Source organism: Chionomys nivalis, chromosome 8 (genome assembly GCF_950005125.1).
Source record: "Chionomys nivalis chromosome 8, mChiNiv1.1, whole genome shotgun sequence".
NCBI lineage: Eukaryota > Metazoa > Chordata > Mammalia > Rodentia > Cricetidae > Chionomys > Chionomys nivalis.
The window spans coordinates 92,546,395-92,668,290 of record NC_080093.1 but is presented as its reverse complement, the minus strand read 5'-3'; the positions used below and the strand labels follow the sequence as shown (position 1 = coordinate 92,668,290).

At 42.0% G+C, this 121,896-nt stretch overlaps 3 protein-coding genes and 1 pseudogene across 5 annotated transcripts; all 4 read right to left on the bottom strand.

The window, feature by feature from the left end:
* Positions 1-1,551: 1,551 nt before the first annotated feature.
* LOC130879082 (tripartite motif-containing protein 30A-like) lies at positions 1,552-63,138 on the bottom strand. 2 transcript variants are annotated; one of them, XM_057777092.1, is made up of 8 exons: positions 63,126-63,138; positions 55,533-56,008; positions 54,762-54,857; positions 53,910-54,140; positions 51,034-51,056; positions 3,160-3,260; positions 2,860-2,886; positions 1,552-2,613 (listed from the first exon to the last, which is right to left on the bottom strand). In XM_057777092.1, the coding sequence occupies exons 2-8, from the start codon at positions 55,950-55,952 to the stop codon at positions 2,015-2,017; spliced, it is 1,497 nt and encodes a 498-aa protein (XP_057633075.1). In that variant the 5' UTR covers positions 55,953-56,008; positions 63,126-63,138; the 3' UTR covers positions 1,552-2,014. The 2 variants fall into 2 exon arrangements, with proteins under 2 accessions (XP_057633075.1, XP_057633076.1); XM_057777093.1 differs by lacking the exons at positions 51,034-51,056; positions 53,910-54,140; positions 54,762-54,857; positions 55,533-56,008; positions 63,126-63,138 and adding exons at positions 5,049-5,071; positions 7,925-8,155; positions 8,778-8,873; positions 9,549-10,031; positions 14,662-14,781.
* LOC130879081 (tripartite motif-containing protein 30A-like) lies at positions 20,557-41,758 on the bottom strand. Of its 2 annotated transcripts, none has more exons than XM_057777090.1 (8): positions 41,639-41,758; positions 32,406-32,889; positions 28,786-28,881; positions 27,929-28,159; positions 25,036-25,058; positions 23,640-23,740; positions 23,342-23,368; positions 20,557-23,098 (listed from the first exon to the last, which is right to left on the bottom strand). In XM_057777090.1, exons 2-8 carry the CDS (start codon positions 32,823-32,825, stop codon positions 22,398-22,400), a joined length of 1,599 nt encoding a protein of 532 aa, XP_057633073.1. In that variant the 5' UTR covers positions 32,826-32,889; positions 41,639-41,758; the 3' UTR covers positions 20,557-22,397. The 2 variants fall into 2 exon arrangements, with proteins under 2 accessions (XP_057633073.1, XP_057633074.1); XM_057777091.1 differs by lacking the exon at positions 41,639-41,758 and adding an exon at positions 38,847-38,867.
* A 6,620-nt stretch (positions 63,139-69,758) lies between the features above and the next one.
* LOC130879085 (tripartite motif-containing protein 30A-like) lies at positions 69,759-82,954 on the bottom strand. The gene is made up of 7 exons (XM_057777100.1): positions 82,529-82,954; positions 81,762-81,857; positions 80,881-81,111; positions 72,777-72,799; positions 70,904-71,004; positions 70,604-70,630; positions 69,759-70,357 (listed from the first exon to the last, which is right to left on the bottom strand). Exons 1-7 carry the CDS (start codon positions 82,946-82,948, stop codon positions 69,759-69,761), a joined length of 1,497 nt encoding a protein of 498 aa, XP_057633083.1. The 5' UTR covers positions 82,949-82,954.
* A 9,166-nt stretch (positions 82,955-92,120) lies between these two features.
* Positions 92,121-104,772, bottom strand: LOC130879086 (tripartite motif-containing protein 30A-like; annotated as a pseudogene).
* Between the last annotated feature and the right edge of the window lie 17,124 nt (positions 104,773-121,896).

Genomic DNA, 121,896 nt, shown 5'->3' with positions numbered 1-121,896 from the left:
ATGGACCTCAGGTCACTGGGCTTGGAGGATGATGCTTTTACCATCAGAACCTTCTAACACATCCAGATTTATTTTCTCACACTGACTTATAGTATGTGTATACTCATATAGAAAAATTTAAAAAACAACAAATAATAACAAAAAACAAACAAAAACAAGAATCCCATAAAGCATAGGCATTTCAGGTTACTATTCAGGGTTACACTTCTATGTGGAGTGGCAGGATTAGAACCCAGGTACTCTGAACACAATCTTAGCGTCATGACTAAAGTTTTTTTGTCCCACTTGGTCCTGCAGCCATTAAGTCCCAAAGAATCACACAGATGTCTACATAAGTTATAAACTGATTGGCCCATTAGTTCAGGCTTCTTCTTAACTAATTCTTATAACTTACACTAGCCCATAATTCTTATCTGAGTTAGCCACATGGCTTGGGACCTTTTTTGATTAGGCAGTCACTTTTTACTTCCTCTGAGGCTGGGTTACGACTGCAGACTGCACTTCCCTCTTCCCAGCATTCTTGTTGCCCTGCCTCTACTTCCTGCCTGGCTATGGGGCGACCAGTATTTATTACACAAGTACAAGAAACAAATTTTTACAGGGTAAAAACATTGTCCCACAGTGCTTACTATTAGAGATATTTCCTTCTTAAGTTTTGATGAAGCACAGCAATGTGGTTAAAGTGACCTACAACTAAGGGCTCATTCCTAGGCTAAAGAGACACCTACATGTAATTTTCAAAACTAATAGAAGAGCTGGAGAGGAACTTTGTAGTTGGAAGCTTCTTGTTTGTTCCTGGCCGCCCCAACCAGAATAATCACACAGAAGCTATAGTAATTACAACATTGCTTGGTCTATTAGCTCAGGCTTCTAATTAACTAACTCTTACTTCATAAATTAATATATTTCTATTAATCTGTGTATCACCATGAGGCTGTGGCTCTCTGGGTAAGGTTCAGGGCATTTCTATTCTTTGGCAGCTTCATGGAATCTCTCTGACTTTACCTTCTCTCTCTCTCTCTCTCTTTATATATATATATATATATATATATCCTCTATCCTGTCTATACTATATTCTGTCCTGCCATAAGCCAAATCATCCCTATTCATTAGCAATAATAGTAAGACATATGCAGAAGTACATCCCATATCAGTATTTTCTGTCAGTGACAGAGGACTGGGGTTGTGGAGACTTGGCAGAGCTAAGACAAGTGGTTCAGGGGCAGAGCACCTCCTCAGCATGCAAAAGGCCCTGGCTTTCATCTGTGGCACTATAAAACAGAAAGTATGGGTTAGCAGAGGTCTTACCTCACCTTGTGAGGAACAGACATTGTCTTTGGGAATTTGGGAAATGCTGAATTATTGTTGCCTTGTAAACAGACAAGCAATTGGATCAAGGAAAAGAATCCATACTGGTTTGCATTGAGAAGAGAAGGTTATTAAAACAGAAAGACCAAATGGGAGTGCCAGTGCTCACTCACTAGGGCAAGGTCACCTGATATCGCCTCAAGGAACGGAAACAGACTCAGATTGAGGAACCACAGCAAGATAAAGGCTGTGACAATTTAATTGAGAGCAATCAGACTTTTATAACTTTATCAGAAACAGATCATAGTGGCAACTGCCAGGATCAATGCAGTTTGCTTTACAGAAAACAATGAAGATGGCAGGTTATACAGGGTACCAAAGATTAATGTCTAATACCTATTGTCCTGTCAAATTTGCATGCTTCCTTGACTATTAGGGGGAACAAACAGAGAATGCAATATAACCTGAATGTTTCATTCCTGAGTGAGTGCATTCATCTCTTGGGTACTGTAAGGCCCAGTGTACCCCAGAGCCACGGACTCTAACACGAAAAACCTATGACTCATGCCTCTCAAGGAAGCTAGGCCAAGGCAGTTTGATGGTTCCCTGCAAGCAAAGACAGAAAAAAAAAGTTAAAATGATCCCACAGAGCTTAGGATTATGAGATACATCAGATATGGGGACACTGTGCAAATATAGGGAGGGCTTAGGAGGGTGGCCCACAGACTGTCAATGGCTCTGAACATCCCATAGGATTAAAATATGGAAACACCACAGTAGGAAAGTTCGGTTCATAGAATCTATAGATGAGAGCTCCATGGTTGGAAACATCATAAAATGAGAGAGTGCAAGCTTCACAGTCCAGGAAAACTCCAACACGAGTGGGAGGAGGAGACAGAGAGAGGAGCAAGACACTGGCATTGTGGGTGACAGAACACTCTTCAAAGGCGTTATATACAGACCTGTTCGTCATCCCTATAACCCAGTAGCCACATTTGGGCTGATAATTTACATGTTGGTTAACATCAGAATTATATTCGGCTTTGACGCCCTGTTGATTCATTGAAGGAAGCTTGGGTTTCTCACATACTCCATCATTTATTCCCAGGAGCCAGGCATCACATCTAGACACATCTACTTCCCAGTAATGTTTCCCTGAGTGGATAGCAGGAAACCCCAGGACACCTAAATCATAGGACTCAGAAATTTGAAAATTTCTTCTATAACCACTTCTATGTCGTATTTGTCTTTTGTCCACGTTAATGACTATGTTTTTCTTGTTGAGTTGACGCAGGGTCACGTGAACTGCAGAAAAATAAAACATATAAATTAAGAGTCACATGAGAAACAAGGTACTGCCTTATTTGTGATTTGAGTAGCAGAGGCCTAAGAAGAAAGTGAGAAGGAATTTGGTAGAGCCATTTTTAAAGTCAAAGAGAGGCAGATTGCTGTGCATATTGGGAGCAGTAACATAAAACGTAAGTATTAGTAGAGAAATAAACTCTGAAAGATACCAAGATGAGAGAGGCTGATGGTGTGATTTCTCCTTACCCCAGTGGAGCTGGGCTTCCCGGTGCCCTGAAATAATGAAAATGCACAGCATTAAATGCAAGCAAGGGAATCAGAACATTAAAGTCAATGTGCTCTGCAGAGTGGGGGAAGATCTGGAAACAGTGATATAGGACAGGATGAATGATGCTTTCCATTATATATGATGACATCACTGGGACACACTATCTGCTCTTCTCAGTTTCTCTACCCATGATCAGAGACATCAGTCTCTATCCAGAGAGTGCAGCCCCAGCCACCCCTAGCATCCCCCAGGTAACCACAGAATGTAGCTGCTCTCACCTTGAAACACTTGCAGCATGCCCTTCAGATCCGGAGCTCGGAAGGTCTTTCTCTGTTTACTTGGGACCATTTTTGGCTGTTTTAGTCTTAAATTCTCACTCCTTTAGACAAAAGATTGATATCCACATCTCAGACAGTGTGACCTCTGACCACCATGGACTCCCTACCACTCCCTATTATTCTGACTATAGAGGTCCTGGAGCTCTCCTGAGAATTCTGAGAAGGGGGAGAGAGGGTAGATACTAACTCTGCAGACATGAGAGATACAGTCATGACCCCTCCTGCTTACTTGCTATGGGATGTTGGGAAAGCCTTACTTCTCTGGAGCAGAGCTCCTCACTTGTACAACCAAATACTTGCTCTCTGAACTTGTATCCTTCATTCTAGATTTTTAAGACATGATGAATTAGTGAATTTCAAAACAAATCAAACTTAGGTGACTAAAAAAACTTATGTGGGCTGGGCATGGAGTTAGAAGCCTTCAATCCCTTTACTCGGGATGCAGAGGCAGGTAGATCTCTGACATCAAGGCTAGCTTGGACTATAGAGTGAGTTCCATGTCCATTAAGGCTACACAGAGAAACCCTGTCAGAAAAACAACAGCAACAACAGCAAAAAAGACCAACAACCAAACAGACAGAGGGATACCAATAAATAAATAAATAAATAAATAGATAGATAGATAAATAAATAAGTAAATTTGTGTTTTTCAGGACAAACTAAAGTCAGGGTACAGAAGCTGCTCCTGGGTAATAGAGTCATGGAGTGTGGAGAACCCACTGGAGAAAGCCAGTACTTCAAACACTTTTGTCAATCTGGACACTCTTGGCCATCTTCTGAATCTTCAGGTTCCTTTTTAAGAGATGACAGTTTTTGAAAAGAAGACTGAAATATCAAACTAATGCTGGCATTCAATATCCAGACCTCAGCATGAGGCAGTCCCTGTCAGTCAGTAAGATTTATCTGCCTGCCCCTTACCTGTCCTTAGTTGTAGCCTGACCTTAGAGTCTGGCCTCAGTCCCAGCCATAGGGAGAAGCCAATCAGAGCCCAGCAACACCTGACCCCACAGGGTAAAGACAATCAGAAATAGACAAACAAAACCAGATGTCCTCATGCTGAGAATCAATACTGCAACTTTTTATGGCTTGAGCCAACCCCAAGTGTGTAACTATGTCATTTTGGAGGGCTTTGGTCTGTATCTATGCAGTACTGGTTTGGAATTCTCCAAGCCCTCTTTATTTTGCCTGGCACTATACTCCCTCCCCTTCTTCTTTTCCATCAATTTTGTCTCTTGGTGCTATTTTGGAGATCAGGACTTTGGACGCAAGAACATGAGTTGCTTCTGACAGCCAGGGTGAGACTCTTTACACACAAGGGCACAGCTTTCCAGTCTTCTGAAGTGTGTGGTTACACGGAGCAGTTGTACTCACTTTCCTATCCTCACGCGAAACACACAGATCTACAGGAATTTTACCAGCATACAATTCTGTGAGCCTTGCAGACAAGGACGACATACCCTATCTAGGATGAATCTGTGAATCAAGTACCTGTGAGCTGCAGACAGAGCCAGAGACAAGCACAGAGCGCGGACAGAATGATGGAACCACAAGGAGTCTGAAATCTCCTGTGGCTCCATTTGCCTCTTCCACTGCTGAGACTAACTCTGTAACTCTTCTTTCCCAGACCCCTAAAAGAGAATCAAATCTGTGCCCAGTAGTTACAAAACAGCCAGAGCCTGTCTTTCCCTACATCCTCCTCCTTCTTACTGGAACTTCAGAATAACACTTTGTTTAAATTCCCTCAAGCCCAAGATAGATTTATTCTAGTCAGATACTAAATCATTCTCATCACACAACAGGGCTATTCTTCCATGTCAGCCCACACATACCTTGTTAGGACATGATTCACACCCTAGAGAGAAGGGAGAAAACACAGTCACTAACATGTTCTGCATGTTCTTGCAAATCCTGTTCACACTCTCACTGGGTACAGAGACAAAGTCAAAGAGAATCAAATCTGTCACCAAAAGTTCTCCAAGACATGAAATAAAAACGATGCTAGGTTCATTAATTGCTTTATATGTATACTGGTACAATATTTTCTGTCTCATACAATAAGAATTTGGAGACCAAAGATGAACCAATGATAGTTTGATAACATACATAGGTTTTGCTGTGCATACAACTAAACATATAAACACACGTCTCTTTTCCAAGTTCCATGTCAGCTATCTATCACCATCCTTGCTACTAACATGTCTTAGAAACTTATATTCAAATTATTTCATTCATTTAGACACAATTCAATATGTTAATAATGAAGAAGCCTCAAGGGCCAGAAGCTTAGATTGTTTGATACTTAGGTCCAGCTAACCATATCTCTCTTTCCCTTTTTCTTCTTTCTCTGAAGTTTTCCTGGCAAGAAAAGAAGTCAATCTAAAGAGACATGTGTGCCTCTCAATTTGACAAACCTTTGAAACAATGACCCCCTCTAAAAGTGGAATTTCTCCAGAAATCTCACACTGGGAGAAGGAAAGCACCGCTAGCCAGATGGAGAGCTGACCTCCTAAAAGATTTCACGCTGTTTTTGTTACTTGCCAGAATACATAAGGTCTGAGTCTGTACCAGATAATGATGGGAGAATGATGGACAGGAGCATGCTTTGAAAAGTGCTACTCATGTAGAAATGAAAACGGACAGTTGGTTTTTTTTTTTTTTTTTTTTTTTTTAAAAATCTTTTTGTACATCTTCCAAATGTAGTCACATTAATCCCTTTTCTGCTTTCCAATATTAACTTGGCTCTTTTATATGGGACTGATATCAAGGCCCGACCCACCAGGTCCACTTTGCTATATTTAGTATGCAGCTCTGTGAGTCCTTCTTCCGCAGAATGAGACCTAACACTATGCAAGTGTTCTCACATGTGCGGATTCCACTAGATATTAGTAGATTTAACTAAAGTTAAATTCTTCGAGATATATGATCTTTCCCCTTACAGATAACTATTACGAGGAGCTCCTTGGGTATATTTTAGGCTTCCACAGGTCTTGGGTCTGGTGTCACAGCCAATCCCAGGTCATATGTGCTGCGGCTAAGCTGTGTCCAGAAGACGCTGTTTCTCTTGTATCCTCCACCACCTCGCGCTCTTGCATGTTTTCCGCCCTCCTTCTGCAATGATCCCTGGGCCTTTAGATTAGCAGTGGACTATGTATTTTCCATTTACAGCTGTACTTTCTGTAGTCTCTTCCTCTGTCCACCTTGACCACGTTTGTTTTTCACTATGGAACCCTGCTGGCCTGGAACTCACTATGTAGACCAGGATGGCCTAGAACCCATCTACCTTCATTTGCTTCCGCGTTCTAACTTGAGGGATTAAAGGAGTGAGCCAGGACACCTGGCTTCAGTTTGGTAAGCTTATATCTTATTTTCAAAGTTATGTTCTTCTCATGTTTTTGTTTCTGTGTATGAGAAGCTCTCAAGTCCTGGGATCACAGGCAGTAGATGCTTGGCCAGGTATTTTATATAATGTAAACCAACAAGTGGATCCATAGTAAAAAGAATTCTGAGAGAACTAGAATTATAGTTATAGTTGAAAACTGATGTTTAAACTTGTCCTCACTGAGACATCTGTATGCTCACGTTCACTGAGTCATTATCATAGCAGATAAAATAGAGTCCACTGGAAAACTACAACCAGAGGAATGGAAAAAATATGATATGATAAACATCGAGGTTAAAATATTAGACATTCAAAGCAAGTATTGCCATTTGTGGTAACTTGGCTGTCTGCACTCAGAGCATTTATGTTATACTAAACCATTTGGGTAAAATAAAAAAGAAAACCCGAAGTTATCGTATTTAAATAATTGTCATGTCCAAAAACTGATCTCACAAGAGTAAGGATTAGGATTTGGATCATCAGGGGCTGGAGGCAGAGAATGGTAGGCTGATTCTTTGATCAAGAGATACAATTTCAGGCTTGTAGAATATGGTGGCTGTAGTTACTACCTATGTGAACTAGCTTAGTTTAGCGAAATATGTCTAATTCCATCTAATATAGGTGGTATATGAATGTCCTCGATAATAATTAAATCAACATGATGCAAACCAAGAAATTAAAGGAGCATGAAATTTTCCTAGAACTACCAAGATTAGACAATTGAGACAAAAGAAACAAATTCTTACAGAGATATTCATCACCAGAAAATGCCTTTGGTTTAAATGGTTTAAAAGTGTGATAGAGATAAAATACAATACAAACTTTATACCTGTTAGGATAAAGAAGGTACCTTTCATCTCAGAAACTAAAAGACAGAGGAAGGAAAACTCTCTGAGGTCTTGTATAGCAACTCCCCTCCATTGACCAGACCATTGAATCAGGGCAGTGGGGAGAAACTCTCCAAACATCCAAGGAGAGAAACCATTTCCAGTAATTTCAAATTCAGATAAAGTGACTAATGACTGTCGGATATGATCACGCATGGTCACATTACCACAGGGGAGTAACTACCCATGATGCAACAGATCATCTCTACATGGTTCTGCTACTGTACTGTACTTGATTAACAAAAACATGCAACTTCCTATTGTCATCCATGCTTGCAGTGATTCCCCAGCCTCTAAAACTGGTTCAGGAAAAGAGTTCAGGTAGGGTCCAGAGAGCCCTACTGTCCTCACCAGGGAGATCACAGCAGCATAGAGGGAAGGAAATGACTTCCAGGTGTTCTGAATCTCAGATGTTGGCTCTTTCTGCATGCAGTCTTACCTGCAGCATCTCTATGGTTGAGTACTCCAACTGATACTCCAGATCTGAGATGAGATCTCTCACTGAATCCCTCTGCTTCACCAGATCATTTTGTGAATCTTCTAGGATGTCCTGAATGTCTTCCCACTCTTGCTTCAGCTTCTGCAGCTCATTCTTCTCCTTGGAGTCCAGGCATTCCCGCAGTCCTTTAAACTCCTTCTGAATGTTTTTTGCCTCACTCTGTATTTGGTTCTTCAGGTATAAGAAAAGAGAAACAAATTTAGATTGCCTAATGGGGCTGGAAGACAGAAATCCACTGTTCTGATGGGGAGTTTTCACAGGAACTGAGCTTGGGAAGGGAAGGCAGTCTTGGGAAGGCATCTGTCTTCTTTCTGTGTCTGTTCATGACATTCCAAAACAAAGATCTTAGGTCACCTTTGCCAAGGCCACCTGAGTCAAAGTGGGTACCTGGGTGTGACTCAGTTTTCATAGAGCTGTCCAAACTCTGTTCCTGCCTGCGATACCTTTGATTCTACCTCTGAACCCCTGACAGAAGCTAACCCCAAGAATAGAACTGTGACTATTCTGAAGCTTCTTCCCAACAGTCACCGTTCCAGAAAGCACCACAGGAGCAAGTCCCAGGACTCAGTGCCATTCTTACCAGGCCCCAACCATGCTGTCAGCTCCTCACACAGCCAGGCTCAGCTGTGATGCACTCTCTGTGCAGCCCCAGCTCCAAGGGAACAGACAGAGAGGACTAATCAAGGCCTCTTGTCCCCATCAGCCTCCAGGGAATGAAAAGCCAGGGAGTTTCTTGCCCCTGTTTCTTCCAGGCATTAGGCTAACTCTCTTAGGAGGTAGGGTCTCCACTTGCCTTCCAGAAAGTTCTCTCCTTTTGAAGGTCATCTTCCCACTGGTCACATCTTTCCTCATTATCCATCTGCATCTCCAGGGCAGCCTGGAGCATCCGCTGTGGGAGAGGAATTGTAGCAGAGTCAAGCTGTGTGCTTAGTAGGACAGCTGCTCCTAGGCAAAGGACAAGAAATCCTCTTGAAAGATAAGAAGTCTAAGACTGTTCTCTTTTTAATATCTTGTGCCATGATTTATGCACATAAGGTAGGTAAATTTTCAGTCTCCAGCTCAATTCATTCTCGCATTTACACACACTCATCCCTATATAGACAGACACAGAAATTTCTCTCAGTCAAACATCCCACCAAGTACACACCTGTCACTTTGATTCTGGCATTAGAAAACTGGGAAAATTTTGTTAGCTCTCCTGGTCTTTCCTACAAACATATATCCATCCCAAGTCCCACAACTGGCCCTGTAATTTATTTTTCAACCTGAATCTTATTATGTAGCCCTGGCTTTCCTGGAACTCCTCTATAGACCTCCATACCCTCAAATTCATCAGCAGTCAGAGTTCTGGAATTGAGTCATGTGACACTACACAGGCCACACATGCACTCTCCTCACTGCCGTATGCCATGCATTTACTAGTCCCACTGTTGATAGTTACTAGACTGAATTTTAGATTGTATGAATGAACCTGACATGAACATTAAAAAAAATCTACATGAAGTGGAGACTTCCCATCTGTTACTGTGTCCTGCTCTGTGTCCCACACCCTCCCACTTCCTACCTTGTACTTATTGGCCACCTCTTCAATGAGAGCTGTTTGGTGACCACGGTGCTCCTGAGATCTCTCACAAAGCCAGCAGATGGCCACCATGTCCTTCTCACAGAAGAGCTGGAGTTTTTCTCCATGAAGTTCACAGACATTCACCTTCTGCTCCTCCTCTGGGCTGGACTTGAACTCCTTGAGCTTCTCCACTATGTTGGCTACATGTCGATTAAGCCTCAGATTTCCAAACAGGTAACTAACTCGGCACACAGGGCAGATGCCCTCCCCTTCTTTGACTTTGCTGGACTCATAGTTCAGAGTGATGCAGGCTCGGCAGAAGATGTGGTCACAATCGGCACTCACAGGTTCTTTCAGAAGCTCTAGACAGATAGGACAGGTCACCTCCTCCTTGACCATCCCCAGGACTGATGAGGCCATTGTTGATGTGATGCTGAGTCTGCTGTTTGTACTCCTGACACTTCTGCTCAGGTACCTGTGTGACTGGGATGATGAGAAGGAGGACAAGTGAGAAAGGGAAACTCAGCACTGAACCGTGTAGAGATCCATGAATGCCCTCGATGATAAGGGAAAAGAACAAAAGAAAGAGATTCGGAGAGAAGTTCAGTGACGTGGCACAAGGAACATGATGTCACAAAGGTCAGAAATAGGATTGTTATTTCCTTTTACTGAAGATCAGGAAGATCGTGCTTCCTTCCAATGGCCTCGTGGGTCCAACCTTCTACCTTTCGTTTTCTTTCCCAGGACAAAATCACATCTTCAGTGTTACACGCATCAAACAACTCATGTCTCCCCTGCTGTCCTTCATCTTCCTCCTTCATCAGCACCAGTCAGTGTGAGACTCTGATCCTCTCCTTACCAGTCTCTTACCAGAGAGCCTGGTGATGACGTGGTGTGTACACAGTCCATCTCCTGATGCACATAGGCAACGATTTTTCTTATTGTTTAAGAGTGTTTATTACTCTGTAGAAGATCCTAGATCAGTGCCTGGCACTCACATAATGTAGCACATAGCTTCCTATAAATTCAGGAATCCAGCAGCTGTGAACACCCCAACCATCCTTTCAAATGTGTATACACGCAGGGAGACCTACAAATACACGATTCAAAGCAAAATGAAACATTGTTTACTTGTTTTGTGGTTTTCCTTTTTTTTTTTTTTTTTTTTTTTTGCCAGTAGAGTTTCGAATTTACCCTAGGGTTCTGGACTATGTAGTCTCTGGTTCTTGGTCGCCCACACAATGTCTGTTACGGGTTCATTCCTTTGGTGCAGGCCTTAAGTCGAATCCAACCTTGGTTGGCTACTGCCACCAGTTCTGTGCCACCGCTGTGCTAGCATATCTCACAAGCAGGACAGACTGTAGGTGAAGGCTTTGTGACTTGGTTGGTGTTTGCATTTCTTTTGGTAGCCTGCAGAGGACCTTCCTTCACCAGAGAGACTAGATATAGAGGTGAAGGCTCCATGTTGGCACCAGCTCAAATTCTTCATGTTCAGTGAATTCTGTGTGGTGTGCTCCTAGGCAAGGAGAGTCCACTGTCCTTTTCTAGAGGGCAACCCTTTGTCTTATAAAGCATGATTAATAAAAACTCAGATACAAATATTGAGGTTCAGTTAGAAGATCAGAAAAGCAAAACACCCAGTGACTGGCTCTTACCTCTACCTCAGTCCTAAATGGTGATCCTGCCTTCAGGGATCTCAGGATGAGCCTGAGTCTGAGCTATCACCTCTTGTTTTATAATCCTCTTTAATTCTGGGTTTACTGGCAAGCACAACTACTGCCTGGTTTCTATGGCAAACTAGTGTGGCTACTGTGATTAAAGGTGTGTATCGTTGTTGCTTTGACTGTAAGGCTGACCAGTGGGGCTGTTTTACTCTCTGATTTTCAGGCAAGCTTTAATTATTAAAATACAAATCAAATCCACTACACTCCTTTCAAAAGTTTCGGTTGTTTGGGGTCTTCCGTGTGATCCCCTTGGCCAACAATTCTATTGAATACAATGAGGTCCCACCACTGGAATCCTTGTTTGATGGCAAGCGATTGCCTGTTGGGACTTCATATTCTCCATTAGTACGGGACCTCATTAGGATTTCTTAATATATTTATGATGTTTCCATTGCAGTAGGTTTCTGTATCATCCTCCAAATGCTCCCCAATTCCAGCAAAATTTATCTTTTTTGAAAAAAGGCACTAAGTAAAAAAAAAAACTAGGTTCGTTCAGTTCAAACGATATGGCTACAGACAGATTGTTTGTTTTGTGGTTGGGGTATGTGACAGATAGGGAAAACTTCATTCTGTGTACACGTCCATTCTATAATCCTAAAAAGAAGCTCTTGGTTACTCTCACTCCTTGCTACCCTCCCCAAATAGTAAAGGTGCTATGAGAGAAGTAACTGCTTCCTCTGGCTTCAGGAACCCACTTACTGCTGTGTGAGAGAGCTCCTCACAGCTGAGGGAGTACAAGCAGTGTCTCACTCAGCTACACATTCCACACAAATGAGATAATTGGCTGCCCACCTGAAAACACCCCTCCTCCAGCCTCTTCTGTGTAACAAGCCTTTGATTTGTCCTTTAGGCTGTTGTTGGCCTACTAGGAGTAATTAATAAATTCATGTAATTATTATTTAAGTTTAGTCTGCGGTCTTTTCCTGGTGAATTTGAGCTCTGTATTGTTATGCTAAATCCGCAAAGTCCCCACAAAAGCCAACAAGAAAACCAAGAGTCCCATATGTAAAAGCAAAGAGCATTTATTTTAATAAAGTCTGCAAACTCAATCTCTCTGCATGTCCGACGAATTGGAATAAACGGAGAGCCCCAAGCTCAATTAGAATTGAGTTTTTATAGTAGTAAGTTGGGGTTGACATGGTCTCTGAGATTCAGGACCTCTGGATAACATTTGTCTAGGGTTGTCTTTGTGAATGTGTGCTGGAAGGTGATCCTATCTACAGTTTTGAGTGGTCTGTTCTTGGGCAGTGGTTGGGTAATCTCAGCTTGAGGTTCCTCTTGCAAACAGGCATTGCTTTAGGGTAAACTACTGAGACTCAGGCTTCCTATTAAATTTATGGATGGTCAGAGTTCTACTCTGGCAGGTGATAGTGGTTGGAAGTAAAGAACTTCCTTTGGGTGACCTGCCCATACTTAGCTTACCATGGCTGGCCCCCACAGTAACACGTAAAACACTTTTTTTATTTATTCATTTTTTTATTGTGTTTACATCCTGACCACAGTTTCCCCTCCCTCCTCTCCTCCTAGTCCTACTCCCAAGCTCTTCCCTTCCACCCTCCCATCAGCTCCTTCTCCCATTATGTTCATCAAAGGCAGGCCTCCCATGGATGTCAACCAGCCATGGCCTGTCAAGTTGCAGGTAAAAGCATTTTTTTTGATGAATCTTCAAAGTACTGATATCATATAAAAAATGGTTCTTTTTCCAAATAGGCTGGGTAAACAAATTGTCCCAGGACTCATTTACAATGTAGCATCTTCTGGAACAACTTAATGTCTATTCACTATATGCTGGTGAGTTTATAACCTGGAGAACTCTAATGTGTGCATTGTAATATCTCATAACATATGGCAGTAAAGAGAGTCGATGACTAAGATCAGGCGGGAGAGGTCCACAACTGATGAAGAGCATGGGAGAGCAAAGGGAAAGAGTGATATAGGTGGGTCTTCTGCCCATGTGTTACTTTCATTGGTTAATTAATAAAGAAAACTGCTTGGCCTGATAGGTCACAACGTAGGTGGCAGGGAAAAGAGAACAGAATGCTGGGAGTTAGAAGGCAGTGCGGCAGACACCATAGCTTTCCTCTCTGAGTTGAATGCAGGTTAGATCTTCCCGGTAAGCCACCAGCTCGTGGTGCTACACACATTCATAGAAATGGGTTAATCACGATGTGAGTGTCAGCCGGTAGCAGGCTAGAGCTAATGGGCCAAGCAGTGTTTAAAAGAATACAATTTGGTGTTGTTATTTCGGGGCATAAACTAGCCAGGTGGCTGGGAGCCAGGTGAGGAGGCAGCCCGCCACTCCTTCTATAAAAGGGAATGGGTTCATGACAGTCCTCCAAGTCAACCTGGACACAGGAGACCTGGCCCATGTCCTCTGATATCTAGATTAGCTTGGGTGGAGCTGGGATTCTCTGTTCCCTGTCTTTTCGTGGCTCTCAGGATCTTCCTATCAGCAGACATCTTTCAGTCTTTATAGCATTAAAATCAGTCAGGAGCTTGTGCTGTTCCTTGAAAGGCAGAAATGTCCTGGGGTTGCAGTGTTCACCTGTAACCCCAGTGTCTACGGGGTAGCACATGTCTGTTAGATGAGGTTAGCCTGGGCTATATAAGGGTACCATGTCCCAAATGAAATGAAAGGCTCTGACTTCAGTAAGTGTGGGATTCCTGTATTCTCACACACTGTCTCTTTCTTCCCCTGTCACCTCCTCTGTTTCTTTACTTGGAATCAAATCCTGTGCCTAGCACAAACTTGAAAGTGCCTCCCTACCCATAACCGCACCATGATAATCAAGAAAACCATTTGGGGCTTTCTTTCTTTGCTTCTTTCTTTCTTTCTTTCTTTCTTTCTTTCTTTCTTTCTTTCTTTCTTTCTTTCCTTGTTTTTCTCTTTCCTCCTCCTCCTCCTGCTCCTCCTCCTTCTTCTTCTACTTCTCTTTCTTCTTCTTTTTAAAGACATTATCTATTGGATCCCAAGGGATGCCTTGGAGTTTTGATTTTTCTGCATCATCTTTCTTTGTAGCAGGAATTACTAGTCTGAATTTCATTTAGTCATGCAGACATGCAGCAAGGAAATGGCAGGCAAGGGTAATGACCTTTAAGTAACATTAGGAATTCTCTACAGACTTGAGGTTTAAACAGTACAAGTAAATGTACAAAAGGCTCCAGAAAGAAGCAAAGGGATGGATAACATAGAACCATCAGTAAATGCACTATTACACAGCGAGAACCTTCAACTCCACATTCAGACACCACTCTGGCTTTACTCAAACTGTGCAATTAGAAAATTTTCTTTGCCAAGGCCACATCTCCCTCTGTCCCCCACCCCAGCACTCAGCAAGGATCCAGCAGTTCTTCCTTCCTGGCCCTTATCAGTTTCAAATTAAACTCACCAGAACAAAGAGTGTTTTCTTCCAAATTCTGCCCTCTAGATTTGCTCTCAGACCTTCAGACACCAACCAAGAGATCCTGGATCTGTGGAGAGGAGCAAATGGAGACCACAGTGTCCTGAGGACTCCGTCACTAAGTCTGATGTCCGCTGAGCCAGAAGAGAAATGAAACTTAAGACTTTTAGGGCTGAAACTGAGAAATAGAAACTAATAGCTACCAGCCAATGGGATGCTAGCACATTGGTATCTGGGGTTTTACCATCAGAGGAAGTCAGTTCCCCTATGTCAACTCTGCCTTCCCCAAACTTAAGACACAGTGCTACAGGAAGTTGTCAGGTTAATGTTCAGGCTCATGTTACAATCAACTAAAAATGTCTTGATTCCCTGGAAATCAGCCCCTATGGAAAGAAAGCCTTTGTCATGGAGGAAGCTGCAGTTCAGGGCAGCTGCTCACAATCAAGATTCCCACCCAGCAGGGACAGGATGGGAGGAGCCCCATGCAGAGCCCTGCAGAGACACTTCCCACACTCACAGCAGTGAAACTAGCAAGCTGCAGGGGCTCTCCAGCTGCCCAGGGTTGTCCTGCAGATTAGGTGTTCTGTTCTTGCCCAGAGCAGGGCCTCTTCCCAGTGCTGATCTGATACATTCATTACTTACCTTCTAGGAATCCCTCCCCTTACTTCCCTTCTAGGAATCCCTCCCCAGAATGTCTCAGCAGGTCCTCCTTTGAGGTAGGGTTTCTATTAGAGACACTTGCTATTGCTTCAGCATCCCCTGAATTAGAAGCTTATCATGTGTAGAGTTGGGGATGCGGTTGAGTTGGCACAGTGGGTGCCTAGCAGGGTAGAGTCCTGGGGTGGATCCTGAGCACTGTACACACCCAGGTGTGCTGACATGTACATGTGTCTGTGTTAGTCACACTTCTGTTTCTGTGACAAATGTCACGACGGAGGCACCTTATAGGGACAGTGCTTGATTTGGGGCTTGCAGTTTCAAAGGGTTAGAGGTCATGGCCACCACAGTGGGGAGCATGGCAGCAGACAGGGAGGCATGGTTCTGGGGCAGGAGGTGAGAGGTCACACTTGAGACACAAACCTGAGCTAGAGACAGAGAGACACTGAAATGCCCAGAATGTATTGAAATCTCAGAGCTCACATGCACGTCACATATACTCCAATACTGCCACACCTTCCAATTTATCCCAAACAGACCCAATAACTGGAAATTGAGTATTCAAAGATATGAGCCTATGGAGGACATTCTTATTCAAACCACCACTGGATTCTGGTGCGGGAGAATTGTCTGTATTCTGTCAATCATGTTTTAAATAAACGCTGATTGGCCAGACAGGAAGTATAGGCGGGTCAACCAGACATGTAGTAGTGGCAGTGCGATGAGAACAGGAGCATTCTGGGAAGGAGGAAGCCCATTGCTCCGATTCCTGTCCAGACCTCCGAGAAGCAAGATGTAATCTACCTGGCTGAGAAAGGTACTGAGCCATGTGCCTAGCATAGAAAAGAACAATGGGTTAATATAAGCTACAAGAGCTAATAATTAGCCTGAGCTAATGGGCCAATCAGTTTATAACCTAATGTAGACTCTGTGTGACTTTCTTTGGGGATTACTGTCTGTGGGGTACTGGGCGGGACAGATACCCCAGCCAGCAGGCCCCTTCATGTTACAGGATTCCACTGCTTTTGAGCTGGCAGCAGGAAGATCAGGAGCTTAGAGACCATTCTCAATAATAGGGGACTTTGATGCCAGGTCAGCCTGAGATATATGAGAATTATCTCAAAACAGAAATGCTGTATCAGGGAAACAAGCCATCCCTATTGTCAGTCTCACCCCCACTTTTGCACACCTATCTCATGTGTTCCTTACATTCTTAGATCTACTAAATTATGACATACGGAGTGACAGCAGATAAGACAGCGTAGTCTGAGTTGTTTAACATACCTGTCGCCTCCTCCTCTTTCTATTCTTATTTTTAGAGACGGGGTCTTACAGTGCACTCCAGCCTGACCTCTTGCTGAGATTTAACTCCCTCACCCACCCCAGTGCTAAGCCCATGGACTTTTGCTGTTGTTTTAATTTGGTCTTTGCACTTCAGGGATTGAACCCAGGACCTTGTAAATGCTGGGTCAGTGTTCCATTCCTGAGCTAAACCCCTAGCCCAAACTCCACATCTTGGTGAGGACAAGAGACTGAACTGATGTTCTTGCTGTGGACACAACAGCTGTCAATCATCATTATAATCTGATTCTTTTAGCTGGGCGGTGGTGGCGCACGCCTTTAATCCCAGCACTCGGGAGGCAGAGGCAGGTAGATTTCTGTGAGTTCGAGACCAGCCTGGTCTAGAAGAGCTAGTTCCAGGACAAGAACTAAAAGTCACGGAGAAACCCTGTTTCAAAAAATCCAAAAAAAAAAAAAAAAAAAAAAAAAAAAAAAAAATACTGCCTGCTCTTCCAAACACCCTGAGTTCAATTCCCCGGTACCACATGGTGGCTCACAACCATCTGTAATGAGATATGGTCCCTTCTTGAAGAGGAGGCATGGTCAGTCGTCCTCATCAACTTAGACATGAAACCCAATATGGACAAGTTCAACAGGACCACCATATATGGGCTCCCCATGCGTGCTTCAGCATTGCCGGGTACAAATGTTATTTAAGTTTTCTTCATTCATGGCATACATGGATCAAGGGAAAGGCAGGAATATATGATTAATCACTTTAAGTAACATTAGCAACTCTCTACAGACCTATGGCTGTTTCATAGTACTAATAAATGTATAAGAGGCTACAGAAAGATTGGGACTTCTAATCACAGAGACAGAAGCAAAGGAATTGAACTCATAGAATCATGGGTAAATGCATTGTTATAAAGAAACCTTAAACTCTTTTCAAACATCATTCTGATTTTACTTCTTTAATGAGGTAGGGGTGGAGGACATGGACAGACAATAGTGTTAGTCTTTCAACAGGAGATTCTTGGTGCAACCCAAAATTAAGCATTAGGAGAAAAGAGAAAAAACTCGATCTGTAGAAAAGCCTTGACCTCTCTGGATTTGACACCTGTCTTTCTCCAGGCCAGGCCTCCACCTGAACCCTCATTCCTAGTGCCCCAGCAGGAAGCCAGCAGTCCATCTTTCCCAGCACCTCCTCAGTTGGAAATCAAACTCACCAGAGCAAAGACAGCGTTTCCTTCTAAATTTCTCCAACTCTGCCCTTTAAAACTGCTCTCACACCTTCAGAAAAAAGTAAGAGAGCCTGAATGTGTGGAGAGCAGCGAGACGAGCCAGAGTAAATGTCCCAAGGAACCCGTTGGTCACTAAGCCTGATCTCTAGTGAGCCAGCAGAGAAATCAAAAGACTTAGAGGGCTGAAACTGAGAAAGAATCTAAGGACTAACCAACCAATGGGGAGTCACCATAGCGGTATCTGAGGTTTGACCACCAGAGGGAGCCAGTGTCCTTGGGTCAGCTCTACTTTCCAGGAACTCGGGACATCTCTCAGTGCTATAGAACTTGTTCAGGCTCATTCTCAATCACCCTAAAAGATGCTGACCTTTGCGAAAGCTGCCCCTGATGGAAAGAAAGCCCTCCCCATGGGCTCCTCTTTCACCTAGGCTTTAGAATGGATTTTGCTTTGTGTGGCAGGTGTGGGTCAAAGGGCAGGAAATGCAAGGTGAAGGACAGGGAACTTCAGTGTCCTCTGCTCAGTGCTGATCTGATACATTGTATCTTTTCCAGGAATCCCTCCTAAGAATGTCTCCCGCAGGTCCCCCTTTGAGTTAGGATATCTAATACATTCCTCCAGAATTCCCTCAGCAACCCCTGAATTAGAAGCTGAACATGTGTAGAGCTGGGCATGCAGCTGAGTTGGCACAGTGCACGCCTAGCAGGGTGGAGTCTTGGGCTGGATCCTGAGCACTGTGCACACCCAGGTGTGCTGACATGTGCATGTGTGTGTCTTAGTCACTCTTCTGCTTTTGTGACAAACGCCACGACTGAGGCACCTTATAAGGACAGTGCTTGATTTGGGGCTTGCAGTTTCAAAGGGTTAGAGGTCATGGCCACCACAGTGGGGATCATGGCAGCAGGCAGGAAGGCATGGTGCTGGGGCAGGAGGTGAGAGGACTTGAGACACAAACCTGAGCCAGAGACAGAGAGACACTGAAATGCCCAGAATGTCTTGAAATCTCAGAGCTCACACCCATGTCAAATATACTCCAATAATTCCACATGTCCTAATCTGTCCCAATCAGTCCCACTAGGTGAGTACCAAGTATTCAGAGATAGGAGCCTATGGAATCCATTCTTATCAAATCACCAGAAAATAAACTACTTTGGGGCTGGCAGCAGGAGGATCAGGAGTTCAAAGGGCGTCCTCAGCAATATGGGACTTTGATGCCAAGACAGCCTGAGATATGTGAGAATTACCTATAAACAGAAACGCTGTATAAGGGAAACAATGAGCCATCCCCATTTTCAGTCTCACCGCATCTCCTGCACGCTTATCTCATGTGTTCCTTATATTCTCAGATCTACTAAAATATAACATACGGGGCAAGAACGGATATGACGGCACAGTCTGAGTTTTGTTTGATGGTGTCCTGATTCTTCTGAATTGTTAATGATTATATAAAATTCTTTACAACTTTCTGGTTTTGTTTTTGACTGGACATCCCAGACCGGGCTGGAGCTTGCTCGTGTTCAGTGTGGTCTCCAGCTGCTGGCAGTACTCCTCCCTCAATCTAACAAGTGCAGGTGTTAGAGGGATGAGCCACCATCTTTGTCTTTTATAAAGTTGAACCAGTGCCTCCTCTGTTTCTTCCAAAGGCCTTCTTGGGAATCAAAATAATAAAATATTCAGAAAGCCATGAACCTCTTCATGAATTTTCTCTGAAACCACAAATTCATCCCAACTCTGTGCAAAGATTTGACTTTGTGGTCAGGTCTGCCACCAGCCTTGAACCTCAGTGACAAGAATGAAGGCGGCCAGGAGAGCACAGCACTGAGCAGTGTGGCAATGTGTGTGAGCCTAACTGTGTCAATACACGCTGACATTTATTTCAACATAGGAAATGCTTTTCCATGAAATATTATGGAGGAAATAATGCGCGAAAAGGACATTGGAGAGTTTTGAAAGAAGAATATTTGTTTCTTGAATGAATTAATAGTTTGATAAAAGTAAAATCATCTGGGCTTTTAAAGTACAGGTATTTTAATATGTATAACACAGCATGGCGATGTTTTGAGTGGTTGATGCATACTTTGCTAGCATGTAGTGCTAGAATCTCTAATCTACATGCTGCCCTGTAACTGCCTCTCTGCTGTCACACATAGAGACCCGATGAGCTCCACTCAAAATGAGTCCCCAGGAGCAGCCTTGCTGGTGCCACACTAACCTAAGTGAGTTTTCATGATAGAGGATCCAGTCTTTCGTCACCTGTCTGTCCTGCCTCCTGCCTGGAAATCAGAGTCTGGCTATAGGCTTTTGCGGGGAACCTAATGCCACCTTCACCTTAAAAAGTATTAGAGAAAAAGTCTCTGCCACAGGGACCCTGATACTCTCCAGTTATCCCTCCATTCAGTCTTTCCTGGTGCCAGGTCCTGAACTCTCCTGGAACACCATGGTGTGCCCTTTCTGTCTCTCTGACTACTTAAGGCAATCTGACTCCAAATAAACTCCTTAGTGCGCAGTAATCCCTCAGACGGTCCTGTTGAACCAACTACCTCATCCAAAATCCGGCACATTCCTCTTTAAAAGCATAACAAAGAAGAGCAGGATCTTCCTCTGTAACTGAGCCTGGCTCAGATGCACAGCCAGCTGTCTCTGCCTCCTGAGTGCTGGGACTGCATCCAAACCATCATGCCAGGCTCTGGTACTCAATCTCAGCAATTCTTTATTACAGTCACAACAAGGAGACAAAACAGACATCATATTGGATACAATTTACATGAGGTAAGTTCCTAGAACTGTTGTTTATATTTGTTTCACAACAAGGTTAAGTTCACTGGCATCACTGTTATCACCTTCGATTTACATACTTGATAGGAACTAAATAGTACAATAACACTCATTCTCTCAAGAAATAGATGGGAAAACTATTGTTATCTATTTCCCAAGGCCCAAGACTCCAGGGAGCACCAGTGGTCTAGGATCCAGGGAGGAACAGAGTCTAGGGCATTGGAAGCCTAGGAAGTTTGCATTGGGGCAGTTGTTTGTTGGGGTAGCAGGCTGGTTTGTAAGCATGAAGACAAAGGGGTACGCAAAAAGCATTACTTTGCATACACAGGTTGGAATGAGGGCAAGAAGAAGTTATCAGTTCCAATACCAAAGAGTGCCTGCCTAGGTGGAAGTGCAGGGAGGGAACAGGAATATTACAGCAGCAGAGGTGGCAGGTCCCTTAGTTTATCAGCTAACAGACTGCTAGCAAAACAAAGTGTGTTGCTGCTAGCTTTCTGGCAGGGAGCAAAAGAATTGCTGGCTTTTAAAATGATGTGACCTTTAGTCCCTATGAAGTGGATCCAGGTTTTCCAACCCAAGTCAGGTTGAAGGTCCTATTCCTAGGATAAATCTCTCAGAGATTTTGGGCTACAGTCACACCGATCTCACATGTTTGATTCTGAAATTTCTCAAAAGCCAAATATTTATATATACCTACAACATATTGGAGTAGACTTAATGACCCTTCCCAGGACCTAATTAGCAAAGTCAAATATTAAGAAAGTCAAATATTAGCCCCCCTCAGCCCTATTCAGTTGCTCATTGCAGCATCAAAACTCAGTACAGCATCTTTGCCCCCAAACTAACATACAACCATTTAATGACTGTAAAAATAGATGTTTTATTCTCAGTGATTTATTCCCTTTTTAATACTTACATAATCCATTTTGCATTTGTGTATACTACCACGTGTGGGAGGCAGAGGGTAATTTGTAGGAGTTGGCTGCCCCTTTGTAGGACAGATTGAGTGACTAAGCCCTGTCAGCAGCCTTGCTTTTAACACCGGGGCCTTAGAACAGACCCCACATTTATTTTTTTACACCAACCTAGAGTATAGAAACAGGATTTATATCAAAAATGCAAAAATAAAATGACATGTGCATAGGCCTTTGAGGATGTTATTCAGGGCTATACTGCTATGGGGAGTGACAGAAATGGAGCTGAGGAAAGTGCTCAGAACACACCAAGTCTTAGTGGGTGTCCTTGGAGATATTTCCTTCTTAGGTTTTGATGAAGCACAGCATTGTGGTTAAAATGATGTAACACTAAGGGCTCGTTCCTAGGCTAGACATTCTGACATATATTTTCAAAAGTAATAGACCAGCTGGAGAAGAACTTTCTGTCATATTCTGTCAGTGGCAGAGGACTGGGGTTTGGAGACCTGGCAGAGCTGAGACAAGTGGCTAAGGGGCAGAGCACCTCCTCAGCATGCACAAGGCCCTGGCTGCCATCTGTGGCACCACAAAACAGGAAGTGCCGGTTAGCAGAGGTCTTACATCACCTTGTGAGTAAGAGACATTGTGTGTGGGAATCTGGGAAGAGATAAAATTACTATAACCTCGTAAACAGACAAGCAACTGGATCAAGGAAAAAAATCAATACTGGTTTATATTTAGAAGTGAAGGTCACTGACACGGGAAGACAAAAGTAGAAAAAGTTAAGATGATGCTACAGAGCTCAGACATGAAATACATTAGATACAGGGACACTGTGTGGACATGGTTGAGGGCTTAGGAGGGTGGTCCACAGAGTGTCAATGGCTCTGAACATCCCATAGGATTAAAATATGGATAAACAGCATTAGGGAAGTTCGGTTCATAGAATCTATAGATGAGAGCTCCATGGTTGGAAACATCATAAAATGAGAGAGTGCAAGCTTCTCGGTCCAGAAAAACTCCAACACGAGTGGGAGGATGAGTCGGAGAGAGGAGCAAGACACTGGCATTGTAGGTGACAGAACACTCTTCAAAGGCATTATACACAGACCTGTTCGTCATCCCTATAACCCAGTAGCCACATTTGGGCTGATAATTTACATGCTGTTTATCATCAGAATCATCTTTAACTTCATGTTTAGGTTGATAATTCACATATTGTCTGTTTCTAGAATTATGTTTTAAACCTTTGAAAAAGGCCTCATCAAAGTCATAAAAAGAATCACATTTGACTTTCAAGCCTTTTTCATTTGCTGCAGGAAGCTGGGGTTGAGCACATTTTCCATTATTTATTCCCAGGAGCCAGGCGTCACATCTAGACACATCTACTTCCCAGTAATGTTTCCCTGAGTGAATAGCTGGATACCCTAGGACACCCAATTTGTAGGTCTTAGAAATCTGAGAATTTCTTCTATCACCATCTCGATGTTGTATTTGTCTTTTGTCTTCATTAATGACAATGTTTTTATCTTGTGTTTGATTCAGGGTCACGTGAACTGCAGAAAAATAAAACATATAAATAGAGTCACATGGGAGGCAAGGTACTGCCTTATTGGTGAAATAAGGAGCAGAAGCCTAAGGAGAAACTGAGGACGAACATGGAGGAGCCGAGTTTAAAGTCAAAGAGAGGCAGGTGCTGTGCATATTGGGAGCAGTAACATAAAATGTAAGTATTAGTAGAGAAATAAACTCTGAAAGACATTAAGACGAGAGAGGCTGATGGTGGGATTTCTCCTTACCCCAGTGGCGTTGAGCATCCAAGAGCCCTGAAATGATGAAAATGAACAGCATTAATTGCAAGAAAGGAATCAGAACGTTAAAGTCAATGTGCTCTGCAGAATGGGGGACGGTCTGGAAACTGTGACATGGGACGGGATGAATGATGATGTCCATTAAATATGATGACATCACTGGGACACACTATCTGCTCTTCTCAGTTTCTCTACCCATGATCAGAGACATCAGTCTCTATCCAGACAGTGCAGCCCCAGAATCCCTAGAGTCCCCCAGATAACCACAGAATGTAGCTGCTCTCACCTTGAAACACTTGCAGCATGCCCTTCAGATCCGGAGCTCGGAAGATCTTTCTCTGTTTACTCGGGACCATTTTGGGCTGTTTCAGTCTTAAGTTCTTACTCCTAGGGACAAAAGATTGATCTCCACATCTCAGACAGTGTGACCTTTGACCACCATGGACTTCCTATTACTCCCTATTATTCTACCCATAGAGGTCCTGGAGCTCTCCTGAGAATTCTGAGCAGGGAAAGAGAGGGTAGATACTAACTCTGCAGAAGTGAGAGACACACTCATGACCCCTCACACTTACTTGCTGTGTTTTGTTAGTAAGGTCTCAGATCCTCACTTGTACAGTCAAAAAACGTGTTCCTACTCTCCCATTTTTCCCCCAGAACTCTTAAGAAATGATGAATTAGTAAATCTGAAAACAAATCAAACTAATGTAGGTCAATATCAGCTTGGTCTATAGAATGAATTCCAGGCCAACCAAGGCTACAGAGAGAAGACCTGTCTGAAAAACTAAAGAGATAGGCAGACAGAGAGAGAGAGAGAGAGAGAGAGAGAGAGAGAGAGAGAGAGACAGAGTCAGAGAGACAGATAGAGAGATAGAAATAAACAAAGAGGAAAATAAATAAATGTGGTATTCCAGAACATGCTGAAGTCAGGGTGCAGAAGCTGCTCCGGGGTAAGAGAGTCACATGAAAACTATCTGGAGAAAGCCAAGACATCAAACACTTTTGTTAATACAGACACTTTTGGTCAGGTCTGTATCTCTAAGATCTTTCTTAAGATGACAATTTTGGAAAAGAAGACAGGAACATCAGACACATTTTGACATGAACTTCATATGTTCAGAAGGAGCCTGCTGCTGACAGCCCGGGTGTGACTCTTTACACACAAGGGCACAGCTTTCCAGTCTTCTGAAGTGTGTGGTTCACATGGAGCAGTTGTGCCCACTTTTCTATCACCATGAGAAATACACAAATCCACAAGAATTTTTCCCAGTATACAATTCTGTGAACGCTGCGGACAAGGAAGACATACCCTATCTAGGATGAATCTGTGAATCAAGTACCTGTGAGTTGCAGACAGAGCCAGACACAAGCACAGAGCGTGGACAGAATGATGGAACCATAAGGAGTCTGAAAGCACCTGTGGCTCCATTTGCCTCTTCCCAATGCGGAGACTAACTCTGTGACTCCCCTTACCCAGACCCCTAAAGGAGAATCAAATATGGCCCCAGTAGTTACAAAACAGTCAGAGCCTGTCTTTCCCTACATCCTCCTCCTTCTTACTGCAACTTCAGAACAACACTTTGTCTAAATTCCCCCAAACACATGAGAGATTTATTCTAGTCAGATACTAAATCATTCTCATCACACAACAGGGCTATTCTTCCATGTCAACCCACACATACCTTGTTAGGACATGATTCACACCCTAGAGAGAAGGGAGAAAACACAGTCACTAACATGTTCTGCATGTTCTTGCAAATCCTGATCTCACTCTCACTGGCTGCAGAGACAAAGTCAAAGAGAATCAAATCTGTCACCAAAAGTTCTTCAAGACATGAAATAAATACGATGCTAGGTTCATTAATTGCTTTATATGTATACTGGTACAATATTTTCTGTCTCATACTATAAGAATTTGGAGACCAAAGATAAACCAATGATGGTTTGATAACTTACATAGGTTTTGCTGTGCATACAACTAAACATATAAACACACGTCTCTTTTCCAAGTTTCATGTCAGCTATCTATCACCATCCTTGCAACTAAAATGTGTTAGAAGCTTTTTTCCAAATTATTTCATTCATTTAGACACAATTCAATATGTTAATAATGAAGAAGCCACAAGGGCCAGAAGCTTAGATTGTTTGATACTTAAGTCCAGCTAACCATATCTCCCTTTCCCTTTTTCTTCTTTTTCTCTAGTTTTCCTGACAAGAAAAGAAGTCAATCTAAAGAGACATGTGTGCCTCTCAATTTGACAAACCATTGAATCAACGACTCCCTCTAAAAGTGGAATTTCTCCAGGAATCTCACACTTGGAAAAGGAAAGCACCGCTAGCCAGATGGAGAACTCACCTCCTAAAACATTTGACGCTGTTTTTGTTACTTGCCAGACCACATAAGGTCTGAGTCTGTACCAGATAATGATGGGAGAATGACGGTCAGGACGACACCTTGACAAGGACTACTCATGTGTGCATATATTTGGTTCTCTGTTTAAACTTTGATCTCACTTAGAGAAAATGAAGATGGACAGTGGGCTTTTTAAAAATCTTTTTGTCCATCTTCCAAATGTGGCTACATTAATAAATAACCCTTTTCTGCCTTCCAATATTAACTTGGCTCTTTTATATTGGACAGATATCAATGCCTGACCCACCAGGTCCACTTTGCTATGTTTAGTAGGCAGCTCTGTGAGTCCTTCGTCCCCAGATGAGACCTAACACTATGCAAGTGTTCTCACATCTGCAGATTCCACCGGATATTGGTAGATTTAACTATAGTTAAATTTTTTGAGAAATGTGATCTTTCTCCTTACAGATAACTATTACGAGGAGCTCCTTGGGTGTATTTTAGGCTTCCACAGGTCTTGGGTCTGGTGTCACAGCCAATCCCAGGTCATATGTGCTGCGGCTAAGCTGTGTCCAGAAGACGCTGTTTCTCTTGTATCCTCCACCACCTCGCGCTCTTGCATGTTTTCTGCCCCCCTTCTGCAATGATCCCTGGGCCTTTAGATTAGCAGTGGACTATGTATTTTCCATTTACAGCTGTACTTTCTGTAGTCTCTTCCTCTGTCCACCTTGACCACATTTGTTTTTCACTATGGAACCCTGCTGGCCTGGAACTCACTATGTAGACCAGGATGGCCTAGAACCCATCTACCTTCATTTGCTTCTGCGTTCTAACTGCTGGGATTAAAGGAGTGAGCCAGGACACCTGGCTGCAGGTTGGGAAGCTTATATCTTATTTCCAAAGTTATCTTCTTGTCATGTTTTTGTTTCTGTGTATGAGAAGCTCTCAAGTCCTGGGATCACAGGCAGTAGATGCATGTAGTTTATATAACATAACTCAATAAATGTGGATCCATAATAAAAAGAATTCAGAGAGAACTAGAAAACTGATGTTTAAACTTGTCCTCACTGAGATATCTATATGCTCATGTTCACTGAGTCATTATCATAGCAGATAAAATAGAGTCCACTGGAGAACTACAATCAGAGGAATGGAAAAAATATATGATAAACATGGAGGTTAAAATATTAGACATTCAAAGCAAGTATTGCCATTTGTGGTAACATGGCTGGCTGCACTCAGAGCATTTATGTTATACTAAAACATCTGGGTAAAAAACAAAAAACAAAACAAAAAAAAACCACTAAGTGATCATATTTAAGTAAGTATCATATCCAAAAACTGATCTCACAAAGAGTAATGATTATTATTTGCGTCATCAGGGGCTGGAGGCAGAGAATGGTAGGCAGATTCTTTCATCAAGAGATATAATTTCAGGCTTGTAGAGTATGGTGGCTGTAGTTACTACTTATGTGAACTAGCTTAGTTTAGCCAAAACATGTCTAACTCAATCTAATACAGGTGATAAATGAGTGTCCTCGATAATAATTAAGTCAACACAATTGAAACCAAGAAATTAAAGGAGCATGAAAATTTCCTAGAACTACCAAGAGATTGACAATTCAGACAAAAGAAACAAATTCTCACCGAGATTTTCATCACCAGAATATACCTTTGGCTTAAATGATTTAAAAGTGTGATAGAGATAAAATACAATACAAACTTTATACCTGTTAGAATAAAGAAGACACCTTTCATCTCAGAAACTCAAAGACAGAAGAAAGAAAATCTCTGAGATCTTGGGTGGTAACTCCCCTCTCACTGACCAGACCACTGAGTCAGGGCAGTAGTGTGAAAGGCTTCAAATATGCCAGGGGAAAAACCATTTCCAGTAATTTCAAATACAGATAAAGTGAGTAATGACTGTCGAATATACTTCACGCACGCTCACATTACAGCAGGGGAGTAACTACCCATGATGCAACAGATCTTCTCTACATGGTTCTGCTACTGTACTGTACTTGATAAACTAAAACATGCAATTTCCTCTTGCCATGCATGCTTGCAGTGATTCCCCAGCCTCTGAAACTGGTTCAGGAAAGAGTTCAGGGAGAGTCCAGAGAGCCCTACTGTCCTCCCCAGGGAGATCACAGCAGCACAGAGGGAAAGAAATGGCATCCAGGTGTCCTGACTCTCAGATGCTAGACCTCCTGCAGTCTTACCTGCAGCATCTCCATGGTTGAGCACTGCAAGCTATGCTCCAGATCTGAGATTAGGTCTCTCACTGACTCCCTCTGCTTCACCAGCTCATTTTGAGAATCTTCCAGGATGTCGAGAATGTCTTCCTTCTCTTTCATCAGCTTCTCAACCTCATTCTTCTCCTTGGAGTCCAGGAATTCCCGCAGTCCTTTCAACTCCATCTCAACGTTTTCTACCTCACTCTGTATTTGGGTCTTCAGGGATTACAAAAAGGGAGATTTATTCAGACTGTCCTAATGGGACAGAGAGACAGAAAAACATTTGTTCTGATTGGGAGTTCTCATGGGAATTAAGTTTGAGTTCGGAAGGAATCCTAGGGAAGCATGTGTCTCTTTTCAGTATCTGTTCATGATATTCCAAAATACAGATCTTAGGTCATATTTACCATGGTCTTTTGAGCCAAATTGGGATGCAAGGCTGTGGCTCAGATTTCACACAGGTGTCCCTGATCCCTATTCCTGTCTGCATACTCCTCATTCTTCCTCTGAACCTCTGAGAAAAAGTAGCCCCAAGGATAAAACTGTGACTGTTCCCAAGCATCCTCCCAACAATCAGAGTTCCAGAAAGCACCATAGAACCGAGTCCCAGGACTCAGTGCCATTCCCGCCAGGCCCCTGCCATGGTGTCAGCTCCTCACACAGCCAGGCTCAGCTGTGATGCACTCTCTGTGCAGCCTCAGCTCTAAGGGAACAGGCAGAGAGGACTAATCAAGGCCTCTTGTCCCCATCAGCCTCCAGGGAATGAAGAGCCAGGGAGCTTCTTGCCCAGGTCCCTTCCAGGCATCAGGCTAACTCCCTTTGGAGGTAGGGTCCCCACTTACCTCCCAGGTAGTTCTCTCCTTTTGAAGGTCATCTTCCCACTGGTCACATCTTTTCTCATTAGCCATCTGCATCTCCAGGGCAGCTTGGAGCATCCGCTGTGGGAGAGGAATTGTAGCAGAGTCAAGCTGGGTGCTTAGTAGGACAGCTGCTCCTAGCCAAAGGCCAAGAAATCCTTCTGGAAAGACAGGGCGTCTAAGACTGTTCTCTTTTTAATATCTTGCGCCATGATTTGTGCACATAAAGTAGGCAAATCTTCATCTTCAGCTCAATCAATTTTTGCATTTACACACACAAGCCCCAGACAGACAAAGACACAGAAATGTGTCCCTGTCAGTCATTCCACCAAGTACAAACTGGTTACTTTGATTCTGTTATCAATAAACTGGAATAATTTTGTTACGTTTTCTTGTCTTTCCTATAAATGTATACATACATCATATGCCTTGCTGTTGACACATGCACATTCGTAAAAAAAAGAAAAACTGGATCTTAATATGTAGCCCTGGCTGTCCTGGAATTTCTGTGTAGACCTGTATAACCTCAAACTCATCCCTTGCCAGAGTTCTGCGACTGAGCCAAGCCCTACCATACTGGTCACATGCACTTTCTTTTGTCATTTCCTTTTCTTTTTATGAACTGTAGTTTTTTTCTGTATTTAATATATTCTTCTTTACTGAATTTTTTTTATAAAATATATTTTGTTTACAGATTGCCTGGCCTGTACACCTCACAGTTTCTTTCTACCTGCTCTCCCACTCAGATCCATATTCTGTATGTCTCTTGCTAAAAAAGAAACACATAAAGCTTAACAGACATAGATAAGTAATTCTAGACAGAAAACAATAGAGTTAAGCATGGGTTATTGATAGCAGCATTTTCTCAGGTGGGCTCTGCTTGCTAGAGGCAATCATTTAAGAAAGGCTTCCAGACTCAGCCTTAGCAGCAAAACCCTACAGCTCCTTAACAGATCCTGCCACAAAACACTTAAACAGTGTTGATGAAAAGCTGACTGCATGCTTTTTGGTTTCCATCCGTAGCAGGAAAAAAAAGCCACGCTATTTGAAAATGCCATCTTTCTGGGCTGTCCTGCCAGGACAAACTCTGTCTCTTTCAGGCAGGTGGTCTGACTATGGAGCATACTGCTGAAGCTTGCTTGCTGGCAGGCACCTTGAAATGCATAGAGTTGCTGCAATAAATGGGGCTACAGCTGGTACCTCCTCCATGAGGCTGGAATCTCATAAAGCTAAGATGTGCGCTGGAACCAGCCGTCAAAGCCAATTGCTTAGCAAATTAAAGACTTATGTGCTCAGAAAAAGGGAGATATACAGTAAAGATAGATTAAAAGACAAAAAAACTCTCTAAATGTATAAATGATTTACTGTGTTTAAAAATATGTGTAGGCTTGAGAAAAAAAAGAATAAAAGAGAGTAATTGGGTTGGTGGCACACACCTTTAATCCCAACACTTGGGAGACAGAGGCAGGCAGACCTCTATGAGTTCAAGGTGTTATGGCACACACCTTTAATACCAAAACTTGGGAGGCAGAGGCAGATGGATCTCTGTGAATTTAAGGTGTGGTGGCACACACTGTTACAAGGAGCAGGGCCCCTTGTTTATCTTTGCTGCCCAGCTAGCTTAGTCCCCGAAATAATCACAAAGAAACTGTATTCAGTAAAACACTGCTTGCCCCATTAGCTCTAGTTTCTTATTGGCTAATTCTTACATCTTAATTTAACCCATTTCTATTCATCTGTGTATCACCACATGACTGTGGCTTATGGGCAAGATGCTAACCAGCATCTGTCTCAGGCAGGAGATCCATGGTGTCCCTCACTCTGCCCTTCTTCCCAGAATTCAGTTCTGTCTTTTCTACTTACCTAAGTTCTGCTCTATCAGGCACAAAGCAGTTTCTACTTCATTAACTAATGAAAGCAAGACATGAACAGAAGAACCTCCTACACCAACACACCTTTAATACCAGCTTTTTGGAGGCAGAGGCAGGCAGATCTCTGTGAGTTCAAGGACAGTATGGTCTACAGAGTAAATACCAAAACAAAGATACACAAAGAACCTGTCTCAAAAGGCCAAAAATTAAAAGAAAAGAAATAGAGGTTAAAATCAAGACACCTAAAGATAAAAATACACAGAGAGTCTGGATACTGTATGTTATTGTGTTCTCTTTGAATTGTTTGAATGCTGAGGAAAGAGCAACAACTGCTAAAAGATATTTATTTATAAATGTTGCTGAATTAATCCTAGATAGGTATTTTGAAAGAACCTTGATGTCAAAATTGAAGTCAAAATGCATGTTACTTTGGAGTAGGGAATTTACTTTTGTTTTCAAAGGATATAAGAGGCTATGGATTCATTCTGAATTAAGAAGAATCAGGTTTGATCAAGGAAGACACCTGAGAAATCTCTGGTAGGAACAGATGGCCCAGATGTCAGAGTTCTACATCCAGAACAGATTCAAGATGCTACTCTAGATGATCAAGTCACACAGGATGATCCAGTCAGGACTTGATCATAATTCTAAATTTTCTTCAGGTCCCTATAAGATTATCAGCACCCCCAGCCAGCAGGAAGCAGCCTGAAAAACCACATCCACATTCCCCCAAAATGGACTATGGTCAGGAGAAAAGTAAAACAAAGATTATTAGAATCAGAGGGTTTTTTTTTTTTTAAAGGGGGAAATGGTGTGGGACAAATGTCAATTTGTCAATTATGCTCTGTCAATTATATTTCAAATAAACGCTCATTGGACAGTAGTCAGGCAGGAAATATAGGTAGGACAACCAGAAAGGAAGTAGAGGTGGGTCAATAAGAACAGGAGAATTTTGGGAGGAAGGAAGTCCATTCCTGGGAGTCCTGACCAGCCCCAGAAGAAGCAAGATGTGAGTGCCTTGCTGAAAAAGGTATTGAGTCATGTGGCTAACATAGACAAGAAAGAGTTAACACGAAGCCTTACTAATTGGCCAATCAGTTTACAACTAATGTAGACCCCTGTGTGATTTCTTTGGGACTTCATGACTGCGGGAACCAGGCAGAACAGAAAACTCAGTCAACAAGTCTCCATAAATTTACATGTGGGCTCAAAATAAACAAACAAACAAATAAAAAACCAACCCAGAAAACGAAGATCCAACAAAGAACTTGTCTCTGTGCATCTCACTATAGAATTCTTTCCCCTTTTCCCAGATCTTTCAACTGCCACACACACATTCTCTTCACTGCTGTATGTCAATCATTTACTAGTTACATGGTTGGAAGTCACTGGACTGGATGTTGGGTAGAATGAAAGAATCTGACATAAACAATGAAGGACAATAAAGATGGAATAAATTAACTGTTCTACAATTGGCTTTTCTTGATCATTGACTCAAATTCATAGGGACACTTACAAAACATTTTTTCCATCTTAATATTTCTACTCCAGGTGGTTTCTTATACAATTAAGTGCAATAAACCATCATGTCCTTTTAGGATTCTAAATAGGATTTTAAATGATGTAACAACCCCAGAGTCTATGATGTCCAGGTAATTGACCTGTCACACCAAGTCGAGATTTTCCATCTGTTACTGTCTCCTGCTCTGTGTCCCACACCCTCCCACTTCCTACCTTGCACTTATTGGCCACCTCTTCAATGAGAGCTGTTTGGTGTCCACGGTGTTCCTGAGATCTCTCACAAAGCCAGCAGATGGCCACCTTGTCCTTCTCACAGAAGAGCTGGAGTTTCTCTCCATGTTGTACACAGAAATTCACCTTCTGCTCCTCCTCTGGGCTAGACTTGAACTCCTTGAGCCTCTCCACTATGTTGGCCACATGCCAATTAGGTCTCAGATCCCCAAACAGGTAACTATCTCGGCACACAGGGCAGATGCCCTCCCCTTCTTTGCCTTTGCTGGACTCATAGTTCAGAGTGATGCAGGCTCGGCAGAAGATGTGGTTACAATTGGCACTCACAGGGTCTTTCAGAAGCTCCAGGCAGATAGGACAGGTAACCTCCTCCTTGATCATCCCCAGGACTGATGAGGCCATTGTTGCTGTGATGCTGAGTCTGTCTGTCTGTACTCCTGACACTTCTGCTCAGGTACCTGAGTGTCTGGGAGGATGAGAACGGTACAAGTAAGAGATGGAAAACAGAACCGTGAAAAGATCAATGAATGTCCTTGATGACAAGGGAAAAGAAGAAAGGAGAGAAATTCAGAGAGAAGTTCAGTGACATGGCAAAGAAGAATGCTGTCATACTTTCATGTTGTAATAAGAGCGGCGGGGCTGCGTCCCCGGCACCTGATGGCTTTACCCAAAATAATTACACGGAAACTGTATTCTTTTCATCACTGCCTGGCCCATTAGTTCCAGCCTCTTATTGTCTAGCTCTTACATATTGATCTAACCCATTTCTAATATTCTGTGTAGTACCACGAGCTGGCTTACCAGGAAAGATCTTAACCTGCGTCTGTCTGGAGTGGGAGAATCATGGCGACTCACTGACTCGGCTTCTTTCTCCCAGCATTCTGTTCTGTTTACTCCACCCACCTAAGGGTTGGCCTATCAAATGGACCTAGGCAGTTTCTTTATTAATTAACCAATGAAAGCAACAGATTAATACAAGACCCATCTCCATCACTTCCCCTTTTTCTGTTTAAACAAAAAAGAAAGACTTTAACTTTAACATAGTAAAATTACATATAACAAAACAGTTATCAAGCAAGAATTACAGTTACAATATTTATATCTATTTTATCTTTTATCATTACTAAGGAAAACTATAACTATAACTAACCATTCTTCAACTCCATCAAAGACTCCAGAAGGATATAATATTACCTAAGCAAACAAGAGATCCAAAACTCTAGAAATGACAGAGACATCTCACTGCCTGGACAGTCACCCAAAGTTCTTTTGTACTGTTGGGGCATCCATCTTCAGCCTTCAGGCCCATAGTATCCAGCAGACATTTTCATCAAGCAGGAAATTCCAAAGACAGTTCAGTCACTTTTTGCTGTGTCTTGCAGAATGTCTCACAGACTCATGAGTCAGGAACCCCGAAAGACCATCTCACCTTTAGGCAAGTTCAGCAGTCCTTTTGCTGCCGGTTCTCTGTGTCCAGTTTATGCAATAGTCCAGGCAAGAACAGTTTCTTGCCCAAATGGCTATCAAATTCCATAAGGATCCTCTTCGATGCCCATCTTCCTCTTGAAGTAGATTGGTGCTGTCAGGAGCAGATGTGTCTCATTGTCATGAAAAGCCCTACGTTATTAAAATATTTTAAATGCCATGTTCTGTAGTCTTTGAAAGATATGAAGAATGCCTATCTAATTGAAATATATCTCTATATATCTAGAAAATCTAACTAACATGACTACAAGCTTGACTATTATTGATGTTTATCCATTAACAACCTATATTTCCTATTTTACATTACATTTTTAAATGAATTACACAATCACAATACCTTAATCAAGATCAGAAATACATATACATATAACAAAATTGACCTTAAAATCCATACCAATGCAAATTATTTATATCTATATCATATCCCCCTTTAAATGTAAAAGAACATTTATAAACCATATTTGGGAACATGGGCACAGTTTTTTTTCTCCAAACTGCTTCCTGCTGAATGGGGGCGTCGTTAATTAGGTCTTTCATGGTGTAACCTGTGTGCCAGGGTCATCTCAGTTGGCAGTTGAGCAAAGTAATTTTTTGAGGATGTTCACAGCAACCTTTCAGGAGGGCATGGTCTATCATACCATATTGAGATAGAAGCAATCAACAGGGTCTCGTCCTCTGTGAAAACAAAAGAAGACCCTCTCCAAAGCATCATATCCTTAGACCCAAATTCTGAAATCATAATACCCTTATATCCATTCTGGTTTAGCTTGGCAGCCCATATAATGAAATGTCTCTCTGCACTTAGCTCCTTTACAGTCAAATATTTTAAAGAAAACACAATAATACAAAGAATCCAGACTCTCTGTGAATTTTCCATTTTTACGTGGCTTATTTTTCTTTATTTCTTTTAATCTATAACTATCTGTACTCTGTCTCTTTAAAGACTTTACCCTTTTTTAAGACATTAACTTTATTCTTTATATATTTTTTTTATCTCTCTCAAGCCTACGTACATTAATCCAACAGTGTCTGAATCAGTTCTATTGTGAATCTGTAATTTTTTTACTATCCAGGAGCATTTCTTAAAATGTTAAGCATTTTTTAAAAAATTAAGTTGCACCATGTACAGATAATACGGTACCGCCTGTGTCCTGCTCAGTTCAAACGTTAACTGCGCTGTTATTATGGTAATTATGGTAGTTCCTGCCTGAGACCAGCACAGTTCAGCATGGCGGAGATGAGCCCTCCTGCCTCAGAGCCATTTGGTGCCCCTGAGCCACACACAGTTCCAGGCACACAGCAGTCCACATTGCCATCAAGCAAGCCGTAGCACTTTACTCCAAATGATCCATTCAAAGACTCTGTCTCCCGCAGGAGCCAGACAGAGATCGCAATGGCGGCACAGCCCAGAAAGCCGGCATTTTAAAACAGCCAGTTTTTTCCTGCTGCTGAGTCAGGACAATTTCTTTGCGGCACGCAACCCACAAACAGCAAAAAGCTGTCTTAAATTCTCTCTCTCTCCTTTTTAAGCCCTCTCAGGTTTTACGTGGAGTTCATTAGCACGTTGGGTGCCACTCTGTTGTAATATGAGCGGCAGGGCTGCGTCCCCGGCACCCGGCCGCCCACATGGCTAGCTTATGCCCCAAAATAATTACACGGAAACTGTATTCTTTTCATCACTGCCTGGCCCATTAGTTCAGGCCTCTTATTGGCTAGCTCTTACATATTGATCTAACCCATTTCTAATATTTTGTGTAGTACCACGAGCTGGCTTACCAGGAAAGATCTTAACCTGCGTCTGTCTGGAGTGGGAGAATCATGGCGACTCACTGACTCGGCTTCTTTCTCCCAGCATTCTGTTCTGTTTACTCCACCCACCTAAGGGTTGGCCTATCAAATGGACCTAGGCAGTTTCTTTATTAATTAACCAATGAAAGCAACAGATTAATACAAGACCCATCTCCATCACTTTCAAGTCCTATGCTTTATTTCATCCAAAATGACTAATTTCAGATGCAGGATTGTTATTTCCTTTCACTGAAGACCAGGAAGATCGTGTTTCCTTCCATCAGTCTCGTGTAACCGACCTTCTCTCCTTCCCTTTCCTTCCCAGGATGAAATCATATCTTCAGTGTTACAAGCATCAAACTACTCACTTATCCCCCACTGTACTTCCTCCTTCATCAGTACCAGTCAGTGCGACCCTCCGATCATCTGCTTACCAGTGTCTTTCCAGAGAGCCTGGTGCTGACGTGGATTATACACAGCCCTTCTCCTGATTCACATAGGCAATGATTTTTCTTATTGTTTAAGAGTGTTTATTACTCTGTAGAAGATCCTAGTTGACTTCCTGGTACCCACATGAAGGAGGTCACAGCTACTTATAACTCCAGCTTCAAGGAAACCACCAGCTGTGACCATCCCAACCATCCTTTCAAATGTGCATACACATAGGCAGGCCCAAAAATATACAACTCAAAACAAAATGAAACTTAGTTTACTTGTTTTGTTTTTCCCTTTTCTTTTTAGACCAAAGTGTTTGGTTTTGAACCAAAGGCTACTCCCCTCTTTCTCTGCTGTCAGGTTCAGTGTATCTGCTTTTATTTTTATGTCTTTGATCAACTTAGATTTAAGTTTTGTGCATGGTGATAGATATGGATTTATTTGCATTCTTCTACATGCAGATATACAGTTAGACCAGCACCATTTGTGGGAGATGCTTTCTTTTTTCCATCGCATATTTCTGGCTCTTTTGTTTTGTTTTGTTTTTGGTTTTCTGAGACAGGGTTTTTCAGTAGCTATGGAGCCAGTCCTTGAACTTGCTCTGTACACCACACTAGCCTTGAACTCACAAAGATCTTCCTGCCTCTGTTTCTCAAGTGCTGGGATTAAAGGCATGCGGCACCACCACTGTTTTATTGCCTTTTTTAAAAAAAGTGTCCACAGTGCGGTGGTGGTGCACACTTTTAATCCCAGTACTGGGGAGGCAGAGGCAGGCTTATCTCTTTGTGTTTGAGGCCAGCCTGGCCTACAGAGTGAGTTCTACAAGGCTCCAAAGCTACAGAGAAACCCTGTCTTAAAAAAAAAAAAAGCTGAAAAAGAATCAGGTGTCTATAGGTGTGTGGATTTATGTCTGAGTTTTCAATTCAACGCCACTGATCACTGTGTCTATTTTTATGCCAATACCATGTTCTTTTTATTACATCTGCAGTACAACCTGAGATCAGGGATGGTGGCCCCTGCAGCAGTTCTTTTATTGTTCAGGATTTGTTTTTCCATATGAGTTAGAGGACTGTCCTTTCAAAGTCTGTAAAGAATTGTGTTGGAATTTTTATGGGAATTAGTTGAATCTATAGATTGCTTTTTATAGGATGGCCATTTTATGTCAATCCTACAGATCCATGAGCATGGGAGATCTTTTATCTTCTGATACCTTCTTCAATTTTTTCAAAGACTTGAAGTTTCTATCATACAAGTCTTTCACTTGCTTAGTAGAATTACCTCAAGAAATTTTATATTATTTGGATCTATTGTGAAGGATATTGTTTGTTTCCTCGACTTCTTTTTCTGCCTGCCTGCCATTTATTTATTTATTTATTTATTTATTTATTTATTTATTTTTACTTTTTTTTAAAAATTTTTTTATTGAAAAAAAAATTTTCCACCTCCTCCCCGCCTCCCATTTCCCTCCCCCTCCTCCTACCCCTCTCCCCCTCTCCCCATTCTTCTTCTCCTCCCTCTCCAGCCCCAAGAGCAGTCAGGGTTCCCTGCCCTGTAGAAAGTCCAAGGTCCTCCCCACTCCATTCAGGTCTAGAAAGGTGAACATCCAAACTGTCTAGGCTCCCACAAAGCCTGAACATGAAGTAGGATCAAAACCCTGTGCCATTATCCTTGGCCTCTCGTCAGCTCTCATTGTCCGCCATGTTCAGAGAGTCTGGTTATATCCCATGCTTTTTCAGTCACAGTCCAGCTGGCCTTGGAGGGACTGCCTGCCATTTTGTACAGAGTTCTTTTTCATTCCTGAATCTATGATGGTGCCCTGCCCTGCCCCACCCCCCCTGTTGTCCCACCATCCCTCCTGCCCTGCCCCGATCTGTCCCCCTGCCCTGCCCTGTCCTATCCAGCTCAGCCCTGCCCCACCCCGCCTCAGAGTCAGAGCCACATTCCCTCTCCTTGGACCTAAGCAGCTATGATGGGCCTGAGGGTCTCAGGTCATGCTTTGTAGTAATCTCCATCTGTAGTGGTCTGAAAGAAAATGGTCCCCAAAGGGAGCAGTACTACAAAGAGGTGTGGCTTTGTTGGAGTGGGCATGGCCTTCTTGGAGGAAGTGTGTCACTGTTAGAGTGGATTTTGAGGTTTCCTTTGTTCAAGTTATGCTCAGTGTGATAGACAGTTTACTTACTATTGCCTGAGGATCAAGATGTTGCCTGAGGATCAGTTCCTCCTCCAGCACCATGTCTGCCTGCACACCACCATGCTTCCCACCATGACAATAATGGACTAAACCTCTGAAATTGTAAGCTAAGCCCAATTAATTATTCTCCTTTATAAGAGTTGCCATGGTCATGGTGTCTTTTCACAGCAATAGAAATGCTAATGAAGACACCATCTATCAGTAGTTTGGTGGTGAGAAACTTATAAAGCAGCTTCCATATGCCACAGTGGTTCATTTCACACACCCGTGACCTCATGGACACTCTGAGCACATACCTAAGAGAGGCTACCATTGGCCTTCATACTTTGGAATGGGAAACGATCAAGTCCCCTACAATCCTTCCTACTAAGGAAGCTAACAAGCTGCATGGCTATTGCTGCTGACATAAACGCCTGCAGTTGAGGCCACAGAGACATTTTTAGACGTGGCAAGCACTGAGCCCTGCCGTTAGAACCATATGAAGACTCTACCACTGTACCCACTCAGGATCAGAGCCACCATACCTAATCAAGGGCCATCCTTATATGGAATGTGTAAATCCTTCCCCCATAGAATCTAAACAGAAAAGTTTGCAAGAGTTAGTTGCTCCATAACATGCAGGCATTAACACACACACACACACACATACACAGCACAAATAACAAACAACAACAAAAACCAAAAACATCAAAAAGTGAAAAACATCACCTTATCAAAGGACTATTATCATATTCTAGCAATTGACTTCAAGGGATAGAAATAATGAACAATCCAGATAAGAATTCAAAATAACAGTTAATGAGGAAAACCAGAAAATCGACAATTCTATAGAAAAAGCACTAAAATCCTAGAGTTAAATACGTCAATGAATGAAACTGACCCTGAAATAGATTCAACACAGACACCCACAATCAAGCAAAAAGTCTATCAACAGAGTTAGCTCACTTGAAAGTATGTCAAAACAAAACAAAACCAAAAAAAACAGTAAGACAAAAAAAAAATCCTACAAACAAATGTGGAATCCATTAGTGTTGAGCAACTAACTACTCCTGAGCACGGGCTAGCCTTCGAGTGTTACTGATATGCCCAGTGACCATGGGGCTAGCCTTGGAGTGTTGCTGATGTGCCCAGTGAGCACGAGGCTAGCCTTGGAATTTTACTGATGTGCCCAGTGAGCACTGAAGAAAACTGATTTTCAAATTTTGAGGGAGGGGCATGAAGTTGAATGGGAGGGAAGGAGGGGAGAATCTGGAAGAAGCTGTGGAAGGGGAAAGAATATGATCACATTTTTAAAAATAGTTCTTAGAATAAAAAGATAAGTAAATAAATATACCCATCTCAAAATATCATTTAAAAGACAGAGGTCACGGAGAGAACAAAGGGGCACTGTTCAGAAAATGAGTGTACTCAGTCTAAATGCTCCACAAGGAAATGAAACAAGGAGAAGGTAGACAGGAACTCAGCAAGGGATCGCACACACCCCACCATGCACAGGACACTTCCCCCACTGACAGCCATACATGCACATATGAACACTGCTCTAGAAGGAACCCCTGGGCTACAAGACTGGGTCTCATGATGTAAGAAGACCGAAATGAAATATCTTCTTTAACCTCAGTGGTATAAAACTAGAAATCACTAAAAGAGGGATTTGGGAAAAACTCACAGACACATGGAAATGAAACAACATTCTCTAAACTACTGAGCAAAGAAAAAATCAAAAAGAGGTTTAGAAGCATTCATGTCAAGGAATTCCATTGGGTACTGCAGACAGTCTAAGAAGGAAGCCCACTGGGACAAAATTACATTAAATAAATAAAAAACAAAGTCTCAAGTAAATAACTTAATTATTGACCTCAGGGAAGTAGAAAAACAAGAAGAAACTAAGTCAAAACTTACACGATGGGAAGAGAACGCAGAAAACAGAAATACAACAAAAAGAACAGAAAGACCCTAGGAAAATGTAAGGAATCATCATCTGAGTTGTCCCCCTCCCTCTCCCCTTACCCCCCCTCTCTCCAATTCATCTGAGGATAGGATTTTCACTATGCAGTCCTGGCTGCCCTGGAACATCTATGTAGATCAGTCTGGACTAAAACTCACAATGCTCTTCTTGCCTCTGCCTTCCTAGTATTGGGATTAATGGCATGTGCCATCTGCCCAGCCGGCACAATATGCAATGAAATAAACAAAACCAAAAGGATCATAAGAAGGCTTGTCGATGTCTCCTGGGTGCCCAGATTAGCTTGGGTAAAACCATGAAATCCCTGATCAAACTGGTTACTCTCATGGTTCTCATGAGCTTTTATAATTAGACGTTTTCCAGATCAATCAAGAATCTAATGTCCATTATTTAGAGGTAGAAAAGGGGGTGGCAGCAGTAACGTGCACCTGCCTCTCTAGTGACGGGGAGGTGGGGATGGGGGCTGACTGAGGGGTTGAAGACCAGCCTGGGCAAGAAAAATGTAATGTCTCTCTAAGAGACAACAGGGAAGCGGTCACTTCTGGGAGAATCTTCAGATATGCTACTCTAGCTGGTCTCTTCGTCCTTCGTCTGCCCATCTTCGAAGACCCCCTTCCCTTGGAACTGAACCCAAGGCTTGAAAAGAGCCTACCCCTGAGCTAAGTCACAAACATTTAAAAAAATATTTTATAAATGAGGCTCATTGAGTTGCCTATAAAGGCCTTCAGTTTCTGATCCTCTGGCCTTTTGTGTAGCTGTAATCTCAACCTGGACTGAGCACTGCTTCAATTTTCAGGAAATGGCTGAAGGAGAAGTAAACAACAGCAGTCATGTCCTTGCTTGGGGCTATGACAGGAAGTCAGTGACTAGCTAACAGGCTCACAGCCTCTAGCTCTAAACCCAGAGAGGGGCCCTAAGAGTTCCTAGAGCAGAGATTCTCAATCTTCCTAATGTGGTGACCCTTTAATACAGTTCCTCATGTTGGGGTGACCCCAACCATAGAATTAAATTTGTGAAAGGCTCAAGGAACTCTAAAGGGGTCGCGACCCACAGGTTGAGAACCACTGTCCCAGCGACTGCGAAACCACCACATTATAACACAAAAACATATTCAATAAAAGAGGCTCTGACTTAGCTTAGCTGTAGAGAAAGAAACTGTGTTCATCAGGTACAATTCAAATTTATAGATTATGAAATGGCAGGAGGCGACTGGACCTATCTAGAAGTCATCTCTAAACCAGGCCTGCCCACCCCTCCCCCCGCAGTCCCTTCCCCAGGCTCCTCCATCTGCATTTTCAGCCCCAGCCCCACAGCCCCTCCCTCTTCATCCTCCTTTTTAGCCCACAAACTCACCCAAGCAAAAACAATGCTTTTCTTGAAAAAATCCTCCAAACCCTGCTCAACCAACCGGTAGCCAACCGAAAGTGGTAAAATACGGAGAATTAACGCACCAATCCAGAACTTCCAACTCCAAGAAGAAGAAACGAAATTTTGAGCCCAGGAAGAGAAAGAGAAACTACAGAAGAAGGACAGACCAATAGCATGCTTCCGTATAAGCATACCCAGCTCCACCTACTGAAGGAACTCTGCTCAGATCAGCACAGCCTGTCTGGAGAGCGCAGACTATCAGCTCTTCCACCCTTAACTGGTTTTTGGTTTTTTGTTGTTGTTGTTGTTGTTGTTGTTTTGTTTGAATTATGAAGCCAGTTGTTCAGGGTCAGGTCAAACTGACTTAACAAGATCCAGACCTGTCTGGAAAGTCTTCTCTTGGGGTCCTCTTGTACCTGAGCTCCTGGCTGGGTTTTGCTTTGTGTGGCAGGTGTGGCCCTAAGGGCAGAAAATGCAAGATGAGGGACAGGGAACTGCAGTGTCCTCTGGGGCTGGACTTGAGCACTTAGAGGATGAGAACAGAGAGGAAGCTGCAGTTCTGGGCAGCTGTTCACAATCAAGATTCCCACCCAGCAGGGACAGGATGGGAGGAGCCCCATGCAGAGCCCTTCAGAGACACTTCCCACACTCACAGCAGTGAAACTAGCAAGCTGCAGGGGCTCTCCAGCTGCCCAGGGGTGTCCTGCAGATTAGGTGTTCTGTTGCTGCCCAGAGCAGGGCCTCTTCCCAGTGCTGATCTGATACATTCATTGTATCCCTTCCAGGTATCCCTCCCCAGAATGTCTCAGCAGGTCCCCATTTGAGTTAGAGTTTCTATTAGAGACAGTTACTATTGCCTCAGCGTCCCCTGAATTAGAAGCTGAACATGTGTAGAGCTGGGGATGCAGTTGAGTTGGCACAGTGGGTGCCTAGCAGGGTGCAGTCCTGGGGTGGATCCTGAGCACTGTGCACACCCAGGTGTGCTGACACCTGCATGTGTCTGTCTTAGTCACTCTTCTATTTCTGTGACAAACACCACGACTGAGGCACCTTACAAGGACAGTGCTTGATTTTGGGCTTGCAGTTTCAAAGGGTTAGAGGTCATGGCCACCACAGTGGGGAGCATGGCAGCAGACAGGGAGGCATGGTGCTGGCACAGGAGGTGAGAGGTCACACTTGAGACACAAACCTGAGCCAGAGACAGAGAGACACTGGGAATGCCCAGAATGTATTGAAATCTCAGAGCTCACACGCACGTCACATATACTCCAATATTGCCAAACCTTCCAATTTGTCCCAAACAGACCCAATAACTGGAAATCGAGTATTAAAAGATATGAGCCTTTGGAGGCCATTCTTATTCACACCACACAGGATTCCACTGCTTTGGAGCTGGCAGCAGAAGGATTAGAAGGTCAAAGGGCGTCCTCAGCAACAGGGGACTTTGATGCCAAGACAGCCTGAGATACATAAGAATTATCTAAAAACAGAAACGTATGAGGGAAACAATGAGCCATCCCCATTTTCAGTCTTACCCCCACTCCTGCACGCCTATCTCATGTGTTCCTTATATTCTCAAATCTATTAAAATATGACATACGGGGCAAGAAGGGATATGACAGCGTAGTCTGAGTTTTTTTTTTTTTTTTTTAACATACCTGTGCCTCCTCCTCTTTCTATTCTTATTTTTAGAGATGGGCTCTTACAGTGCACCCCAGCCTGACCTCTAGCTGAGATTTAACTCCCTCACCCTCCCCAGTGCTGAGCCCATGGGCTTTTGCTGTTGTTTTAATTTGGTCTTTGCACTTCAGGGATCGAACACAGGACCTTGTGAATGCTTGGCCAGTGTTCCATCTCTGAGTTAAAGCCCTAGCCCAAACTCCACATTGTGATGAGGACAAGAGACTGAACTGCTGTTCTTGCTGCGGAGACAATGGCTGTCAATCAATATTATAATCTGATTCTTCTGAATTGTTAATGATTATAGAAAATTATTTATCACTTTCTGGTTTTGTTTTTGAGACTGGACATCCCAGACTGGGCTGGAGCTCTCTCGTGTTCAGCATGGTCTCCAGTTGCTGGCAGTACTCCTCCCTCAATCTAGCAAGTGCAGGTGTTAGAGGGATGAGCCACCATCTTTGTCTTTTACAGAATTGAACCAGTGCCTCCTCTGTTTCTTCCTAAGGCCTTCCTGGGAATCAAAATAATGAAATGCAAAAACAGCCATCTACCTCTTGGTGAACTTTTTCTGCAACCACAATTTCATTCCAACTCTGTGCAAAGATTCGACTTTGTGGTCGGGTCTGCCACCAGCCTCGAACCTCAGTGACAAGAATGAAGGCGGCCAGGAGAGCAGGGCACTGAGCACGCTACTGAGCAGTGCGGCAATGTGTGTGAGTCTAACTGTGTCAATACACGCTGACGTTTATTTCAACACAGGAAAGGCTTTCCCATGAAACAATTATGGAAGAAATATTAACCAAAAAGAACATTGGAGAGATTGAAGATAGAAAATTTTTTCTTGAATAGATTTATAATTTAAAATTTAAATAAATCATCTGTTATTTTTTGTTTGTTTTGGTTTTTCAAGACAGAGTTTCTCTGTGGCTGTAGAGCCTGTTCTGGAACTAGAACTTGTAGGCCAGGCTGGCCTTGAACTCACCAAGATCAGCCTACATCTGCCTCCCTAGTGTTGGGATAAAGGCGTGTGCAAACACTGCCCTGAAATTTTATAATACAGGTATTGTAATTCTTCAAACAAAGCATGGTGATATTTTGAGTGGCTGATGCATTCTCTGCCAGCATGTAGTGCTAGAATCTCCAATCTACATGCTGCCCTGTGACTGCCTCTCTGCCGTCACAGAGAGAGACACGATGGAGCTCCACTCAAAATGAGTCCCCAGTAGCTGCCTTGCTGGTGCCACACTAACCTAAGTGAGTTCTCATGACAGGGCATCCTATGTTGTGTCACATGTCTGTCCTGCCTCCTGCCTGGAAATTAGAGAGCCTGGCTGCAGGCACCTGCTGTGTGTTGGGTCCCTAGAGGACAGGCCTTTGCACCCCCACTTGATCTGTTTTTCACTCTTGAGGTTAGCTGAAAACAGGAACAAAAACAGGAACAATCTGTTGTTTTCACCAATGTTTCTAAGGATGTTAACCCCTAAGCCATTGAGTTATGGTGATGAGCTTCCTGCTATTGCTGATCTGGCCTCCCCTGCTGAGGGCTATATATACTTGTGAGAAAGTGGAATAAAAGGCTTGTCTGCAGAACCTGAAGTTGTGTTGTGTGATAATCCCTACGACCCTTGCTCAGAGGAATGACAGTTGCCGTGCTGGCACAGCACTGTGACCTACCCCTCCATCCTACAAAGTTTGAGTCTTGTTCTTCAGCCATAGGGACCCTGATGCTCTGCAGAGATTTCTCTATTCAGTCATCTCTGGTAGTGGACCCTGAGCCCTCCTGGGAGCACTCACCATGGTGGGTCTTTCTCTCTCTCTCTCTCTCTCTCTCTCTCTCTCTTTCCCCCTCTTCTGCCCCTCTCTCTGTTTATGGCACTCTGACTCAAATAAACTTTTGCCCACCAATTCTCCAGTGTGTCCCTTTGAACCAACTACCTCATCCAGAACCTAGAACATTCTTTAAAGGTGAGACAAAATGCAGCAGGGACTGACTTTGTAACTAAAGCTGTCTCAGATGCACAACAAACTCCTGTCTCTGCCTCCTGAGTGCTGGGACTGCATCAAAACCATTATGGCCGACTCTGGTACTCAGTCTCAACAATCCTTTATTACAGTCATAGTGAGAAGGAGACAAACAGATGCCATGTTGAATACCACTGACATGCCGTAAGTTCCTAGAAACATTCTATTGTTCACATTTCACAACACAGCACAAGGGAAGTTTACGGCATCACTGGCATCTCCATCATTCACTGTAAAATGGAAATCATAGGATTTACATATTTGATAAGAAACAAATGTAGCACCACAACAATTATCCTGTCAAAAATGAATGTGAAAACCAAAATATAATCATAGATATCTGCAGCATATTAAAGTAAATTTGACATCAGGAATGAGAAATCTTCATGTGTCCCTTCTCCTGACTTTTGTATGGAATCAAAACATAACCTCAGTAATTATCAGAAGAACCATCTATGGAGTGTTCACTGGATGCTTTGTATGCATTGAACTTATTGAACTTTCTTTTAAAACAGTTACATAAATCATTTTAGATTTGTGTCTGTGTCTAGGCCTGCGTGTACTGCATATGTGTCAACACAGAGGATAATCTGTAGGTCAGAGTTGGCTGCCTCCTTCTACCATGTGGGTTAAGTGATAGAACTCAGGTCACTGGGCTTGGAGGACAATGCTTTGACCCTCAGAGCCTTCTAACAATCCAGATTTATTTTCTCACATTGACATATAGTATGTGTATACTCTTTATAGAAAAAATTTAAAAAACAACAAATAATAATGAAAAACAAACAAAACCAAAAATCCCATAAAGCATAGGCTTTTGAGGTTGCTATTCAGGGTTACACTTCTATGTGGAGTGACAGAAATAGAACCCAGGTACTCTGAACACAGTCTTAGTGTCTTGACTAAAGTTTTTTTGTCCCACTTGGTCCTGCAGCCATTAAGTCCCAAAGAATCACACAGATGTCTACATAAGTTATAAACTGATTGGCCCATTAGCTCAGGCTTCTTCTTAACTAATTCTTATAACTTACATTAGCCCATAATTCTTATCTGAGTTAGCCACATGGCTTGGTACCTTTTTTGGTGAGGCAGTCACATTTTGCTTCCTCTGAGGCTGGGTCACAACTGCAGACTGCACTTCCCTCTTTCCAGCATTCTCGTTGCCCCACCTCTACTTCCTGTCTGGCTATGGGGCGACCAGTATTTATTAAAAAAGACCAAAAACCAATCTTTAAGGGTAAAACCTTTGTCCCACAGCATTAGTGCTTACTATTAGAGATATTTCCTTCTTAAGTTTTGATGAAGCACAGCAATGTGGTTAAAGTGACTACAACTAAGGGCTCATTCCTAGGCTAAAGAGACACTTACATGTAATTTTCAAAATTAGTAGAAGAGCTGGAGAGGAACTTTGTAGTTGGAAGCTGCTTGTTTGTTCCTGGCTGCCCTGACCAGAATAATCACACAGAAGCTATAGTAATTACAACATTGCTTGGTCTATTAGCTCAGACTTCACATTAGTAACTCTTACATTTTAAATTAATCCATTTCTATTAATCTGTGTATCACCATGGGGCTGTGGCTTACTGGGTAAGGTTCAGGGCATCTCTTTCCTTTGGCAGCTCCATGGCATCTCTTACTTCACCTACTCTCTCTCTCTCTCTCTCTCTATATATATATATATATATAGAGAGAGAGAGAGAGAGAGAGTCTATCCTAGGTATATTCTGCCCTGCCATAAGCCAACTCATTTCTATTAATTAGCAATAAAAGCAAGACATATACAGAAGTACATCCCATATCAGTACTTTCTGTCATCATCTGTCAGTGACAGAGGACTGGGGTTGTAGAGAGTTGGCAGAGTTGAGACATGTGGCTCAGGGGCAGAATACCTCCTCAGCATGCAAAAGACCCTGGCTTCCATTTGTGATACCACAAAACAGGAAGCACGGGTTAGCAGAGGTATTACCTCACCTTGTGAGGAACAGACATTGTCTTTGGGAATTTGGGAAATGATGAATTATTATTGCCTTGTAAACAGACATGCAATTGGATTAAGGAAAAGAATCCATGCTGGCTTACATTGAGAAGGGAAGGTTATTAAAATAGAAAGACCAAATGGGAGTGCCAGTGCTCACTTACTAGGGCAAGGTCACATGATATGACCTCAGCGAACAGAAACAGTCTCAAATTAAGGGACCACAGCAAGATAAAGGTTGTGACAAATTTATTGAGAGTAATCACACTTTTATACCTTTATCAGAAACAAATCATAGTGGCAATTGCCAGGATCAATGTAATTTGCTTGTCAGAAAACAATGAAGATTGCAGGTTATACAGGGTACCCATGATTAATGTCTAATACCTATTGTCCTGTCAAATTTCCATGCTTCCTTGACTATTAAGGGGAACAGAGAATGCAATATAGCCTGAATGTTTTATGCCTGAGTGAGTGCATTAAACTCTTGGGTAATGTAAGGCCCAGTGTACCCCAGGAGCCACGAACTCTAACATGGAAAACCATGACTCATGCCTCTCAAGGAAGCTAGGCCAAGGCAGTTTGATGGTTCCCTGCAAGCAAAGACAGAAAAAAAATTAAAATGATCCCACAGAGCTTAGACATATGAAATACATCAGACATGGGGACACTGTGCAGATATGGGGGAGGGCTTAGGAGGGCGGCTCACAGACTGTCAATGGCTCTGAACATCCCATAGGATTAAAATATGGATAAACCACATTAGGGAAGGAAGGTATACAGAATCTATAGATGAGAGCTCCATGGTTGGAAACATCATAGAATGAGAGAGTGCAAGCTTCACAGTCCAGAAAAACTCCAACACGAGTGGGAGGAGGAATCAGAGAGAGGAGCAAAACACTGGCATTGTGGGTGACAGAACACTCTTCAAAGGCATTATATACAGACCTGTTCGTCATCCCTATAACCCAGTAGCCATATTTGGGCTGATAATTTACATGTTGGTTAATATCAGAATTATATTTGGCCTTGACGCCCTGTTGATTGATTGAAGGAAGCTGGGGTTTAGCACATCTTCCATCATTTATTCCCAGGAGCCAGGCATCACATCTAGACACGTCTACTTCCCAGTAATGTTTCCCTGAGTGGATGGCTGGATACCCTAGGACACCTAAATTATAGGACTCAGAAACTTGCAAATTTCTTCTATAACCACTTCTATGTTGTGTTTGTCTTTTGTCCACGTTAATGACAATATTTTTAATGTTGAGTTGACACAGGGTCACGTGAACTGCAGAAAAATCAAACATATAAATTAAGAGTCACATGAGAAACAAGGTACTGCCTTATTTGTGATTTAAGTAGCAGAGGCCTGAGAAGAAAGTGAGAGGGAATTTGGTAGAGCCATTTTTAAAGTCAAAGAGAGTCATATTGCTGTGCATATTGGGAGCAGTAACATAAAATGTAAGTATTAGTAAAGAAATAAGCTCTGAAAGATATTAAGATGAGAGAGGCTGATGGTGTGATTTCTACTTACCCCAGTGGTGCTGGGCTTCCCGGAACACTGAAATGATGAAAATGTACAGCATTAAGTGAAAACAAGGGAATCAGAACATTAAAGTCAATGTGCTCTGCAGAGTGGGGGAAGGTCTGGAAACTGTGACATAGGACGGGATGAATGATGATAAATATGATGACATCACTGGGACACACTATCTGCTCTTCTTACTTTCTCTACCCATGATCAGAGACATCAGTCTCTATCCAGAGAGTGCAGTCCCAGCCATCCCAGAGTCCCCCCCCAGGTAACCACAGAATGTAGCTGCTCTCACCTTGAAACACTTCTAACATGCCCTTCAGATCCGGAGCTTGGAAGGTCTTTCTCTCTTTTCTCGAGATGATTTCGGGCTCTTTCAGTCTTATTTTCTGACTCCTAGAGACAAAAGATTGACTCCACATCTCAGACAGTGTGAATTCTGACCACCATTGACTCCCTACCACTCCCTATCATTCTGACCATAGAGGTCCTGGAGCTCTCCTGAGAATTCCGAGAAGGGGGAGAGCAGGTATATACTAACTCTGCAGACATGAGAGACACACTCATGATCCCTCCTGCTTACTTGCTATGGGATGTTGGGAAAGCCTTACTTCTCTGGAGCAGAGGTCCTCATTTGTACAACCAAATACTTGCTCCCTGAGTTTGTATCCTTCCCTTCTAAACTTTTAAGAAATGATGAATTAGCGAATTTCAAAACAAATCAAACTTAGGTGGCTAAGAAATCTTATGTGGGCTGAGCATGGAGTTAGAAGCCTTTAATCCTTTTACTTGGGATGCAGAAGCAGTTCGATCTCTGACATCAAGGCTAGCTTGGACTATAGAGTGAGTTCCATGTCCGTTAATGCTACACAGAGAAACCCTGTCAGAAAAAACAACAGCAAACACAGCAAAACAGACCAACAACCAAACAGACAGAGAGACACAAAGAAACAAACAAACAAATAAATAAATGAGTAGATAAATAAGAAAATTTGTGTTTTCCAGGACAAACTAAAATCAGGGTCCAGAACCTGCTCCTGGATAATAGAGTCATGGAGCGTGGAGAAACCACTGGAGAAAGCCAGGACTTCAAACACTTTCGTCAATCTGGACACTCTTGGCCAGCTTCTGACTCTTCAGGTTCCTTTTTAAGAGATGACAGTTTTTGAAAAGAAGACTGAAATATCAAACTAATTCTGGCACTGAAGTTCCAGACCTCAGCACAGGGCAGTTTAGTCACTCAGTAAGATGTATCTGCCCCTTACCTGCCCTTAGTTGTAGCCTGACCTTAGAGCCTGGACTCAGTCCCAGCCATAGGGAGAAGCCAATCAGAGCCCAGCAACACCTGACCCCACAGGGCAAGGACAATCAGAAATAGACAAACAAAACCAGATGTCCTCATGCTGAGAATCAATACTGCAACTTCTTACTGCTTGAGCCAATCCCAAGTGTGTAACTATGTCGTTTGGAGGGCTTGGGTCTGTAGCTATGCAGTGCAAGTCTGGAATTATCCAAGTCCTCCTCATTTTGCCTGGCCACCATACCCCCTCCTCCTTTTTGTTTTGCATCGAATTTTGTCTCTTGGTGGTATTTTGGAGATCAGGACTTTGGACACAAGAACATGAGTGTGCTGCCGACAGCCTGTGTGTGATCTTTACACACACGGGCACAGCTTTCCAGTCTTCTGAAGTGTGTGGTTCACACGAAGCAGTTGTGCTCACTTTTCTATCCCATGAGAAATACACAGATCCACAGGAATATTTCCCAGTATACAATTCTGTGAGCACTGCAGACAAGGAAGACAGATAAATCTGTAAATCAAGTACCTGTGAGCTGCAACAGAGCCAGACACAAACATAGAGCACAGACAGAATGATGGAACCACAAGGAGTCTGAAAGCTCCTGTGGCTCCATTTGCCTCTTCCCACTGCTGAGACTAACTCTGTGACTACCCTTACCCAGACCCCTAAAAGAGAATCAAATGTGTCCCCAGTAGTTACAAAACAGTCAGAGCCTGTCTTTCCCTGCATCCTCCTCCTTCTTACTGGAACTTCAGAATAACACTTTGTCTAAATTCCCCCAAACACATGAGAGGTTTATTCTAGTCAGATACTAAATCATTCTCATCACACAAGAGGGTATTCTTCCATGTCAGCCCACACATACCTTGTTAGGACATGATTCACACCCTAGAGAGAAAGGAGAAAACACAGTCACTAACATGTTCTGCGTGTTCTTGCAAATCCAGGTCTCACTCTCACTGGGTGCAGAGACAAAGTCAAAGAGAATCAAATCTATCACCAAAAGTTCTCCAAGACATGAAATAAATATGATGCTAGGTTCATTTATTGTTTTATATGTATACTAGTACAATATTATCTATCTCATACTATAAGAATTTGGAGACCAAAGATGAATCAATGATAGTTTGATAACTTACATAGGTTTTACTGTGCATACAACTAAACATATAAACACATGTCTCTTTTCCTAGTTCCATGTCAGCTATCTATCACCATCCTTGCTACTAACATGTCTTAGAAACTTATATTCAAATTATTTTAGTCATTTAGACCTAATTCAATATGTTAATACTGAAGAAGCCACAAGGGCCAGAAGCTTAGATTGTTTGATCCTTAGGTCCAGCTAACCATATCTCACTTTCTCTTTCCCTTTTTCTTCTTTCTCTGCAGTTTTCCTGGCAAGAAAGGAAGTCAGTCTAGAGAGACATGTGTGCCTCTCAATTTGACAAACCATTGAATCAACGACTCCCTCTAAAAGTGGAATTTTTCCAGGAATCTCACACAGGGAGAAGGAAAGCACCGCTAGCCAGATGGAGAACTGACCTCCTAAAAGATTTCACGCTGCTTTTGTTACTTGCCAGACCACATAAGGTCTGAGTCTGTACCAGATAATGATGGGAAAATGATGGACAGGAGCACGCTTTGAAAAGTGCTACTCATGTAGAAATGAAAATGGACAGTGGGTTTTTTTTTTTTAAAAAAAATCTTTTTGTACATTTTCCAAATGTAGTCACTTTAATAAATATCCCTTTTCTGCTTTCCAATATTAACTTGGCTCTTTTTTATGGGACAGATATCAAGGCCCGACCCACCAGTTCCATTTTGCTATGTTTAGTAGGTAGCTCTGTGAGTCCTTCGTCCCCAGATTGAGACCTAACACTATACAAGTGTTCTCACATGTGCAAATTCCACTGGATATTGGTAGATTTAACTAAAGTTAAATTTTTTGAGAAATGTGATCTTTCCCCTTACAGATAACTATTACGAGGAGCTCCTTGGGTGTATTTTAGGCTTCCACAGGTCTTGGGTCTGGTGTCACAGCCAATCCCAGGTCATATGTGCTGCGGCTAAGCTGTGTCCAGAAGACGCTGTTTCTCTTGTATCTTCCACCACCTCGCGCTCTTGCATGTTTTCTGTCCTCCTTCTGCAATGATCCCTGGGCCTTTAGATTAGCAGTGGACTATGTATTTTCCATTTACAGCTGTACATTCTGTAGTCTCTTCCTCTGTCCACCTTGACCACGTTTGTTTTCACTATGGAACACTGCTGGCCAGGAACTCACTGTGTAGACCAGGATGGCCTAGAACCCATCTACCTTCATTTGCTTCTGCGTTCTAATTGCTGGGACTAAAGGAGCGAACCAGGATACCTGGCTGCAGGTTAGGAAGCTTATATCTTATTTCCAAAGTTATGTTCTTCTCATGTTTTTGTTTCTGTGTGTGAGAAGCTCTCAAGTCCTGGGATCACAGGCAGTAGATGCTTGGCCAGGTATTTTATATAATGTAAACCAACAAATGTAGATCCATAGTAAAAATAATTCTGAGAGAACTAGAATTCTAGTTATAAGTGAAAACTGATGCTTAAACTTGTCCTCACTGAGACATCTGTATGCTCACGTTCACTGAGTCATTATCATAGCAGATAAAATAGAGTCCACTGGAGAACTACAAACAGAGGAATGGACAAAATATGTTATGATAAACATGGAGGTTAAAATATTAGACATTCAAAGCAAGTATTGTCATTTGTGGTAACTTGGCTGTCTGCACTCAGAGCATTTATGTTATACTAAACCATCTGGGTAAAAGAAAAAAAAAAACACGAAGTTATCCTATTTAAATAAGTGTCATGTCCAAAAACTGATCTCACAAGAGTAAGGATTAGGATTTGGTTCATCAGGGGCTGCAGGCAGAGAATGGTAGGCTGATTCTTTGATCAAGACATACAATTTCAGGCTTGTAGAGTATGGTGGCTGTAGTTACTACCTATGTGAACTAGCTTAGTTTAGCCAAATATGTCTAATTCCATTTAATATAGGTGATAAATGAGTGTCCTCGATAATAATTAAATCAACATGATGCAAACCAAGAAATTAAAGGAGCATGAAATTTTCCTAGAATTACCAAGATTAGACAATTGAGACAAAAGAAAGAAATTCTTACAGAGATATTCATCACCAGAAAATGCCTTTGGTTTAAATGATTCAAAAGTGTGATAGAGATCAAATACAATATAAACTTTATACCTGTTAGGATAAAGAAGATACCTTTCATGTCAGAAACTAAAAGACAGAGGAAGGAAAACTCTCTGAGGTCTTGGATAGCAACTCCCCTCACACTGACCAGACCATTGAATCAGGGCAGTGGGGAGAAACTCCCCAAACATCCAAGGAAAGAAACCATTTCCAGTAATTTCAAATTCAGATAAAGTGACTAATGACTGTTGAATATGCTTCACGCATGGTCACATTACAGCAGGGGAGTAACTACCCATGATGCAACAGATCTTCTCTACATGGTTCTCCTACTGTACTGTACTTGATAAACTAAAACATGCAATTTCCTCTTGCCATGCATGCTTGCAGTGATTCCCCAGCCTTTGAAACTGATTCAGGAAAGAGTTCAGGTAGGGTCCAGAGAGCCCTACTGTCCTCACCAGGGAGATCACAGCAGCACAGAGGGAGGGAAATGGCTTCCAGGTGTTCTCTCAAATGTTGGCTCTTTCTGCATGCAGTCTTACCTGCAGCATCTCTATGGCTGAGTACTCCAACTGATGTTCCAGATCTGAGATGAGGTCTCTCACTGAATCCCTCTGCTTCACCAGCTCATTTTGAGAATCTTCCAGGATATCCTGAATGTCTTCCCACTCTTGCTTCAGCTTCTGCAGCTCATTCTTCTCCTTGGAGTCCAGGAATTCCCGCAGTCCTTTAAACTCTTTCTGAATGGTTTTTGCCTCACTCTGTATTTGGTTCTTCAGGTATAAGAAAAGGGAAACAAATTTAGATTGCCTAATAGGGCTGGAAGACAGAAATCCACTGTTATGACGGGGAGTTCTCACAAGAACTGAGCTTGGGAAGGAAAGGCAGTTTTGGAAATCATCTGTCTCATTTCAGCATCTGTTCATGACATTCCAAAACAAAGATCTTAAGTCACCTTTGCCAAGGCCACCTGAGCCAAAGTGGGTACCTGGGTGTGACTCGGTTTTCACAGAGCTGTCCAAACTCTGTTCCTGCCTGCAATACCCCTGATTCTACCTCTGAACCCTTGATAGACGCTAACCCCAAGAATAGAAGTGTGATTATTCTGAAGCTTCTTCCCAATGGTCACAGTTCCAGAAAGCACCACAGGAGCAAGTCCCAGGACTCAGTGCCATTCTCACCAGGCCCCCGCCATGGTGTCAGCTCCTCACATATCCAGGCTCAGCTGTGATGCACTCTCTGTGCAGCCCCAGCTCCAAGGGAACAGACAGAGAGGACTAATCAAGGCCTCTTGTCCCCATCAGCCTCCAGGGAATGAAGAGCCACGGAGCTTCTTGCCCTTGTTTCTCCCAGGCATCAGGCTGACTCCCTTAGGATGTAGGGTCCCCACTTGCCTTCCAGGAAGTACTCTCTTTTTGAAGGTCATCTTCCCACTGGTCACATCTTTTCTCATTTGCTATCTGCATCTCCAGGGCAGCCTGGAGTATCCGCTGTGGGAGAGGAATTGTAACAGTGTCTAGCTGTGTGCTTAGTAGGACAGCTGCTCCTAGCCAAAGGCCAAGAAACCCTTCTGGAAAGACAGGAGGTCTAAGACTGTTCTCTTTTTAATATCTTGTGCCATGATTTATGCACATAAAGTAGGTAATCTTCATCTTCAGCTCAATTCATTCTCGCATTTACACAAACACAGCCCCATACAGACAGACACAGAAATCTCTCTTAGTCAACCATCCCACCAAGTACACACCTGTCACTTTAATTCTGGCATAAGAAAACTGGGGAAATTTTGTTTGCTCTCCTGGTCTTTCTATAAACATATACATCCATCATAAGTACCCCAACTGGCACTGCAATTTATTTTTGAAGCTGAATCTTATTATGTAGCCCTGGCTGTCCTGGAACTCCTCTGTAGACCTCTATACCCTCAAATTCATCAGCAGTCAGAGTTCTGGAATTGAGTCATGTGACACTACACAGGCCACACATGCACTCTCCTCACTGCCGTATGCCATTCATTTACTAGTCTCACTGTTGATAGTTACTAGACTGAATTTTAGATTGTATGAATGAACCTGACATGAACATTAAAAAAAATCTACATGAAGTGGATATGTCCCATCTGTTACTGGGTCCTGCTCTGTGTCCCACATCCTCCAACTTCCTACCTTGTACTTATCGGCCACCTCTTCAATGAGAGCTGTTTGGTGACCACGGTGTTCCTGAGATCTCTCACAAAGCCAGCAGATGGCCACCATGTCCTTCTCACAGAAGAGTTGGAGTTTCTCTCCATGTTGTGCACAGACATTCACCTTCTGCTCCTCCTCTGGGTTGGACTTGAACTCCTTGAGCCTCTCCACTATGTTGGCCACATGTCGAATAGGCCTCAGATTTCCAAACAGGTAACTAACTCGGCACACAGGGCAGATGCCCTCCCCTTCTTTGCCTTTGCTGGACTCATAGTTCAGAGTGATGCAGGCTCGGCAGAAGATATGGTCACAATCGGCACTCACAGGTTCTTTCAGAAGCTCTAGACAGATGGGACAGGTCACCTCCTCCTTGACCATCCCCAGGACTGATGAGGACATTGTTGCTGTGATGCTGAGTTTGTCTTTCCACACTCTTGACACTTCTGCTCAGGTACCTGTGTGAGTGGGATGACGAGAAGGGGGACAAATGAGAAAGGGAAACTCAGCACTGAACATTGTAGAGATCAATGAATGCCTTCGATGATAAGGGAAAAGAACAAAAGAAAGAGATTCGGAGAGAAGTTCAGTGACATGGCACAAGGAGCATGTTGTCACACTACTGTATTTCTACTGCACTTCATCACAAATGACAAAGGTCAGAAATAGGATTGTTATTTCCTTTTACTGAAGATCAGGAAGATCGTGGTTCCTTCCTATGGCCTTGTGGGTTCAACCTTCTACCTTTCGTTTTCTTTCCCAGGACAAAATCACATCTTCAGTGTTACAAGTATCAAAATATTCATGTCTCCCCTGCTGTACTTCCTCCTTCATCAGCACCAGTCAGTGTGAGACTCTGATCCTCTCCTTACCAGTCTCTTACCAGAGAGCCTGGTGCTGACTTTGAGTGTACACAGTCCATCTCCCGATGCACATAGGCAACAATTTTTCCTTTTGTTTAAGAGTGTTTATTACTCTGTAGAAGATCCTAGATCTGTTCCTTGCACTCACATGAAGTATGTCATAGCTGTTTGTAAATTCAGGAATCCAGCAGCTGTGACCACCCCAACCATCCTTTCAAATGTGTATACACGCAGGGAGACCTACAAATACTCAATTGAAAGCAAAATTAAACATTGTTTACTTTTTTTTTTCTAGTAGTGTTTGGATTTTACCCTCGGTTTCTGGCCTATGTAGTCTCTGGCTCTTGGTCGCTCATGCAATGTCTGGTATGGGTTCATTCCCTTGGTGCAGGTCTTAAGTCAAATCCGACCTTCGTTGGCTACTGCCAACAGTTCTGTGCCACCACTGTTTTGTAATAGGAGTGGCGGGTCTGCATCCCCGGCACACGGCCGCCTGCATGGCTAGCTTTATACCTGAAATAATTACACGGAAACTGTATTCTTTTAAAAACTGCCTGGTCCTTTAGTTCCAGACTCTTATTGGCTAGCTCTTACATATTGATCTAACCCATTTCTAATATTCTATGTAGCTCCACGAGCTGGCTTACCAGGAAAGATCTTAACCTGCGTCTGTCTGAAGTGGGAGAATCATGGCGACTGCCTGACTTGGCTTCTTTCTCCCAGCATTCTGTCTGTTTACTCCACCTACCTAAGGGATGGCCTATCAAATGGGCCAAGGCAGTTTTCTTTATTAATTAATCAATGAAAGCAACAGATAAACACAAGACCCACCTCCATCATTTCCCCTTTTTCTGTTGAAACAAAAAAGAAAGGCTTACATTTAACATAGTAAAATTACATATAACAAAACAGTTATCAAGCAAGAATTACTACAATATTTATATCTATTTTATCTTTTATCATAACTAAGGAAAACATTAACTATCTATATATTCTTCAACTTCATCAAAGACTCCAGAAGTATATAAAACTACCTAAGTAAACAAGAGATAAGCAACTTCTAAAACTCTAGAAATAACAGAGACATCTTGCTTCCTGGACAGTCACTCAAAGTTCTTCTCTACCATCGGGGCATCCATCTTCAGCCTACTGGCCCATAGTTTCCAGCAGACATTTCTATGAAGCAGGAAATTCCAAAGACAGTTTAGTCACTTTCTGCTGTATCCTGCAGAATGTCTCGCAGACTCTTTCATGAGTCAGGAACCCCGAAAGACCATTTCACCTTTTGGCAAGTTCAGCAGTCCTCTTTCTGCAGGTTCTTCGCGTCCAGTTTATGCAAAAGTCCAGGCAAGTGCAGTATCTTGCCCAAATGGCTATCAAACTCCATAAGGAGCCTCTTCGATGCCCATCTTCCTCTTGAAGTAGATTGGTGCTGCCAGGAGCAGATGTGTCTCATTGTCATGAAAAGTCCTAAGTTATTAAAACATTTAAATGCCTTTTTCTGCAGTCTTTGAAAGATATGAAGAATGCCTATCTAACTGAAATATATCTCTATATATCTAGAAAATCTAACTAACATGATTACAAATTTGACTATTATTGATGATTATCCATTAGCAACCTATATTTCGTAATTATACATTACATTTTTAAATGAACTACACAATCACAATACCTTAATCAAGATCAGAAATACATATACATATAACAAAATTGACCTTAAAATCCACACCAATGCAAATTATTCATATCTATATCATATCCCCCTTTAAATGTAAAAGAACATTTATAAACAATATTTGGGAACATGGGCGCAGTTTATTCTCTCCAAACTGCTTCCTGCTGAATGTGAGCGCTGTTTATCAGATCGTTTAGGGTGTAACCTGTGTGCCAGGTTTATCTCAGTTGGCATTTGAGCGAAGTAATTTTTTTGAGGGTGTTCACAGCAACCTTTCAGGAGGGCATGGTCTATCATACAATACTGGGATAGACGTAATCCATAGGGTCTCATCCTCTGTGAAAACAAAAGAAGACCCTTTCCAAAGCATCATATCCTTAAACCCAAATTCTGAAATCATGATACATTTAGAACATACATGTAGTTTGGCAGACCACACAATGAAATGTCTCTCTGTATTTAGCTCCTTCACAGTCAAAAATTTTAAAGAAAACACAATAATACAAAGAATCCAGACTCTGTGTGAATTTTCCATTTCTACGTGGCTTATTTTTCTTTATTTCTTTTAATCTATAACTATCTGTACTATGTCTCTTTAAAGACTTTATCCTATTTTTTTTAGGACATTAACTTTATTCTCTCTATATTTTTTCTCTCCCTCAAGCCTACGTACATTCATCCAACACTGTGACTCATTTATGTCTGAATCTGTTTTATTGTGAATCTGTAATTTTTTTTACTATCCAGGAGCATTTCTTAAAATGTTAAGCAGTTCTTAAAAACTTTTGTTGCACCATGTATAAGTAATACGGTACTGCCTGTTTACTGCCAGTCTAAACCTTAACTGCACTGTTATTATGGTAATTACGGTAGTTCCTGCCTGAGACCAGCACAGTTCAGCAGGGCAGAGCTGAGCTGCTCCTGCCTCAGAGTCATTTGGTGTCCCTGAGCCACACACAGTTACAGGCACACAGCAGTCCACATTGCCATCAAGCAAGCCATAGGGCTTTACTCCAAATGCTCCAATCAAAAGCTCTGTCTCCCGCAGGACTCAGATAGAGAGCGCAATGGCGGTACAGCCCAGAAAGCCGGCATTTTAAAACAGCCAGTTTTTTCCTGCTGCTGCGTCAGGAAATTTCTTTGTGGTACGCAACCCACAAACAGCAAAAAGCTGTCTTAAATTCTCTGTCTTTTTTAAGCCCTTTCAGGTTTTACGTGGAGTTCATTAGCACGTTGGGTGCCACTCTGTTGTAATAGGAGCTGCCCCCAGGACCCGGCCGCCCACATGGCTAGCTTTATACCTGAAATAATTACACGGAAACTGTATTCTTTTAAACACTGCCTGGCCCATTAGTTCCAGCCTCTTATTGGATAGCTCTTAAATATTGATCTAACCCATATCTAATATTCTGTGTAGCACCACGAGCTGGCTTACCAGGAAAGATCTTAACCTGCATATGTCTGAAGTGGGAGAATCATGGCGACTGCCTGACTTGGCTTCTTTCTCCCAGCATTCTGTCTGTTTACTCCACCTACCTAAGGGCTGGCTTATCAAATGGGCCAAGGCAGTTTTCTTTATTAATTAACCAATGAAAGCAACAGATAGATATAAGACCCACCTCCATCACCACTGCCCTAGCATATTTCGTAGGCAGGACAGACTGTAGGTGAAGGCTTTGTGACTTGGTTGGTGTTTGCATTTCTTTTGGTAGCCTGAAGAGGACCTTCCTTCACCAGAGAGGCTAGATGTAGAGGTGAAGGATCCGTGTAAGCACCAGCTCAACTTCTTCAAGTTCAGTGAATTCTGTGGGTGTGCTCCTAGGCAAGGAGATTCCACCGTCATTTTCTAGAGGGCATCCCTTTGTCTTATGAGGCATGATTAAAAAAACACAGAGACAAATATTGAGGTTCAATCCGAAGATCAGAAAAGCGAAACAGCCAGTGACTGGCTCTTACCTCTACCTCAGTCCTAAATGGTGATCCTGCCTCCAGGAATCTCAGGATGAGCCTGAGTCTGAGCTATCACCTCCTGTTTTATAATCCTCTTTAATTCTGGGTTTACTGGCAAGCACAACTACTGCCTGGTTTCTATGGCAAACTAGTGTGGCTACTGGGATTAAAGGTGTGTATCATTGTTGCTTTGATTGTAAGGCTGACCAGTGGGGCTGTTTTACTCTCTGATTTTCAGGCAAGCTTTAGTTATTAAAATACAAATCAAATCCACTACAGTCTTTTCAAAAGTTTTGATTGCTTGGGGTTTTCCGTGTGATCCCCTTGGCCAACAATTCTATTGAATGCAACCAAATCGACCACTGGAAGCCTTGTTTGGTGACAAGCGATGGCCTGTTGGGACTTCATATTCTCCATTAGTAGGGGACCTCATTACTATTTGTTAATATATTTTAGGACGTATCTATTGCAGTAGGTTGCTGTATCATCCTCCAAATGCTCCCACATTCCAGCAAAATTTATCTTTTATAAAAAAAGATACTAAGTGAAAAAAACTAGGTTCATTCAGTTCAAACAATATGGCTACAGACAGATTGTTTGCTTTGTGGCTGGGGTATGTGACAGATAAGGAAAACTTCATTCTGTGTAGACATCTATTCTATAATCCTAAAAAGAAGCTCCTGGCTACTCTCACTCCTTGCTAACCTCCCCCAAATTGTAAAAGTGCTATGAGATAAGTAACTGCTTCCTCTGGCTCCAGGAACCCACTTACTGCTGTGTGAGAGAGCTCCTCACAGCTGAGGGAGTTCAAGCAGTTTCTCACTCAGCTACACATTCCACACAAATGAGATAATTGGCTGTCCACCTTAAAACACCCCGCCTCCAGCCTCATGTGTGATAAGTCTTTGATTTGTTCTTTAGGCTGTTGTTGGCCTACTAGGAATAATTAATAAATTCAGGTAATTACAATTTAAATTGAGTCTGTGGTCTTTTCCTGGTGAATTTGAGCTCTGTAATGTTATGCCGAAATCTGCAAAGTCCCCACAAAAGTCAACAAGAAAACCAAGAGTCCCATATGTAAAAGCAAAGAGCCTTTAGTTTGATAAAGTCTGCAAACTTGATCTCTCTGCATGTCTGACGTATTGTAACAAACGGAGATTCCCAAGCTCAATTAGAATTGAGTTTTTATAGTAGTAAGGTGGGGGTGACATGGTCTCTGAGATTCAGGACCTCTGGATGACATTTGCCTAGGGTTGTCTTTGTGAATGTGTGCTGGCAGGTGATCCTATCTACAGCTTTGAGTATTCTGTTCTTGGGCAGTGGTTGGGTAATCTCAGCTTGAAGTTCCTCCTGCAATGAGGCATTGCTTTAGGGTAAACTACTGAGACTCAGGCCTCTTATTAAATTTATGGATGGTCAGAGTTCTACTCTGGCAGGTGATAATGGTTGGAAGTAAAGAACTTCCCATGGGTGACCTGCCCATACTTAGCTTACCATGGCTGACCCCTACAGAAACACGTAAAACACTTTTTTTATTTATTCACTTTTTATTGTGTTTACATCCTGACCACAGTTTCCCCTCCCTCCTCTCCTCCTAGTCCTACTCCCAAGCTCTTCCCTTCCACCCTCCCATCAACTACTTCTCCCATTATGTTCATCAAAGGCAGGCCTCCCATGGATGTCAACCAGCCATGGCCTATCAAGTAGCAGGTAAAAGCATTTTTTTTTTATGATGAAACTTGAAAGTACTGAAATCATATAAAAAATGGTTCTTTTTCCAAATAGGTTGGGCAAAAAAATTGTCCCAGGACTCATTTACAAAGTAGCATTTTCTAGAACAACTTAATGTGTACTCACTATATGCTGGCAAGTTTAAAACCTGGAGAACTCTAATGTGTGCATTGTAATATCTCCTAACATATGACAGTAAAGAGAGTCGATGCCGAAGGTCAGGAGGGAGGGGTCCACAGCTGATGAAGAGCAGGGGAGAGCTAAGGGAAAGAGGATGGGCTCATGACAGTCCTCCAATCAACCTGGACACAGGCCTGGCCCATGTCCTCTGGTGTCTACATTAGCTTGGGTGGAGCTGTGATTCCCTGTTCCCTGTCCTTTTTGTGGCTCTCAGGATCTTCCTATCAACAGACATCTTTCAGTCTTTATAGCATTAAAATCAGTCAGGAGCTTGTGCTGTTCTGAAAGGCAGAAATGTCCTGGGGCTGCAGTGTTCACCTGTAACCCCAGTGTCTAGGGAGGGTGGCACAGGTCTTTTAGATGAGGTTAGCCTGGGCTATATAAGGGTACGGTGTCCCAAATGAAAAGAAAGGCTGTGACTTCAGTAAGTGTGGGATTCCAGTGTTCTCACACACAGTCTCTTTCTTCCCCTGTCACCTCTTCTGTGTCTTTCTTGGAATCGAATCCTGCGCCTAGCAGAAACTGGAAAGTGCCTGCCAACCCACGAATTGCACTATGTGATAATCAAGAACACCATTTGGGTCTCTCTCTCTCTCTCTCTCTCTCTCTCTTTCTTCTTTCTTTCTTTCTTTCTTTCTTTCTTTCTTTCTTTCTTTCTTTCTTTCTTTCTTTTTCTCTTCCTTCCTTCCTTCCTTTCTTCTTCTTTTTTAAAGACATTATCTTTTGGATCCTAAGGGATGCCTTGGAGATTTGAGTTTTCTGCATCATCTTTCTTTGTAGCAGGAATTACTAGTCTGAATTTCATTCAGGCATGCAGACATGGATTATGGGAAAGACAGGCATGGGTAATGATCTTTAAGTAACATTAACAATTGTCTACAGACTTGAGGCTTTAAACAGTACAAGTAAATGTATGAGAGTCTTCAGAAAGATTGGGACTTCTAATTACAGAGACAGAAGCAAAGGGAGTGATAACATAGAACCATCGGTAAATACACTATTACACAGCAAGACCTTTAACTCCACATTCAGACACCACTCTGGCTTTACTCCAACTGTGCAATTTGAAATTTCTTTGCCAAGGCCACATCTTCCTCAGCCCCCACCCCAGCACTCAGCAAGGAGCCAGCAGTTCTTCTTTCCTGGCCCTTATCAGTTTCAAATTAAACTCACCAGAGCAAAGAGTGTTTTCTTCCAAATTCTGCCCTCTAGATTTGCTCTGAGGTCTTCAGACACCAACCAAGAGATCCTGAATTTGTGAAGAGGAACAAATAGAGGCTACAGTGTCCTGAGGACTCTGTCCCTAAGTCTGATCTCTGATGAGCCAGAAGAGAAATGAAAGTTAAGACTTTTAGGGTTGAAACTGAGAAATAGAAACTAAATAACTACCAGCCAATGGGATGCTAGCAAATTGACATCTGGGGTTTTACTATCAGAGGAAGTCAGTTCCCCTATGTCAGCTCTGACTTCCCCAAACTTAGGACACAGTGCTACAGGAATTTGTCAGGGTAGTTGTTCAGGCTCATGTTACAATCATCTAAAAATGTCTTGATTCTCTGGAAAGCTGCCCCTATGGAAAGAAAGCCTTTGCCCTGGAGGAGGAAGCTGCAGTTCAGGGCAGCTGCACACAATGAAGATTCCCACCCAGCAGGGACAGGGTGGGAGGAGCCCCATGCAGAGCCCTGCAGAGACACTTCCCACACTTATAGCAGTGAAACTAGCAAGCTGCAGGGGCTCTCCAGCTGCCCAGGGGTGTCCTGCAGATTAGGTGTTCTGTTGCTGCCCAGAGCAGGGCCTCTTCCCAGTCCTGATCTGATGCATTCATTACATCCCTTCTAGGAATTCCTCCCCAGAATGTCTCTGCAGGTCCACATTTGAGTTAGGGTTTCTGCTGTTCTTTTGGAGACAAGGCCACGCATGCGCAGAAAATACAGCCTCAGTGGACTATGAATCCCAGCGGTACAATGGAAAGCCACGCACGCGCAGGACATTTTCTCCCAGACACACCTGAACTCCCCCTTAAAATGGAGGGACACCTTAATCCGCCCCCTTTTTTCCCCCTCTTTCCTTTCGTCTCTTCACCCCCGTCCCTTACCTGTTGTCCCCATTAAAGTTCGCCCACATGGGACCCTGCGTGTCTCGTCTCTCCTTCCCCAACCCCGCATAAAATAAAAAAATAATAACATTTTGGTGCTGCCAAGCTCGAGGGAATTCCTCACTGGATTCACCTGTCACATCCGAAACCGTTCATCCCCACGGCTCAAGACAATCCTCCTTACAAGGTAACTCAGACGGGACCGTGTTCCCTCAAGTTCCGAAGGACAACAGGTCCAACCCCCTCTACTCCAGCCTAAGGAAAGCAATGGTCTCATTTTTCATTTAATCCTCCTGTGCTAATACACCCTCCCTTCTCTAAATTTCTAAATAACCATCCAGTTGTCTCTACAGAAATCATCATCAAACACGGAGCCAAGAGGTTTAGGTGATAAGCAAATTCTTAACAAAGTTCCTGACATAACAGGTTCGTCACTGACTGCAGCAGTGACCCCTAAAATGTTAAGGAATATATGATTAAAATCTATTTCTTTTAAGACATTTTCTTTAAGCTCCAAGACACCAGCCTGACCCACCTGGACAAAGCAGACACAAGCGGAACGGAATAAGTATCATTCAATTAATGGAATAAGTATCATTTACTTTTTTTATTCTTAACCCTTGGCCTCCTAAAGCCACCCCCCCACCCCAAATTTCCCCTCTAACTTTTTTCTCTCTACTAATGCGACTTTTGTTTTCCAGCATCTTAACGATGACCCAGCTACTTAAGAGCCAGACAGATGCGATCTCCAGACAGATGTGATTTCTTCAATCAGCCTTGATGCCAGCGGACAAAACATCAACAATACATCATCAGGACAATCCCTCGACGCCCAAAGTCAGCAGAAAGCAGTCATGAGAGACCGGGCTACTCCCCTATTCCCTACCCGTTAAGACCCTCAACCCCCCTCAATTTTTTTTAATAAAACCAAAAGGGTGAAATGCTGTTCTTTTGGAGACAAGGCCATGCATGCGCAGAAAATACAGCCTCTAAGTGGACTATGAATCCCAGCGGTACAATGGAAAGCCACGCACGCTCAGGACATTTTCTCCCAGACACACTTGAACTCCCCCTTAAAATGGAGGGACACCTTAATCCGCCCCTTTTTTCCCCCTCTTTCCTTTCGTCTCTTCACCCCCGTCCCTTACCTGTTGTCCCCATTAAAGTTCGCCCATGTGGGACCCCGCGTGTCTCATCTCTCCTTCCCCAACCCTGCATAAAATAAAAAAATAATAACAGTTTCTATTACAGACAGTTGCCTGAGATACATGAAAACTATCTAAAAACAGAAATGCTGTATCAGGGAAATTAGCCATCCCCATTTTCAGTCTCACCCCCACTTTTGCACGCCTATCTCATTTCTTCCTATATTCTCAGATCTACTAAATTATGACATACACAGTGACAGCAGATATGACAGCGTAGTCTGAGTTTTGTTTAACATACCTATCGCCTCCTCCTCTTTCTATTCTATTTAACTCCCTCACCCTCTCCAGTGCTGAGCCCATGGGCTTTTGCTGTTGTTTTAGTTTGGTCTTTGCACTTCAGAGATTGAACCCAAGACCTTGTGAATGCTAGGCCAGTGTTCCATCCCTGAGCTAAACCCCTAGCCCAAACTCCACATCTTGATGAGGTCAAGAGACTGAACTGTTGCTCTTGCTGTGGAGACAATGGCTGTCAATCAATATTATAATCTGATTCTTTTGAATTGTTAATGATTATATAAAATTATTTACAACTTTCTGGTTTTGTTTTTGAGACTGGACATCCCAGACTGGGCTGGAGCTCTCTCGTGTTCAGGGTGGTCTCCAGCTGCTGGCAGTACTCCTTCCTCAATCTAGCAATGCAGGTGTTAGAGGGATGAGCCACCATCTTTGTCTTTTACAGATCTGAACCAATGCCTCCTCTGTTTCTTCCTAAAGCCTTCTTGGTAATAAAAAACATAAAATCCTCAGACAGCTATCTAGCTCTTCATGAACTTTCTTAGACACAATTCCACTCCTGTCTTTGTGCAAAGATTTGACTTTGTGATCAGGATCTGCCACCAGCCTCGAACCTCAGTGACAAAAATGAAGACGGCCAGGAGAGCACGCTGCTGAACAGTGCAGAAATGTGTGTGAGTCTAACTGTGTCAATACACACTGACATTTATTTCAATACAGGAATGGCTTTCCCATGAAACAATTATGGAAGAAAAATTAACCAAAAAAAAAAAAACCATTGGAGAGATACGAAGATAGAATATTTTTTCTTGAATGAATTTATAATTTAAAATGTAAATAAAATCCTCTGTTATTTTTTGTTTTTTTAAGACAGATTTTCTCTGTAGTTGTGGAGCCTGTTCTGGAACTAGAACTTTTAGGCCAGGCTAGCCTTGAACTAACCGAGATCTGCCTCCCTCTGCCTCTCTAGTGCTCGGATTAAAGGCGTGAGCCACTACTACCCTGATATTTTATAATACAGGTATTATAATTCTTCAAACAAAGCATGGTGATGTTTTGAGTGGCTGATGCATTCTCTGCCAGCATGTAGTGCTAGAATTTCCAATCTACATGCTGCCCTGTAACTGCCTCTCTGCTGTCACTCATAGAGAAACGATGGAGCTCCACTCAAAATGAGTCCCCAGGAGTTGCATTGCTGGTACCACACTAACCTAAGTGAGTTCTCATGGCAGGGCATCCTATGTTGTGTCACATGTCTGTCCTGCCTCCTGCCTGGAAATTAGCCTGGCTGCAGGCACTTGCTGTGAACCTACCTCTCCATCCTACAAAGTCTGAGTCTTGTTCTTCAGCCACAGGGACCCTGATGCTCTCCAGAGATTTCTCTATTTAGTCTTCTTTGGTAGTGGGACCTGAGCTCTCTGGGAGCAGTCACCATGGAGGGTCTTCTATCTCTCTCCCTCCCCTTCTGCCCCCTCTCTATTTATCGCAATCTGACTCCAAATAAACTCCTTTTACCCACCAATTCTCCATTGTGTCCCCTTGAACCAACTACCTCATCCAGAACCTGGAACATTCCTCTTTAAAGGTGAGACAAAATGCAGCAGGGTCTGACTTTGTAACTGAGGCTGGGTCAGAGACACAGCAACCTCCTGTCTCTGCCTCTTGAGTGCTGGGACTGCATCAAAACAATTATGTCTGGCTCTGGTGCTCAGCCTCAACAATCCTTTATTACAGTAACAGTGAGAAGGAAACAAACAGACACCATGTTGAATACCACTGACATGGTAAGTTCCTAGAAGCATTCTATGGTTCACATTTCACAAAACAGCACAAGGGAAGTTTACGGCATCACTGGCATCTCCATCATTCACTGTAAAATGGAAGTCATAGGATTTCCATATTTGATAAGAAACGAGTGTAGCACCACTACAATTATCCTGTCAAAAATAAATGTGAAAACCAAAATATAATCATGGATATCTACAGCATATTAGAGTAAATTTGACATCAGGAATGAGAAATCTTCATGTGTCCCTTCTCCGGACTTTTGCATGAAATCAGAACATAAACTCAGTAATTATCAGAACAACCATCTATGGAGTGTTCACTGGATGCTTTGTATGCATTGAACTTCCTTTTCAAACACTGACATAACTCATTTTAGATTTGGGAATGTTTCTAGGCCTACGTGTACTGCATATGTGTCAACACAGAGGATAATCTGTAGGTCAGAGTTGGCTGCCTCCTTCTTCCATGTGGGTTAAGTGATGGAACTCAGGTCACTGGGCTTGGAGGACGATGCTTTTACCATCAGAGCTTTCTAACATATCCAGATTTATTTTCTCACACTGACTTATAGTATGTGTATACTCTATAGAAATAAAAATAAAAAACAACAAATAATAACAAAAAAAAAACCAAAAACAAAAATCCCATAAAGCATAGGCTTTTGAGGTTGCTATTCAGGGTTACACTTCTATGTGGAGTGGCAGGATTAGAACCCAGCTACTCTGAACACAGTCTTAGCGTCTTGACTGAAGTTTTTTGTCCCACTCGGTTCTGCAGCCATTAAGCCCCAAAGAATCAAACAGATGTCTCCATAAGTTATAAACTGATTGGCCCATCAGCTCAGGCTTCTTCTTAACTAATTCTTATAACTTACATTAGCCCATAATACTTATCTGAGTTAGCCACGTGGCTTGGTACCTTTTTTGGTGAGGCAGTCACATTTTGCTTCCTCTGAGGCTGGGTCACGACTGCAGACTGCACTTCTCTCTTCCCAGCTTTCTTGTTGCCCTGCCTCTACTTCCTGTCTGGCTACGGGGCGATCAGTATTAATTTCACAAGTACAAGAAACAAATCTTTACAGGGTGAAACCATTGCCCCACAGCATTAGTGTTTATTATTAGAGGTGATTCTTTCTTAAGTTGATGAAGCACAGCAATATGGTTAAATTAACCTACAACCAAGGGCTCATTCTTAGGTTAAAGAGACACCTACATATAATTTTCAAAACTAATAGAAGAGATGGAGAGGAACTTTGTAGTTGGAAGCTGCTTGTTTATTCCTAGCTATCCTGACCAGAATAATCACACAGAAGCTATGGTAATTATAACATTGCTTGGTCTATTAGCTCAGATTTCATATTAACTAACTCTTATATCTTCAAGTAATCCATTTCTATTAATCTGTGTATCATCATGAGGCTGTGGCTTACTGGTACAGGTTTAGGGCATCTCTTTCCTTTGGCAGCTAATTGGCATCTCTCTGACTTCACCTACTCTCCCTCTCTATATATATCTCATCTATCCTGGCTATGTTCTGCTCTTCATTAAGCCAAATCATCTCTATTCATTAGCAATAAAAGCAAGACATATACAGAAGTACATCCCATATCAGTACTTTCTGTCATCTTCTGTCAGTGACAGAGGATTGGGGTTGTGGAGACTTGGCAGAGCTGAGACAAGTGGGTCAGGGGAAGACCACCACCTCAGCATACACAAGGCCCTTGCTTCCATCTGTGGCACCACAAAACAGGAAGTATGGGTTATCAGAGGTCTTACCTCACCGTGTGAGGAAGAAACATTGTCTTTGAGAATTTGGGAAATGATGAATTATTATTACCTTGTAAACAGACATGCAATTGGATTAAGGAAAAGAATCCATACTGGTTTGTATTGATAAGGGAAGGTTATTAAAATAGAAGGACCAAATGGGAGTGCCAGTGCTCACTTATTAGGGCAAGGTCACCTCATATGGCTGCAGGGAACAGAAGCAGTCTCAGGTAAAGGGACCACAGCAAGATAAAGGCTGTGACAAATTTATTGAGAGCAATCAGACTTTTATACTTTTATAAGAAACAGATCATAGTGACTACTGCCAGGATCAATGCAATTTGCTTCTCAAGAAACAATGAAGATTGCAGGTTATACAGGGTACCCAAGATTAATGTCTAATACCTATTGTCCTGTCAAATTTCCATGCTTCTTTGACTATTAGGGGGAACAAACAGAGAATGCAATATAGTCTGAATGTTTCATGCCTGAGTGAGTGCATTCATCTCTTGGGAACTGGAAGGTACAGTGTACCCCAGAGCCACGAACTCTAACATGAAAAACCTATGACTCATGCCTCTCAAGGCAGCTAGGCCAAGGCAGTTTGATGGTTCCCTGCAAGCAAAGACAGAAAAAAAAAAGTTAAAATGATCCCACAGAGCTTAGACATATGGGATATCAGACATGGGGACACTGTGCAGATATGGGGGAGGGCTTAGGAGGGTGGCCCACAGACTGTCAATGGCTCTGAACAACCCATAGGATTAAAATATGGATAAACTGCACTAGGAAAGGAAGGTTTACAGAATCTATAGATGAGAGCTCCATGGCTGGAAACATCATAAAATGAGAGAGTGCAAGCTTCACAGTCCAGGAACACTCCAACACGAGTGGGAGGATGAGTCAGAGAGAGGAGCAAGACACTGGCATTGTGGGTGACAGAACACTCTTCAAAGGCATTATACACAGACCTGTTCCTCATTCCTATAACCCAGTAACCACATTTCGGCTGATAATTTACATGTTGGTTAGCATCAGAATTATATTTGGCTTTGACACTCTGCTGATTCATTGAAGGAAGCTGGGGTTGAGCACATCTTCCATCATTTATTCCCAGGAGCCAGGCATCACATCTAGACACGTCTACTTCCCAGTAATGTTTCCCTGAGTGGATAGAAGGAAACCCCAGAACACCTAAATCATAGAACTCAGAAACTTGCAAATTTCTTCTATAACCACTTCTATGTTGTATTTGTCTTTTTTCTTCATTAATGACAATGTGCTTATTGTTGAGTTGACGCAGGGTCACGTGAACTGCAGAAAAATGAAACATACAAATTAAGAGTCACATGAGAAACAAGTTACTGCCTTATTTGTGATTTAAGTAGCAGAGGCCTAAGAAGAAAGTGAGAGGGAATTTGGTAGAGTCATTTTTAAGGTCAAAGAGAGGCAGATTGTTGTGCATATTGGGAGCAGTATCATAAAACGTAAGTATTAGTAGAGAAATAAACTCTGATAGACATCAAGATGAGAGAGGCTGATGGTGGGATTTCTCCTTACCCCAGTGGCGCTGGGCATCCCGGAGCCCTGAAATGATCAAAATGCACAGCATTAAATGAAAACAAGGGAATCAGTACATTAAAGTCAATGTGCTCTGCAGAGTGGGGGAAGATCTGGAAACTGTGACATAGGACGGGATGAATGATGATGTCCATTAAATATGATGACATCACTGGGACACACTTTCTGCTCTTCTCATTTTCTCTACTCATGATCAGAGACATCACTCTCTATTCAGAGAGTGCAGCCCCAGCCACCCCTAGAGTCCCTCAGGTAACCACAGAATGTAGCTGCTCTCACCTTGAAACACTTGCAGCATGCCTTCCAGATCTGGAGCTTGGAAGATCTTTCTCTCTTTTCTCCAGATGATATTGGGCTCTTTCAGTCTTAAATTCTGACTCCTAGGGACAAAAGATTGACTCCACATCTCAGACAGTGTGAATCTGACGACCATCGTCTCCCTACCACTCCCTATCATTCTGACCATAGAGGTCCTGGAGCTCTCCTGAGAATTCTGAGCAGGGAAAAAGAGGGTACATACTAACTCTGCAGATATGAGAGACACACTCATGACCCCTCTTGTTCACTTGCTACGGGATGTTGAGAAAGCCTTACTTCTCTGGATACGAGCTGCTCACTTGTACACACAAATCTTGCTTCTTGAATTTGTATCCTTTTTTTCCTAAACTCTTACGAAATGATCAATTGGCAAATTTTAAAACAAATCAAACTTAGGTGGCTAAAAAATCTTATGTGGGCTGTGCACCGAGTCAGCAGCCTTTAATCCCTTTACTCAGGATGCAGAGGCAGGTAGATCTCTGACATCAAGGCTAGCTTGGACTATAGAGTGAGTTCCATGTCTGGTAAGGCTAAACAGAGAAACCCTGCCAGAAAAACAACAACAACAGCAGCAAAACAGACCAACAACTAAACAGAGAGACACAAAGAAACAAACAAATAAATAAATGGATAGATAAATAAGAAAATTTGTGTTTTCCAGGACAAACTAAAGTCAGGGCACAAAAGCTGCTCCTGGGTAATAGAATCGTGGAGTTGGAGAACCCACTGGAGAATGCCAGTACTTCAAACACTTTTGTCAATCTGGACACTCTTGGCCATCTTCTGACTCTCCAGATTCCTTTTTAAGAGATGACAGTTTTTTAAAAGAAGACTGAAATATCAAACTAATGCTAACACTGAATATCCAAACCTCAGCATAAGGCAGTCCCAGTCAGTAGGTAGATGTATCTGCCTGCCCCTTACCTGTCCATAGTTGTAGCCTGACCTTAGAGTCTGGCCTCAGTCCCAGCCATAGGGAGAAGCCAATCAGAGTCCAGCAACACCTGACCCCACAGGGCAAGGACAATCAGAAATAGACAAGCAAACCAGATGTCCTCATGCTGAGAATCAATGCTTCTGCAACTTCTTACTGCTTGAGACAACCCCAAATGTGTAACTATGTCATTTTGGAGGACTTGGGTCTGTAGATAGCACTGCCGGTTTGGAATTCTCCAAGCCCTCCTCTTTTTGCCTATCTAACATACCCACTCCACTTTTTCTTTTGCTTTGAATTTTGTCTCTTGGTGGTATTTTGGAGATCAGGTCTTTGGACACAAGAGCATGAGTTTGCTGCCGACAGCCTGGGTGTGATCTTTACACACAAGGGCACAGCTTTCCAGTCTTCTGAAGTGTGTGGGTCACATGAAGCAGTTGTGCTCACTTTTCTATCCCATGTGAAATACACAGATACACAGGAATATTTCCCAGTATACAATTCTGTGAACACTGCAGACAAGGAAGACATACCCTATCTAGGATGAATCTGTGAATCAAGTACCTGTGAGCTGCAGACAGAGCCAGACACAAGCACAGAGCATGGAAAGAATGATGGAACCACAAGGAGTCTGAAAGCTCCTGTGGCTCCAGTTGCCTCTTTCCACTGCTGAGCCTGACTCTGTGACTCCCCTTCCCCAGACTTCTAAAAGAGAATGTGTCCCCAGTAGTTACAAAACAGTAAGAGTTTGCCTTTCCCCACCCCCTCCTCCTTCTTATTGGAACTTCAGAATAACATTTGTCTAAATTCCTCCAAACCTATGAGACATATATTCCAGGTGAATACTAAATCATTCTCAACAGACAATAGCACTGGTCATCCCTGTCAGCCCAAACATACCTTGTTAAAACACAATTTACACCCTAGGACAAAAGAAAAAAACATAGTTAATAGCATGTACTTAATGTTCTTTTAAATCCTGGTCACAGGCTCACTGGCTATAGAGACAAAGTCTCTAAGACGTGATATACACACAAAGCATGGCCCTTTACTTGACTTATATGTAAACTAATAGATTATTATCTATCTTGTACTACAAGACTTTGGAGAACAAAGATGAATAAATGTTCATTTGAAAGATTACATAGAATTTACTGTGCATCTAACTGAACACGTGAACAATGACTCTATTTATGCTCCATGTTAGCCCTCCATCACTTAACTTAAAACTAACATGTTTGAGAAGCTGATTTCTACATTATTTCAGTCATTCAGACACAATTTAATGTGTTCCGAATGAAGAAGATTGAAGGCGAAGGCGTAAGTCACAAACAATCCCACGCTAGTTTGGAATTATGATTAATATAATGGTAATTTATTTAAAGGGGAAAAAACTTACAGATCACCGTCTCAGACAACAGCCCTCTGCACAATCAAGAAGGGAGTCTAGTCGCTAGAAGCGGAACAGGCAGTACGAGAGAGGGAGGAGGGAAGTAGCCGCTTTTTTAAAGGGAGAGAGACCACGCTCCAATGGTCTACATTATTTCAGTCATTTAGCATTAAGAAAATTCAAGGTCAATAAAGCATTATGTAATCTATTTCTGGGGGTATTTCCGGTCCCTTTGTGTTTGTTCAGCATATCCTTTATAGTACGATTTGATCTTTCTATGACTGCCTGACCTGCGGGATTAAGTGGTATACCTGCAACGTGTTTTATATTATAATAAGCAAAAAAGTGTTTCATTTTCTTAGATACATATTCTGGACCATTGTCTTTCTTTATTTGTGCAGGTATTCCCATGATGGCCATAACTTCCAATAGATGTGTGATTACTGAATCAGCCTTTTCTGAGCTCAGGGCAGTAGCCCATTGAAAACCTGAATACGTGTCTATGGTGTGGTGTACATATTTTAATTTACCAAATTCCATAAAGTGGAACACATCCATCTGCCAGATTTCATTTCTCTTAGTACCCTTTGGGTTACTCCCTGCAGGCAACAGTGTTTGATTATAGAAAGAACAAGTAGGACATCTCTTTATAATGTCCTTAGCTTGTTGCCATGTAATGGAAAATTTGTTCTTTAGGCCTTTACTATTGACATGATGCTTCTTATGAAATTCTGAGGCCTGCAACACGCTTCCAATCAATAATTGATCAATCTCAGCGTTGCCTTGTGCTAGAGGACCAGGCAGACCTGTATGGGATCGGATGTGTGTTATGTACTTCGGACAAAGCCTGTTCCTGATTATGCCTTGTACCTGGATAAACAATGAAGTCAACTCTGTTTCATCTGGTATAAATTCAGCGGTTTCAATATGCAATTTAACTCTTTCTGCATATTGTGAATCTGTAACTATGTTAAGAGGTTCTTTAAAATCCCTTAGCACCATAAGAATGGCATATAATTCTGCCTTCTGGACAGAATTATAAGGGCTTTGTTCACCTTACTAAATTTATCTGACTTATAACCTGCTTTCCCTGATTTATTTGCAATCAGTATAGAACGTATGGGCTCCAGTTATTGGAGCATCACGTACAATTCTAGGGAGAATCCAAGAAGTTCACTTTATGAGGTTAAGTCTACCACTTTTGGGATAGTTGCTATTAATTTCTCCCAAAAAATTAACACAAGGTCTTTGCCATGGTTCATTGTCTTCCCATAACCATTTTATTTCTTCAGTAGTAAAAGGCACTATAATTTCTGCTGGGTCTATACCTGCTAGTTGACGAAGTCTCAGCTTACCTTTTATAATTAATTCAGAGACTTTTTCCACATAAGTTTTTAATTTTTTACTTGTTTTATTAGGTATAAATATCCACTCTAAAATAATATCTTCCCTCTGCATTAGAATCCCTGTAGGAGAAATTCTGGAAGGCAATATGACTAGGATGCAGCTAAGATTTGGGTACACCCGATCCACTTGTGCCTCCTGTAATTTTTCCTCAATCATTGTCAGTTCCTTTTCTGCTTCAGCTGTCAGTTTTCTTGGACTATTAAAATCTTTATCACCATCTAAGATTTTGTTTAAATGAACTATTAGATCAGGTGTTATCCCAACAGCTGGTCGTAGACTGGAAATGTCTCCTAACAATCTTTGGAAGTCATTAAGAGTCTTTAACCAGTCTCTCCTAATTTGTGCCTTTTGCATTTTAATTTTCTCTAACCCTATTCTGTAACCTAGGTAATTAATAGCATTTCCTCTTTGAATCTTTTCAGGGGCAATTTGTAATCCCCACCTAGGTAAGACTTTCTTTACTTCTTCAAACATCCTTTCTAAAGTATCTTTATTTGAATCAGATAACAAGATGTCATCCATGTTATGATAAATTATGGTTTTGGGGAATTGTTTACAAATTATTTCCAATGGCTTACTTACAAAATATTGGCACAATGTAGGACTATTGAGCATATCCTGTGGGAGGACAGTCCATTGCTATCTCCTAATAGGCTGAGAATTATTATAAGTAGGCACTGTGAAGGCAAATTTTTCCCTATCCTTTTCTTGTAACAGTATAGTGAAAAAACAATCTTTCAAATCAATAACTATAAGAGGCCATCCTTTTGGTAATAGAGAAGGCAAAGGAATTCCAGATTGTAGTGGGCCCATAGGTAGCATTACCTTGTTGACAGTTCTTAAATCTGTTACCATTCTCCATTTACCAGATTTCTTTTTTACAACAAACAGAGGAAAATTCCAAGGGCTGGTTGATTCTTCAATACGGTGAGCATCTAGTTGCTCTTGCACCAGCTGTTCCAATGCCTGTAATTTATCTTCAGCTAGAGGCCACTGTTTGATCCATATTGGCTTCTCAGTTAGCCATTTTAAAGATAGGGCTGTTGGTACCTCTAAAGGTTTGGTATTTGCTGTATGTTCTTGTACAGCCTGAATGGCTCGTGACCTTTTTCCATAATACCTCACCATATCCTTCCCAGAATTATGAGTTCCTGGAACTACAGGAATGTTAATCTGGGTATTCCATTGCTGTAGCAGGTCACGGCCCCATAAATTTATTGCAATATTGGCTATATATGGCCTTAATCTTCCTATTTGCCCTTCAGACCCTATGCATTCAACCCATCTTGTGCTTTGTTTTACACGAGATAGGGTTCCAATTCCCAGGAACTGAAGATCTACCTCTTGAAGAGGCCAATTCGGATGCCACGATTCTGGAGTAATGATACTTACATCCGCACCTGTATCTAATAAGCCTTCAATAAAAGTGCCATTTATACAGACTCTTAGCTTTGGTCTTTGATCATTAATAGAAGTCTGCCAAAATATACGTTTACTCTGTCCTACTGGGTTTTTTGACTCATCCTCCATGTGTAATTCATCATTTAGACCAGTATTACTTTTTTTTTTTTTTTTTTTTTTTTTTTTTTTTTTTTTTGGTTTTTTGAGACAGGGTTTCTCTGTGGTTTTGGAGCCTGTCCTGGAACTAGTTCTTGTAGACCAGGCTGGTCTCGAACTCACAGAGATCCACCTGCCTCTGCCTCCCGAGTGCTGGGATTAAAGGCATGCGCCACCACCGCCCGGCTCAGTATTACTTTTCCCGATACCGTCGGGAAACTCCTAGAGGGGCCTCTCGCAGGCCCCCAAGCCAACAGTGGCCCAGTCATTCCCAGTCACAGTGGAGAATGTGCCTCACCAAGAAAGTCAGTAAAGGGTTCTCTCTGTCCCTGCCTAATTCTTGTATATGATTCAACCCTTTTTGCTGGATCTTGTAGCGTATTTCAGCATTTAAAGCTGCTTAGTGACATAGACACAGTACTTCATCATCATAAAGAGCTTGGACCTGTGGATCAGCATATTCTCCTGCACCAAGAATTTGATCTTGGGAAACCTCCACACCTTTTGTTCTTCCTTGTTGTTCCATATGTTTGGATTCTTCTCTGAAATAGATTCCAAACATCAAGGAAGGTCCATTATCTAAAACTGCAGACACTAACTGATGGAAATCATGGGGGGGTAGCTCTAGCATTAGAAGCCCAAGTCCTTATCATTTCCTTAACATATGCAGAATACAAGCCAAAAGTAACAATAGCTTGCTTAATTTCTTTTAGATCATTCATTGCTATTGGCATCCATCTAGCTTCTCTGACTCCCTTTGAGCCTTTAGAAGTTTACGCTTTGTCAGAATGAATTCTAGGGTATGTCGCTAAAACCCTGGGTAAGCCAGTTCTAATAACTGGTGGTGACATTGTATCCTGTCCTTGTGCCTTCTTACTCTGTTCACCAGCTCCAATAATTTCTTCAATCATTTCAAGTCTTTTTATTATTGTCTCCCTTAAATCTTGAATCTCCTGACCTGCATGTGTTTCTAGTGATTTCACTGAGGTATCAATTTTTTGGTTCCCATTCTGCATCTGTGATTCCAAAGCTTTTGAATCCTGAATCTCCTGACCTGCATGAGTTTCTAGTAAAGATTGTATGGTTCTTAGGAGTGCCATAATCTTCCTAAATGATAGAATATGCAAAAGAATACTGAAACCTAGTAACCAGTAAATTAAGTTATCCCCATAGTCATATAAACCTTGCATGATATAACCCATTGTTTTGGTAACCAAAATGGTAAAATTCATGTTGGAAACGAAAACTGCCATATTACCTATTATCCAGCAGGTGGCCCTGTCGCCAAGTCGCAACGAAAACGGGGTCCTGTTTCAGTGTCCACCTAGTATTTGTTAAAAACTGGGAAATGCAAGTTGCTCAACAAAGTAAATGTAATTAAATCAATTCCATACACGGAACCATAAACCCAGAATCCAGGGGTAGAGAAGAGTAACCCGGAAGCCGTGTATGCCTCCACGTGACAGAGTCATCCCGAGGGGTTGCAGCTTTCGGCAACAGGTAACCGCGTGCTCTGGTTCCTGCTGCTTAAGAGCTGCGCTTGCAAGGAAGATTTGAAAACGACTCAGAAAAGAGCATCCATGCGGGCAGAGACTACGTGGTCCTGTGGAGTTTAAATCCACGTGGGGAGGCAAACGATAGGCTGTGTGGGGACTTGAAGTCATTCTGAGGTGTCTAAAGGGAAAATATAAAGAACTGCAGCAAGAAAAGCCACTACATGATGATTTATGTTAAACTGCTGCCTCCATGCACAAGGCACAGGCCCCAAGGCACAGGCCACGGCCGAACTGGAGGCAGGCAGCCGAGCGGGGGAAGGAGGGGTCCTAAAACCAAACGATGGGCATCAGATGAAGGTGAAGGCATAAGTCACAAACAATCCCACGCTAGTTTGGAATTATGATTAATATAATGATTATTTATTTAAAGGGGAAAAAACTTACAGATCACCGTCCCAGACAACAGCCCTCTGCGCAATGAGGAAAGGAGTCTAGTCGCCAGAAGCGGAGTGAGAAATAAGAGAGAGCAAGAAGGGAAGTAGCCGCTTTTTTAAAGGGAGAGAGACCATGCCCCAATGGGCTGGTATCTCAGCGGCTATTGGCTGGAGGAGCGGAAGGACCTCCCACAACAGAAGATTGTTTGATCCTTAAATCGAACTAACCATACCTCTTGGTCTCTTTTTTCTTTCTGATATGGGATTCCCCTTTGTATGCTGTGAATATGTTTTATTACCATTGGTTAAAACAGAAACTCTTTTGGGCCTATGGCAGTGCAGAATAGGGCAAGGTGGGAATTCTAAGCAGAGATAGAGGAGAAAAGAAGGTGGAGTCAGGGAGATGCCGTGTAGCTGCCGAAGGAGACAGCCACCCTGCAACCATACTAATAAAATACCATGAGCCTTGTGGTAAAATATAACACAATAGGCATTGGTTAATTTAAGGTTTAAGAATTAGTTAATAAGAAGCCTAAACTGTTGACCGAGCAATGTTGTAATTAAAATAGTTTCTGTGTGATTATTTCAGGTCTTACTAAGTGGGAAACAAACAAGCAGTCTCTGGCTCCATCTTTCTGTAATTGTGCTGGCAGGAAAAGAAATTAATCTAAAGAGACTTATGTGTGTCCCAATTTGATAAAAGTTTGAAATAATCATCCCCTCTAAAATGGGAATGTCTCTAGGAATCTCACACTGGGAGAAGGAAAACAGCTCTTGCCAGAGGGAGAGCTGTCCTCCTAAAAAGATTTCAAGCAGTTTTAATTACTTGCCATGCCACCTGAAAGTATGTGTATGCAATCCGATAATGATGGGAGAACAATGGATAGAACCACATCTAGTCCTGGATTGCCCATATATGCATATAATTGGGTCAATTACCATTTGTTTCTTGGATATGGTTTAACTATCTAAGAACGTCCACCTTCCAAAATTGAATTTGATGACGTTTCAACTTGCACAGGGTTTGGTGTCACAACCAATGGCATTTAATATGTGCTGCTGCTAAGTTATGTCCAAAAATCAGGGTTTCCCTTGTACTCACCCATCACCTCTGGTTCTTGCGTGTTTTCTGCCTTTCTTCCGTAATAATCCCTGTGCCTTTAAATTTAAGGTATAGTGTATATTTTCCATTTAAACTGGGCATTCTGTAGTCTCTTACTATCTTCACTTTGGGCAGTTGTGGGTTTTACTTTGTAAACCTGTTGGACTGTAACTCATCGTATAGACCAGACTGGCTTTGAACCCAGGTAGCTTCCTTTGCTTCTGCATTCCCACTACTGGATCAAAGGCAGGAACCAGCACACCTGGCGGTAGGTTGGGAAGCTTATATTGTATTTTTATTGTGTGCATCTCATGTTTTTTTTGTGTGTGTGTGTATGATGAGAAGCTCTCAAGTTCTGGGATCACAGGCAGTAGATGCTTAGCTACACATGGCTTTATTTTATATAACATAAACCAAAAAACAGATTCCATAGTAAAAAGAATTCTGGGGAGAACTAATCATTTGGGTTATAGGTGAATTCTGATGTTCAAACTTGTCCTCATAGAGATATCTGTATGCTCATGTCCACTGAGTCATTATCATAGTAGATAAAATTGAGTCAACTGGAGAACTGATCAATGGATAAAATTGGATAAAATGATATGATAAGCGTACAATGTCAAAATATTAAACATTCAAACCTAGAAGTATTGCCATTTGCAGTAACTTGATGAACTCAGAAAATTTATGTTATACTAAACCAGCTGGACACAGAAGAAAACAACACTAAGTGATATTATTATATATGTCTCATGTATAAAAATTGACCTCACAATAGTAAGGATTAGAATTTGGGTCATCAGGGGTTGGAGGAAGAGAAAGGTGGGCAGATTCTTTGGTTAAGAGATGCAATTTTAGACGTGTAGAGTATGGTGGCTGTAGTTACTGCCTATGTTAGCTAAATTTAGTTTAGCCAAATATGTCTAGTTCTATCTAATATAGGTTATAAATGAGCAATATCAATAATAATTAAATCAACACAATGGAAACCAATAAATTAAAGGCATATGATAAGTTGCCAGAACTACTAAGGTCAATAAAATTCACAACTGAGATGAAAGAAACAAACTACTACAGAGATATTCATTACCAGAATATGCCTTTGGTTTAAAGTATTTAAAAATGCAATAGTGATAAAATACAATACAAACATTATACTTGTAAGGATAGAGAGGACACCTTTCAACTCTGCAATCGAAAACAATGGAGGAAACACTCTCTGAGATCTTGGGTGGCAACTCCTCTCCCACTGACCACATCACCGAATCAAAAGCAGTGGGGGTGGAACTCTCCGGACATCAACTTCAGGTGAAATGACAAATGACTCTTGAATATCTTTCATGCATGCTCACATTGCAATAGAATAGTAACTACCCATGATGCAACAGATCTCTCAAGGTTCTGCTACTGTACTGTATTTAAAAACTAAAACATGCAATTTCCTTTTGCATTCCATGTGAGCAATTACTTCCCAGTTTCTGAGATTGATACAGGAAAGAGTTCAGGGAGAGCCCAGAGAGCCCGACTGGCCTCTCCAGGGAGATCACAGCAGCACAGAGGGAGGGGAATGGTTTCCAGGTGTCCTGACTCTCAGATGCTGGACCTCCTGCAGTCTTACCTCCAGGATCTCCATGGTTAAGCACTGCAGCTGACATGCCAGATCTGAGATGAGGTCTCTCACTGACTCCCTCTGTTTCCCCAGCTCATTTTGAGAATGCTCCAGCCTTTTCAGAATGTCTTCTTTCTCTTTCATCAGCTTCTGCAGCTCATTCTTCTCCTTGGAGTCCAAGAATTCCCGCAGTCCTTTAAACTCCTTCTGGACATTTTCTACATCCCTCTGTATTTTGTTCTTCAGGGAGAAGAAAAGAGAGAATTATTCAAAATTATATAAGTTGTAAAAATAGAGATATTCCTAATGGGACTGAGAGACAGAAAACCACTGTTCTGATGGGGAGTTCTCATGGGGAATGAGCTTGAGTAGGTAAGGGAATCTTAGGGAAGCATGTTTCTCTTTTCGGGGTCTGTCCATGTCATCCCCAAACACAGATCTTAGGTCACCTTTACGAAGATCATTTGAGCCAAACTGGGATGCAAGGCTGTGGTTCAGTTTTCACACCGCTCTCCCAGACTCCTAGTCCTGCCTGCATACTTCTCATTCTACCTCTGAATCCCCCGAGAGAAGCTAAGCGCAAGAATAAACCTGTGACTGTGCCCAAGCTTCTTCCCAACAATCAGAGTTCCAGAAAGCACCACAGTAGGAGTCCCAGGACTCAATGCCATTATCACCAGACCCCTGCCATGGTGTCAGCTCCTCAAACAGTCAGGCGCAGCTCTGATGCACTCTCTGTGCAGTCCCAGCTCCAAGGAAACAGGCAGAGAGGACTAATCAAGGCCTCTTGTCCCCATCAGCCTCCAGGAAATAAAGAGCCAGGGAGTTTCTTGCCCAGGTCCTTCCCAGGCATCAGGCTAACTCCATTAGAAGGTAGGGTCTCCACTTGCCTCCCAGGAAACTCTCTCCTTTTGAAGGTCGTCTTCCCACTGGTCACATATTTCCTCATTAGCCATCTGCATCTCCAGGGCAGACAGGAGCATCCCCTGTGGGAGAGGAAATGTAGCAGAGTCAAATTGTGTGCTTAGCAGGACAGCTGCTACCAGCCAAAGGCCAAGAAACCCTTCTGGAAAGACAGGAGATCTAAGAATGTTCTCTTTTAAATATCTTGTGCCATGTTTTACGCCCATAAAGTAGGTAAATCTTCATTCTCCACCTCAATTCATTCTTGCATTTACACACAACCCTATATAGACAAACACAGAAATCTCTTTTAGTCAATCATCCAACCAAGTAGACACCTGTCACTTTGATTCTGGCATCAGAAAACTGGGGAAATTTTGTTAGCTCTCCTGTTCTTTCCTATAAATTTATACATACATCACAAGTCCCACAACTGTCACTGCAAATTTTTTTGAACCTGAATCTTATTATGTAGCCCTGGCTGTCCTGGAACTCCTCTATAGACCTCTATACCCTCAAATTCATCAGCAGTCAGAGTTCTGGAATTGAGTCATGTGACACTACACAGGCCACACAGACACTCTCCTCACTGCCGTATGCCATTCATTTACTAGTCCCACTGTTGAGATTTATGATACTGAATTAAATCATATGAATGAACCTGACATGAACATTGAAAAAAGTCTACACAAAGTGGGGACTTCCCATCTGTTACTGTGTCCTGCTCTGTGTCCCACACCCTCCCACTTCCTACCTCATACTTATTGGCCACCTCTTCAATGAGAGCTGTTTGGTGACCATGGTGATCCTGAGATCTCTCACAAAGCCAGCAGATGGCCACCTTGTCCTTCTCACAGAAGAGCTGGAGTTTCTCTCCATGTTGTGCACAGACATTCACCTTCTGCTCCTCCTCTGGGCTGGACTCGAACCGTGTTAGCCTCTCGACTATGCTGGTCATGTGCCAATTAGGCCTCAGATTCCCAAACAGGTAACTATCTCGGCACACAGGGCAGATGCCCTCCCCTTCTTTGCGTTTGTTGGACTCATAGTTCAGTGTGATGCAGGTTCTGCAGAAGCTGTGACCACAATCTGCATTCACAGGCTCCACCATGAGGTCCAGACAGATAGGACAGGTCACCTCCTCCTTGATCATTCCCAGGACTGATGAGGCCATTGTTGCTGTGATGCTGAGTCTGTCTGTCCGTACGCCTGACACTTCTGCTCAGGTACCTGAGTGACTGGGATGATGAGAAGGGGGACAAGTAAGAAAGGGAAAATCAGCACAGAACTGTGAAGACATCAATGAATGCCCTCGATGATAAGGGAAAAGAACAAAGGAGAGAAATACAGAGAGAAGTTCAGTGACATGACAAAGGAGAAAGCTGTTATACTTTCAAGTTCTCTGCTATATTTCAACCAAAATGACTAATTTCAGATGCAGGATTGTTATTTCCTTCCACTGAAGACCAGGAAGATAGTGTTTCCTTCCATCAGCCTCATGTAACTGACCTTCTCTCCTTCCCTTTCTTTCCCAAGACAAAATCACATCTTCAGTGTTACAAGCATCAAACTATTTACTTCTCCCCCACTGTACTTCCTCCTTAATCAGCACCAGTCAGTGCGACCCTCTGATCCTCTGCTTACCAGTCTCTTGCCAGAGAGCTTGGTGCTGATGTGGAGTATACACAGCCCTTCTCCTGATGCACATAGGCAACGTTTCTTCTTATTGTTTAAGAGTGTTTATTACTCTGTAGAAGATCCTAGTTGACTTCCTGGCACCCACATGAAGCAGGTCACTGCTACCTGTAACTCCAGCTTCAAGGAATCCACCATCTGTGACTATCCCAACCATCCTTTCAAATGTGTATGTATATATACAGGGGGCCCACAAATATACAATTCAAAACAAAATAAAACTTCATTTACTTGTTTTGTTTTCCCTTTTTTCTTTATAGACCAACAGTGTTTGGTTTTTACTGTAGGCCTCTTGGAAACCTAGCCTCTGGTTCTTGGTTACCCATGCAATGTATGGTATGGGTTCATTCCCTTGGTACATGCCTTCATTCAAATCTGACCGTGGTTGGCTACTGCCACCAGTTCTGTGCCACCGCTGTGCTAGCATATCTCACAGGCAGGACAGACTGTAGGTGAAGGCTTTGTGACTTGGTTGGTGTTTACATTTCTTTTGGTAGCCTGCAGAGGACCTTCCTTCACCAGAGAGACTAGAATGTAGAGGTGAAGGCTCCATGTAGGTGCCAGCTCAACTTCTTCATGTTCAGTGAATTCTGTGGGTGTGCTCCTAGGCAAGGAGTTTCCACCGTCATTTTCTAGAGGGCAACCCTTTGTCTTATAAAGCATGATTAATAAAAACTCAAAGACAAATATTGAGGTTCAATCTGAGGAACAGAAAAGCGAAACAGCCAGTGCCTGGCTCTTACCTCTGTCTCAGTCTAAAATGTGATCTTGCCTCCAGGGATCTCAGTATGAGCCTGAGCCTGAGGTATTACCTCCTGTTTTATAATCCTCTTTAATTCTGGGTTTACTGGCAAGCACAACTACTGCCTGGTTTCTATAGAAAACTAGTGTGGCTACTGGGATTAAAGATGTATGTCACTGTTGCCTGGTAAGTGAGGCTGACCGTCGGTGGAAATTTTTTGCTTTCTAAATTTCAGGCAAACTTTACTTATTAAAATACAAATTAAATGCCAATATGTCCAACAATTCTATTGAATGCAATAAAGTCCAACCATTGAAAGCTTTGTTTGATGACAAGCAATTGCCTATTGGGACTTCACATCCTCCATTAGTAGGGGACAACATTAGGATTTTTTAATATATTTTAATATAATTTTAAATATATTAATATATTTTTAAATATATTTTAGGACGTTTCCATTGCACTAGGTTGCTCTATCATCCTTCAAATGCTCCCCCATTCCAGCAAAATTTATCGTTTTTAAAAAAAGATACTAATAAAAAAAAAACTAGGTTCGTTCAGTTCAAACAATATGGCTACAGACAGAGTGTTTGTTTTGTGGCTGGGGTATGTGATGGATAAGGAAAACTTCATTCTGTATAGACATCCATTTTATATTCCTAAAAGAGAAGCTCCTGGTACTCTCCCTCCTTGCTACCCTTCTCCAAATTGTAAAAGTGCTATGAGAGAAGTAACTGCTTCCTCTGGCTTCAAGAACCCACTTACTGCTGTGTGAGAGAGCTCTTCACAGCTGAGGGAGTTCAAGCAGTTTCTTACTCACTACACATTCCACACAAATGAGATAATTGGCTGCCCACCTTAAAACACTCCTCCTCCAACCTCATGTGTGACAAGCCTTTGATTTGTCCTTTAGGCTGTTGTTGGCCTTCTAGGAGTAATTAATAAATCCAAGAAATTATAATTTAAGTTGAGTCTGCGGTCTTTTCCTGATGAATTTGAGCTCTGTAATGTTATGCCGAAATCTGCAAAGTTCCCACAAAAGTCAACAAGGAAACCAAGAGTCCCATATGTAAAAGCAATGAACCTTAATTTTAATAAAGTTTGCAAACTCGATCTCTCTCCATGTCCGACGTTTTGGAATAAACGGAGAGCCCAGAGCTCAATTAGAATTGGGTTTTTATAGTAATAAGGTGGGGGTGAGAGGTCTCTGAGGTTCAGGACTTCTGATTGGATGACATTTGTCTAGAGTTGTCCTGGTGAATGTGTGCTGGCAGGTAATCCTATCTACAGCATTTAATGGTCTGTTCTTGGGCAGTGGTTGGGTAATCTCAGCTTGTGTTTCCTCCTGCAACCAGGCATTGCTTTAGGGTAAACTACTGAGACTCAGGCCTCTTACTTAAATTTATGGATGGCCAGAGTTCTACTCTGGCAGGTGATAATGGTTGGAAGGAAAGAACTTCTTTTGGGTGACCTGCCCATTCTTAGTTTATCATGGCTGACCCCTACAGAAATACGTAAAACACTCTTTTTATTTATTCATTTTTTGTTATGTTTACATCCTGACCACAGTTTCCCCTCCCTCCTCTCCTCCTAGTCCTACTCCCAAGCTCTTCCCTTCCACCCTCCCATCAACTCCTTCTCCCATTATGTTCAGCAAAGGGCAGGCCTCCCATGGATGTCAACGAGCCATGGCCTATCAAGTTGCAGGTAAAAGCATTTTTTTTTTGTATGATGAAACTTCAAAGTACTGAAGTCATATGAAAAATGGTTCTTTTTCCAAATAGGCTGGGCAAACAAGTTGTCCCAGGACTCATTTACAAAGTAGCATTATCTGGAACAACCTAATGTGTACTCACTATATGCTGGCAAGTTTAAAACCTGGAGAACTCTAATGTGTGCATTGTAATATCTCATATCATAGAGCAGTAAAGAGAGTCGATGCCTAAGATCAGGCAGGAGGGTTCCAAAGCTGATGAAGAAAAGGGGAGAGCTAAGGGAAAGAGGATCAGCTCATGACAGTCCTCCAATCAACCTGGACACAGGAGACCTGGACTGTGTCCTCTGGTGTCTACATTAGCTTGGGTGGAGCTGGGATTCCCTGCTCCCTGTCCTTTCGTGGCTCTCAGGATCTTCCTATCAGCAGACATCTTTCAGTCTTTATAGCATTAAAATCAGTCAGGAGCTTGTGCTGTTCTGAAAGGCAGAAATGTCCTGGGGCTGCAGTGTTCACCTGTAAACCCAGTGTCTAGGGAGGGTGGCATAGGTCTGTTAGATGAGGTTAGCCTGGGCTATATGAGGGTACGGTGTCCCAAATGAAAAGAAAGACTGTGACTTCAGTAAGTGTGGGATTCCAGTGTTCTCACACACAGTCTCTCTCTTCCCCTTTCACCTCCTCTGTCTTTTTACTTGGAATCGAATACTGAGCCTAGTGCAAACTGGAAAGTGCCTGCCAACCCACGAACTGCACCATGATAATCAAGAACACCATTAGGGTCTTTCTTTTTTTGCTTCTTTCTTTCTTTTCTTTTTTCTTTCTTTCTTTTCTTCTTTCTTTCTTTCTTTCTTTCTTTCTTTCTTTCTTTCTTTCTTTTCTCTTTTCTTTTTCCTTCCTTTTCCTTCCTTCCTTCCTTCCTTCTATCTTTCTTTCTTTGTTCTTCTCCTTCCTTCCTTTCTTCTTTTTTTTTTTCTTTTTAAGACATTATCTTTTGGATCCGAAGGGATGCCTTGAAGTCTTGATTTTTCTGCATCATCTTTCTTTGCAGCAGAAATTACTAGTCTGAATTTCATTTATGCATGCAGACATGGACCACGGAAAGGTAGACAAGGCTAATGACCTTTAAGTAACATTGGGAATTCTCTACAGACTTGAGGCTTTAAACAGTACAAGTAAATGTACGAGAGGCTCCAGAAAAATTGGGACTTCTAATTACAGAGACAGAAGCAAAGGTACTGATAACATAGAACCATCAGTAAATACACTAATACACAACAAGACCTTCCTCCACGTTCACTCTGGCTTTACTCCAACTGTGCAATTTGAAATTTTTCTTTGTCAAGGCCACACCTCCCTCTGCCCACTACCCCAGCACTCAGCAAGGAGTCAGCATTTCTTCTTTCCTGGCCCTTATCTGTTTCGAATTAAACTCACCAGAACAAAGAGTGTTTTCTTCCAAATTCTGCCCTCTAGATTTGCTCTGAGGTCTTCAGACACCAACCAAGAAATCCTGAATTTGTGGAGAGGAGCAAATGGGGGCCACAGTGTCCTAGGACTCTGCCCTAAGTCTGATGTCTGCTGAACTAGAAGAGAAATAAAAGTTAAGACACTAAGGGCTGAAACCGAGAAAGAGAAACTAAATAACTACCAGCCAATGGGAGGCTAACACATTGGTATCTGGGGTTCTACCATCAGAGGAATTCAGTTCCCCTATGTCAGCTCTGCCTTCCTGAACTTCTGAACTTAGGACACAGTGCTACAGGAAGTTGTCAGGTTACTTGTTCAGGCTCATGTTACAATCATCTAAAAATGTCTTGATCTTCTGGAAAGCTGCCCCTATGGAAAGAAAGCCTTCACCATGGAGGAAGCTGCAGTTCAGGGCAGCTTCTCACAATCACTGCTCTAGAGAATCCTGATTAATACAGTGCTGAATCAGGGGGTGAGTGGTCAGAACTTGGGACATGAACATGAAGCAGAGGGTGGGGAACATTGGTAATGGCCACATCTATTGAAACTTCAAAGTCTGCTCCCAGTGACACACCTCCTTCAATAAAGCAATTCATTTGTTCCTTATCCTCTCTGACCTACTGATAAGTGACAGAAGGTGTGGCAGATAAGCAGACATGCCACCACAATTTGAATTTTACTTAACATACTTGTTTTTCCTTCCTCTTCTCCTCTTCTTTTGAAATATGGTCTTATAGTAGACCTTAGTTTGACCTCTGAGCTCCTGCTCCCTCAGCCTCCCCAGTGCTGAAATCATGAGCTTCTGCTCTTCCTGTTTTAGAGTGATCTCTGCCCTTCCAGGGATTGAACCCAGGGCCTTGTGAATGCTGGACTAGTGCTCCATTGCTGAGCTAATCCCTTGCTGAAGCTTCATATCTTGAGGTCATGAGCCTCTACTGTGAGTCTTCTTTTAAACTCATTACACATATTTACTTAATCTATACAGAATCGAGTAGATAAAATCAGATTCATGTTAGTGAAAAATATCTACAAAATATATTTGAAAAGCAAAACAAGACTGCCTCTTAACAATTCATATCCTCATGAGAGACATGGGCTGTAGAAATAAAGCAGTGTGTTTAGCACAAACTAGAGGATGTCTGGATCAATTTTTCAGTTATTTCATCTGCAGTCTGAAAGAGGTAGATTTTTCTGCCACACCTGAGAACTGAACTGTGATAACAAGGTGTGTAATAAAGGCAGTTGCATATATAACTAAAAAATACTAGTCTCAAGACCAGGAAATGTACTTCTATAAGTCTGAGGAGGAGATGGCCTGATATCCAATGTTGTACAAGGAGGGTGGCCTTTTGTTCTGTCCTGGCCTCCCAGCTATCTTACACCCAAAATAACTACACAGAAATTGTATTAATTAAATCACTGCCTGGCTCATTAGCTCTAGCCTCTTATTGGCCAATTCTTACATCTTCATTTAACCCATTTCTATTAACCATGCTACTCTGGCTTACCAGCAAGATTCTAATCAGCTTCTGTCTCAGGCCGAAGATCCATGGCGACTGCCACTCTGCCCTTCTTTCCAGCTTTCAGTTCTGTCTTCTCTGCCTACCTAAGTCCTGCCCTATCAGGCCAAGGCAATTTCTTTATTCAACCAATGAAAGCAACACATAAACAGAAGGACTTCCTATACCATTTCCTCTTCTCAGTTTAAACAAAAAGGAAGGCTTTAACATAGTAAAACTACATATAACAGGCATCATGGGGACTTGATTGCGGGAGGGAAATGGGAGGTGGTGGTGGGGAGGAGGCAGAAATCTTTAATAAATAAATTAAAAAAAAATAAATATCTGTAGATGTCAAAAAAAAGAATTAAAGTTACAATATTTAGATCTATTTATCTTTTATCATAACAATGGAAAACTATAACTATCTATCTATTCTTCAACTCCATCAAAGACTCCAGAAGGATATAATATTACCTAAGTAAACAGGAAGTGCATTGTAAACAACTTTCAAAACTCATTGCCTCTACAGTCACCAAAGTTCTTCTGTACCGTTGGGGTATCCATTTTCATAGGCCCATAGTATCCAGCAGACTTTTCCATGAAGCAGGAAATTTCAAAGACAGTTCAGTTTCTGTTTTCTGTGTCCTGCAGAATGTCTTGCAGACCCTTTTATGAAGCAGGAACCCTGAAGGATCATCTCACATTTTGACAAGTTCAACAGTCAATTCTCTGTGGGTTTTGCATGTCCAGTGAAGCAGTCCAGGCAAGATCAGCTTCTTGCCCAAATGGCTAGCAAACTCCATAGGGAGCCTCTTCGATGCCCATCTTCCTCTTGAAGTAGCTGGTGCTGCCAGGAACAGATTTTTTTTTTCATTGTCATGAACCGCTCAACGTATTAAGACACTTTAAATGCCATATTCTATAGTCTTTGAAAGATATGAAGAATGCCTATCTAACTGAAATATATCTCTATATAACTAGAAAATCTAACTAACATGACTATATGCTTGACTATTATCGATGATTATCCATTAACAACCTGTATTTCCTAATTATAGATTTTTAAATGAACTACACAATCACAATTCCTCAATCAAGAGCAGAAATATACATATAACAAGATTGACCTTAAGTTTATATCAATAAAGCAAGATCCATACCAATGCAAATTATTCATATCTATATCATATCCCCCTTTAAATGTTTTTTCTTTTTTTTTAAATTTTTCCATTTAATTATTTACACTTCCTTCCCTCCTCCCAATCTCCTTCCACTCCTCTTCATCCCCTCCTCCCTCTCCCACCCTGCTTGAGAGAGGGCAGGGAACCCTCCCCTATAGGATGTCTAAGACCCTACCCCCTACATCCAGGCCTAGGGAGCTGTGCATCCATATAGACTAGGGTCCCAAAAAGCCAGAAAATGCTATAAAAACAAGTCCCAGTGCTCTTATCAATGGCTTCTCAGTCAGCCCCTATTGTCAGTCACAATCAGAGAGTCTGGTTTGATCACATGCTCATTCAGACCGGGTCCAGCTGAATTTAGTGTGAGCTCCCATTATAACAGGCACACTGCCTCAGTTGGTGGACCAACTCCTAGTGGTCCTGACTTCTCTGCTCATCTTCTCCCTCCTTCTGCCTTTCAACTGGACCTTGGGAGCTCAGTCAGTTGCTCTGATGAGGGTCTCTGTCTCTATCTCCATCTGTCGCTGGACGAAGATTCTATGGTGATATTCGAGATAATCATCAGCTTGATAATGGGGCAAGGACCGTTCAGGTACCCTCTCCTCTGCAATCCAAGGACCTAGCTGGGGACATCCACGTGGACAACTGGGATCCCCTCTAGAGCCAAGTCTCTTGCCAACCCTAAAATGGATCCCGTAATGTAGATATCTTCTTCCCTGCTCCTATATCCTATATCAGTTCCAATACCAAAGAGTGCCTGCCTAGGTGGAAGTGCAGGGAGGGAACAGGAATGTTGCAGCAGCAGAGGTGGCAGGTCCCTTAGTTTATCAGCTAACAGACTGCTAGCAAAACAAAGTGTGTTGCTGCTAGCTTTCTGGCAGGGAGGAAAAGAATTGCTGGCTTTTAAAATGATGTGACCTTTTGTGCCTATGAAGTGGATCCAGGTTTTCCAACCCAAGTCAGGTTGAGGGTCCTATTCCTAGGATAAATCTCTCAGAGATTTTGAGCTACAATCACACTCAACTGACATGTTTGATTCTGAAATTTCTCGAAAGCCAAATATATATATATATATATATATATATATATATATATATATATATATATACACAACATACTGGAGTAGACTTGATGACACTTTCCAGGACCTAATTAGCAAAGTCAAATATTAGGAAAGTCAAATATTAGCCCCCCTCAGCCCTATCCAGTTGCTCATTGCAGCATCGAAACCCAGTACAGCATCTTTGCCCCCAAACTAACATACAACCATTTACTGACTGTGAAGTAGATGTTTTATTCTCAGTGAATTTATTCCCTTTTTAATACTTACATAATCCATTTTGTATTTGTGTCCACTGCCACATGTAGGAGGTAGAGGATAATCTATAGGAGTTGGCTGCCCCTTTACAGGTGGGTTTGAGTGACTGAACCCTGCCAGCAGCCTTGCTTTTACCCTCGGGGACTTAAGACAGACCCCACATTTATTTTCTTACACCAACCTAGAGTATAGGAACACGATTAATATCAAAAATGCAAAAATAAAATGGCATAGACATAGACCTTTGAGGATGTCATTCAGGGCTACACTGCTATAAGGAGTGGCAGAAATGGAGCAGAGGAAGGTGCTCAGAACACACCAAGTCTTAGTGGGTGTCGTTGGAGATATTTTCTTCTTAGGTTTTGATGAAGCACAGCATTGTGGTTAAACTGATGTACCACTAAGGGCTTATTCCTAGTCTAGACTCTCCGACATATATTTTCTTTTTTTTTTTTCTTTTTTTTGGTTTTTCAAGACAGGGTTTCTCTGTGGTTTTGGAGCCTGTCCTGGAACTAGCTCTGTAGACCAGGCTGGTCTCAAACTCACAGAGATCCGCCTGCCTCTGCCTCCCAAGTGCTGGGATTAAAGGCGTGCACCACCACCGCCCGGCTCCAATATGTATTTTCAAAAGTAAGAGACAAGCTGGAGAAGAACTTTCTGTCATCTTCTGTCAGTGACAGAGGAATGGGGTTGTGGAGACGTGGCAGAGCTGAGACAAGTGGCTCAGGGGCAGAGCACCTCCTCAGCATGCACAAGGCTTTGGCTTCCATCTGTGGCACCACAAAACAGGCTCACCTCGTGAGGAAGAGACATTGTCTGTGGGAATCTGGGAAGAGATAAATTACTATAACCTCGTAAACAGACAAGCAACTGGATCAAGGAAAAGATCCAATACTGGTTTGTATTTAGAAGTGAAGGTCACTGACAGGGTAAGTCAAAAGTAGAAAAAGTTAACATGATCCCACAGAGCTTAGACACATAGATACATCAGACACAGGGGCGCTGTGCAGACATGGGTGAGGGCTTAGGAGGGCGGCCCACAGACTGTCAATGGCTCTGAACATGTCATAGGATTAAAATATGGATAAACCGCATCAGGGAAAGAACGGTCATAGAATCTATAGATGAGAGCTCAATGGTTGGAAACATCAGAAAATGAGAGAGTGCAAGCTTCTCGGTCCAGGAAAACTCCAACACGAGTGTGAGTATGAGTCAGAGACAGGAACAAGATATTGGCATTTTGGGTGATAGAACACTCTTCAAAGGCATTATACACAGACCTGTTCGTCACCCCATAACCCAGTAGCCACATTTGGACTGATAATTTACATCTTGGTTAACATCAGAATTATATTTGGCTTTGACGTCCTGTTGATTCACTGCAGGAAGCTGGGCTTGAGCACATCTTCCATCATTTATAACCAGGAGCCAGGCATCACATCTAGACACGTCTACTTCCCAGTAATGTTTCCCTGAGTGGATAGCTGGATACTCTAGGACACCTAAATCATAGGACTCAGAAACTTGTAACGTTCTTCTATAACAACTTCTATGTTGTATTTGTCTTTTGTCCACGTTAATGACAATGTTTTTAATGTTGATTTGACACAGGGTCACGTGAACTGCAGAAAAATAAAACATATAAATTAAGAGTCACATGAGAAACAAGGTACTGACTTATTTGTGATTTAAGTAGCGGACACCTGAGAAGAAGAAAATGAGAGGCAATTTGGTAGAGCCATTTTTAATGTCAAAGAGAGGCAGATCGATGTGCATATTGGGAGCAGTAACATAAAACGTAAGTATTAGTAGAGAAATAAACTCTGAAAGACATCAAGATGAGAGGGACTGATGGTGTGATTTCTCCTTACCCCAGTGGAGCTGGGCTTCGCATAGCCCGAAATGATCAAAATGCACAGCATTAAATGCAAGCAAGAGAATCAGAATATTATGTCAATGTGCTCTGCAGAGTGGGGGAAGATCTGGAAACTGTGACATAGGACAGGATGAATGATGCTGTCCATTATATATGATAACATCACCGGGACACACTTTCTGCTCCTCTCAGTTTCTCTCTACCCATGATCAGAAACATAACTCTCTACCAAGAGAGTGTAGCCCCAGGCACCCCTAGAGTCCCCCAGGTAACCACAGAATGTAGCTGCTCTCACCTTGAAACATTTGCAGCATGCCTTCCAGATCTGGAGCTCGGAAGATCTTTCTCTCTTTTCTCCAGATGATATCGGGCTCTTTCAGTCTTAAATTCTGACTCCTAGGGACAAAAGATTGACATCCACAACATAAACAGTGTGACCTCTGACCACCATCGACTCCCTACCACTCCCTATCATTCTGACCATAGAGGTCCTGGAGCTCTCCTGAGAATTCTGAGAAGGGGGAGAGCAGGTAGATACTAACTCTGCAGACATGAGAGACACACTCATGAACCCTCCTGCTTACTTGCTATGTGATGTAGGGAAAGTCTTACTTCTCTGGAGCAGAGCTCCTCACTTGCACAACGAAATTCTTGCTCCCTGAGTTTGTATCCTTCATTCTAGACATTTAAGAAATGATGAATTAGTGAATTTCAATACAAATCAAACTTAGGTGACTAAAAAATCTTATGTGGGCTGGGCATGGAGTCAGAAGCCTTTAATCCCTTTACTCTGGATGAAGAGGCAGGTAGATCTCTGACATCAAGGCCAACCTGGTTATAGAGTGAGTTCCATGTCCATTAAGGCTACACAGAGAAACCCTGCCAATAAAACAACAACAACAACAACAACAAAACAGACCAACAACCAAACAGAGAGACACAAAGAAAGAAACAAATAAATAAATGGATAGATAAATAAGTAAATTTGTGTTTTCCAGTATAAACCAAATTCAGGGTACAGAAGGTGCTCCTGGGTGATAGAGTCATGGAGTGTGGAGAACCCACCGGAGAAAGCCAGTACTTCAAACACTTTCGTCAGTCTGGACACTCTTGGCCAGCTTCTGACTTTTCAGGTTCCTTTTTAAGAGATGACAGTTTTTGAAAAAAAGACTGGATTATCAAACTATTGTTGGCACTGAAGTTCCAGACCTCAGCACGGGGCAGTCCCAGTCACTCAGTAAGATGTATCTGCCTGCCCCTTACCTGTCCTTAGTTGTAGCCTGCCCTTAGAGTCTGGCCTCAGTCCCAGCCATAGGGAGAAGCCAATCAGAGCCCAGCAACACCTGACCTCACAGGGCAACGACAATCAGAAATAGACAAACAAAACCAGATGTCGTAATGCTGAGAATCACTGCTGCAACTTTTATGGCTTGAGCCAATCCCAAGTGTGTAACTATGTTGTTTTGGAGGGCTTGGGTCTGTAGATATGCAGTGCAGGTTTGGAATTCTCCAAGCCCTCCTCATTTTGACTGGCCACCATACCCCTTCCCCTTTTTCTTTTTCATCAATTTTTTCTCTTGGTGGTATTTTGGAGATCAGAACTTTGGACACAAGAACATGAGTGTGCTGCCGACAGCCTGGGTGTGACTCTTTACACACAAGGACATAGCTTTTCAGCCTTCTGAAGTGTGTGGTTTACACGAAGCAGTTGTGCTCACTTTTCTATCCCCATGTGAAATACACAGATCCATAGGAATGTTTCCCAGTATACATTTCTGTGAACACTGCAGACGAGGAATACATACCCTATCTAGGATGAATCTGTGAATCAAGTACCTGCGAGCTGCAGACAGAGCCAGACACAAGCACAGAGCACAGACAGAATGATGGAACGACAGGAGTTTGAAAGCTCCTGTGGCTCCATTTGCTTCTTCCTACCGCTGAGCCTGACTCTGTGACTCCCCTTACCCAGACCCCTAAAAGAGAATCAAATATGTCCCCAGTAGTTACAAACCAGTAAGAGACTTCCTTCCTCACACCTCCTCCTTCTTATTGGAACTTCAGAATAACATTTATCTAAATTTCTCCAAACGTATGAGACATATATTCCAGCTGAATACTAAATAATTTTCAACAGACAATAGGACTGTTCATCCCTGTCAGCCCAAACATACCTTGTTAAAACACAATTCACACCCCAGGGAAAAAGAAAAAAACATAGTTAATAGCATGTACTGAATGTTCTTGTAAATCCTGGTTACAGGCTCACTGGATACAGAGACAAAGTCAAAAGGGAATTAAGGTCCGTCACCCACAGCTCTCTAAGACATGATATACACACAATACATGGATCTTTACCTGACTTATATGTAAACTAAGAGACTATTTTCTGTACTACATGACTTTGGAGAACAAAGATGAATAAATGATCATTTAAGAGCTTACATAGGATTTACTGTGTGTACAACTAAACACTTGGACAATGACATATTCATGCTCCATGTTAGCTCTCCATCACTAACTTAAAACTAACATGTTTGAGAAGATGATTTCTACATTATTTTAGTCATTTAGACACAATTTAATGTGTTTGGAATGAAGAAGATTGTCTGATCCTTAAATCCAACTAAGCATACCTCTTGGTCTCCTTTTTTCTTTCTGATATGGGATTCTCCTCTGAATGCTGTGAATATGTTTTATTGCCATTGGTTAAAAAAGAAACTGCTTTGGGCCTATGGCAGTGCAGAATAGGGCAAGGCAGGAATTCTAAGCAGAGATAGAGGAGAAAAGAAGGTGAAGTCAGGGAGATGCCATGTAGCTGTCAGAGGTGACAGCCGCCTTGGAACCATACTGGTAAACCATGAGTCTTGTGGTAAAATATAACACAATAGGAACTGGTTAATTTAAGATGTAAGAGTTAGTTAATAAGAAGCCTAAACTGCTGACCAAGCAGTGCTGTAATTAATACAGTTTCTGTGTGATTATTTCAGGTCTTGGCAAGTGGGAAACAAACAAGCAGTCTGTGATTACATCTCTCTGTAATTGTCTTGACATGAAAAGAAATTAATCTAAAGAGACATGTGTGTCTCTCAATTTGATTGAAGTTTGAAGCAATGACCCCTTCTAAAATGGGAATTTTTCCAGGAATCTCACACTGGGAGAAAGAATCAGCTCTTGCCCAAGGGAGAGATGTCCTCCTGAAAAGATTTCAAGCAGTTTTAATTACTTGCCAGGCCACCTTAAAGTATGTGTATGTACCCCGATAATGACGGGAGAAAGATATACAAGACCACATCTAGTCCTGGATTGCCCATATATGCGTATATTTTGGCCAATTATCATTTGCTCTTTGGGTGTGGTTGAACTATCTAAGAACGTCCACTTTCCAAAGTTGAATTTGGTGTGGCTTAGACTTGCACAGGACTGGGGTCCCTGTGCCTTTAAATTTAAGGTATAGTGTATATTTTCCATTTTAAGCTGGGCATTTCTGTAGTTCCTTACTGTCTCCACCTTGGGCAGTTGTGGGTTTCACTTTGAAAACTGTGGCCTGTAACTCATTTTATAGACCAGACTGGCTTTGAACCCATGTAGCTTCATTTGCTTCTGCATTCCCACTAATGGGATAAAAGATGTGAGTCAGCACACCTGGCGGTAGGTTGGGAAGCTTATATTTAATTTTTATTGTGTGCATCTCATGTTTTGTTTCTGTGTATGATGAGAAACTCTCAAGTTCTGGGATCACAGGCAGTAGATGCTTAGCTACACATGACTTTATTTATATAACATAAACCAAAAAAAATTCTGGGGAGAACTTATCATTCTAGTTATAGATGAATTCTGATTTTCAATCTTGTCCTCATAGAGATATCTGTATGCTCATGTCCACTGAGTCATTATCATGGCAGATAAAATTGAGCCAACTGGAGAACTAATTACCAGATAAAATGGATAAAATAATATGATAACCATATAATGTTAAAATATTAGACATTCCAAGCTAGAAGTATTGCCATTTGTGGTAACTTGATTAACCCAGAAAATTTATGTTATACGAAACCAGCTAGGCACAGGAAAAAGCAACAGAAAGTGATATAATTATATATGTGTCACGTACAAAAATTGACCTCACAACAGTAAGGATTAGAATTTGGGTCATCAGGGGTTGGAGGAAGAAAAAGGTGGGTAGATTCTTTGGTTAAGAGATGCAATTTCAGACATGTAGAGTATGGTGGCTGTAGTTACTACCTACATTAACTAGCTTAGTTTAGCCAAATATGTCTAGTTCCATCTAAATATAGGTGATAACTGAGTAATATCAATGATAATTACATCAACACAATGGAAACCAATAAATTAAAGGCATATGATAAGTTACCAGAACTACTAAGGTTGATAAAATTCACAACTGAGATGAAAGAAACAAATTCCTACTGAGATATCCATTGCCAGAATATGCCTTTGGTTTAAAGTATTTGAAAATGCCGTAGCTCTAAAATATAATACAATCTTTATACCTGCAAGGATAGAGAAGACACCTTTCAGCTCAGCAATCAAAGACAGAGGAGGGAAACTGTCTGAGATCTTGGGTGGCAAGTCCCCTTTCACTGACCACATCACTGAATCAGAGGCAGTGGGGGTGAAACTCTCCAAATTAATCTCAAATTCAGGTGAAATGACAAATCACTGTTGAATATGCTTCACACATGCTCACAATGCAGTAGGATAGTAACTACCCATGATGCAACAGATGTCTCTAAGATTCTGCTACTATACTTTATTTGATAAACTAAAACATGCAGTTTCCCCTGGCCATCCAGGCATGTGATAATTTCCTCAGCTTGAGAAACTGGTTCAGGAAAAAGTTCAGGGAGAGCCCAGAGAGCCATACTGTCCACATCAGGGAGATCACAGCAGCACAGAGGGAGGGAAATGGCCTCCAGGTGTCCTGACTCTCAGATGACAGACCTCCTGCAGACTTACCTGCAGCATCTCTATGACTGAGCACTGCAAGCTATGCTCCAGATCTGAGATGAGGTCTCTCACTGACTCCCTCTACTTCTCCAGCTCAGTTTGAGAATCTTCCAGGATATCCAGAATGTCTTCCTTCTCTTGCACCAGCTTCTCAACCTCATTCTTCTCCTTGGAGTCCAGGAATTCCTGCAGTCCTTTAAACTCCTTCTGAACGTTTTCCACCTCACTCTGTATTTGGTTCTTCAAGGATTAAAAAAAGGGGGATTTATTCAGACTGTCCTAATGGGACAGAGAGACAAAAAAAAATATTTGTTCTGATTGGGAGTTCTCATGGGAAATGAGTTTGGGTTGGGAAGTGAGTCTTGGGAAGCATGTGTCTCTTTTCAGTATCTGTTCATGGTATTCCAAAACACAGATCTTAGGTCACCTTTACCATGGTCATTTGAGCCAAATTGGGATTGAAGGCTGTGGTTCAGATTTCACACAGATGTCCCTGATCCCTATTCCTGTCTGTATACTCCTCATTCTGCCCCTGAACCCCTGAGAGAAGCTAGCCCCAGAATAAAACTGTGACTGTTCCCAAGCATCTTCCCAACAGTCAGAGTTCCATAAAGCACCACAGGAGGAGTCCAAGGACTCAGTGGCATTCTCACCAGGTCCCCTGCCATGGTATTAGCTCCTCACACAGCCAGGCTCAGTCCCAGATCCAAGGGAAAAGGCAGAGAGGACTAATCAAGGCCTCTTGTCCCCATCAGCACCCAGGGAATGAAGAGCCAGGGAGCTACTTGTCCAGGTCCCTTCCAGTCATCAGGTCAACTCTTTTAGGATGTAGGATCCCCACTTGCCTCCCAGGAAACTCTCTTTTGTTGAAGGTCGTCTTCCCACTGGTCACATCTTTTCTCATTAGCCATCTGCATCTTAAGGACAGTCTGGAGCAGCTTCTGTGGGAGAGGAATTGTAGCAGAGTCAAGCTGTATGCCTAGTAAGACAGCTGCTCGTAGCCAAACTCCAAGAAATCCTTCTGGAAAGACAGGAGGTCTAAGACTGTTCTCTTTTTAATATCCTGTTCCATGATTTGTGCACATAAAGAGGGTAAATCTTCATCTTCAGCTCAATCAATTTTTGCATTGACACACACAATCCCCAAACACACAAAGACACAGAAATGTGTCTCAGTCAGTGATCCCACCAAGCACAAAGTGGTTACTTTGATTCTGTTATCAATAAACTGGAATAATTTTGTTATGTTTTCTGGTCTTTCCTATAAATATATACATACATCATACGCCTTGCTGTTGACACACGTATATTCTTTTATTTTTGTTTTTGTTTTTTTCTTTTTTAAAAAAAAAACTGGATCTTAATATGTAGGCCTGGCAGTCCTGGAATTTCTGTGTAGATCTGTACAACCTCAAACTCATCACTTGCCAGAGTTCTGGGACTGAGCCAAGCCCTACCATACTGGTCACATGCACTTTCTTTTGTCATTTCCTTTTCTTTTTATGAATTGTAGTGTTTTTCTGTATTCAATATTTTTTCTTCACTGAAAATTTTTCATAAAATGTATTTTGTTCACAGATTGCCTGGCCTGTATACCTCCCAGATTCTTTCTACATCCCCCTCATTCAGATACATACACTGTATATCTCTTGCCAAAAAAGAAGCAATCATCTAAAGAATAATAAGGGAATAAAATTAAATACAATAAGGAATCCTTTGGAATTTGACAAAACAATAAAACCGGAAAAAGACCAAAATGAAAAACATAAGAAATGCATATGGATGCAGAGGCACACAGGTTTCCAACTCATGGGAAGCCCATAAAAATCTCAAGCTTTAATATAAAAACAAAGGAATTGTATAGTAGAAAAAGCAAAAAACAAAAATGAAGCAAAACAAACAAAATACCAAAAATCCCCCCAAAACAAAAAAAAACTAAGAACAATAACAATAGCAACGACAACACAAACATAGCAATAAAACAAAAACCCCAGTATTGTTTGACATCCATCAATCGTAGGTGCCTAAGTAGAAAGAGAAGCTCACTAATATGTTAAGTCTTCATTTTCCAAAGGAGCAGATAGGTGGGTTGAGTCTCTTTGAAAGGGCTGACACCCAGGTAGCTCACTCCAGTTACTTTATCCAAACATGTACAAGGTTAATAGGGCTGGGAATTAATGAAGTTATCTTGCTCTTGCTACCTTTGATTTGTAGCAAGGAGGGACTTTGCTCATTTCCTGGCTACCCAGTATCTCAGACACAAAGTAATCACACAGAAAATATATTGCTTAGATTACTGCTTGGCCCATTAGCTCTAGCTTCTTACTGGCTAACTCTTATGTATTAATTTAACCCATCTCCATTAATCTGTGCATCACCATGAGGTCATGGTCTACCAGCAAAGTTTTAGCACGTCTGTCTCCAGTGCTAGCTTCTTGACGTCTCCCTCACTCTGCCTTCTTTCTCTCAGCATTCAGTTTAGTTTTCCCTTGCCTAGCTAAGTTCTGCACTGCTATAGGTTCAAAGCAGTCTCTTTATTCATTAATGGTAATCACAGCAAACAGAGGGAAATCCCACATCAGAAAGGATATATCCTACACAAATCTCAGCTTTGTTTGACTATGGCTAGCAATAATCATAAATAAGACCTCCAGGTCTTCCAGAAGTGTTTTATGACCAAGTTTGGTGAAGCTGCAAACTCTCATTTAACACCAAGTATAGATTCCCAACATTCTTCAAGGTTTAAACACTCTCAGAGCAATTTCTCTGCTTCTACTGATTAAGAGAAACATAGCAAAGGCTTTGATGAAAACATTTCACTCAAAGTCAGACATAAAGGCTTAACTGTACATATCACCACAGTCCAGACTTAACATTATGAGAGAAAGAACCTCCAAATATGGGTTCCCTTAAAGTTGTTAAGTCATCAGTCTACTTCTGAGAAAGGGAGCTATAAAAATAGTTCATTTCCCTATTGATTTTCCATTGGAGAAAAGTAAGTTTTCATTTACAAGTAGCTATCAATTACAGATTGCTTCTGGGTTAGGGATGTCTTGTGTGCCCACTTCTCCCATCTTGAGGATCCCATCTGATGCAAACACTTGCAGGCCTGGTGCATGTTGCAACAGTCTCTGGTGTGGGACAAATGCCTATATTCTGGGATTTAACTCCTGCAGCAACCGGGTAGGACAGAAACCCTCCAACAAATGGTGACAACTTGTGGACACCTGTATCCACATAAAGCTTGACAGAACTTGGGAAGTAATTCTAGAAAGAAAAGAATAGAGTTAAGGACGGCTTATTGATAGCAGCATTTTCTCATGTGGGCTCTGCTTGCTAGAGGCAATCATTTAAGAGAGGCTTCCTGACTCAGCTTTAGGTGCAAAACCCTGCAGCTCTTTAAGAGGCCCTGCCACAAAACACTTAAACAGTGTTGATGAAAAGCAGACTGCATGCTTTTTGGTTTCCATCCTTAGCAGGAAAAAAAGCCATGCTATTTTAAAATGCCAGCTTTCTGGACTGTCCTGCCAGGAGAAACTCTGACTCTTTCAGGCAAGTGGTCTGACTATGGAGCATTATAGTGTAGTCTGTGAGCACACTCCTGAAGCTTGCTTGCTGGCAGGGACCTTGAAATAAGATAGAGTTGTGACAATAAACGTGGCTAAAGCCGGTACCTCTGCCATGAGGCTGGAATTTCAGAAAGCTAACAAATGGGCTGGATTCAGCTGTCAAAGCCAAGGCTTTAATCCCACTCACATTACTTAGCAAATTAAAGACTCATGTTGTCAGAAAAAGAGAGAGATATACAGTACTGATAGATTCAAAGACAAAAAAAAATATACCTCTAAATGGTTTACTGTGTCGAAACACACAGTAGGCTTGAGACAAAAAATGAGAGTTGTTTCGTGTGGTGGCACACACCTTTAATCCCAATACTTGCGAGACAGGCAGGCAGACCTCTATGAGTTCAAGGTGTTGTGGCACATAACTTTAATCCCAACACTTGGGAGACAGAGGCAGACAGATCTCTGTGAATTTAAGGTGTGGTTGCATACACTGTTACAAGGAGGCGGGTCCCTTTGTTTATCCCTGCTGCCCAGCTAGCTTAGTCCCTGAAATAACCACAAAGAAACTGTATTCAGTAAATCACTGCTTGGCCCATTAGCTCTAGTTTCTTATTGGCTAATTATCACATCTTAATTTAACCAACTTCTATTCATCTGTGTATCACCGCATGACTGTGGCTTGCAGGCAAGATTCTAACCAATGTCTGTCTCAGGCAGGAGATCCATGGCGTCCCTCACTCTGCCCTTCTTCCCAGCATTCAGTTCTGTCTTCTCTGCCTACCTAAGTTCTGCCCTACCAGGCACAAAGCAGTTTCTTTATTCATTAACCAATGAAAGCAAGACATGAACAGAAGAACTTCCTACACCAACACACCTTTAATCCCAGCTTTTTAGAGGCAGAGGCAGGCAGATCTCTGTGAGTTCAAGGACAGGCTGATCTACAGAGTAAATTCCAAAACAAAGATATGCAAAGAACCTGTCTCAAAAAGCCAAAAATTAAAAATAAAAATAAAAGAAATAGAGGTTAAAATAAAGCCACCTAAAGTTAAAAAATACATAGAGAGTCTGGATACTGTGTGTTAATTTGTTCTTTTTGAATTGTTTGAATGCTGAGGAAAGAACGACAGCTGCTAAAAGATATTTATTTATAAATGCTGCTGAATTAATCCTAGATAGATATTTTGAAAATACCTTGACATCAAAATTGAAGTCAAAAGGTATGTTACTTTTGAGAAGAAGATTTACTTTTGTTTCCACAGGATATAAGAGGCTATGGATTCATTCTGAGTTAAGAAAAATCAGGTTTGATCAAGGAAGACCACCTGAGAAATCTCTGGTAGGAACAGATGGCCCAGATGTCAGAGTTCTACATCCAGAACAGATTCAAGATGCTGCTTGAGATGATAAAGCCTCACAGGATACTCCAGTCAGTACTTGATCATAATTCTAAATTTTCTTTAGTTCACCATAAGATTATCAGCACCCCCAACCAGCAGGAAGTAGCCTGGAAAACCACGCCTACATTCCCCAAAATGGACTATGATCAGGAGAAAAGCTAAACAAAGATTTTTAGATTCAGAGGTCTTTTTTTTTTTAAAGAAGAGGGGAAATGGTGTGGGACAAATGTCAATTTGTCAATTATGTTCTGTCAATTATATTTTAAATAAATGCTGATTGGCCAGTAGCCTTGCAGGATGTATAGGCAGGACAATTAGACAGGAAGTATAGGCAGGTCAATGAGAACAGGAGAATTTTGGGGGGAAGGAAGCACATTCCTTGGCAGTCCTGACCAGCCACAGAAGAAGCATGATGTAACTCTTCGCTGAAAAAGGTACTGAGCCATGTGGCTAACATAGACAAGAATAACAGGCTAATATATAAGAGTTAATATAAAGCCTGACTAATGGGCCAATCAGTTTATAACTAATGTAGACATCTGTGTGATTTCTTTGGGACTTAACGACTGCGGGAATCAGGCAGGACAGAAAACTCAGTCAACAAGTCACCATGAGTTTACATGTGGGCTCCAAAAAAAAAAAAAAAAAAACAAAAAACCCAGAAAACAAAGATTGAACACAGAACTTGCCTCTGTGCATCTCAGTATGGAATTCTTTCCCCTTTTCCCAGATGTTTCAGCTGCCACATACACACTCTGTTCACTGCTATATGTCAATCATTTACTAGTTACAGGGTTGGAAGTCACTGGACTGGATTTTAGGTAGTATGAATGAATCTGACATAAACAATGAAGGACAATAAAGATGGAATAAATTAACTGTTCTACTATTGGCTTTTCTTGAAAATTGACTCAAATTCATAGGGACAGTTACAAAACATTTTTTCTATATTAATATTTGTACTCCAGGTTGATTTTAATATATTAAGTGGAATAAACCATCATGTCATTTTAGGATTCTAAATAGAATGATGTAACAACCCCAGAGCCTATGATGTCCAGGTAATTGACCTGTCACACAAGTGGAGATTTCCCATCTGTTACTGTTTCCTGCTCTGTGACACACACTCTCCCACTTCTTACCTTGTACTTATAGCCACCTCTTCAATGAGAGCTGTTTGGTGACCACGGTGATCCTGAGATCTCTCACAAAGCCAGCAGATGGCCACCATATCCTTCTCACAGAAGAGCTGGAGTTTCTCTCCATGTTGTTCACAGACATTCACGTTCTGCTCCTCCTCTGGGCTGGACTTGAACTCCCTGAGCCTCTCCACTATGTTGGACACATGCCAATTAGGCTTCAGATTCCCAAATGGTAACTAAGTTGGCACACAAGGCAGACGCCCTCCCCTTCTTTGACTTTGCTGGACTCATAGTTCAGAGTGATGCAGGCTTGGCAGAAGATATGGTCACAATCGGCACTCACAGGTTCTTTCAGAAGCTCCAGGCAGATAGGAAAGGTAACCTCCTCCTTGATCATCTCCAGGACTGACGAGGTCATTGTTGCTATGATTTTGAGTCTGTCTGTGTGTACTCCTGACACTTCTACTCAGGTACTTGAGTGACTGGGATGATGAGAAGGAGACAAGTGAGAAAGGGAAAATCAGCACTGAACTGTGAAGAGATCAATGAATGCCCTTAATGATAAGGGAAAAGTACAAAGGAGAGAAATACAGAGGGAAGTTCAGAGACATGGCAAAGGAGCATGTTGTCATTCTTTCCAGTCCTCTGCTATATTTCATCCCAAATGACTAATTTCCAATGCAAGATTAGTATTACCTGTCACTGAAGAGCAGCAAGAATTTGGTTCCTTCCAATGGCCTCATGTACCCAACCTTCTGTCCTTCCTTTTCTTTCCCAGGACAAAATCACATTTTCAGTGTTACAAGCATCAAACTACTCACGTGTCTCCCACTGTACTTTCTCCTTCATCAGCACCTGTCAGTGTGACCCTCTCATCTTCTCCTTACAAGTCTCTTACCAGAGAGTCCAGGAGACCTGGAGTGTACACTGTCCATCTCTTGATGACATAGGCAATGATTTTTCCTATTGTTTAAGAGTGTTTATTACTCTGGAGAAGATCCTAGATAAGTTCCTAGTGCTCACATGAAGCACCTCATAGCTGCCTGTAAATTCAGGAATCCACCAGCTGTGACCAGCCCAACCATCTTTTCAAATGTGTATACACACAGGAAGACCCACAAATACACAATTCAGAGCAAAATGAAATGTTGTTTACTTGTTTTGTGTTTTTTTTTTTTCCAGTAGTGTTTGGATTTTACCCTAGGTTTCTGGCCTATATAGTCTCTGGTTCTTGGTTGCCCATGCAATGCCTGGTATGGGTTCATTCCCTTGGTACAGGCCTTCAGTCAAATCTGACCTTGGTTGGCTACTACCATCAGTTCTGTGCAACTACTGCGCTAGCACATTTCACAGGCAGGATAGACTGTAGGTAAAGGCTTTGTGACTTGGTTGGTGTTTGCATTTCTTTTGGTAGCCTGCAGAGGACCTTCCTTCACCATAGAGGCTAGAATGTAGAGGTGAAGGCTCCATGTTGGCACCAGCTCAACTTCTTCATGTTCAGTGAATTCTGTGGGTGTGCTCCTAGGCAAGGAGAGTCCACTGTCATTTTCTAGAGGGCAACCCGTTGTCTTATAAAGCATGATTAATAAAAACTCAGAGAGAGATACTGAGGTTCAATCAGAAGATCAGAAAAGCGAAATAGCCAGTGACTGGCTCTTACCTCTATCTCAGTGTAAAATGGTGATCCTGCCTTCAGGGATCTCAGTATGAGCCTGAGCCTGAGGTATTACCTCCTGTTTTATAATTCTCTTTAATTCTGGGTTTACTGGCAAGCACAACTACTGCCTGGGTTCTATGTCAAACTAGCGTTGCTACTGGGAAACTGAAAAGCTTCTATAAAGCAAAGGACACAGTCAACAAGACAAAACGACAGCCTTCAGAATGAGAAAACATCTTCACCAACCCCGCAACAGATAGATGTCTCATCTCCAAAATATACAAAGAACTCAAGAAATTGGTCATCAAAAGAACAAATAATCCAATAAAAAAGTAGAATGCAGACGTAAATAGAGAACTCTCAACAGAGGAATCTAAAATGGCTGAAAGACACTTAAGGAAATGTTCAACATCCTTAGTCATCAGAGAAATGCAAATCAAAACAACTCTGAGATCCATCTTACACTTGTAAGAATGGCTAAGATCAAAAACACTGATGACAACTTATGCTGGAGAGATTGTGGGGGAAAAGGGAACATTTCCGCATTGCTGGTGGGAATGAAAGCTGGTACAGCTTCTTTGGTGTCAGTATGGCAATTTCTCAGAAAATTAGGAAGCAACTTTCCTCAAGACCCAGCAATATCACTTTCGGGTATATATCCAAAGGATGCTCAATTGTGCCACAAGGACATGGGCTCAACTATGTTTTAAGCAGCATTGTTTGTCCTAGCCAGAACCTGAAAACAACCTAAATGACCCTGGACCAAAGAATGAACAAGGAAAGTGTGATATATTTACATAATGGAGTACTACACAGTAGAAAAAAATGACATCTTGAAATTTGCAGGCAAATGGATGGATCTAAAAATCATCATATTGAGTTAGTTAACCGAGACATAGAAATACAATTATCATATGTACTCACTCATAAGTGGTTTTTAAACGTAAAGCAAAGAAAATAAGCCCACAAATCACAATCCCAGAAAACCTAGCCAACAATGAGGACCCTAAGAGAGACATACATAGATCTAATCTGTATGGGAAGTAGAAAAAGACAAGACCTCCTGAGTAAATTGGGAGCATGGGGACCATGGAGAGGGTTGAAGGGGAGGGAAGAAGCAGGAAGGTGAACAGAGAAAAATGTAGATCTCAATAAAACCAATAAAAATACTATTATCTGGAACAACTTAATATGTACTCCCTAACTCCAGTGTCTGGGGAGGGTGACACAGAATAGTTAGATGAGGTTAGCCTGGGCTGTATGAAGGATCCAAGATTAAGAATATAAAACAATTTGATTTCCAGACATAAGAATGTAAAAGTAAAAAAAAAAATAAAGTAGTAAGCCTAGGAGAATGAGAACAAGCTGTTGGCAGCTTTCTCTGCAGCTTAAGGATGAACTATTAACAGTGGGTAACTCTACTTTACAACTGTTTGTTCTGTTTACATGAGTGAAGCAGCCCTCTACAAACTGAGAGTCAGCTCTACTAACTGAGGATCAGCTTTTAGATACTCCCTCCCGCTGCCCCTGGCTGTTTATGACCAGAAATTGATGTGAGCTGAGTTAACTTTTAAATGATGGGATGTACATGACTTTGTCTTTTTGGTTTTATGTTGTCTCATACCCTTCTCTGCTGTGTGAAACTGGCAGTGTCAGGGGAGCTGCAGAGCCTTGATAAACACTATCAGGGAGTGTCAGGGAAAAACAAGGAACTAAATACAAACACTAGTTTAACTAAAATCTCTGTTGATGGGAATTGCAAAGAAGGGCAATTTGTACCTGAGTTTTACCTTGAGATTGTAAAAATTCTTTTGTTATTGCCTAATGCTTGCTAGAAAAGGAGGAGTTCAAAAACTGGCCTTTGCTACTGCCTTACAAAATCCATTTCTGGCTGTTGTCTCAGCAAGCTGATCAGCTTTTTGTGCCCCATAGAAATTTTTCATTTTATTTTTTATTTTTTCCTGGAATCTGGTGTCTGGAATAAAGTTTGCTTCTGGTTTATTAGACTTGGTGGTCTGCTCCCATCTTTGTGTGATCCCCGTGGAACCAACACTAAATTAAAGTACCATGTCCCAAAGGAAAAGAAAGGCTGAGATTCCAGTGTGTGATTCCAGTGTTCTCACACAATCTTTTTCTTCTCTCAACTTCTTCTTTGTCTGTTTCATTAGAATCGAATCCTGGGCCTAGCGTAAACTTGAAAGTGCCTGCCAACTCACTAACTGCAACAGCACCAATTGGTCCTTCCTTCCTTCCTTCCTTCCTTCCTTCCTTCCTTCCTTCCTTCCTTCCTTCCTTCCTTCCTTCCTTCCTTCCTTCCTTCCTTTCTCCCTCCCTCCCTCCCTCCCTCCCTCCCTCCCTCCCTCCCTCCCTCCCTCCCTCCCTTCCTTCCCTCCCTTCCTTCCTTCTTTTTTTCCTTCTTTCTGTCCTTCTTTCCTTTCTTTTAGAGTTGGTCTTTTGGTTCTCAAGGGATGCCTTGCTCTTTGGACCTTACTGCATTAGATTTCTGTGTTGCTGGAATTACTAGCTTGGGCTGAATTTCATTTAGGCATGGCAGACCTGGACCAAGGGAAAGGCAGGCAAGGGTAATGACCCTTAAGTAACATTAGCAATTCTCTATAGACTTGAGGCTTTTTCACAGTATAAGTGAATGTACTAGAGGCTCCAGAAAGATTGGGACTTCTAATCATAGACACATAAGGAAAGGGAATGACAATATAGAATCTACGGCAAATACACCATTACACAGCGAGACCTTCAACTCCGTATTCAGACGCCACTTTGGTTTTAATCCTATCTTGTAGCAGGGGTTTCTTGAGAGACTCAATGGTAATCACTACAAAGAGGAGAATGAACTCCTTTGAAGAAACAGCTAAACATCTGTGCTATTTGAAAGCTTTCTTCCTCAAGGCTTCTCCTCTTGCTTGCTCCTCATCATCCTCCCCACCTCAGGACTCAGCAAGGAGCCAGAAGTTCCTCTTTCCTGGCCCTTTTCAGTTTAAAATTCAACTCACCAGAATGAAGAGTGTTTTCTTTTCAATTCTTCCAAATTCTGCCCTCTAGATTTGCTCTTAGGCCTTCAGACACCAACCAAGAGATCTTGAATCTGTAGAGGAGAGCAAATTGAGGCCACCATGTTTTGAGGATTTGTTCCCTAAGTCTGATCTCTGCTAAGACAGAAGAGAAATGAAACTTAAGACTTTGAGGGTTGAAACTGAGAAAGAGAAACGAAATAACTACCAGCCAATGGGATGCTAGCACATTGGTATCTAGGGTTCTACCCTCAGAGGAAATCAGTTCCCTTATGTCAGCTCTGCCTTCCCTGAGATTAGGACACAGTACTATAGGAAATTGTCATGTCATTTGTTCGGGCTCATGTTATAATCATCTAAAAAATGTCTTGTTCCTCAGGAAAGCTGCCCCTGAAGAAAAGGAAGCCTTTGCAATGGGCTCTTGTTGCACCTGAGCTCCTGGCTGGGTTTTGCTTTGTGTGGCAGGTGTCACCCAAAGGGAAGGAAAGACAAGGTGAGGGAGAGAGAACTGCAGTGTTCCCCTGGAGTTGTGTAAGTGGAGACTGCTCATTTGCTTCCCAGCCACCCAGACCCGAATAATCACACAGAAACTATATTAATTATAACACTGTTTGGCCAATAGCTTAGGCATATTCCTAGTTAGCTCTTACATCTTAAATTAACCCACTTCTTTAATCTGTGAATCACTACGAGGTTGTGGCCTATTGGTATTGTTTGGTATCTTTCTTCTTTGGTAGCTACAAGGCATCTCCATGACTAAGCCAACTCTCTCTATCTCTATTTGGACTTCCCACCTGGCTTTATTCTGCTATGCCTTTGGCTGAAACAGATTTATTACTAACCAATGGTAATTAAACATATCCACAGCATTTGGAGAAAAATCTCACATCATCTCCCTTTTCTGTATAAATAAAAAGGAAGGTTTTAGCTTTAACATAGTAAAATTACATATAAGTAAACAGTTATCAAGCAAGAATTACACTTACAATATTCAGTCTATTTGTATCTTGCAAGTTTCCTATCTAATTAATCTTTTATCATATATGGAAAACTGTAACTGTCTTCAACCCCACAAAAGACTCCAGAAGGATATAATATTACCTAACAAAACAGGAACTGATTTGTAAGCAGCTTCCAAAATTCTAGAATTGACAGTGACATTTTGCTGCCTGGACAGTCACCCCATGGTTTTCTGTAACATTGGGGCATCTATCTTCAGCCTACTGGCCCATAGTATCTTACAGACTTTTGCATGAAGCAGGAAATTTGAAAGACTGTTTCGCCTATATTGGCAGTTTGTCAGTCACATTCTTCTGTGTCCTGAAGAGTGTCTCACAGACTCTTTCATGAAGCAGGAACCCTGAGAGGCTTTCTCACCTTATGTGGATAAGTTCAGCAGTCATTTTCCTGCTTGTCTAATTTATACAATATGCTGTCAAGCAGTTGAAGCAAGAAGAGTTTCTTGACCAAATGGCTAATCTTGCTACAACGACAGCAAACTTCACAAGGAGTTTCTCCATTGCCCATAATCTCTGAAGTAAATTGGTGTTGCCAGAAGCAGATGTATTTCATTATCAAGAAAAGTCTAAGTTCTAAAAATATTTTAAATGCCTTGTTCTGTAGGTCTTTGAAAGTTTTAAAGAATACCTATTTATCTGTGATATATCTATGTACATCTAGAAAGCATACATAACATGACTACAGTTTGACTATTATAGATGGCTATCTATTATTCTCTATTTATTAATTATGCATTGCATTTTAAAATGGGCTGCACAAACACAATACCTTAAACAAGAGCAGAAATACATATACATAGTGTAACAAATGTTGTAATATAAGCAGCGGGCTGCGTCTCGCCACCTGGCTAGCTTTACCCGGAATAATTACACGGAAACTCTATTCTTTTAAATACTGCTTGGCCCATTAGTTCTAGCCTCTTACTGGCTAACTCTTACATATTGATCTAACCCATTTCTAATGATCTGTGTAGCACCACGAGCTGGCTTACCAGGAAAGATCTTAACCTGCGTCTGTCTGGAGTGGGACAATCATGGCAACTGCCTGACTCGGCTTCTTTCTCCCAGCATTCTGTTCTGTTTACTCCACCCACCTAAGGGTTGGCCTATCAAATGGGCCTAGGCAGTTTCTTTATTAATTAACCAATGAAAGCAACAGATTAGAAAGAAATCACTCCCACATCAAACAAAAACAACCTTAAATTTGTATCAATAGACCAAGACCCATACCAATGCAAAGTACTCATCTCTGTATCATATTCCCTCTTCTTTCCAGAAACCATTTATAGCCAACTCTTTTAAAATAAAAATAAATATATATAAAGTGTCATTTGGGGAATTTGGACATAGTTTCCTCCAAACTGTTTCCTGCTGTTTGTTGGGCACAGTATTTTTAGGCTTCACAGAGACTTTTTTTGGGCGGGGTCTTGTTCCATCAACCCACAATAGCCTGGAAGGAATCCACATGTTCTTATCTTCTGTGGAAATGAAAGCATAACGTATTTTCAAAATAACAAATCCTAAGACTCAAATTTTAAAGTTAAGATACCTTTCAAATACATATGTTGGTTAAGCTTAGTAGACTATACAATGAAATATCTCTCTGTACCTAACTCATTCACGGTCAGAAAATTCAAAGAAAATGTAATAATATATATAATTCAGACTCTCTGTGTATATTCCATCTTTACATGACTTATTTTTAACTCTATAACATTTTATTATTTAATTTATTATCTTTACTCCTTTTAATTTATACCTGTCTGTACTCTTGTCTATTCTATCTTTCCTCTCCCTCCCAAGCTTATGTTCATTTTTTAAACACACTATGATCTGTTCTGAGTTTTATTTTTGTCTGATTCTGTCTTTATTGTGCATCTGTAATCATTTTCTGACCAGGATGACGTCTTCATTTTGAAATGCTTAGCGGGCATTGCTAGGATTAATGCACTGTGACTTTGGCTGTTGGCTCTGCCACCTTCAACATGGCAGAGGTATGTTCATTTCCTCAATGAGCCAAGCTCACCACCCCAGCACCAATGATGCAGCAGATCTATGTTGCCATAAAGCAATTTTTAACATGCTGATCACAAACACCATTTAAGTGCTTGGCCCCCTGAAAGAGCCAGAGCTATTTGTGTTGCCAACACTAAACAGGAAGCTGTCTCTCAAAGAAGCTGAGCAGTTTTTGCTGGTAATTCTGAGTCAGGAAGCCTTCTCATAAAGGAGCCATGCCTCTGTTTGCTGCCAGCAAATAGAACCTTCCTGAAAAAAAAATGCTGCTACCAAGATGTATACTTGGCTCCCATTTTTGTGTGTCTAGAAACCCTCTTTTTTTCCCCTTAAGCTTTGTTAGGTCTTATATGGATCCATGCCCCTGACGGTGGACACCATTTTGTAAGCAGAGACTACTATTTTCTTTCCTGGCCTGAATACTCACAAAAAACTGTATTAATTACAACACTGTTTGACCAATAGCTTAGGCATATTCTTAGCTGGCTCTTACATCTTAAATTAACCGATTTCTATTAATCTGTGTATCACCACGAGGCTGTGACCTACCAGTAGAGTTTAACGTCTTTCTCCTTAGGCAGCTACATGGCATCTCCACGACTCTAATTATTCCTTCTCTCTCTCTCTGCTTGGATTTCCTGCCTGGCTTTCTTCTGCTAAACCATTGGCTGAGAAAGCTTTAATATTAACCAATGTGTAAGTGAGAGACTACTTGTTCATTTTCAGACTGTACAGACCCCAAAAAAACACACAGAAATTATATTAATTACAATACTGCTTAGTCTTCTAGCTCAGCTTTCTCATTAACTAACTTATGTCTTAAACTAACCTGTGTCTATTAAATATGTATATTGGCAGGAGGTTGTGGTGTACTGGTAAAAGTCAAGCATCTATCTTCTTTGGCAGCTTTACAGTGTCCTCTGTGTCCACCCACTCACTCTCTATTTCTCTGTTCAGATTTCCCACCTGGCTTTATTCTACCCTGCCTTAGGCTGAAGCAGCTTTATTCATCAACTAATAAAGCAACACATTTACATAAGGACAACACAGATACTCTCTTTTCTTTCTAATTAAAAAGGAAGGTTTTCTGTCTAACTAAAAAGGAAGGTTTTAACTTTAACATAGTAAAATTACATATAATAAAATAGGCATCAAGCAAGAATTACAGTTATAATATTTAATAGATAATAGATTTGTAGTAGGCAAAAATTAAAGAAAATATTCTATCATCTGTCTCATCTTTGTGAGTCTAGAGTTTTATATCTAATTTATCTTTTGTCATAATTAAGAAAAACTATAACTTTCTGGTCTTTAACTCCATCAAAGATTCCAGAAGGATATAATATTACCTATGTAAATGGGAAGTGAATTCTAAGCAACTTCCAAAGTTCTAGAACTGACAGAGACATCTTGTTGCCTGGATAGTCACTCAAACTTCTTCTGTAATATTGGGGAATCCATCTTCAGCCTACAGGTTTAAAGTACCCTTAAGACTTTTCCATGAAGCAGGAAATTTGAAGATCTCATCTGCTTTGTAAAAGCAAAGTTCATCAGTTGCTTTCTTTTTTGTCCTACAGAATTTCTGGTAGTTTCTTCTGTGAAACAGGAACCCTAAAGGACCATTCCAACTTTTCAAAATTTTAACAGTCATTTTTTTTGTGGGTTCTGCATGTCCAGTTCAGACAGAATACCATCAAGAAGTCCAGGCAGGAGCAGTTTCTTGCCCAAATGCCTAGCCTTGTCACACTGAAGGCAAATTCTGTAATGAGTTTCTTCAATGCCCATCAACCTCTCTGAAATAATCTGAACTGCCAGAAACAGACATGTCTCACTGTCAAGAAAAGTCTAAGTTCTTAAAAACTTTTAAATGCCATATTCTTTGAAGATGAATTTAAAGGATTTGAAGAATACCTATCCATCTGAAACATATCTCTGTACATCTAGGAAACCTAACTAACATGACAAGTTTGAATATTATAAATGACTATCTATTAATCTGTAATTTTTAATTATACTTTACAATTTTAAATGAGCTGCACAAACACAATACCTTAAACAAGAGCATAAATGCATGTAAACAGTGTAACAAATTCAACTTTGAATTTGTATCAATATACAAGAATCTATACCATTGTAAATTGTCTATAAATAATAACTCACAAGTAATCTCACCATTATTCACTGTTGCTCACACTAATCTATCTATTTTCCCATCCCATCCATTCCCTTCTTTTTTTCTTAAGACTTTAACTGTAACCATTAACCATTTATAATCAACCCCCTTTAAGTGAAAATAAACATTTATAAACAATCATTTTGGGAATTTGGATGTTGTTTTCTCCAAACTGCTTCCTGCTGTTTGTTAGGTGAAGTATTTTTAGTGGTTCACAAAGACCTTTCAGGGGTTCTTGTTCCATTATACAAAATTAGTCTGGAAGTAATCCTTAGGTTCCAATCCTCTGTAGAAACAAAAGCAGAACCTCTTTTCCAAGGAAGCATATCTGTAGACCCAAATTTTGAAGTCAAGATACCTTTATGTTGGTTTAACTTAGCAGCTCCCAGAATTAAATGTTTCTTTGTAGTCAAAAATTCAAAGAAAACACAATATTTAATCTAGACTCTCTGTATATATTCCTTCTTTATGTGGCTTATTTTTCTTTACTTTTTTAATCTATGACTATTTGTATTTTTATATTACTTTTACTGTCTTAAAAAGACTGTTTATTTTTAAAAATAGTTTCTTTTTGTAACTGTCTATTTTTCTATCTCTCTCAATTTTGCATACATTTTTTTTTTAAAATCAAGTCTCATTTAGAGGTCTTTTATATCTGAGTCTATCCTATTGTGTGTCTGAAATCCTTTTCTGCCCAGGAGTGTTTCTTAAAATGCTAGATGGAGTAGCTCAGACTAAGACTACTTTGCCTCTTGGCCCCGCCCAGTCCAACATGGTGGAGGTACATTCACTGCCAGCTCTGCAAACCATGCTCACAGCCCCTATCCAGGGACACAGCAGCAGGTCTATGTTGCCATTATGTAACTTGTAACATGCTGCTCAGAAAACCCATTTAAGTACAGGACTTCTAAAAAGAGACAGAGTTTGTGCTGCCAGCAGGAACCAGGAAGCCCTCTCTTAAAGAAGCTGTGCTAATGCTGCTAATGTGTTCCTGCTAATGCTGACCCAGGAAGACTTCTCTTAAAGGAATCATGCCTCTGCTTGCTTCTAGCAAACACAGCTCACCTGAGAAAATGCTGCTACTAAGAAGCCATGCTTACCTCTCCTTTTCTTGTATGTCTAGAATTCCTACCCAAGCACCCTCAGAATTTATGTGGATGTAGTTCTCCCATGTTGGCACACCCTTTTGTTGCAATACAAAATAGTTACAAATTAGACCAGAATGGAGTATAACAAAGGTTTATTTATTTGGGTGTAAACTCACAGAAAGAGTAGTGATCTGAAGTCCTCTGTGTACGTGGGGAACAGGAACCAAATCCAGCAGCCAAGGGGCTGTGAATGCCCCTATACCTGAATTTATAGTACAAGAGACCATGCCCAAAGTGGGCCAGTATCCCAAAGGCCATTGGCTGAAGGAGTTCCCATAGTACCATTTCTTAGCAAGACTACTCTTTCATTTTCTGACGGCTCAGACTAAAAAAGTCATACAGAAACTATACTAATTACAATACTGCTTGACCTATTAGCTCAGGCTTCTCATTAACTAACTCTTATAGTTTAAATTAACCCATTTCTATTAATCTGTGTATCAGCAAGAGGGTGTGGCTTACTGTTAAAAGTGCAACATCTGTCGCCTTCAGCAGATGCACAGTGTCCCCAGTCTCCACCTACTCTATATCTCTGCTTGGATTTCCCACATGACTTTAATCTGCCCTACTATAGCCAGAAGTAGCTTTATTCATCAACCAATAGAGAAACACATATACTTAAGGACATTCCACATCACCAATGGTAATAAATCATATCATAGCATATAGAGGAGAAGCCCATATCAGAGTTGGACGTAGGCACTTACAGGATATAAACAGGCAGGAAACTGCAGTTCAGGACAGTTGCACACAATCAAGATTCCCACCCAGCAGGAACAGGATGGGGAAGATTCCCATTCAGAGCCCTGCAGAGACACTTCTCCACATAGGGCAGTTAAACTAGCAAGCTGCAAAGGGCTCTCCAGCAGTTCAGTATTGTTCTACAGATTATATATTCTGTTGCTGAATAGACAAAGGCCTCTTCTAAGTGCTGATCTGATACATTCATTGAATCCCTTCTAGGAATCCCACACCAGAATGTCTCAGAAGACCCCCATTTAAGTTAGATTTTCTATTAAAGACCTTTGGCATGCCTCAGCATCTCATAAATTAAAACTGAAATTGTGTAGAGTTGGGAATGGGGTTGAGTTGGCACAATGCATGCCTAGCACAGGTGGAACTCTGTGGTTGTTCCTCACACTGTACAAAACTAGTTGTGGTGGTATAAGTAATTAGTGTGTTCACTTACATTTTTTACTGCTGTGTGACTTAGTACCAATATGTATTACTGTGAAGAGACACTGTGACCACAGAACTCTTATAAATGAAAACATATAATTAGGGCAGGCTTACAGTTCACATTATCATTATGGCTGGAAACATGGTAGCATATAGGCAACATGGTGCTGGAGAGGTAGTAGAGACCTCTACATCTGGACCAAAGGGCAGCAGGAAGAGATTAAGTTATTAACTCTCGCTGGAGTTTCAGAAATCATACAGGCCATCCCTGCTGATACCCTTCCTCCAACAAGGTCATACTCTACTCAAACCAAGTCATACCTCCTACTAATGCCACTCCTATGAGCCATTTTCATTCTAACCATCAAAGTGTTTGAAACACCTTGACTGAGGCACCTTATAAGGAAGGTGTCAGATTTGGAGCTTACAGCTTCAGAGGGTTAGAGGTCATGACCACCACAGTGGGGAGCATGGCAACAGGCAGGAGGCATGGTGCTTGTGATGCTGTTCTTTGTTGTCAACTTGAGTCCATCTGGAATTTACTAAAACCCAAATGACTAGACACCTGTGAGAGATTTTTCCTGAATTAAATCATTTAAAGTGGGTAGATACACTTCTAATGAAGATCTTTGAGGTAGGAAGACACATCTTTAATTTTGATATATCCAGGTTGTAAGATGAATCTTTGATCTTTACCAACCCTCCTGCTGGCAGCCAGTATAAAGGGCATGGATTAAGGAACTGTGCCCTCTCTTTGCAAGCTTTCTCTTACTCTCACCAGCAAGTCCATTCCTTCAATGCCTTAGAGTCTATTTCTTCGAGATTCTGACATGTACTGAAGACCAGTAGACTCAGAGAGGCTTGGATCCTATGATTTGGAATGCTATAGCAGTACAGAATCATCAAGACTGGTGTGGTGTATAAAATGAGATCCTGTTACTGAAAATCTTTACAGCTGTCTAATTTCCAAAGACCAACGCAATCATAGTATTGGTTGTAGAGGTTCAGGCCTATTAATACCCCAACTGTGGAGGGTTATGCAGGAACACCTCAAAATCATCCTGGTCTGCTGAGTTCCAAGCCAATCTAGGTCATAAAGTCAGACCTTCTTTACATAAAAGAAAAACCAAAAATGAATAAACAAATGAAACAAAAGAAAAAGCTAGTGATATCACCGTGGTACAGCTGGTGTAGACACTGGAGAGACTCCCTCCATTCCCCATTGCCATGTGGGCAGGCAGGATCCACTATGATGATCAAGTATATGGTGGAAAAATGGGAAAAAAAAAGAGAAGCAGAAGCAGAATTGTTTGGGCACTATGAAGAGAGGCAGACATGGAGACATGGGGATCGTGAGGAACAGCCTGATGTGAGTAGCGTGAGCTGCCACCTGAGGCCACGGTGATGTCCAGGCCTGTGCTGTCAATGAGGACCATGCAGGGTACTTGACTCTGCAGCAGAAAGGTGCTAGGATGATGTCTGGGGCCCATGTTTCCACCAAAGGCCACGATTCCCTGTTCCCTGTCCTTTCGCAGCTCTCAAGTATTTCCTATCAGCAGACACCTTCTAGTCTTTATAGCATTAAAATCAATCAGGAGCTTGTGCTGTCCTTTGATAGGTAGAGAAGACCTGGGGCTGCCATGTTTACCTGTAACACCAGAGGCTGGGGAGGGTGGAACAGGGCATTTACATGAGGTTCGTCTGGGCTGTATAAAGGTATCGTGTCCCAAAGAAACAGAAAAGCTGTCACTTCTAGAAAGGGTTCTCCTAACGTGTTCACCTCTCTCTCTCTCTCTCTCTCTCTCTCTCTCTCTCTCTCTCTCTCTCTCTCTCTCTCTCTTCTTTCTCTCTCTCATTGTCTCTGTCTCTCTCTCTCTCTCCTCTTACCTCTTCATCCAATTTTCTGTTTCTTCCCTAAGAACTGAATTGAGTAGGAAATGCATTTGAATGTAGCCTTCAGCCCCCACCTTCAATCAGGGAATTGCCCAGTAAGGTGGAGCCTCTGAGATTTTTATTTTTTTTTCTAGAGAACTGATCTTAATAAATTCCCCGGCAGGTCTTGAACATTGTATCTTCCTGCATCAGCATTCTTTGTAGCAGGAATTAGTAGTCTGGGCTGAATTTCATTTATGGATGGCAGACATGGACCAAAGGAAAGGCAGGTAAATGTAGTGACCTTTAAGTAACATTAGTAATTCTCTCCAGCCTCAATGTCTGCAGAAAGATTGGGATTCTAATCACAGAGAAAGAAGAAAGGGAATGAACTCATAGAACCATGGGTAAACACACTGTTACACAGAGAGACCTTAAACTGTTTTTCAAACACCTTTTCGACTTTACTCCTTTAATGGGCTGGAGGCATGGACAGAGAGCAGTGTCAGTCTTTCAACAGGAGATTCTTGGTGTAACCCAAAATAAAGCATTAGGAGAGAAGAGAAAAAAACTCAATCTGTAGAAAAGCCTTGACCTCTCTGGATCTTGACACCTGTCTTTCTCCAGGTCAGGACTCCACTTGAACCCTCATTCCTAGTGCCCCCAGCAGGAAGCCAGCAGTCCATCTTTCTCAGCACCTTCTCAGTTGGAAATCAAACTCACCAGAGAAAAGACAGCGTTTACTTCTAAATTTCTCCAACTCTGCCCTTTAAAACTGCTCTCACACCTTCAGAAAAAAGTAAGAGAGCCTGAATGTGTGGAGAGCAGCGAGAGGAGCCAGAGTAAATGTCCCAAGGACCCGGTTGGTCACTAAGCCTGATCTCTGGTGAGCCAGCAGAGAAATCAAAAGACTTAGAGTGCTGAAACTGAGAAATAATCTAAGGACCAACCAACCAACCAACGGGGAGTTACCATAGCGGTATCTGAGGTTCGACCACCAGAGTGTGACAGTCTTTTTGGGTCTGCTCTGCTTTCCAGGAACTTGGAACATCTCTCAGAGCTACAGAACTTATTCAGGCTCATTCTCAATCACCCTAAAAGATGCTGACCTTTGTGAGAGCTGCCCATGATGGAAAGAAAGCCCACCCCCATGGGCTACTCTTGCACCTGAGCTCCAGAATGGATTTTGCTTGTTGTAGCAGGTGTGGCCCAAAGGGCAGGAAATGCAAGGTGAAGGACAGGGAACTGGAGTGTCCTCTGGAGCTGGACTTGGGCACTTACAGGATGAGAACAGGGAGGGAGCTGCAGTTCAGGGTAGCTGCTCACAATCAAGATTCCCACCCTGCAGGGACAGGATGGGAGGGGCCCCATGCAGAGCCCTGCAGAGACACTTCCCACACTCATAGCAGTGAAACTAGCAAGCTGCAGGGGCTCTCCAGCTGCCCAGGGTTGTCCTGCAGATTAGGTGTTCTGTTGCTGCCCAGAGCAGGGCCTCTTCCCAGTGCTGATCTGATGCATTGTATGCCTTCCAGGAATCCCTCCCCATAATGTCTCTGCAGGTCCCCATTTGAGTTAGGGTTTCTATTACAGACAGTTGCTATTGCCTCAGTGTCCCCTGAATTAGAAGCTGAACATGTGTAGAGCTGGGGATGAGGTTGAGTTGGCACAGGGCCTGCCTAGCAGGGTGGAGTCTTTGGATGGATCCTGAGCACTGTGCACACCCAGGTGTGCTGACACGTGCATGTGTCTGTCTTAGTCACTCTTCTGTTTCTGTGACAAACGCCACGACTGAGGCACCTTATAAGGACAGTGCTTGATTTGGGACTTGCAGTTTTAAAGGGTTAGAGGTCATGGCCATCACAGTGGGGAGCATGGCAGCAGGCAGGGGGGCATGGTGCTGGGGCAGGAGGAGAGAGGTCACACTTGAGACACAAACCTGAGCCAGAGACAGAGAGACACTGGGAATGCCCAGAATGTCTTGAAATCTCAGAGCTCATATGCATGCCACATATACTCCAATACTGCCACACCTTCCAATTTGTCCCAAACAGAGCCAATAACTGGAAATCGAGTATTCAAAGATATGAGCCTATGGAGGCCATTCTTATTCACACCACACAGGATTCCACTGCTTTGGAGCTGACAGCAGGAGGATTAAGAGGTCAAAGGGCGTCCTCAGCAATAGGTGACTTTGATGCCAAGACAGCCTGAGATACATGAGAATTATCTAAAAACAGAAATGCTGTGTGAGGGAAACAATGAGCAGTCCCCATTTCCAGTCTCCCCACCCCCCACTCCTGCAAGCCTATCTCACGTGTTCCTAATATTTTCAGATCTATTAAAATATGACATATGGGGCAAGATATGACAGCGTAGTCTGAGTTTTGTTTAACATACCTGTCACCTTCTCCTCTTTCTATTCTTATTTTTAGAGATGGGCTCTTACAGTGCACCCCAGCCTGACCTCTAGCTGAGATTTAACTCCCTCACCCTCCCCAGTGCTGAGCCCCTGGACTTTTGCTGTTGTTTTACTTTGGTCTTTGCACTTCAGGGATTGAACCCAGGACCTTGTGTATGCTGAGCTAAACCCCTAGCCCAAACTCCACATCTTGATGAGGACAAGAGTCTGAACTGTTGTTCTTGTGAACACAATGGCTGTCAATCAACATTATAATCTGATTCTTCTGAATGGTTAATGATTATATAAAATTCTTTGCAACTTTTGTTTGGTTTTGTTTTGGAAGCAAGGATTTATTTCACTTCTCAGACTGGGTTGGATCTTGCTCGTGTTCAGGGTGGTCTCCAGATGCTGGCAGCACTCCTCCCTCAATATAGCAAGTGCAGGTGTTAGAGGGATGAGCAACCATCTTTGTCATTTACAGATTTAAACGAGTGCCTCCTCTGTTTCTTCCAAAGGCCTTCTTGGGAATCAAAATAATGAAATGTTCAGACAGTCATGTACCTCTTTGTGAACTTTCTCTGCAATCACAATTTCATTCTAACTCTGTGCAAAGATTTGACTTTGTGGTCAGGTCTTCCACCAGCCTCGAACCTCAGTGACAAGAATGAAGGAGGCCGGGAGAGCACAGCACTGAGCAGTGTGGCAATGTGTGTGAGTCTAACTGTGTCAATACACGCTGACATTTATTTCAACACAGGAAAGGCTTTCCCATGAAACACAATTATGGAAGAAATAAGAACCAAAAACAAACATTGGAGAGATATGAAGATAGAACATTTTTTCTTGAATGAGTTTATAATTAAAAATATCATTAAATCATCTGTTATTTTTTTGTTTGTTTTGGTTTTTCTAGGTAGAGTTTCTCTAAAGCTGTGGAGCCTTTTCTGGAACTAGCACTTGTAGCAAGGCTGGCCTTGAATTAACCGAGATCCGCCTCCCTCTGCCTCCCCAGTGCTGGGATTAAAGACATGAGCCACCACTGCCCTGATATTTTATAATA

Bases quoted from the DNA above. Each gene is read 5' to 3' on its own strand.
- LOC130879085 (XM_057777100.1), bottom strand. From the start codon at position 82,948: ATGGCCTCATCAGTCCTGGGAATGATCAAGGAGGAGGTGACCTGTCCT. The intron at 72,800-80,880 runs GTAAGACTGCAG...CTTTTGTCCTAG, and splicing joins TAACCATGGAGATCCTGGAG to GGTGTAAATTGTGTTTTAAC. The intron at 70,358-70,603 runs GTAAGGAGAAAT...ATTTTTCTGCAG, and splicing joins GGATGCCCAGCGCCACTGGG to TTCACGTGACCCTGCGTCAA.
- LOC130879081 (XM_057777090.1), bottom strand. From the start codon at position 32,825: ATGGCCTCATCAGTCCTGGGGATGATCAAGGAGGAGGTTACCTGTCCT. The intron at 28,882-32,405 runs GTAGGAAGTGGG...CCTCTCCCACAG, and splicing joins AGGTGGCCAATAAGTGCAAG to CGGATGCTCCAAGCTGCCCT. The intron at 23,369-23,639 runs GTGAGAGCAGCT...TCATCATTTCAG, and splicing joins CATGCTGCAAGTGTTTCAAG to GGCTCTTGGATGCTCAACGC.
- LOC130879082 (XM_057777092.1), bottom strand. From the start codon at position 55,952: ATGTCCTCATCAGTCCTGGGGATGGTCAAGGAGGAGGTGACCTGTCCC. The intron at 54,858-55,532 runs GTAGGAAGTTGG...CCTCTCCCACAG, and splicing joins AGGTGGCCGATAAGTACAAG to CGGATACTCCAGGCTGCCCT. The intron at 2,887-3,159 runs GTGAGAGCAGCT...TCATTATTTCAG, and splicing joins CATGCTGCAAGTGTTTCAAG to GGCACCGGGAAGCCCAGCTC.